Source organism: Spodoptera frugiperda, chromosome 29 (assembly GCF_023101765.2).
Source record: "Spodoptera frugiperda isolate SF20-4 chromosome 29, AGI-APGP_CSIRO_Sfru_2.0, whole genome shotgun sequence".
Classification (NCBI taxonomy): Eukaryota; Metazoa; Arthropoda; class Insecta; order Lepidoptera; family Noctuidae; genus Spodoptera; species Spodoptera frugiperda.
The window spans coordinates 8,984,782-9,128,960 of record NC_064240.1 but is presented as its reverse complement, the minus strand read 5'-3'; the positions used below and the strand labels follow the sequence as shown (position 1 = coordinate 9,128,960).

General features: G+C 33.9%; 1 protein-coding gene across 3 annotated transcripts; it reads left to right on the top strand.

Moving 5' to 3' along the window:
* Positions 1 to 83,856: 83,856 nt before the first annotated feature.
* On the top strand, positions 83,857 to 137,150 carry LOC118268461 (zinc finger and SCAN domain-containing protein 10-like). 3 transcript variants are annotated; one of them, XM_035582966.2, is made up of 7 exons: positions 83,857 to 84,297; positions 116,969 to 117,129; positions 119,510 to 119,701; positions 119,986 to 120,673; positions 121,893 to 122,092; positions 122,409 to 122,498; positions 129,733 to 137,150. In XM_035582966.2, the coding sequence occupies exons 2-7, from the start codon at positions 116,989 to 116,991 to the stop codon at positions 130,894 to 130,896; spliced, it is 2,475 nt and encodes an 824-aa protein (XP_035438859.2). In that variant the 5' UTR covers positions 83,857 to 84,297; positions 116,969 to 116,988; the 3' UTR covers positions 130,897 to 137,150. The 3 variants fall into 3 exon arrangements, with proteins under 3 accessions (XP_035438859.2, XP_050562538.1, XP_050562539.1); XM_050706581.1 differs by having other exon boundaries at positions 83,858 to 84,187; XM_050706582.1 differs by lacking the exon at positions 83,857 to 84,297 and adding an exon at positions 115,183 to 115,413.
* The last annotated feature ends 7,029 nt before the right edge of the window (positions 137,151 to 144,179 follow it).

Sequence of the window (144,179 nt, the reverse complement as noted above, 5' to 3'; positions counted from 1 at the left end):
TCAGTTAGCTATTGGAATTGATGTAAAAAAATTGTACGTTAGAACTTAAATTAAATATTTTATGATATATTTCTCTATCGGGTCTGAGCCTTGTATAATTGCATTTGGTAAACGTCGACATATCTATAAGCTAAACTACATTATTATATTTCTTTTGAAGTTGAAGTCATACGTAGCTGTAGAAGGCAGTGTACTTCGAATTGGTTTTACAAACTCATTTTTGTAACGTTTGTTCGTTTGTAGGTATGTATGTTAATTATAATGGTATGTGCTAAATCACGTAACTGTCTGATGAGAAACTCGACTAGTTTCAAGCCATGCTAGGGGCTCATATGCGTGAGCAGCATTCTGCGACACACGACGCGGCGACTGTCGCGCTGCACGAAAGTTATAATAAAATTGTAGGTATGTTCCTAAATGTTCTACAGTTTATCATTTGTATGGAAAATAACGAAGATTAGTGTCAAATAAAATCTGATTAATTGAAATAATGTATATTTAAGTAAAAAGTACACTAACAATAAGGACGATGATCGATAAGAAAAATAACTTACAGCAAAATAATTAATACAAAAACATAGAATATTTTCAAAGAAGAAAACATACAACGTTAACAGAATGTAAAATGGAGCAAGAAAATAATAAGTTATTCAATTCCTAACGTAGGTTTGAAGTCAACGCACTCTTATGTTAGGAGCGTCTTCCACATAATGTTGTAGAAAATCCCTGCAGCATTTCTGCACTCCGGGGGTGGAAATGGTGGGTGGTACGAAGTTGATAACCTGGATTGGGAGCGAGGGCGCAGGGTCGCAGACCCTGTCGCACGACCGCACCCAATCTAAACCTTATACCCTTAGTTCTAACTAACAGGACAGACCCGACATGTGGGAAGAAACTAGAGATCTTAAGGAGTATTGTGCCTAATTATAAATGTTACTATCTATTAATACCTGTTGCAAAAATATCCTTTATTGAATGGTATATTTTTGGTATCAAATCAAATGAAAAAAGAAATTAAGTCATCGAACTCCCAGCACTAGAGAAATCAGTACCCTTAGTACGAGTTTGCTTTACGTTTAAAGTAATCGAAACGAGAGCGCGTTCGGCGTTCTAATTGGTTGGTTTAATCGAGCCGGCCAATCAGAGCGTCTTAAGTTTTTTGGAGTCGTAAGAATTTTGGACAATGACAAAAGTGATAAAGGTTTACATGGAATTTGTAATAATAAGTTGTATATCAACAACAATAGGGTCGCTTTTTGTCATTATGGGACATGTGTAACTTAACTGGCGAAAAGTGGGTGTTATTTACGTTTCAATTTACTTCTTTGCGCTCATAAACATACAAGATAAGGACGATAAAAATAATGTTCGTAGGATGTAATTTTATATTATGACAAAATCGATTTTGATTCCGAACTACTTTTCGTTACCTCATCAAGCTAGACCTAAGGGAGAGGTCGGTTTTATGCTCTCCGGTCTAGACAGACAGACTTTTTTTAGAAAAAAAAGTAGCAACGTACTTTTTGTCAGGTTAATGAACTACACGCAAAGTACTATCGCCTTTTATCCTGAAACTAAGTTTTAACTATATGATATCTAAAATGTTAGTGAAATTATCTACCACTATTTTATCGTCGGGATTGACTTTTTCATGTACAAGTTAATATGGAAATTGCAATGACTTTTTGATTTCTTAATCCTTATTCTTGACGTTAAAGAACAATACATTTTCTCACATAAGTGAGGTTAACAATGGCCTAATGCTCCAAAATGGAGTCCATGAGCGGCGTTGATTGTTTACCATCAGGTGGTTGGTCTGCTCGTTTGTGACGTAATCCTTTTTAGTTTTTTTTCAGCCATGGTCGTCCCACTGCTGTTCTAAGGCCTCCCCTACCATCTTTCCAGTCGTTTCTTCGTAAAGTTTTCTTTCCTAATCTTAGTCCCACAAAAAGAATTAAATAAATACAATATCAAAACAGTAAGCCCTCTGCACAATATTACCATATTAGTCAAGTTTTACATGAATTTTTATAAAGCAAGGTAAGAGTAGTTTATTAAAAGTTGAGATAAGATTTCTTTTGATGCAGTGCACGCCATCAAACACCACATAACGTGTTGATGGTTCACCACACGAAATGGGAACGAGGTCCCCTTAATTGTTGTTAGAGAAAAAGGTTAGGTACTTCTTTAAGCTATAACTGAAAACTTATGACCAAAAGATTAAGTAAATAATTATTTATCACTACATAGTATAAATATGAAAGAAAATCGCTTTCTCTGTCCCTATGTCCCTTTGTATGCTTAAGTCATTAACGCAACGGATTTTGATGCGTTTTTTAATAAATAGAGTGTGTATAGTAAATAGTAAATAAATGTTGGCAAATATAATGTTTGATATCGACCTGTATGACTACGGTTTAAAATAAACAAACTGTTGAGCTTTTATATCTTGTGAAACTGTGCATTTTAAGGCAGAATTTATGGGAAAATTTTAGAATCTAGAACTTAATTCGTAATCTTTTAGTGTAGGTTAGTTGAAATTTATATTTAAGTAGACTTTAATAAAAACTATGCAACTCCTACAAAATAGTAACCCACAATTTTCAGTGCATTACAAAAATAAAGAAGAAAAATTTCCATAAACACCAATAAACAAATGTATGCATAAATTCTAAGTTCATCGCCCACCCTGCAATTGGAACAATGTGCTCGAATCATAAAGACATTGACACAAGGGGGGGTTCCAAAATTCCTGCATAGGGGGCATCAACCACCCGATAGAGTTGCGTGCAAGGTGAACGGACTTAGAACGTTCAGTTTAGGCAAACTCACATCTATCTGTACTATGCCTTATATAATGTGATAAGTTTGTATAGAAGGGCTTAAAATTTGTTTTGAATATTTTCACTCAATTGTTTTCATTTAATTCGAAAATGATGTAGGGTCACGCGGGACTCAACAAATGTAATATTCATATTACATTCTGCATACCTTTTCGGGGTTAAAAAAGTTCTTGCGTTTGTTTAAGAGACTATTAATATTAAGAATTAAATATACCTATACCAAAATAAAGAAGAACGTTGTACTGCTTCATTTAATTAGGGAATTCATAGAAGAGACGTGGAGGCAGCCATTTATTTTTAAGTATTAACCTTTGACGATCTCAAACTCTGGGGAAACTGATCGATATTCTTTAAGTAAATGTACTGTAATCTTATTAATGTGTTCAGATATTGGTGTAACGATATTATTTTAGACTAGCTTTTGCCCGCGACTTCGTTCGCGTGGAATAGTGACTTCCGGCAAATTTTTGGTTTTAACCACATAGTTCCCGATCTCGCGGAATCTCTTCAAAAATGAGATGTAGAAGATATTCCAGGGAACTCTTCAAAAATCAACATAATGAGCTCTGCGTTTGAATTTAATAGATGTATACTCACTTAGGGCATTGAAAAAATTGTTTAAAAACGGACTTAAACTAAAGAAATATTATAATCTTTCCGAACTTAAGATGAAAACTAACTTAAAACTAAAGAAAGCTACGAATTACGACTTTATAACAATTAAAAAAGAAATTATATTACAACCTATCCTCTATGCTATAATAACCAAGCTTAAACTAAATAATTTAAAAGAAACGACTTAAATCTAATCTAATTAATTTATAAATTAGACTTACAATTTTATTAATAAAACTAACTACAGTAACTACTAATAATCGATATCAAACTAAACCTACGTTAAATAGTTTAACCAGAAAACCAGGAAAACCCAACAAATAAACTTATTAATTAACAAATACAACGAAACCAATTTAGAATATACGAAACAGCAGGACCACTACAGACAAATAATCATACGACTGATAATACACTTTTTCTACGATAGTACCGAAGCGCTCGGCCGATACCCAACCAAATGAATGTAACGAAACCATAGCGCGATCTATTTCGATCCCAACGCCATCAATCGAGGATAAAGACAACTTGGATTATTTATTTATACAGTAGAAGCTCTTTATTCGCGGGGTATGCGTTCCGTAAATATGCCGCGAATACAGAAACCGTGAGCTGTATGTCCGGAATAAATTTATTTCTTATTTTTATTTTTTGATTTTTGAAATAAAAACTATCCTATGTCCTTTCTAAGGTTCTAAACTATATCTGTACCAAATTTCAACCAAATCCGTCAAATAGTTGCGGAGATTATTGGTATAAGCATAGAATGTTCGACGTGATTCTTTAATTTGACATAACTTTTTTATTTATGAACCGATTGACATGAAACAAACACTAAATGTAAATTTAAGCATCCCACAATATATTCGTGAAAACCGCATCCAACTCGGATCAGCCGTTTCTGAGATTAGCGCGCACAGACGAACAGACAAACAGACAAACAGACAAACAGACAAACAGACAAAAAATTAATTACATTTTTGGGTTCGACATCGTAACAATAACCCCTGCTATTTTTTTTATTTTTATTTTCAATGTACAGACAGCACTTTTCTACGATTTTATTATATGTATAGATATTTCTAATAGTGTTTGTTTTCCTAAGGACTTGTTTTACAATTCTGGATAACTTTGAATTAAGAACGTAATTTGTATGTAGGTACTATCTGTCACATAAGTTTATCGGGCACTTATATGAAGGTGAAACGGGCGCTAAGAGTAGAGTAGTAATATTTTAAGATGATCGTATCAATATATAAAAAAAACTCAATTCTGTTAAAAGTTAAAAGCAGTAATGAAGACATAATTTATTCTACCTTTAACAAAAGAGAATAATTGTACACACCATAAAATAATTCCTCATTACTTATACACAGAAAATCATTTTAATTTATCTAAAGTACACAAGTCAGTAATATCGAAATCATTTTACAAATAATTATATTTCATTTTGCGCAGACTCAACCAGATAGGCATATCCATGATTGAATCGCTACAAATTGTAGGCCTTGAATCCTGTGGCTGGCATAATGTTATTAGAAGTTGACGTAAACTGGGATAACGTCTGACCCACGGGCACATTGCACGGACAGTGTAAGGTAACTTAGTACTTTGAGTCATATTACGGAACCATGAATCGTGTTTAATGTGACGTTCTTGATTTGAAATTGAGGTGGAGTTTTTTTTTTTTTATAATATCTATCGTGGGACATACTAAATTAATTAAATATCACGGTTTTGCTCCAGTAAATTAATCATTCGAGTAGGCTGCGCGACGTCGCCGCGTCTGCGCACGCTGCTCATGATGAGAAGTCCCTCTGTGACTCGAAACTAGTAGAGCTCTTCACCGTTTGTCAGTGGTGTCTAAGAAACCATTACTAAATGATTATTTATTTAATTGTTTTTGGTGATTTTTGTACGTTTTTCATTATAAGTTAGATTAGGTTTTTTCTCACTTTCTTCAGAAAATAAAAGTCTGGATGATAAAATAATGTTTAGTTGGAATAATAACTCCGCAGATTCCAATGTGAGATTACTGTGAGCTATGACGTCACGCGACATGCAAGAACTTTTCATTTCCTAGTTCATTCTCATTCGGTCGTAAATGATGAATGAACATTTTTCTCTAACATAGTCCCAGAGCTATAAGGTAGTAGAAATGTGTGGCTTTGCCTGTACCATGCCTGAAACATGAACTTTAGAATAGAAAGTTAAAATTTTTTAATGTCATGAAGTTCATTCTGTCATAAATACAGAATTGAACTTCTTATCTTTTCAGTAGATAGTATTAACGAAACAGAGTAATTTTATTACAACTTTCGTGAGACATACTAAATTAATTATTATGTTATCGGCTTACTTACGTTATTTTTGACGAGGAACTCGACTAGTTTCATGCCATGCTAGAGGCTCATATTCATGAGTAGCTTTCCACGACACCGCCGCCGTGAGCAAACCGGTAACATAGTAATTGAAAAAGAGTAAGAAACTTTCGTATCTATACCTAAACCCTTACCTACTAACTTTACTGTCACATTTTTGCATTTAAAACTCAATCGTTAGCTATGTAACTGTACGCCACACTAGTCACACTAGACAACAAGGCATCAACAAGCAACAATATTAATTTCATTCCAGGATTCGATAGAATTCAACCAGGGTAAAGTTTCTCGACTTTGATAATATGATGTTTTATTGAAATGTGATAAGCTTATGACATTGCGTATTAGTTTACTATTTTGCTATGAATGGTATTGCTGATAACGCACTTTGCTGCCATGGCAGACTTCGTGTCGTCAGTCAGGTAATTGATACTTTATGTACTTAGCAAGCACCGGTTATAATTTTAATATAATAGGTTGGTATATTTCAAGTGTGGGAGAGCCATGCTTCGGCACGGATGGGCTGGCTAGACCGGAGTAAAACCACGGCCTCACAAAAAACCGACGTGAAACAACGCTTGAGTTGTGTTTAGTTCCCCCTTCTCAATCTTCCGGATCTCTGATTCCCCAACAACCCTTAAATTCTTAACCCCTAAGAGGTCGGCTACGCATTTGTAACGCCTCTGCTGTTTCAGGTGTCCATGGGCGGCGGCGATTGCTTACAATTAGGTGATCCGTCAGGTCGTTTAACGGATTATACCATAAAAAAATATAATGACTATTTTTCATTCGTTCAGAAGTATAAAAATAAACATTTTTTTACGGTCGGAGTAGTCTAGCCGCAAATACGATTACCAGGAAACGGTCGGTTTCGATTTTTGATTCAAATTTCATTTTGTTTTTCATTTTAATTTAAGCGTTTTACCGTAATTATAAAAATACAACTTAAAATATGTATGTAGGCAAATATTAGATGTATTACACTAAAGTTAATAAAATAATTATAGAAATACTTACTCAATTTCGATGATAAAATTAAATAAAAGTGTATAACACAAAGGAATGCTTTGTTCACTAGACAAAATCCCAAGAAGCATTACTGAAAGTAGTCCTTAGGGACTCCCTACCCAGCTCAGCTTCTTCGTATAGCTTTTAAAGACAAACTATAATGTATAACTATGTACAGTACCTAATGTACTTTTACAACAATGATAAGCTACCTACATATTTTCTTTGGCAAATGTAGAAAAAGTCACAATTACTTACTTCATCATCATCAGATTACAGAATAGTCTTTCATCTTGTGATAGGTTACTGCTGGACTGGCTTCCTTTATATACGAGGATTTGTTTTTTTATACAGTTTTTTATATACAGGTTGTTGCTTATCGAGGAAAAAAAAACACGATTCTAATTACGGATCTACGTTAAATCATCATCACAATTATCAATAATTAATCGATGCTCGGTGACTCGGTAGTGCAAAAATAGCTTCGATTAAATTTCTCGGAATATTCGATGACAACTGGACTGACACGGGCAAACAGTTAAAGTTAACGGCAAAACTTGACAGAGCAAAGTTTTTAAAGAAAACGAACGTCGACGAGAATTTATTAACTTCACTTTCTTGGTAATTAATAGTTGTGACAGGACTTCATATTATGATAGGTATTTATACATATGGGCAGAAGGAATAACTTTGGATCGCACATATGTAACATATTAGTTTCTATAATGGAGTATACACGATACATTACGTAGAGTAATTGAAATGAGCTTAGATAATATTAAGACACAAATGACATAATATCGAGACTAATAAATGAAATTGGAGTGTCTATTTGGAATACTGAAATAAACGCTTTTTACAAATTGCATATGAATATAGGACACATACACCAGGATAATACTTTTTACAAATTTATCTGGTTTTTAGTTTGTTCCGACTGGAATGGCTGGACCGATTTTGACGGGACTTTTATTGGCAGGTTGCTGATTTACTGGCCTTAGTAGTAAGTTACTTCTGTAAGTAAGGCTACTTATATTTTAGAAAAAAATATTTTATTTTGTCAAAAATCCGTGACCCACCCGTGAGAAGCCGTTGGCATTAGCTAGTAATAAATATAGCCATGTTTACGTACCTACATAATAATAGTGTTTACGTACACAATAATACATCACATATATAAACGTCACACCTACATACCTTCTTGTTTACACAGAGACAATAGACTGTCAATTTGTACGATCCTGCCATCATTAGTTAAATTAAAGGCAGATTATATTTAGAGAACGGCATGAAAGACTGTCCAATTAAAACCCTAATTAATAGAAAACAGCAAGCGTGATCATGTTACCTCTAAAAAAATAGCAAAAAAATGTGCATTTGTAAGTTAAAATAAGGTCCTTGGTCCCACTGTGTATAGGAGTTAACGGAACACTTTTATTGCGTAATGAATGAGAGGTCGGCGCTCGGGCCCTGGGGTGGGGGGCGGTGTACAGGGATGGGGTGCAATACCCCCCCACGAGCCTTATTTCGGGTCATCGAGCTCGACCCCGCAAGCAACGAACGCAGCTAGAACCGCCTTGCAAAATGAAGTTTTCATCTTGGATTATTAATTTTAACAAAGTGTTAGATTAAACTAATTCATTATAAAAGCTTTGTTAGTTATTAAAATTTCGAATTGTTGTTTATGTTTTTTTTTTTGTAATGTCAAGGTAACATATAAACTTTTTAGTTGGTTTTTCTCATATATGTAAAGTTTTTAGTTGGATTTTACGTTAATTTAAATCTATTAAAACGCTCTTATCCTGGGAACGAAACAAAATGTGAAAAAAAAAATTTTTTTTAGTACTTACCTATACAAGTTACATTAGCGTCTGAGCTAGAATATTAATAACGTACCTAGGACCTAGGTCACAGTGTTAAATGCTAAATGATTGTTAAGTCAATATGAGCGTGTAGCACGTTAGCTAGGAACCTCGAAGAAAAACTAATAAAGATCTCAAAGCATCGATAAGTAGCATGTTTAAATTATTAAAAGAAAATTGTTGGGAGGAAACGGGATAGAGTAATTAATAAGAAATTGATTCAGGACAAACGATGTCATTGGGAGAGGCATAGGTTCAGCAGTGGACGTTTCGTTGGATGATTTGATGATGATGATGAAACGACTGTCTCGATGGTCAACTGGTCACTTGTGAACAAAGCACTATTGAGATTTTTTCAGTATTTGAAATTTTTTAGTAAATTTTCCAGGACAATGTCTAGCATTATCTTCGGGGCATATATTTACGCATCTCTGCTTACCCCACAGGGATAAAAAAGATAAAAGTATTTTATAAAAAAAGAACATCGATATACATTAAAAACATAATTAGCATAACCACTTTAATCTTTGTAGTGTTCCAAATAATAATGTTACTGGGAAACACGTGAAATTAATGTAATCACGTCGACGCGGTATCATTGACGTGTCGAAAACTATTTCTTTGATGTTAAAGTCAACCATTTTGTTTATTTTAACACGCTCACATGAGCCTTCAAATGTTTTTAATGCACGTGATCGGAAAATAACTATTTGTTGGTAAAAGAATCAGAATACATTTTTGTCAAAATTGTGTCTACTCCTTGAGCGGGTTTTGTACGAGCCGAGTAAGGGACTATACATTTGACAGAGATTTGTGTAGGAGAGTCATAACTTCGGCACGAAAGGACACTTTCGACCGGAGTGATACCACGGCCTCACAGAAAACCGACGTGAAACAACGCTTGCGTTGTGTTTCGTTGTATAAGTAAGGTTATCGGAGGCCCAATTACCCCCGTCTCAATCCCCGATTCCATGGGTGTTCAGGGGCGGTGGCGATTGCTTACCATCATGTGATCCTTTACTCGTTTACCGGCTTATACCATAAAAAAAATGTGCGTTAGCATTCTCTGATAAACCTGAATCTTTTAAACCTCGTTTTCAAGTATTAAAGTAGAGAATAGGCAAACCTTCGTATGTAGGTAGCGGTGATATTATACTGTATATCTTTACTTGAGGAGGGAAACTGTCTTTTCCCGCCCTGGTTGAGACGAGAGGGACTTTCAGACTCATGTTAACTAAAAACCACCCGATTCCTACTCTTGGAGCCTCGTAAACCGCTAGGCTATTCACAGAAATATATGATACACCTGTTGTATGTATTTATTATGATACAATTATTTACCTAGGTACTGTTTACATAAGCAGCCAATGAATCCAGGGCAGTTTCAGTGGCAGTATGTACTTATCTGTAACATTGATTTTTACACGTGTTGCACATTGAATAATTTCAAGGATATTGATTCAAAATTATTGGGTTTCTGGGTCAGATGTTTATGTATGTTATGACAAGTAATTTAATATCGAAGTAGAGCGTATATCTTCGATTGTTATCTCAAGGTGAAATTTTGGAATTATATCATAACACCTTGTTTTTGTTATTCCTTGAATTATGTAATTTTGGGAATAAAAAAGTATAGGAAATGATTGCACGGTTATAGCTCGGCAACCGGCTGCTGCTGCAATGTGTAGCGGGTTCGATTTCCGCATGGAGCTACTCTTTGTGTGATCCACAAATTGTTGTTTCGAGTCTGGGTGTCTAGTGTATGTGAGCTTGTATTTTTGTAACCGCACCTACAATACATCCATTTATCGTTAGTTATGGTATATGTACGTCGCATGTAATAAGAGAAAAATCTGTAGTAAGCCGGATACACTTTAAAGTCTCTCCCACAGACCGTCAAAAACTGAAAATATTAATAATGCTTTAAGCATCCTTATCTAACATAATTTTTGCAAAACTTAAAAAAAAAACAACCTTAACGAAATGAATTTTCTTTGCTTCACAAAGCGATTCTGAAAATGTATCGTCACGCGTCTAAAACGCAGCAGACATTCGGACATTGAGACATTCAAGGCTATATAATTGTATAGTTTTCATTAGTTACGTACATAATTTTTAATCTTTACAAAATGTAAATTTATTTGTCATTGGTTTGTTTATCAAGCGTATGATTCCTGAAATCGTCTGGTAGTGTCTGAGAACATTTCTAAGGGTTAGTTCACTGACACGCGACGCGATGCTGCGTGCACAGTTTAAAAGAGTGACTCAAAAACTACTTTATTTTTTACACAATAAGATAGACATTGTATGCGATACTTATTATGCGTGAGGACGCCTCACAGGCCTCGTATAAAATAGAAAATAAAGTGGTTTTTTGAGTCGCTCTCGCTGAGCGGCCACGGGCCCGCATTGTGCGCATCGCACGCAACGGATTTTAGTTTGTCTTGTATAGAAACTCATACAACGGCGTCCACTGATCCGCATCATAATCAATGCATACCGATGACGTCATACGGAATGCGTACGATGCGTACGATGCGGGCCTGTGGACGCTTACCTTTAAACTGAGCACGAGTCGCGTCGCCTCTCAGTGTAAACTAACCCTGAAGCTACTATTGTCTGTCTAACTCGTACGATATGAATCACGCGTTGTGTATGATGATGTCAGATCTCTGTGAAAAGATCTAAAGGGGTTTGCAGCCTTGAATAAAATTGTATTTTATTTTTACTTGCCTATTTATATTTATCTAAAATACAATAGAGTTTATATGCCAAGGGCGGCTGAAAATAAAATTTGCAAAATTTTAATTATGTGTTTATTTTTACTAATTAGAATTTTGCTTTATTCATTAACGATGTATTATTTTCAAGTTGTTGTTTTTTTAATAATCTTTTAAGTAAGTTTTTTTTGGCAATAATCATTCATCATTCAAAAGAATGATTTCATTTCTTCATTTACGGTATTAAATGGAAAAAAATATGTTAGAAAAAATATCATGATAATACATATATCTGTGTTTTTCAAGTTGCAGGGAGTTGCTGGATGCAGGTCGCCTAGACTCAGTCAATATCGAAGAAATTTAGAGATATGATGTGTATGGCATTTTCTATGTGCGTTTCGTCGACGTTTGACCATTATCACGCCTGGTGGTAAGCGAAGATGCGCTCTACGATTGAGGCTGATACTGTGGAGATGACAATGAAATAAAGGAAATTAATTTCCAAACTTGAGTTATTAAGAAACAAACACGTAATACATAGTAGTTGTGTGCGTGTATTGATAAACAGAACAGATGGCGTTACTGTGGAACATGGAGCAGAGTAATTGAGTTCATTGATTACTATATTTTTAAGACCTAAGAGGATAACTTTATAGGTAATACAGGAACCTACTAAACATCTTACCCCTAAAATAAAATACCTCTAATTACTTTATTATTATAATTACAAAAATAAACATACATACAAGTAAAATAAAAAAAAACACCCCCATTTTAGGATAACTTGTGACGTTTAGTTTGCTTAAAGAGAAATCCATGAAAAATGTATTAAAAAAACAGGTCGACAAAAAAACATAAAGATTAATTCAAGCGATATAGTCTGCATACACGCATCGCATAGCAATACTTGCAAATGTATTTTTTTCTTCTAACGAGAATATTTAATAGGTAAACGCTGTTTGCGCGTAGCGGCGCGGGCGGCGGTGGCGGCGTGTGGCTATTAATCCAATGCGCGCTCTCCGACAGGTGAGCCGCGATAATCTTGCGGGCTTGCGTCTGCGCTTACAAACGGCGTGACCTTTCCGTAATTGAATAGGCGTGCGCGTTTCGAGCGCCGCACGCACGTTCTAAACGCACGCGAGCGATTAACTCGTGTAATGATAAAAAAAAATAACATCTTCACCCATATATAGTTAGCTGAATTTTGCAATTGTCATGTAGATACTCGTGCTATGCGTCGGTTGTCCTCATAAATTTTCTAAAAACTATAATGTGTATACGGTGGTGTTGAATATGGATTGTCCATAAGAAAAATAATACTAGTTTCATACAGATGCTTTGAGGACTATCTAAATCTTGTTCACGTAGTTGTGAGTAGTGACAAAAACATAATTTCCACAAAGTACTTAATGTTGATATGTTTAAAAATGACTTAACAATTTCCTTGGCACAATAAAGCATTCAGCTGACTTAATTCAGATCGCGTAGGACGCGGACGGCTGACTTTTTCACATTTCCCTACATTATAATGTATGTAAAACTGCCCTTACAATGCTAAAGGATGTAAAAAGAATGCGAATGTTCTCTCATTGTTTTCAGTTTTAGTGGCTTATTAATATATATCGTTATAATATGCAAATGTATGTTTCTTCGTATCGAAGCCATTTTCTTGCATCATTGGCTAAACGTTTGAATAGATGAAGAGATAGAATTTTATCTATTTAATGGCTTGTTGTAGTAATTTATGCTGTAATAACGCTATGCTATGTATTTACATTTCCATTTTGGGTTTTAAAAGTGTAACTGTAGATATATATTTAGACTTATTATTTAATGAATTTTATTATAGAATGCTATTAATATGAGTTCTCGTTTGGCGGTGTGTCAGTGCTGTTCATGTAAAGCCGTTAGTTTTGCGTCTGCGCCTGACCTGACTCCGTTCGTGTCACTTTTAATGACATTTGGAATGTGAATATGAAAATGTATTACTTACTAGCTTTTGCCCGCGACTTCGTTCGCGTGGAATAGTGACTTCCGGCAAATTTTTGGTTTTAACCACATAGTTCCCGATCTCGCGGGATCTCTTCAAAAATGAGATGTGGAAGATATTCCAGGGAACTCTTCAAAAATCAACATAATGAGCTCTGCGTTTGAATTTAATAGATGTATACTCACTTAGGGCATTGAAAAAATAGTTTAAAAACGGACTTAAACTAACTTAAAACTAAAGAAAGCTACGAATTACGAATTTATAACAATTAAAAAAGAAACTATATTACAACCTATCCTCTATGCTATAATAACCAAGCTTAAACTAAATAATTTAAAAGAAACGACTTAAATCTAATCTAATTAATTTATAAAATAGACTTACAATTTTATTAAAAAAACTAACTACAGTAACTACTAATAATCGATATCAAACTAAACCTACGTTAAATAGTTTAACCAAAAAACCAGGAAAACCCAACAAATAAACTTATTAATTGACAAATACAACGAAACCAATTTAGAATATACGAAACAGCAGGACCACTACAGACAAATAATATATCATACGACTGATAATACACTTTTCTACGATAGTACCGAAGCGCTCGGCCGATACCCAACCAAATGAATGTAACGAAACCATAGCGCGATCTATTTCGATCCCAACGCCATCTATCGAGGATAAAGACAACTTGGATTATTTATTTATACTCCGTTCGGGCATTTTCTTTGTACTAAAAGTTTAATTATATTGATATTATTTTTTTCATACCTTTTTACTATTTATTTACTTTTTTTCGATGAATTAAAACAATAACATGAACCGAAGTCGTGTAACGATCGACATAGAATTATCTATACTCCGTTAGAGCATTTTCTTTGTACTAAATGTTTTATTATATTGATATTATTTTTTTCATACCTTTTTACTATTTATTTACTTTTTTTCGATGAATTAAAACAATAACATGAACCCAAGTCGTGTAACGATCGACATAGAATTATTTATAAATAATTTATTTCTTATTTTTATTTTTTGATTTTTGAAATAAAAATATATCTATGTCCTTTCTAAGGTTCTAAACTATATCTGTACCAAATTTCAACCAAATCCGTCAAATAGTTGCGGAGATTAATGGTATAAGCATAGAATGTTCGACGTGATTCTTTAATTTGACATAACTTTTTTATTTATGAACCGATTGACATGAAACAAACACTAAATGTAAATTTAAGCATCCCACAATATATTCGTGAAAACCGCATCCAACTCGGATCAGCCGTTTCTGAGATTAGCGCGCACAGACGAACAGACAAACAGACAAACAGACAAACAGACAAACAGACAAACAGACAAACAGACAAAAAAAAAGTTAATTACATTTTTGGGTTCGACATCGACATAACAATAACCCCTGCTATTTTTTTTATTTTTATTTTCAATGTACAGACAGCACTTTTCTACGATTTTATTATATGTATAGATTAGGAGTATTTTTTTATATGTGATCTTTTTGGAATGGTGGTAATACATAGGTACATGTGAATAGGGATGAAAGTAAAACATTTTATTGAGAAAAGATGTCATTTTAATTTAATTACTGAATTATTAATTTTCAAATTGTATAATTGTCGTAACATTTACCTGATAACCAACTTCTATTAACAACCTTAGAAAATTATAGACAATAAGTTAAAAAAAGGAAATATATCAAGTACATATTAATAAGCTCGTTATAACTCGTTTAGGTCAACGTGTGACCATTAATAAAACTTAATTAAATATGTATGATAAAAAACTGTTTAATTGGACAATTAAAATGCTATATTGCCCTTAACACCTTTCATAAGTAATTATAAGAGGACACAAAGAAGTTTATCATTAACTATATCTATTTGATATTTTTTCTAGTCCATAAAATTAACTGGAATCTAGATTCAAACGTAATTTTCCGAAATTAGCATTTATTACGGGTTTTTCTTTCATATACTTGACGTTTTGATATATTGCCCATTTCGTATCGAGATGAATTATCGATTTAAACTTTAATTTATAAGTTACAATTGTCATTTGAAGACATTAAACGTAATTGACAAAGGAGTCATAATTCGTGATGATAAATATTTTGTCATCTGACTGATCGATACGAACGTATCGATAGATCTATGAATTAATCGATTTTGTTCCGAGTAAAAAGTGATGTAGGTAGCATTATTTTTAATGATATATTGTAAGTGGTGTAAAAAGCGTGTCTTATAGAGTCTATAGTTCGCTTATTAGTCAATAGAAGAAGTATTCCTATACCTTAACATACTATTTTTATAATGGATCTATGACATTTACTTAGGTTTCCTAATAATATTTTTTTACTACAGTTTAAACAAGAATCAACCTATTTATAATAACTATCGTGAGACATACTAAATTAACTAAAAAAACCTAGTAGACTGCGCGACTTCACTGCTCATGATGAAGAGTCCCTCTGTGACTTGCTAGCTAGTAGAGCTTTTCTCCATTAATGTACGTGGGTAAACCGTGATTTTTTAGTTAATAAATCTACCTATAATAGATATCCATAATTTCATTTCATAATCCACCAAATATCATCTCATTTTCTACCTACCAGAAAGATAATAGAGCAGGAAATTACAAAATCTAAAAGAAAACTATTTTCTATCTACTCGTAGTATATTTATGTAACACTATACAAATCACAATTCAAAACGCAATCTAAAAATGAACACTAAAATGATTGCGGTGCGGGGGCGAGATTGCACGTGATAATATAATTGATACAGCCGTGCTCTAATCGGCTGGAAAACCGCTTCACTAGTCGATGCACATTTCGATTTTTCTCCTTTGATGTGTTTAATAATGCATGAGCCGGATCGCCGCTTTCAACAAACGCGGTGTCTATAGCAAATTTACGAACACCCTCGATATCGATAGACGTGGTCATTCCTGGCCATCGGTGGACATAGGTGGCCGGTGACCGGTGGCCGGCAATGGATTCGCGCGGAAGGGCCGCATTCGTTTTGATCCCAGAATCGATGCTTAATTAGGTTAGAATGAGTTTGTATTATGGGTCACTTGGTTACACACGTGTGCAAGGGGTGTTAGATAATGTGTTATGTTACCTACATTCAGATTAGATTTTTTTTTATTGAATAGGCGCGCAAGCTAGCAGACGCGTTACCTGATGGTAAGCGATCAGTGCCGCCCGTGGACACCCGCAACACCAGAGGTGTCACAGGTGCGTTGCCGGCTTTTTAAGAAGGAATACGCTCTTTTCTTGAAGGTTTATGCAGTATGTTTGTTTGTATCTTTGTTTCGCAGCTTTTTTGAGACCAACGAGGCAGTCTGTTTTGTTTTGCTGTTTTTATAATGTGTAGCCTGTCGTTCGTGATTTATGTATTTGCTATATTCTTGATTTTATATCACCATTAATAGATAATTAAATTAAAATACAAATTAGGATTCCTAATGAATAAGATTATTATTAGACGAGATGTTTAAATTATTAATATTTTAATTTAGAATTAATATAATTTTAGATATAATTTAATTTTACAGTTGATTGAATTGGAATTGGAAATGGATAGAAAATGAAATACAGGTAAGTCTACACCTAATTACAATTCTGATATTTGTAATTTTGAACTTTATGCCAATAGATTTAGAGTAGCTATTTCTTTTAGGTATTAAATGTATGAAAGCAGTGATTTTTATGATGCATAAATATGATTTGCTTTTGTAAATTCATGTAATTTTATTACTACTTGAATGTTGTAGGCAATTATATTATTAGAGCCACAATCATACCTAATAAGATCCATTGACATAGGCTACTTAATTTTATGTACTTTGTCAGTAGGAATTAATGTAGGGCTTTTCTCGAGTAGGAGTTATTGTTAAACAATTTTAAGAAAATACCCCTTACGGTAAGTGGTATTTTCGGCGGTAGGTAAGGGCCTTACCTAATGTCACTTTGCAAGAGCCGGGAATCAAGCTGTAAATCTCTAATCGCATTCGCAATCGCAACTACTCCACCAATAAGGCAGTTTATTGACACAATATACAAAAAATCTTGTTTTTATGACCTACAGTGGATAACTAATTTAGGTAACTCCTATGTCACATTTAAATAGGCAGTACTCTAATTACCCTGTAAAACTATACAAAATAAAAAAAAAACATTACCACAATCACAACACTAACGTCAGTACTACCAACAAAATAAAAGCATATCCATGTACGTAACGAATAATCGAATAAAAACTAAAATTCAAAATGGTCGTTCGAATTTCGAATAACATACGGTTTGCAGACGAAGCTGTTTTATTTATAAATAGTATCGTTCCAGTTTCATTGCACTGGGTCAGCGGTAGCGTGGAGTCTGTTTATTGATTTGCTAACGGTACCCGGTTAATTTTGGCAAGGTAGGCCGGTCGACTCATCTCGGTAGTCGAACAATGCATTTTTTTTTTGGAATGAGTTCTGCATTTTTGAATTCGTGTTTGTGTATATGTGTGAGTATGTTATTTGGTGTGCTTTCTAAGAGGATTTGCTTTTTATGATTCAAGCGTAGATTAACTCAGTCACTAATTATAGCAATGACGGATGCGTAAAACCACATAATTGAACTAAAGAAACAATGTAATCAAAATTGTATTGTGAACCTGATTAGACATAGGAATCTAACTTCACTAGAGCACTGACCGAGAGACAGACATTTAATTTTAATATTTTTGCTATTTGATTTGACGTTCAAAAGTGTCTTCCCGGTCCATTTGAAATAAACAATTTTGGCTTTGACCACTTAAATCAAAATTGTATAACTCAGACTTTTGTAACATAGATACGTAGTAAGAAAAATAAAGATACCTTAAATAAAATTGTCGTTAAACAAAATACAGGTAGCTAACATCAAACGGACGTGTTGAAAAAGTTATCAACAGAACTACTAACCGACATTAACAACAAAACAACCCTTATTATCGGGGCTCATTGTTCACCCCATCACGTACTCACACACAATTTTCACCCTAAAACAATTAAACTGCGCTTAAATGTTAAAACACTTACGCACGGCCTATGATAACAATATGCAAATCGTATGAAACGTTAATTACGAACAATGATTACGAGAAACGCGGTTTGTTTACAACTATGCTTAAAATGTATGAAAAAAACGGTATAGCCGAGTCTAATAGGGTTAACCTTTTACATTTCACCATAAATGCAATTAAAAGACGGCGCATGCACTCCACGCACTCTTACCTCATCCACGTACATCGGGGATGGTGAACCATTGGCACACATACCGTAGATGGCACGCAACACAAGTTAACACAACATTTTATGCACGCCATTGATCACAAGATTTACAGCCGGCAACGCACTAATGATGTCTTTAGGATCGGTTCATATCTGACGTAAAATGCGTCGAGCCTATCATTTGGTTTCACTGACGTATCATCGGTTGAGTGTTAACGGTTAACTGTTTTTCTATTCATTTAACTGTTTTGGCGTTACGTGACCGACAATATGCGACGCATGTTCCGTCAGATTTGAACTGACCCTTAGTTGTAGAGTCCCAAGGGGAGATTCCTTTTTGGTTTGCTTAAGATATGTAGTGTAACAGACGTCTAGTAAGAGGATCCATTACCTTACACCCAGTCTCTTACAGGTGAAGATGGTGGCAGTTGGGGAGATTTTATTGAAGTAAGTATCCCATATTCCTTAATCTTGCTTCCCAAAAACAAATGCGTCATTTAAAGATTTCCCACAGACGCGACATCAAAAAAACCAGTCAAGGTACCGTGAAGGACCCGAAAGCTTGATTACTACTGATAATAAAGGCAAAATTATTAGACGACACATTTCGCACCCTTAGAATGAAAGTGACCGAATCCAAAACACTGCAAGTTGCGGGAAATGAGCCAGAAAGTCGCAGAAAATTCGTTTAACAATAATGACCCATCTTATACGTAAAGGTTTGCCATCCCTGACATAAATAGAAATTATCTTACCAGTTGAAAACGCACACATCCTCGAAAAATATGCGAATAAAACATGGCCGCGTTCGGAAACATAATGACAGGTGCCGGGAGCGTGTCATTTGACAGCTTATAATGAACAACGTTCATTAAAACACGGTCGCATAGTTCAAATTGTTGAAATGATCATCTCATTATGTCATAAAGGTTTTGCAGGTAACAAATGTAACGTGTGTAATGTTTGGGAATCGATATACCTACAAAATGTTGTCTACTTATTAATCCAATTACCTAGTGTCTATTTTTTTTATCGTTTCCCACACAACGATTTTCTCCTTTATCGTGGGTGCATTTACAATCACAAGTTCACATACACGTGACACCCAGACCTGAAACAACAATTTGTGGATCACATAAAGAGTTGCTCCGTGTGGGTATCGAACCTGCTACACGTTGCACGGAAGCCGGTTACCCAGCCACTGTGCGAACTGTGTAGTGTTATAAATAAATCTTCTCTTATAGTTTCACAGACGCTGGATCTTTCTATGTGGAATTTATATTGTGAAGTTATAATGATACCATACATATTTAATTACAGCTACTTGTTCTGTTTTGTATCTTTTATACGATGAGTTACCAAATCAGCGCGAGAGAGCCAGTCTTAAGTTCAACCAACAGCTTAGCGTTTATTATAATGCACGCGTTGAACACCGTTAATCGTGATTTTTGGATTAATTTTTCAAAAGCATATTTCGATGACTCTGCGAAAAAATGTTTAAAGAAAAAACTAATTATTTATAACAGAAATAAAACTTCCGACGCGTATCGCAGTAGTCAGTTACTAATCATCAATTATTTTCTTGATTGATGGTAACTTACCCGTGAAGTTTTGCATACATTTAAGTTATATACTTTTAAATTAGCAACTGAAGAGGCCAAGCAACAGCTTAATATAGTTGTAACATTATAATATTGTGATCACCGGCTCACAGACCGTGGCGTGGGTTAAACGTGGTTCTATAACGGTGTATGGGGAAAGACCCAACTTAAATAGACGTTCACTTACTAATGTTTTGTTAGAAAAAAACGTTACAAACCACAGCCGAACATTAGAATTGGTCAATTTGCACGATTCATTGTGGAACACGCATTATGGACTTGACGGCGAAAAAAGCATTTTTTTCGTTCGATCAATTATTTGATAGTTGTGAATCTTCGCGTTGAAAAAGGAGGATTTAATATTAAGTTACTTTCTATATTGAGAGTAACAGTACATCTGTATTTCTTTAAGCAATTAAGCCGTATTTATAGTACAATGTACAGTAGGTAATTACTATTTGCCATTTAAGGGCTTAGTAGCTTGTGTAGAATACAGTGTGAAACTGTCAAGGTACAGAACTTCTTTTAAGTTAAAACATTAAACATTACAATCGTAAGATTAATACTTAATTGAAAATTTACTGTGCTGGTAATTTTACTGATGGTAAAATGGGTAGTAATATTTTTTTACCGCACGGTTGGTGCGGTGGTTGTGCAACATGTAGCGAGTTCGATTCCCGCATGGAGCAACTCTTTGTGCTATCCACAAATTGTTGTTTCGAGTCAAGTGTATGTGGAAAAAAAAAACACTGAAAATTAATCTTTACCTCAATCAATCCGAAAACTAAAAAAGTCAATTTTTAACGTACTTAAATGAATGACATAAAGTTGAAAAATAAACAAAAAAGAAGATAATGAATATAAAATAATTACCTTGATAAATAAATCATGAAGTGTCAGTCAATAAGTCTCGGTGCAGTTGCGACTTGCGTGTACGCATGCGCCGCCCCGCGCAGGCGGCGCTTGCTTCACGCCTTTCAATCACTTGCTCGCCTTCATTATACTGCACATGGAGCTAAGAATATCAAGTAGATTTAAAACATAGTTAAGAATAGGAACTTTATATAATTGAAATAAAAAAAAATAATATATATAAACGTCATCATCATCAACCGGTGACAGTCTATTCTTGGTTTATGGGTCTCCCATAGAAAAGAGGGGTTTGCCATAACCTCCACGCTTTCAAAATTCTTATAATATTCGTTTGAAAATTCTTTAAGTAAACCATTTAGGTTATAACTTTCTTTAAAGTAAGTATGAATTGTAGACCAAATTAACTAAGGTTTACTCACTTACATTAATGGAGAAAAGGGCATCGTCTGTGTGCGATGATGATAAAGAGTCCCTCTGTGACACGAAACTAGTGGAGCTTTTCTCCATTAATGTACACACCTAAACTGGGATTTTTACTTAATTTAGTATATCTCATGATACTTATAATAAAAATTGCAGACCAATAACCTAGGAGTGTATCAACTCAGGAGACAATCTTGATGATAAGTATTACTTCAGGAATAAGTTCATTGATTCATTGCTTCTACAGTAAATCCATTATTAGAAAACGTTTTGTTTATTTGCATACATTTTTGAAATGATTTTTATCACTCCTAAGTGATCTAAGTTGACTTAACCTGTAACTATGTCTAAATGATGTAAAATTAAACGTTTCAAGAGCTTCGGTGACGACAAGTGACATGTGTACAAAAATGTCTGTTATTTTAAGGCATTTAAAGTATTTAATGGTCTGATTACAGGTAATTTTGGAGCAATGAAAATGTAAATTACTATTGCATATTGATTTGAGTTGCTGAATACAGTAATCAGGCCGATTAAAGTGATACGGAATGGTATTTTGTTATTTGATGTATTACGATTGTTGATATGTTTTGTCTTTTATTTTTTCTTTATGTTAATTTAATTGATACTTTTTTACACGGTTTTGTTTCGGAACAAATCATAAATTGCTTAATTAAAAAGTTGATATATTGTATTGCTCAAAGAGTATAATTTACTAAATTGTACGTTGGCGTAAAGCACTTGCTGCACTTGGAGTGCATTCATTTTTCGTTGTATTGCATAGTCGTTGTATATAACATCTGCTGATATTAATTTTGAAAATACGAATGACTTAAAAATATTAAACGATATCAGGCCACTATTTATGTGACTTTTCAATGCGTAAGTTATTGTCTACTTATTTTTTCAGTAAGTAACATTTTTTTAGATAATACTACGGTATTACCTAAAAATATCTATAGAGATTGAATTGCAATTGCAATTCGTTAGTCTCGCTAAACCTCGAGAACGGCTGGATCGATTTGGCTAATTTTGGTCTCTAATTTTATTATCTCTGGAAGTCCAGGGAAGGTGTAAAAGGTGAGAAATAAATATTTGAGGCCATACGAAGTTTGCCGGGTAAGCTAATTTATTATAAATTCTTAAACTAGTAACCGCCTGCTCTACAAAACATCTTCGTAGTTCATCGTAGCAAATATTTATTTATTCTATTACCGTACATATACGTTCAAAGCGGAGCTAGTTCTACACGATGCGTGCTTTGCACACGCAAAACTCTAATTAATTATGTTAATCTTTACGTCGACATTTGCCTTCGAACATAACTATGACAAAAAGAAGCCGACTGTCTATTGACAGGTTGCTATAATTGTTTATTGAACGTGTGTACTGGTATTATTTATAAATATACGTAACATAATATAAATATAAATTTATATATAATATAAATTTGGATATCATATATAAACACGCATATGTAAACGCCGCAAACAGGTAACAAAATAAAACAGGTAAAAAACTAAACTTATTTTCGTCATTTTTATTAAAAAAACTAAAAACTACTTTTATTTTCTAAAATATAAAAAAATCAATGTTTATTTTATGTAATAATTGTTGTAGTAAACTGTTTAAGGCTGATGTTGCATGAATAATACGAAAAAAAAAACGATTAAAATCATAAATACATATTTTTTTGTAGCGGGGGCATTCCGTTTACAGTCTGTATATGGCACGAGAAGATCTGTGCACAAATAAGAATTGTAACATTCACTTTTCACCAGTTATATTATACTTAAGACCCACGAAAAAAATGTCCAGCTTATTGTCATACACGGGGTCAATCTCCGTGTTATTACTGCCACACAATAAAAAAAGAAGCTACCAATAATTTTTTGACACAAAGAACCCAATATCAAATTCATATTTAACATAATCACGTTTCAATCATTTCTATTTGGCCAAAATTGATTGGACCAAGTAGGTATACCTGTCTTTTCAGGCTTCATGATTTTACACTTCGTTTGGCATCAGAGCAGAATTAACAGGAAAAATCTAAATTTATTTAAGTTGACACGACGAACTTTCATGAGTCGACCAGAAACGTTACAATAAAGTATAATTGGCTTTTTTACCCTGGCTTCAGAAATAAATGGACAGTATTGTGCTTGTTCATTTAGAGGAACATTTTAAATAGTCATTTTCCTTATTTAGGTATATAATAATAAGACTTCTCCCGCGTTACAGGGATACAAAAAAGGAGCCTATGTGCCAAATTTAACGCGGATCCATTTTGTAGTTTTTGCGCAGAAGTATCTTACAAATAAAACATAAACCCGTACTTCTTCACTTGCTTCTTGTAATATAAAAAAAATGGTAGGATTGACATCTTTCTATATTTGCATTGGATGAATTAATCATAACTGAAAATAATTCTATCATAACTTTCGTGAGACATATTAAATTAATTATTATATTAACTCGACTAGTTTCGAGTGACGAGGCAATCGCCGCGTCGTGTGTCGCGGAATGTTGCTCATGAACAGGAGCCTCTAGCATGGCTTGAAACTAGCCGAGTTCCTCGTCAAACATTTACGTGAGTAAGCCAATAACATAATAATTAATTTATTAACTAAATATTTTGAATATTTACACGCTCTATCTGGACAATGAACCTGAAACTGTATAACTAGCAAGCACTCGACCAAAAACGCATTAACATAGCATAGCATACTCTATTGAACTTTCTTGGAAAGATTTACCTAAGTAGGTATACTTTTTAAAGTCTTAAGACTTTTTGCCTAATTACCGAGTCGTCGACTTGATTTATAGGAAGGGTGTTAAACTTGGAAAAGCGATAACTATTCAAGTGAAAAGTAAAGTAACAATAATTACTTTTCGAAACTACGAGTACAATAGGTTTACAAGAAAGTGATTACACGTTAAGATTTATTTACCTAACTTAATGCCTCATAACTTGTAAATCGACATAAACACTTTTTCTTAGAAGTTCATGGAAATTGGTACCCTAAGTAAGGTGATAAATTATGGTTTGAAAACTTTATTCCCGTGAAACTGATTAAAGATTCTCAAAGATAGGGGATTAGCTGCTCTTGTTGTATATTATAGATCCTGTATTGTATTTGGGATCATAGTATTCTTTAGATACCTATTATTTTACCACGATTCTGAACTTATTGTTTATGTATTAGGAATAAGATTATGAAAGGAATCTATATGAAAGAAAATGTTCTAAGTTACATCACTTATAAAGGCTACCATTGGTTAGGATGGATACCTCGCAGCTTAAAAGTCAACTGCAAAATTGAAAAAAATGTAAGAATATAATATTTCATAAATAAATAATTGGTTTAACTTGTATATTTTGACATAATAGCAGATAAAATTTATTTATTGATTCTTATGGCGTTATAAAGTTCACCGGAACGGCCACTAATCAATATAAAACGTCCCGAGTGGCCCCTGGGTGACGGCTGACCAAAGTCTAGCTGTAATATAAAATAATTGCTACGTGTATCGATATAATTACTTTCATTATACCTACAGTTAGCTTTAAAACCATTTTTTACCATTCGTATTACACTCAAAGATCGAAACAGCTGTTGATTTCATCTTAATCCATTACCTGATAAAGGAAATAACATAATTAAAAAATTACGTTCAATATAAGCGCACGTGGGATCTCGAGCAATGAATCAAGCGCAGGTGTTATGTCACTCGATTCCCTGGCGATCCGAGAATGTATCGAGTCAGCATCTCGGTATCGAGAATCGAGTTGTGTATGTGAATATGGCCGCACATTGCGAGTGACTCATGTTCGTGTGAACATTGAATTAAGTTACAATAAAAGTAAGAAAAGTTTGTTATGTAGTAGTATCGGGTGGACGGAAGTCGGTATAATGAATGAATGATAAGTAAAGTTCTTGTGATTGAATTACTTTTTTAAAATGCGGAAGGCCTTTGATAATGTTAAATAGAAATATAGCCACAGTTATACCTATATAGGTGTTTACTTACTTACGGTAGCAACAGAGCTTAATGACTGTCTGATGGTAAACGGTCACAGTAACCTATGTTTATCACATGTTCACTTTTCGTCAATAATCTTATTGGTCCAATTGCAGACTAGGCGTTAGTGAGTAAAAAATAAATATATAAACAATGCTCATATTTTTATAATAACTATCGTGAGACATAGTAAATTAACTTTTCTTTTCCTTTTTTAGTGAATTTAAATAATGCTTACTTATGTGTCTAATGTAATGATTACCATAGAGTAGGTATCTAACATCTACAAACATTTTTCAAAACGCAGCAGGTGCATATAAGTAATTATTTACATAGTCTACACAACAAGAAAATCCCGTAGGCTCAGAGGCCATAATCCCGTCCCATGTATTGTATGCAGATTAGGTTTTCTTAAAGGCGTTAACATTGCCACCTTCGGGCAAAATAATAAATATCCCGCACTTACAAGGAGTTGGGTAACGATGTTATGATATCATTATTTCGTGGTTTCTAGATAACAGCGGCTGATATAATATATTATTTTGTTAACACTCTCTTAATAATGTCGGTATGGAAACCTGTTTGCGAGATGCGTAATGCAACATTGTATGAGTAAAAATGTTTTCTTACATTTTGATATTTTTTGAGTGTCACACAAGATAATAAACTTACAAAATATTCGATATATACAATTTCACGCCTTTTTGTCCCCGACGTGTAAGGCAGAGGTGCACATTACGGCACGTAATGCTGCTATAAAATGTACACCCACTTTTCACTATTTGTGTTATAAGACCCATGTAATAGGGGGCAACCCCATTGCCATATACTGGGCACAATTCCAGACTCCGTGCTAGTACTGAGAAATTTTCGAAAAACCAAAAACAAAACCTGACCGGAAATCGAACCAGAGACAACTTACCACTTGCCGAGTCGCACTTGCGACCACTCGACCAACGAAGCAGTCACTAGATGTTAAACTTTTAAAACATAATTGGTTTATACTACATTTGTCTCCTAATTTCCTAGATCAGTACATTCTCAGTCTCCTCAAACAACAATTTTCTGAAAGAAAAATGGCTTATAAAAAGTTTCTACAGTGCGTGTTAATGCTAAGGGAGGTTCAACTATCGGTACATTCACATGCAAAAGTGCTTTATGCAGTCAACATACATTTGATTACACATAAACGCACTGAAAATGGCCGCGTAAACGTTTTCGTCACGTCAAAAATGTACTTGTAATCATTAGTCGGTGCTGAACGAGACGATTGCGTGCCTGCTAGGTGGTCGAGGTCGTAACTGCAGTGGACAATCGATTCATGGTACCAATGCGGCATAGTATGCGACACTATAAATTGAAATCGAACACAAACTTTTAAATTCCCCCTTTCACTATACATTGACGACAAACCCTAAGCCTCAACCGCACCGTACATATATCACCAGCGATGTATCCAACGAAATACGACAACACCATCGTAACGTGTGCTCACCTCGCTATGGTAGCCGTCATCGCACGCGATCGACACTTGGATCGAAAGAATCGAATGACAAATTTTATGTTTGAGTGGCTGGCTATTACAGAACTTTCTATGGGTCTATACTGGTTTCCGATCGAACAAGTCGCGATGATTGAACACTCGAGTTGCAAATTTCGTTGAAGCTTCCATTCATTCGAGCCTTATACTCCCATTTAGTTTATAATACGACCTGATAATGTAATGTATGCATTCAATAAGTATTATTAAAAAGATACTTAGTATTCTATAAGGAACGTCGGCAACTTTAACGCTCAACTGAACGGAAACATTTTTATTATCATAATCTTTAAACGTAATAGCTCTAATTCGTTTAATTGCTCCTGTTTAAGCAGAGCTACTCACGCATTATTGCATATTACTGTGAAAAAATTTGACCTTTATGTGCACACGTCTTTTATAATTAACTTAGGTTATGGAAGCGACATTGGAGGTCTAAATAAATACTTTTTGTCGTGGATGAGTTCTTAAGGCCATCACATAACTGGGTACTTAGGGACTGGAGGACATACATATGTATAGATATTTCAAGTCTCTATGCGTATACACACACCCTGGACTAAGAGACCGAAAAAACAGTGCGAAGTATGTGTAATTGTTAGTAATTTTCTAGATATTATCATCTATTATTCAGAGCATCATAAACTCATGTGACTATATGTATGTAAGTATTATAACTACGTGAGCGACAAACTAATGCTAAATTGCTTGTCGCCAAAGGTTAATTAAAACGGGTATCTTACAATGTTAGTAGATTATGTTATATCTTTTATGTCACATCAATACTTCTTAAATGTGTGCTTACAACATTTTTGAATATTAATTTACGCAATGCAAATCATGTCTGTTCTTCCCTAAAGAAATTGTTTATATTGTATCAACTTTCGCCATTCAGTCAATCTGATGTCATGTGACACTCTGTGGATTACACCAGGAAGAGATTCCTAGGTTAGTTTGTTTGTTTGGTGTAATCTGGCATTTTTCTGAAAGTAAAGGTAATGTAGTGAGGGGCATATCTTTAAATTCTTTTTTTACCATTCCTTATAGTTTGAAATTGAAGTAACAGTAATAAATTTTATATCCACTGCATTAGAACCTATACTTTATCAAATTCAGAGATAGACTTCATATTCATGTCACATCACTCATCACTGACCTACGAAATATTTAAAGAACAATTTGTATCATAACAACGAATGCTATTCAGTTTTTCTCTCTTCAAAAAGAAGGAAGCAGATAAAACTGACGAAGAAAATAAATAAGTCTGGAGCTAATTACGAAATTGTCATCGGGGAAGGTTCGCAAATTACTCTCCAATTTAGATGTAAAATGTCGCCGACGGACGGACCGACCGACGGACGGATGGCCTGACGTTTTTACAAACACTAGTAATTGCCCATTGTGTAGAAGTGCTTTCTTACCTTCTAATTGAAAACTATGCACCACTCTGCATTCTAGATATCTGTGGGAACGATCCGGACTGAGTGGAGTATTTTTTAGTAGACAAATTATTATTATTAAAGTTAGGTTTTGTAGAGTTCTTATTTAACGAGCGAGGGGAATGAACTTTAGTATTGTTATTTAGTGTATGGAAATGTATACCAATTGTGAACGCTTTTACTTTTTCAAAAGATAATTGTGTTTGTAAAAAAACGTATCTGTACCGGACTATCACTGGTTTTGTTGGTATTGTTGAACAAGTGGTTGCTAGCCTAATAGAAACTAATTCTTAAGTTGAAGCTCAGTCAATAAGTATTTTAGCTAGATATTCCAATTTCCAAAATGTCATTTACAACCAGTTGCATGATTGGCATTAATTAATACTTATTATATAGGTATTATTTTTCTACGACTGCCTCGTTGGTCGAATGGTCGCAAGTGCGACTACCGATAAGGGTTTGATTCCAGGGTCGAGTAAAGTATTACTGGGATATTTTCGGATTATAGAAAATTTCTCAGAAGTAGCACGGAGTCTGGAATTGTGTCTAGTATAAGGAAATAGGCTCACTCCCTATTACATGGGACTTACAACAGGTGAAAAGTGGTTGTACATTGTATAGCGGCATTAGGTGCCGTAATGAGCACCCCTTTGGGGATAAAAGGCGTGACGTTGCATATACATACATATAATATATATTTCTACGTAATTTATCACTGATTGCAAGCTAGTGCGACCACGCATATATCTCGTGAGCTGATGTCTGACAGATATTCCCATCCTATGAGTGACGGTGTCATGGCGTCGCTAAATCGGTCTAATCCTGTCTTCATTTATATCTAATCTGCAGCTTCCGTCCAATACGTGCACTGTTCGCAGTCTGCTTTGTTCTATTTCTTTGTTTTATTACTCTTTAAATAGGTACTAAGAATTTTACTGATGAGTACCGCGACCCTGGTGGTTTAGATTCCTGGACATAGAAGTCTTTGTTCTGATAAGTTCTTGTCTAATTCATTAAGAATAGATCCAATCAGAATCTGTTAACCAACTACAAATATACATTACATTCTAATTCATTACAGGTTTATAATTGGCATGACACTAAGAGAGTCGTCTTCATCACAATTCATAAAAAGAACAATTGAACTACGTTTGGTAACTAAATTTTTTAACATATAACAGCCAGATAGCGTTTGGGACTAAAACGAGAAATTCAGCATGAAAATATTGATATTGAATATGAAAGGATTGAATATAAAATCTCCCTACATGTCAATAAGGATGGTCAAACTCCCATTCTACCACAAATCATTAACAACTAATTACCATGTCTTCTATATCAGAAAATCGTCTAATTATAAGTGGGTATATATCTATCTATCGTTATTGTTAGCTGGTAGGCCGGTTCGTGACGTTCTCCGACCTCGCAGTTATCGGGCCGGCTCTCACGACGTAGGCACAGCGGCGCGGGCGCACGACCACGCGCCAACCGCTTTCGGATGCTATTTGCTACGAGCAGATGCAATATGGAACTTAAGGTTTTGTTTTTGTTATTTTTAAGGTTTTTTGTTTGTGATATTTTGGTTACTTTTTGCTTGCTATGTAATATACTTCTGGATGATTCATCGTACTATGATTTCAATGGAGTCCTGACTTCATTTTTTTTTTTTTTTAAAAAAACGTATAGATATTCTCCTGTGTCGTTTTTACAAACATACATGTTCCTAGACACCCAGACCCGAAACAACAATTTGTGGATCACACAAAGAATTGTTCCGTAATCGTTTGAGCCGGTTGCCCAACCGCACCAACCGTGTAGTCGCACGTTGAACAGTAGTGATAAGGCCTGCTTTTGCTATGAGACGATACGTTTTTGGGATAGTTACCTTTGGACAAAATTGTCACTCTTAATATCAGAATACATATTTCTCTACATGAAAAAAATGCAGCACTTTAATTCTTACCTACACATTCATATAAATATATTGAAGCTTAGTTCTATTATTGTATTGATCATTCATTATAATTATACTAATTCATTACGGATTTTAAATTATTTCCTTTGATTTACAATAGAAAGCTTGAAAGTCTGTGACGCAATCAACGACTTTTAATAAAATAATAAACAGATGAAATGAGGAAAAAGCATAAAATGGTAATTAATTCGATGTTTAATGGCAAATTAATAGTTTAATACTTGGAGGTGTTCATTAAATAATAGATACAATCAATCAAGATTCAGAGAAGCAAGGAATGTACAAAAAGTGCAACTTATCGTGTCTAACCGACGAAGCAATAAAGCGTAATTATTTCTATATTATACGAGTACTATAATATTATTCTGATTACTATCGAACCCCATTTACGCAAATACAGTTTCTAATATTGAATGCATCGGCAAGTCTTCTGAAGTTGTTCAAGATTATTAGTTTCCATTCCTATCAACGGATTAGCTTTCGACCGGCCCTTTAGTTCTCACATAAAACACACAAGCCGCTGCTGATTAAGCCATTAAAACGGAGTAAAATGCTAGAATACAGTTATTTACATTTTAATTTACAAAAACATGCCTTTTTACATTAAAGGTGTTCTTTTAATAACAGACAAATAAAGTTATTAAAAGCAAAGAAATAGAGGTATTGAAAAGCTAGTTGACAGTTATGCCCCGGGCTTTTACAGCGCCATAAACAATTTTATAAAGAGGAATATGGTTATCAAGTGATTAGGTTTAACATTTAAATCCAATTTTGTTTTGCTTTAACACCTTTTTACTTAAAGTATTCAGTTGGAGTTTGTTAAGAAGAAAAGAGAGCCTTGTAGTAGAATACAATGATATTCTACTACTTGTACTTTGACACCACTTTTAGTCTTCACCTGGGTATCTACAGCAACTACACATTTGGCAGCGACCAGAAAGTACTTTCACACATTCTGTTAAACTTAAACCTTTTAGACTGCGATTTCCAACTAATATATAGAAAGGAGATTTATAGCCCAAACACTTCATATAGGAGAAACTAAAAAGTTAACAAAGAAATACCCAATTACCGTTGCGTTTTCAAACAACAGGACAGTGGCTTGCATACGTGATTTTAAGTGTTTTTATTTCTTTTTTTTAATCTCAATTCATTTGTAACCAATTAATTAACCAGAGTAATTATGTGTAAGAACAACATTGTATGATATCTAGTAAATAGGCATTTGATTTTTTACTGACGTAAATTCTAAAACACCGGTTCCATACATTGTTCTAAACTGGTTCAACTGGCTTATTCACTGTTTTGAAAAGTAAATGAGAAATTTTATTACCGTCCCCTATAAACATCAGCTCTCGTGATTATCATCAGGTGGTATCTTTTATAGTTTTTCGTCAAAACAAAAACAAGTCATTACCATCACAACAATTACCAATTAAAACACGTAATTGTTGATGGTAATGAAGTTGCTTCTGTTTTGAAGGTGTGATTGTTTAGGCTTTAGAGTATTTTTGGTTTGATTGTCGGATCTGAGAACTGTTTGTAGCCTTAGCACAGAATAATAAGTTGGCCTTAGTATGAGTTTCCTTTATGGCGCTCTGATTGGTTGGTTTATTCGAGCCGGCCAATCAGAGCGCCGAACGCGCTGTCGTTTCGATTACTTTAAACATAAAGGAAACTTGTAATAGTAGGGCAACGTATTACTTTGAAATTACTTTTGCACCAATTACGTTTGACTATCGTGGCTTGAGTCTAGCTTTGTGTAATTTCTAAATAGTTTCATTCAACCATAGAATTTTTGTTCACAATGAAGTCCAAGAATGGATAGTTAGACAAAACATTATTTTACGATTATTTAAGGCTCGTTAGTTCCAATACAAATTGATGGTGTGTGCCTTAAACTATGTTGTTTTGTGAGATCTATTCTCATTACCATATTTGGAAGTAGTATGAGTACATTCTTGCAAGTCTTTCCTTGTTCGACGCATTCAAAGATTATTAACACATAAAATCATGGAACACGTACATCGTAAAATGTAAACATTAGTCAGCGTTTAAGGAGAATAAAGCAGAAGGCCAATAATGCCTATAGATAGATATTTCTTAATGTAATACAATAGGGTTGGTTTTGCAATGAAAACAAAAACTGTTTTCATTAAATACCCATTAAGAGTATCTAAACACAAGTCATAAACTTGTTCAATTTCATACTTAGTTTTAGTAGTTTTTTGGGAAATAAAATTATGACGTCACACTCATACTCGCATCATAGAAAAATACAATAGAATATCACATTTTAATGGCATTTATTTGCTGAAACACCGATCTATATTGGAAAATAAATGTATATTTTATATGTTGTACTTATAAGTTACATGTAACTAACACGTAATAAAATCATCATCATGTCAGCTCCATAACATCCACTGTCACACTTAGGGCTTCTCCAATTTCAGATTGACCGGTTAGATGTCACGTACTCATGAAGTCACCGACGTGAAACAACGCTTACGTTGTGTTTTTTGTGTAAGTGAGTTTACCAGAACCTCACTAAACTCCCTTCTCAATCCCAAATTTTCTTAAATTCCTAACTCCGAAAAAGTCGACACAGTCGTAACGCCTCTGGTGTTTTGGCTGTCCATGGGCGGCGGCGATTGCTTAACAAAAAATGATCCGTCTGCTCATATTCACAAAAAACTAATATTTCAGCTACATTTGTGTACTAATACAAACTGAACCTTCTGACTATTTTCTATCACTTGAACATTATGCCTACAACGCGTTGCAGGCTCTCACGCTTTTCTCGTTTGACATTGATATTATCGCGAAACTAGTTAGCTGTTTTGCAAATAATAACAATGAGATAGCACTGCGTTTTAGAATCCTAAGACCTAGATCTTGCTTAGTTATTGTAATTTGAGACCTATTTGTACTTCGGATGTTGTAAGAAGACTATAATTGAGAACGTGATTTTTCAGTGTTTAGGTCGCGGTTTCGATTTTCTAGGCATGAAAGATCGTTGCAGAAGTTTCAATATTGTTAGTTGGTTTGAAATTGTGTTCATTGTTGGGTAACATTTTGTGATTGTTATTTTTTATTACCTTAAAATAACAACTATTATCTACCTGAAATGGGGCTACACCTGTATTTGACTGAAAATTTTACGCTACTTTCAAAATAGTGCTGCTAGTCTGAAACCATTTTAGCTGAATCTCATGAAAACATATTTCCCATTTATTTTAAAACTGACTAATACCTATTAGGAATATAAAATAGCGCAGCATTAAAAATTAAAGCAATTTCTGTAAAAAGGCAACAAAATAACACTTTCACACGTTTTCATAGAACTATTAAAACTAAAGCTGCGTGTATAATTTTTGAACAATTATGAATATACTTAGTAAAGTTCGTTATTGTGTTGGTTTAGTTAGTTTTAATGTGTTAACGTGAACGTATTTACCGGCCTCGTCACGTGAGCTTATTTAATTTTATGTATACGTACATAATGCATATAAATCTTATTATACATAATGTTAGTATATCTAATTATACATAGTTACGTGCGTAAATTCTAATTATACACGTCATAAGTAAAGATTAGATCAGTGGCGCAGTGTGTGTTGACGGGGCCCCGTATAAAAATTTGTTTGTGGGTCCCATTTTTGACTTTTTTTTTCATGAGTAGGAAATCATCTAATGACTTTCTCGCCGTGTGTCGGGCCCCAAAGACTTACCGATGCTATAACAGCGAGCCCATGTTTGGGGACCCTTATGATGACGTTAAATTTTGCACGCATGCTTTACGCGCCCAGTGGCCCTGTGAGGGGGCCCCGTATAATTGATACGGCAGGTACAGTGCTAGATACGCCCCTGGATTAGATCTGAGACAAAAATAGTACATACCTATTGCGAAATATTTTTTTTGCCATATTCATGAATTTAATGAGTTTGTTGCGCTTAAGTGCTGGCAAAATTAACTGTAATAAAATATACGGTCTGTGTAATGTACTGTAATTAATGTTTCGTGTCATATTTATTATAATAATTACGACAAATAATTTTACACCTTAAAGTTGTGTGATTTAAAATCTACCTATATACAAAATGATTTGTTAATAGAGCTCATATGAGGTTATAGAACACATCATTACGCATCACGAGCGAGCATAAACAGTAGTTAGAATATTCAACTTTCAGTGTTAATTTCAAAATGATCCTTCAGCAACTCTTGAACTGAAAAATTTTTGTTTGACAAAAATGTGCATTACTTTAACGTGTAAATATATTTTTCGTACAGGTTTATACCTATTTTATACGTAACTCGATTAAGTTTCTTTAACATAAATATAACAGTGGTAAAGATACAATAAAATACTTTTTTGTTTCACTAGTAGGTGAAACAGAAGCTAACTACTATGTAATTATTATAACATATAAAATAAATTAAATACTTATACAATTTCTAATGACCGTAAAGACGTAGATAAGCATGCTTATCTATCGCCTATAAGTACCACAAATAAAAATTATAACACATATAAACTCACGCTTAAGTACATTAAGAACTTAATATAATTAAATAGTTATTACATAAATGTCTCGTAAAAATGTTTTAATTTAAATGGTGAGGCGTGGTATCAGATGGGCGCGCTGTAAGGGCCACCGCACACGTTTCCTTAGAATGCACGCGGGTCGCGCACTATCTCGCGATCTTACCATTTGCATCCAACGTCTTGGTAGCGAGAGAACAAACTATTGTTGCCTTGTGTTGCTCTGAAATCGACTATGTTTTTGGGTGAGTTATTTGCTGTAGTGTTAGTGATTTTGATGAGTTTAGTGTTGTGTTTTGTCTTCAAATATGACTTTAAGTAGTTATAGATCACTACATATAAATATAAAACAAAGTCGCTTTTTCTGTCCCTATTTTTCTTTGTATGCGTATATATGCTTCTATGTCCCTTTGTATGTTTAAATCTTTAAAACCACGCAACGGATTTTGATATAGTTTTTTTAATAGACAGTGTTATTCAGAAGAAAGGTTTGTATGTATAACACATGCATAATATATCACCATAGCACCCATGCGAAGCTGGGGCGGGTCGCTAGTACTAAAATAATCTGAAAAGTGTCATACTCAAATGACTTATTACTTAATGAAAAGATTTGTGACCTACGTGATTTCAATTTATTTTAATTCCTTTTACTTTTCCCAATAAGATGGTACTATATTATACTATATACAAGATCATCAAACCTTTTTCATTTTCTGCACTCCCTAAACTTTACCAGATCAGCAAACCTTCTCCATTTACCCCAAACAAACCATACACCAACTACAACGAATCAGCGAAATCTGCGCACCGTACACGAGCAATGCGCCTTCTGGTGCGTGGTCGTGCACTGGCAGTAATGACAGGCCGCACGCGCGCGCACCGCCTAATTGATAATGGTTGCGGACGTGCGCGCCTGCCATGCACCATGGGAACTGCGCACGATGGCACGACCATCTCCGACGGGGTGCGACTCCACGTCATTATATTGTGACTTATGAACGTTATACTTCCTATAATTTAGTCTTTTAGAATAGGAACACAGACAACTCAATGAAAAAAACCACCGTAAAATGGGGTGAATAGGGATTTAGAGGTGAATAGGGACAGAAGAGGGGTGAATAGGTATAGGGAAATTCTTCATAGTGTCTATTCACCCCTCTTCTGTCCCTATTCACCTCTCGAACCCTATTCACCCCATTTTACTGCATATATTTCATTTGCATTTACGCTTATAAGAACCTATCTTCAGCACATTAGCCGTTACAGAAACCCTAAATCTCCTCAAGTAGGGTATAAATTAATTACCTATTACATTCTCGGCTTACTCACTAATATGAGCCTCTAGCATAGCTTGAAACAAGTCGAGTTCCTCGTCAAACAATTACGTGAGATACATTCATTAAGTTGTTCTGTTTTCCTATCCTTAAAGACATGTAGACAAAACTGTAGTTCATTGATACTAAGGTATGTAGTGGTACGAAGAAAATGCAAAGCCATCCATAGCACGCAACTTTCCATATAAAAAACGTATCTTATTTGAACTTGTTTCCACCAGTGCTAAGCTATGTGTACCAATGAACATGAATTAATTATTATGTTATCGGCTTACTCACGTAATTGTTTGACGAGGAACTCGACTAGTTTCTACTACTAGTAGCAGCGCGACAATCGCCGCGTCGTGTGTCGCGGAATGCTGCTCATGAATATGAGCCTCTAGCATGGCTTGAAACTAGTCGAGTTCCTCGTTAAACAATTACGTGAGTAAGCCGATAACATAATAATTAATATAGTATGTCTCACGAAAGTTACAATAAAACCAATTAACATGATTGATGGAAACCAAAAGCATCCACAGCAACGTAGCATAGCACATCTCTGGTGGAAAAGCACCCATCAAGTTATGTATTTTAGTGCATTTGTTTCGGCTCTACCTTCTACATGACATCATGTTAATATAGAAACTGGTTTGGCTAGTAGAAGTTTACGACGTTGGATTTATATCTCATTAACACTTGAAATAATAAAAATATAAGCTTCAACGATATTAGAAATTATTAATATCTGCTTAATATTATAAATGTGAACGTTTGTGGAAATAAATTTAGGTACGTATGTATGTTTGTAACTCTTTATGCAAAAACTACTGAACAAAGCTGATTGAAATTTGATACAACAATATAAATAAACACCCAAAAAACATTTTTTTAATTGTAGGGACGCAGGAGAACCCATTGGCAGAAATAAGATTTTCATATTATAAGTATTTAACCTACTGAAAATGTTTTATCGCGTTAAATATATTATTTACTCTTCATTTGAAAGCTTAGGGCAAATAAAAAAAAGGTCAAATAAACGAAGGAGTAAGAATCAAAGTCTTTAGTAGAAGCACTTTCTGCCATCACATTCCTAACCAGAACCAGATGGGTATCAAACCAACGAAACATCGTGCGGCAGCCAATCATCCAGCAACTGCGCTAACGGGAATCTAACTCTTGGAGGCAGGTGTTTTTAAACACACTTTACAGATGCAAACGACATAATTCTTTCACGCAGTTATTTGAGATACGCAAGTGAAGTATTGAAGAAATATTAATTAGTTTAATTACAATTTTTATTTATGCAAGTGCCGTATAATTTATTGCAGTCGATGAACACAAAAAGCTAGGAGCCATGTGTTAGTTGTAATTATCGCAAGCGATAGAGCGAGAAGAACGCATGTTTCCCTACTTATACGATTGTTTACTAATTAGACAGCATTTAAAGGTAAACAAACAAATAAATTGTTTAGAAAACGGGATTGTTCAAGTGTTTTGATGTTGGTGGAGGTCAAAGGAAATGGAATTGATTTTTGCTGTCGTTTGATTTAATTGTTATTTGTATTAGAGTAAGGACTGTTTTTGCAAATCATTATACGTATTTTATAACGTAAAATATTGGTAGGTGAAGATGTTTTTGATCTGTTAAGATATAACTGGCATTTCATTTTTAACCTCTAAAAATGATAGATCTTTTTAAACAATAACAAACCTTAAATAAAACACCAAAATATCTACCTATCCGTTTTTGAAATATACATCATCATCAACAGCCTATAAGTTACCACTGCTGACCAAACCCTCTTCTCACACGGAGAAGGTTTAAGCATTAATCACCGACGTGAAACAATGCTGGCGTTGTGTTTCGTTGTGTGAGTGAGGTTACAGAATAGTGTTTCATTAGGTACCTATTTAGGTACCATTGATTCATTACTATAAACCCTAATTTCAGATTATTAATTTCGAATCTTATCACAAAAGACATAACAATAAAAAGCGTACAACACTGACCAACTAATGAATTAAATAAAAATTCATATTTCTTTGCGCCTAAACGAGGTGTAATTAATATCTAACTGTCAAACAATATTGTCATGAAAAGCGATAAAAAAGGAGTATAATTACCTCATATAAAATCCATCTTTGACCCGATTGCAACCTAAATGCAAACATTAGGAACACGCAAGTTGCGCGGTGGACTGCGTGTCTCGGCGGCAGGGGTTCGCATGCAACCAGCGCGCCATGCGCTGTGGCTACAACACACCTAATTGACGCAAACGAGCAAAATAAAATACTTATATAGGTAATAATATTCATAACAAATGAGAGTCTAAAATCTTGTTCCGTTAGATTTTTTTTTGTCCTATGATAAGCCGACAAACGAGTAAATGGATCTCCTGATGGTAAGCAATTGCCGCTGCCCGCTGAACACGTTACACGTTACAAATGCGTAGCCAGTCTTTTAGGGGATAGGAACTTAATTGTCATTGGGGAATCTGAGATTGGGAAGATTAGGAAGGGGGGTAATTAGGCCTCCGGTAACCTCACTCACACAACACTCACTCAATACAACGCAAGCGTTGTTTCACGTTGGTTTTCTGTGAGGCCGTGGTCTCTCTTCAGTCGTTTGCCGGTTTATACCACAAAAAAGGTTTTGCAGTTCTTTTAATTTTTCAAGATGTAAGTTTTGACAGACATTCTCAGCATGTCACAATTGAAAGATTGAACAATCTAAATTGATGCAGTTTCGACCAGATTTACATACAACAGCAACAAACAAAACCGGTTGAAACTGCATTTATATTGCTTTAACATTTCGAGACATCTGTTTGAATTTTTAATTATATACAATAAATTTGAATTAATAATATAATTTATTTTTGTATTTCTGTAGATAGATACAAAATTGAATAGAGAATGCTATAAATATAAATAAAAATTCAAAAGGTCGTTGGCATTTCAAACCTGTGTTGCACTGAAATTATAAATATTCATATAAGTATTTTGGAAATTGGTAAGTTTTTTTTAGATTTATTTACGTAATGCAATTTTATTACTGTATCTGTCAGTCAGATTATCGTTCTAAAGCCTTAGATTCTCAAGGAGAAAAACCAGCAGACATACATTGTTTTTTTTTTTTTTTACTATTATTCACATTAAACTATTTTAGTTAAATAATATTCTGTTAAAGTCCACCATTTAATTCTTCGTAAATAAGTTTTTATGCATTTAAAGAATAAGGAAATAATTAACTGTAGTTTTCAATATTTAAATAAATATTTTGTTAACTTAAACTAAGATACTCGTAGTACTAAAGATACGAAAACTCCATGTAGGTATCATCATCTTAACATTCACATAGTTTCAACTCGCTTTCTGTTTTCTTTTTTTTTTTAAGGGGGAAACTCATCCAATGACTTCTCCCACCTTGGGCGAGGCGAGAGGGAGTGTCAGACTCTTACTGACTAAAAACCACCCCGTTCCTACTCCTGCTTTTCGAACCGGAGCCCCGGTAAACCCGCTAGGTAGTCCGCAGCTCCGGATCAGGCATCAGCCCTACTGGGCCCCATCTGTGGTGGTCTGATGGCTCTTTGAGGCGCGCGCGGAACGCGACGCGCCGCACGCACGGGTCTGGTTCTGTTCGGGCGGTGAGCTACCCTTGCTCGCCGTCCGCAGGCCCGCACAGTATCAACTCGCTAGGGATTCGATACCTCGCTAAGCAAAACATCAGAGTTTCCTTTAGGTTCGTGTACACACAAATATTAGTCCAGTACGATGTTATGCCATTACCCTAGAGGGTAAACGAGGGTAAAGTTTAATCAAATTGATTGAGTTAATATCAAATAGTTCAATTCGTTGAATTTTATTTTGTGGTGTAGTGCTGCCTATAATTAATACACTTGGTACTTCAATTTCAATATATGTTTAACATTTCTTTAAGCAAATGGTAATTAGTTGATTGTTATTTAAACTAATTAGTTAGTATCTAAGTTTAAATAACTCTATGTTAGTAAGTTACGTAAGTTAATCTGCACTTTGCTATTCGGGATCCAGTATATTGATTGTATTTTAAAATACAAATACCGTATTAGTAAATTAAAGGTAAGTTTTAGATTCAAGGAAATCCCCTAAAGATTTGCATTATAATATAATTTTGTTGCAATATTACGTATCACAATGACAAAACAAAACATATTACCTATCTCTTTTAATATTTAAAGACGATTTAAAGAATTATAATGTGATCCGAAGCAAGACTCCATATTCGGTAATCCGGTTATGAATAAAATAGATGCAACGACCGGTCTAGCTAAAATTATAATAACAGAGAATACAAAAACTCTATTTCAAAAAATTTATAGTTAAAATTCGAAATAACGATTATAAAGATGCATTTTATGAAAAACGTCAAGAATATTTATTTATATGGAGCTATTATTTATTACGATTAAAGATCAACATTAGTCTGTTGATTAACTGTATAATTGAACAACTTTATAAATGTGTATATATAGGGAGTTCTCAAAATTGGACGGTTCATTGCACCTCTTATCTTTTATTTACTGCAACATTTGAATAATCTATTTAACATAATAGGTACACAATATCGTAGCATTCTTCAAGGTGTTGATACATATAGTATGTTGTACGCATTTAGCCCTGGTCTATGGGAATTCAGATTTAAGTAAGATATTCTTTATTGTCTCACAGTACATTAGAGGTAAATCGCTTCTTCTTCTGGGTTTAAATGTTTATATTATGATGTCTACTGATAGAGTAAAAAGCAAGTATTATAGATTATCAGGAAAATCTTCTTTTTTTCTGGACATACGTATTCAGTCCGTAACTTAATAAATAAGACAGTAATAAAAATTAAATAATTATGTACCTAGATATAATCTTCAGATTGTAGACAAAGTTAAACTGAACGTTAATTGTTTAAAACCTACTAATATGCAACAAAAACTTAAATGTGTTACAAACCTTGACGAATTTTACACACAAATTGGTAGCTAAAGTTTTTTTTCATTTTTATTTTAATTAAATACACTAAAGCGTCTCGCCAAATCGGAAAATCTTAAATGATAATTAGCATAACATTAGCGTCTGGTTTTGGAGACTGGCGGTCTTTTTTAAAAGTGACACCAGGGAACACGCTAGCAAAACATAGCACGTTCGGCTAACCAAATATGGGAGCTAACACAACTGTTAGTAATAATTGAAACATAAAATGTATTTCGAAAAAAGGCGTGTGGTATAACCGTTAATCGTCCTTATGACTAGTCTAGTGGCCTTTGACAACATCTGCTGCATTGAAAATTCGAAAAAAATAACTCCCCGACTATTCGATTGTGCTTCCCTTCTCCAAGTAAAATGCCAACAGAGTGCTATCTTGAATTATGTCATTAGACACGTACAATGTTTGAGCTCCTGCTTGCTCATAACAAGCTCTTTTAATTCAAGAATTTTCTTTTTAATTACCAATATAGGTGTAACTGTTTTGTTTTTTTTGTCAAGGGAGACAAAATTAGAAGTAATTTATAACTAGATTTTTTGAAAACATAGAAATGAAATTAAGATTCACATTTCAAAAATTTTTTTGAAATCCTTTAAGACCAAAACTTTAAGAAATCGACAGTCGGGTGGCTATAAGTGCGACTGCCGGGCAAGGGGTCTCGAGTTCGATTCCCGGGCCCGGCAAAGTATTACCGGGCTTTTTTCGGTTTTCCGAAAATTTCCCAGTACCTGTTTTACATGGAACTTATAACACAAATGGCAGTGGCTGTGGCAGTGGCATTACGTGCCGTAATGTGCAGGTGCATCTCTGACTACCCCTTTGGGGATAAAAGACATAACGTTGCATGAAGATACTAAATCTGATTTCAGGTTGAATTCTAATATTGAAAATGTTCACATAATAAGAGATTATTGTTTAGTAGACGTGGTAGATATTATGTATGTATCTACTAAGACATTATATCCATATATATCTATGAATAGTGAATATCGTCGGTATTACTATGTTAGTATATATAGGTAGGTAACCTAGACTGGTTTTAACCAGTTTTTAGAATAATCATTTGCATAGTAAATGATAAAAGTTTTTTATTATAGACCTTGAATATATTTAACAATGCTGCTTTACAAGTATATAATATGCAATTATATAGATATATTTTTAACGTACTATAGTTTTTTTGCTTTTTTAGTTTGGATTGAAAATTTGGCACATATTTTTGGACATTCGGTAGGAATGCGTTTGTTATGCGCGCAGTATCCTTAGTATGAGTTGGCTTTACGTTTAAAGTAATCAAAACGAGACCGCGTTCGGTGCTCTGATTGGTTGGTTTATTCGAGCCGGCCAATCAGAGTGCCGAAAGCGCTCTCGTTTCGATACTAAGAGTACTAAACGCTTATTATTTATACCAAAAATCTAGTTTGGAGGAGACATATAACAATAAACGGACACCCACTTTCCATCAGTGACTAATGACTGTAATAAAACCGGTTGAAAAAAAACGGTTCTGATAATGGAAACCCAATAACGTTTTCCATCCGCAAAACAGATTTCTAGACCCCTTATTCAAGAAAATGGGTGTGATCAACAAACTAGTCCTATTTTCTTTCATCCACTTCACCCCTCTATATCGGAAAATTGGGTTAATGTATTAAAATAGAAGGTAGACAGTAGGCTTTACCTGCACCGAAACGTTGGCGACATAAATAGTTGAGTCTGTCTGGCTAAATACGAATTCAGGGCAAACTAGGGTGGAGCTTTAGTGTGCCCAAAATGTAACCGAAATCAATAAGGTAATAGGCCAAATTGGGCTTCCATAATGGCTAGGCTTCGTGTGCATAGGGTAAGTATAAAAATGACTGGTTCGTTGATCGAGTGCAAGCGCAAGGAATCGGTTCGATTTACGAGTCGGACAAAGTATTACTGAGCTTTTTTGAGTAGTAGCATGGAGTCTGGAATTGTGCCCATTATAAAGCAATAGACTCACCCCCTATTATATGGGGCTTATTAAACAAGTGGTGAAAAGTGGGTGTACATTGTACAGTGGTATTACGTGCTGTAATGTGCAGGTGCACTTCTGCCTACCCCTTTGGGGATAAACGTTGCTCATATATTTAAGATTATATTAAAAGAATTTTATCTCTCTATATCTCTAGAACGAGTTCTTTTCTCATTCTATTCTTAAGAATATTTAAATATCTGCAACATCAAAAATTAAAACCTATTAGGCAAACAAATTTTAAAAAACTCATTTACATTTTTCCAAAAAAAACACAAGAGACAATATTATTTGGCTTAATTTAAATCAAGTCTATTTTGGAATTTAAATACATTTTTTTTCTGATAAACCCGCTTCAATGCATTCAAAATGGAAAAAAAATCTGTTCAGCATTCTTAGGCAATCGGCTGATGGCTGACCAATTCGGAGACTAGTTAATCTAGTATGATTTGAGCCGGTAAAGAAGGTCATCAAGTTTCAAAACGCATTTATGTAATTTATCAACAGGAAAAAAGGTAGTATTTAAATTCTATCTTTTTTCCTGTTGTTTTGTATGTATGCAACAAAAAATTGTATTGACTCGACGCACGGTGCTAATTTTGTCCCGACACAATGCTAAATTTTTGCACAAAGTTTCGCTTTCACATATGCATAACCATCACCTATGATGATTTTTTCAAATAAATATATAATAGTCAGTTTCGTACAAACTTATTTAATGATTAGTGGACCGAGACAGACGCTAATTTGCATTTTAAAATGTCTCTATTTTCAAGGTTCCGTAACTAGCGATAGACGCAAAGTATTCTAAACCACTACATATCACATAGAATTAATTAGTAAAATGCGCCTTATTTTTTGCAATTATAGGTACAGTTTTTTGGGAAAATTATCCATAATTACAAATTATTTGCAGTCAAATAATCAATCGAATACGTCATATAGTTTGTATCTATTTTTTCATCGAGAAAATATATTTTTTAGTATCTTTTTTTATTTTATACTATACTTGTTAATCTTTTTTATACTATATTTAGAACCGGTTCTTTTTTGTCAAGTTTTATACTGCCTTTGATATTTGCCATACAACATTTTTATTTACTGAATTTTAATAAAAAATGCAGAGTGCCTACTTATTCAAAACGGATAAAAAGTTTTCGCTTTACATAATTATATTATAAATGGTCATGTTGCTAAAAATAAACTAAGGTAAAGATTAGAGAGTTTTAGAATTAATTAAGTCTCAGTAAAAACTAGTTTAATCTGGTTCTGACGTGGGAGAAAAGACAAGAAACGTTTTTTGGTTTTATTTTTATACATATCAAAAATGCAATAAAAAGAAATTGGGTAGGTATTGATTTAATAAGCAAAATAACTATTTTAAGCTGCAGCTGATAATAATCTGTTTTCGTTAAACTTTTAGTTATGCAGATGTAAGTTGTGTTAAATATAAATGGACTAATTTATTTAATGATTCGATTCGACTAAATTTTATACGTTGATACTTTGGTTTTTATGCTAAGGATATATTACAGAAAGCAACTGCATTCTAAACTTCTGCCATCAATAAGACAAACTTCATACAAATGCATACATATAAGCAAAATTAAAGTACCGTTCCTCCAGTATATTAGATTTTAATGCTAACTATATGCGTCATACACAAAACTATAAGTAGATAACCAAGGTGGGTGTTTGGTCGATATAAATTTAATATCCGCGCAGAATTTTGTTCGTAGCCGCTGGCTAGTGGTCAGTATCTCATGTAAACATAGCCGCGTTTTGTCGGAGCGTTGGGCCACGACTGAACCGTACTCGTGAGTCGCATCGTAGGGCTCGTCGGGCCACGCCATGCGAGAATTTGAAATGAGAACGAAAATTTAATTCGAATGTGAATTTCTTTTTTTTTTTCGTTGGTAATTTGAATTTGTAACTAACTAAATACGAGTATTGTGGTCTATTTGAAATTAGAATATTGGAAGTAAAAAGAAAAAGATTTTGTTAATTGATGTATACCTATGCTTGACGAATTTATGCTTATAAGCATAAAGTTTTCTTCACAGATATAATAATCTTTACAGATAAGTTTCAGACTATGAAAACCAAAGTTTATAATTATTTGGGGATTTCTATTTATTTAACCAGTCTGATTCTTAAGATAATTTACAAATTATTCATTTCACAATAACCGAAAATAAGAAAAATAGACAAAGGAATCACGAAAATTGGATAATGCAAAAAAAAAGAAACATAAAAGTGACTGAATGATGCATCAGTTGCTATGAAACAATTTTTTGTCCATTCCAAACAGTTATATGCACCTTGAAACATACGTACACATATATGTACTGCGTAGTTCTTTAATTTTTGTACACCACGCCCAGACTCAGACATGGCCTAGCATTGACCTCGCTCAATGTGCTAACCAAAAATATACACTAATATATAATATATATACGGTATACTACGGCAATGGCCGAAACCTGTCTGATGCACTGATGATTCAAACAAACCTGTTTTTTATTAAATTCTAGATTCCAGATATTTTATAAGTCTAGTGTTGTAAATTATGACGCCTACATTAGGATGGGTATGTTATATATGTATAACTAGCTGACCCGCGCAACTTCGTTTACGTGTATCCCGCTACTTCGACAAATACAGTCAACGCACCAACACAATACATATTGGATACTAATTTTCAATTCACAATAACTTCTCTTTCCCTTAACCGCGTTTAAAATATTAAAATGTTTTTTGGTTTCTGTGACTCTTCTTTGATCGCCCCCCCTATCAGTTTTTGGAAAAAATATTTAAGTAATGTACAGATTTTTTTTTGTCTTATATGTATAGATCAAAGTCGTAGTACCTACCTACTTTTTAATATTATTATTTATAGGGACGCTGCCCCCGCCGCCGCGGCCGGCCCGTACCGTGCCGCAATACTAATATCGTGATATCTCCTAAACTATATGTCTAAATAACACACTGTAAACTGCAAAAATAATCTAAATTAAATGCTCGTGATGATGAACTTACTTATTATGATAAGGATATATGTATTATTGGTTATATCACCAGTTAAACATCACCCAACGAATTAAATGTTTTTTTAATACAGAAAAGTAGTTTTTGTGACTTAAATAAAAAAGCTGGATATATGTCATCGCGGACTTTTTTGTAGAACTAATAAAGACCAATGTTTTACTTGCTATACATTGTTCTTACTTGTATCCAACGGTATAAGCGGCGCACGCACAAATGCAATCTTCAATTAGATTTTTTTCTGACTTCTTGGACATAAATCGCTATAACTCAGCTAATATAGTTTCAATGTATTTCAATTATATATAAAAACCTGTCGGAGAAAATACTCTTTCTATTAGTGAAAACCGCATCAAAATCCGTTGCGTAGTTTTAAAGTTTTATGCATACGAAGGGACTACAGACAAAATGGGCGACTTTGTTTTATACTATGTATAGATGTATTCAGATGTGAAGTGTATATACTCATTATATAATAATACCGAGATAGAACACATTTAGTAACTATGCGAAGGAAATGTTAACAATTTTATTGCTTTTAGAAATGATTGCAGATATTTGGACGACTAGTTTATTGACAAGGTTGCATTTTAAATTATGTTGTTCTTATGCCATTGCTATCTATAGAGGTGTGATACAAAAATTACTATCGTTGTAAATATTTTTGAAGCTTAAATAATGTATCGTTTGTATCGTTTTAGATAGTATGTGATATGAAGAAAAATAAAACGAAATATTACAAAACCATATCAACGTTCGATAACAATAAAACAAGAAGGGATGTAACGAAAAACGAGTCATAAAATTTTTCTATCCGTCTTTCGATAAACCGAGTCGACCGACAATGCAATGACAATAAAATCGTACAGCACAACACTATAGATCCCGCTGCTCGTATAAGTTTAGTGGCTTGCAATAAAGCATGAAGCGCGCGTGCACCGTTTTCAGTCAAAAACAACGCTACGGCCACGACTGGGAGTGTTGCCATGGCTTGACCGACCGCTGCAGTGTCTAGCCTAGAGCACAGCGAACACGTGGAGACGCACGTCTTACTGGGAATAGGACATCCTGTAGAGTGTAGACTAGTAATTGTCTTCTTTAGTTTAGTCTTCAAAGTTGCCATGGTTGCTTCATTTAAATAATTGATATTCTTAGATTATATCGTTTATTTAGTTGAAAGTTTTGAGGATCTTTTCTCTTTGTCTTCATTCTTATTAACAAATTTAGTTTTAATTTTATTATAACTTTCGTGAAACATACTAAATTAATTATTAGGTTATTGGCTTAAGCTCTCGTGTGTCGCGGAACATGAATATGAGCCTCTATCTTGGCTTGAAACTAGTCGAGTTCCTCATCTGTTACATTTAGTTTGACTGTAATTTTTTTATGTTTTGTTCGTCATCTTAGTATATCTAGTTTCCCTAGATATGAGATGATTTAAGACTGTCCTTCAATCTCTTAAAGATAATGAAGTGACAATTTCGTAGTGGCATTTAAATGCTAAGATTTATATCAGATGTCAGTATTAAATAATACTAAAATTGGAATCAAATTGCTTTATTATAAACTGGTTGGAATTGGTGCAATAAAAATCTAGTTAGCATTGCGAGCGTTTTGCGTTGTAGGATGTAGTGTTGTATCCCACACGAGACATTATTGAGCATGAAATTGCGATGGTCGTGCCCAAGCGCAGTGATACGTTTTATTAGTTGATTATTATGGATTTGCCGCTTATGTTACTTTAAGTTATGAATACAATATTATAATTACATTGTATATCTTGATTTTTATAACGCCATTGCACTTCCTTGTTTCAGACGCTGACCGCAGGACTTGCGCCACCACTTTTTATAGTAAATGCACCGTTATACCATCTACAATGGACATATAAGGAGCTCTTATTCAAGGTTTCCTTAAACGGTTCGCCTATTGTTATGTACGGCACGCATCATTTCCCGCGCACCTGCTAAACACGTATGTTATTAAAGAAATTTAAAAGTCTGTAAACTCTTTAATCATATAGCTAACAGATTACGAAAACCAAACGCATCAACAATAACTTTCCGCTTATGAAATATGTAGGTTAGTGTGCAAACTGACACGTGAGCGTACAATAGAAAAACATCTAATTCTAAGAAAACTTAATGCATCAAAAACAAAATCGGTTTTTACATGAAATGAATAGAATAACGTCTACAATATTTTTGCAACGGTTACCGCCATTGTGCAGATAAATATTATTCATTAGCCTTCAGACGGTGTTGCATGCATCGTTAAAGTATTAGGCAAGGACAAGTTGTGGCGTTACGCATGAAAACACATATTAGCGGCTGCATAGATTTTTTGTTCTGGCATCGGTGGGGGCGTGGCGGGAAAAGTTGCACATTATTTACGACGGCCACGAAGCCGATGCGGCGATAAGGCGCGTCGCAGTCGCCGCGTCACGATCTCTACTATCTCCCGATGCCGATATTGGAACTATAATATTATTAAATACAACCCCAGTGCGCACTCAGCGTTTGCGACGTAAAGACTATTGACCTAATACGGATCAGTCTAAATCGATTTCGGTCCGCCGGTGCCTGGGGATGTTCTGCTCGTAATTATATTATTATTCAATTTGCGTCCGGATCTGCTGACAGTTGAATGCTTTCTATATGATTTAGTGTAGGTGTGTATTATTTAGGTGTTAGGAATGTCTAGACAAGTAAGTCATAGTCGAGTCTAGACGCCGCGGGTTACCTAATGATGTGGCCTAGCTATCAGTCGTGGATAACATGAGTGCAGTCGACATGAATATATTGGCGAGCTGGTTTTTATACATTGAACTAGTCTTTTTTATCTAACTGAACATTTCTCTATACCTACATACATGTGTATAGAACTGTCTTTGTTAGTTCTTTCTTTCTATATTTAATTCTGTGGGTGTTGTAAGTTATGATGTCTGCCTTGTAGCATGACAATGCAGTTGGACCGTTTTATCGTCTCCAAAGTATTGATTCACATGACAAAAAATCAATTTACTCCAACAATGACAAATTATGATAGAAAATTATGTATCTAACTGTACGTAGTTCGTAAATCGTTTTCAGTAGAGAAAAGTGCGACCAAAGAGTATGAATCACATAACTGTCAAACCCGGTACTGCTAGTACTCAATCAGTTTTAGATTTCTTTACACAAAACCATTTATTAACTATTAATACTTAATACATTTAATAAAACGATAATGACAATTCATTTATCATATTAACTACTAACAAATGATAATTTGGTGATTCCAATTCACCCACAGATGACCTTTTCACTCAACTGATTTGTAAAATTATGTCTTATCTTTGCACCTGTAAATACATTTTGCATTGATAATAAGTAACTACTAACTTACAAAGTGAATCTTGTGTCTAAATGAGATTAATTAAAATAGGATTAGCGAATGTAGATAATTGTAGCAATTAAAATCAAATGGAAAGGTTTTTTGTAAGCATTACTGGCTCGCATTTCACACTGCATATTAATGGGCAGTTTTAAATCAGTCTATCGTGGTTGCTTGATATGTACCGCTAAGTACATTTTTAATTTTTTAAATAAACAATGCCCAGACTTTGGCTTTCCTGTGTAAATGGTTTTGTAAATACTATTTTTACTCAAGACATAGACCCGGACAACTATTTGAGGATTGTGGTTCTTTGCCTCCAAATTATTTGTATTAGGTCAAAGAACCTATGTACACACGTTAATGAAAACTACAAACACAAGCTTAAACTACTCAATTAAAATATAAAGCTTTAATCTATTAGAAATGCTGACAGTTCGGGTGTCCAAAAGTCTGGCGGTATAGCTACGTTGATTGGCAATGTCCATCAGACCAGACAAAGATAGTAAACACCCTTTCGGTCGTTGAAAATGACATACATCCATTATAATAATTATCTTTGTAAAGTAGATAATGCACTGAGACCCGACAGTCCCTATAAGTCCAAAAGTCCTGAATGTCAAACATAAATTGATTTAAATGGACTGTTCATTGAAAATGCGTGAATTTCAAGATAAAAAGTGAAGTCGGCGTTTCAATTCGTCGTGTTATATGTCAGTCAAGTGGAAGGAAAGGGCGCAAGGCGTTGAAGGGCACTGATAAGTCCTATCTTTGATGATTGTTGCTAAAAAGTTAGTACTTAACTGAGCTTAAATCCATTGAATTATATGTAATGTCTATAGATAGGAAAAACCATGTTTTTAAATGTAAGTCTATTAAAATCCTAGTAAAATGCCATCGAAATCATATGGGCCCTTAATATTTATCGTAATTACAAACATCACTCTTTATGCGGGTCTGCGGACGGAGAGCAAGTAGCTTGCCGCCAGACCAGAACCAGACCTGTGCGTAGTGTTCTGCGCGCCTCAAAGAGCCATCGGACCACTACAGATGGGACCCAGCAGGGCTGATCCGGAGCTGGACTCCGGATCCGGACTACCTAGCGGGTTTACCGGGGCTCAAGCTCCAAAAGCAGGAGTAGGAACGGGATTTTTAATCAGTAAGAGTATGATACTCCCTCTTGCCGCGCCCAAGGCGGGAGAAGTCATCGGACGATTTTCCCCCCTCAAAAAAATTGTATCTATAGGTTATAACTTAGTATTAATGCAAGCATTTTGCGTTACCTTCTAATAATGCCACTTAGGTACATTGGAACCTTTTCTCTTATCCTACACCTGAAAGAAATAACGATGACATGCACAATATAAAATTCAACCTTTCACCCGACTACCTTTGAAAAGGGAACTAATCAATTTTGATACAGCAATTATTTTTCTCCGTCTCAAACAAAGCGTTAAGAAGTGACCGTAAAATTAGGGTCAGATAGGCCTCCGATTGAGAGCAGGGTTAAACACAATTGCCTAGTGAATGTACAAGAGAATGCCTTTTACTTGTTCTTGGTTTTTCCCCCTTGAAAAATGTAGCGCTACACTCAGTTTCTAACAAAAAAAGTGTTGAGATTCTTGCTCCAAACCTATTGTGTTTTTGTGTTAATAGTTTCATTTTGTGGGTCATGAAAAACATCGCGAACTTTTTTCCTTATACCCAAGTATGGGTGCTAGTTTACAAGAAGCTGGATATTTTTATATTGATTTTTAATTTTGAAACTGTAATGGAAATGTGTTTGAACTGTACCGTAGTGTTTTTGTCATGTGAAGCGTAACTTAAGTTAGATAGGAAGCTTTTGTTTTTAAATACCATTTTGGCTTTCGACATACATGCATAAACCTCACGCCTATCTTCAATAGGGGTAGGCAAAGACAATGGAACGCCAGAACGTTTTCGACACACTTTTTCCAATTTCTCTTTTCATTCTCAAAAACTTTCGAGGAACTTTCACTTTAAACTTTAGAAACTTATTTTGATTTTGTGAGTTTTTAATATTGATTTGTAGCTATTGCAGGCTTTAATACAAGACATGGGTCTGTTTTCATGTATTATAAGTAGTAACATGTGTAAAATGTACTTGAACTTTGATTTAAGGCTCACAGTCGACAGTCGTTGACCCAAACTTTACTCGATCAGGGGAAATCCTGAGTCAGCAGAGCGTAAATATCCAACACTTGTAAAAACTCGCTCTTAATGATAGAAAAAAATACAGTCAAGTGTGAATGTTAACTATCTATTGAAGGTTCTGCTTTTAATAATTTGTACACTCTATGAAACATGAAAACTTATTATAAAAATGTTTCCATAATTTGTGACAGATGACGCTTATGTCTCCGGACATACTATTAAGGCATTTTAATTAAAATCGAACATCAAACTGCAGATATTAATAACTGATTTTGGTCCAAAATCTCTGGATCAATATAAGTTTTTAAAAGAAACTCAATTAAATGTCAAAAAAACATTTTAATCAAATAATTTGGATCTAAATATCCTATATTGTTAAAGAACTTATTACTATGCAAATGAAATAAAACTGTAATAAAGTTTTCAATAACCCAAAGCCTACGTCGCATCGTCTATATTTCAGACAAACGATTAAATTCATAGAGGGAAAGTTAGACCAGAGTATGTTATGAAAGTTCTATAAGCGAAAGTGCAATGTATGTAGGAACGCAGTCTTCCATCGTATCTTAATAATAATAAGTCTAGAATAAGTCTAGTGTTTAGATTACTCACAAGAGCTGTCTGGGTTGCATAGATTTTTTGCATGACACGTACATAGTACATGCGTCTGTCTGTCTGTAAGAACAGTTATACTTAATTTGAAGACTCTTTATTTGTTTCTTTCGTATAGTTTTAATTGCATCAAAATAAAGTTTAATGATGTATTAACCTCTTGTATGCCAGTATATGAGACACAATAGAAAATAAATTGTGTCTCGCGTGGATCCACGTTTCGGCACACGACGGGTTAAACTTTTCTTGTCTATTATAGGTGTTTATGGCATAAATTTTATACATTTTCTTCAATATTTTGGCATTTTTTTAAACAAAACTATTTTATTTATGTGTTTGAAAGTTGAAAGTAAGTTGAAAGTTCTTAACATTATTTAATTAGTACTATTTTAATATTAGTGATATGAAGTTTTCTTCTGTTGGCAAGCTAATATAAGGACTGTGGTGAACGGATCCCTAAAATCTGATATAAAGAGGTAGCCAGCGGCTTCTTCACTAACGTTTAAATTAGGTTACCGTATGGATGAGCATGGCAACTCTACAAGTGCAGATTTAGTGGTTTATAAACTACGTGACTTCAATAGTGGGGTTAAGGTTAACCCAATTTTTGAGATTATCCCATTTATCTTGTGATATGATTACACTAAACTGTGTTATAACTACAAATTTTATCTTGAAATGTGACAAAGACTTCAGACGAAAGATAATGAAGATATCGCCCCTAATGGTTCGAGAAAAACAGGAGATAATCACGGCACGTAAAATATCAAAATTAACTGCGAATCTAAAAAAATATAACAAAGAGAAAACTTAAAGTAAGGAACACAATGAGTACACCACAGAGACTATTACAAAATTTTATAAAAAAAACAGACGTGTCTAAAAAGCGTTGGCGAGCTTCTTTGCTGGTGACGTCAGTACCACTTGATTGGCATCCGCTTACCACCACCGCTAATGACGCTTATGCCTCGCCTTTTTGTCTCGTGACGTGACGAACTCATGACGTATGAGAGGAAATACATACACTTTTACAAGCAACCACAATGATCAACAACAGTTGCGAATTTACCCAATAGTTTAAGTACTCCATGATTATGCAGAATATGAGTGATTTGGAAAACCCAAATGTTGTATCAGGCCGTACGATCAAATAGAAAAAATGATTGAGTTCGAAATAGAGATGTACGATAATGCTTTCTATGGCAATAATTATGGTGGGGCCATAGACTTGAACCCTTTAGCAACGGGACCTAATTGGCAGAAGCAAAAAATAATATGTTTCCGATTTGGTTCAACTACACAGAGACAGGTACGTAGAAACAGTGTACACTAGTCATTTTGTTCTTAGATACTAACTGCCGTACTCAAAGACATTTAATGATTACTTAAACTATTCCTTGGTAACGATTTTGTTCTGAAAACAATCACTAAGGACTGGGTTAAGTAACCATTAAATGACTCTGAGTACGGCGGTAAGTAGTACTAATATTTTATAAAAAATAATAGGTTGATTAAATTTCAAAGATCAGACTAAATCAAAAGAATTTTGATACAGTTCAACGACCTATTACAGAATATCAAATGCAATTTTATACTTCTTTTTATTAGAGATCTGTTCTAAAAAAGAAAAAAAAACAACTAGACAAAACGAACTCGTATTTCTACATGTAATAAAATGCTTTTTTGCAATATGTATTCTTACTAATAAATAAGCTTTACCAACACAAAATGCGAAAATATCTAAAATATCTGTTTGTAAGCACCAGCGAATCTTTCAGATGTTGCTTTGAATTGCAAAAAAATATTAAGAACAATATATGTTTTTTTTAAAAGGTCATATTAATCTTAATGTCAATTAATAACATTTTCTGATTTTCCTCTAACTGTTTTGAATGTAATCTCAAACCCGGAACTGTATGAGAGTCAATAAAAAATATATTGTGGCTCGCTTAGTTCCGCGTTACGGTAGGCAAGGGTTAACTTAAGATACGTTGCGCACTGAATGCTGATTCAGTTACTAATTTATTACGTCAAACGTGATGTCGAACTTATGTCACTAACCTTAGGCCTAGTGTCCACAACGCCTTATTAAACGAATGCATGCAACTTACAAGTGACGTTAGGCGGATTAGTATGTAAAGTGGAGTGAGTGCTGCGACGTTGCCGTTTCGTGAATAGTTTTTGTTTCTAAGCAAGATGCAAGCATTTGTCATTAGTAGCCCGCCTTATATAATTTGTAGGTTGAATGCATTCGTCAAATGACGCGTCGTGGAAAGCAAAACGAATCCGACATCACACCAAAAAAATGTAAAAAAGAAGTATTGTTATAGCTAGCCAAAATAGGGTGTGGTTAGGTTAATCATAATACATAACCTAACCTAATCCAAAGCACTTTTAATACTCTATATGTTACTGGCCAAACTAGAATCCAGCTCAAACTAGTATGCCGTGTTTTTATTAATTTAGACAAAAAAATAAAACCAGTTTGATTGGATCATTTCAAATTGATCGGTTGTGCAAATCAACGAAATTTTGGCAGAATATCGACGCCATTGCATTTTGTAATTAAGTGGATTATTTTGCGATAGCTTCGTGGCTAACCGGCTCAACTGAAGGTCATTGAGTGAGGTCTATGTCCATTACGTTCAACAGTAGACGTATTGTGGCTGGCGTGAGGATGATTGAATTTTATCGAAATTGTTTTAAGCGTGAGACGCCCGTTTCACATGCATGAGGTTGGTAGGTTTTGAACCCGCACGGTTCGAAACTTACCAACGGTAAAGTACAAATGTGACTTTTTCTGAGTTACATGTACTTTCTAAGATTATTTAGACACCGCTGGCTAATGGTGAAGAAAAACATCGTGAAGAAACTAGGCTTAAAATTTCTGATTATGAGCTTGAAATCGCCAACCCGAATTAAGCAAGCGTGGTGATTAATGCTCAAATCTTCTCCGTGCGAGAAGAGGCCTTTGGTCAGCAGTGACCAATGATAGGCTGATATTTTTATTTGCAAATGCCTTTACTATGTCCTAGGTTAAGGTGTTTCTTATTAACAAAAAGCGAAAAACTTACTTTGTGCCGTGAAAAAATGGTGTAGTATCCGTCTTTAACTTAATTAAAGTTTTACTGTAAATATCTTCTGTTCTAGCGATTTTATCTGGTGGTATTGTTAACTGATTTCTACAGTAGCTCCATCACTAATTAGTTAATTACATTGCTGTCAAACGTGCCTGTAAAAGTAAGTAGATGCAAATAATTTATGCTGTATTAATAACTCAATAATACTGGAAAATACAGAACATTTTTACCGTGTCAATTTGGGGAATACAAAAGTTGTGGCCTTAGCACGTTTGTGCTTAGTGAGAACATCAAAGATTAAGAGTTTAAGAACGGAGAAACTCTTTTTTAATATTTGTTTCAGTATTATTATTTGATGGCCTTTTTTTGAGGGAGGAAAATCATCCAATGACTTCTCCCGCCCTGGGCGACGCGAGAGAGAGTGTCAGACTCTTACTGACTAAAAACCACCTCGTTTCTACTTCTGCTTTTCAAGCCGAAGCTCCGGTAAACCCGTTAGATAGTCCGCAGCTCCAAGTATTTGATTTGAACAAATACGTACCAATTTACTTATAAAACAGGTACGTATTACTCACACGGTATATGTATTACTCCCAAAAATAAGTGATCAATAAAATAAACGTCTGTGTTCAATATCCTATCCAATTCATCTTTTTATACATTTTAATGAAATTCACTAAACTAATGACTCTTTGGTGGGTTTTACCGCCATTATTCATAGACCAAATTTAGTGCGATAGGCTTCATCAAAACTCTAATTTTTGAAGTGAAGCAAAAAATTACCTTTCACCATAAAACGATTTTTTAATAATTTAGGTGTTAGAACATATTTTATGTTTATGATTGTGCCTTTCTAATTACTAGTGGATGATTTGGTAGAAGTCTTAATAGCTAAAGGAATTAGAGTAGACATTTATTTTGTTTATTACATTTAGGCAATAAAATTACATACTAGCCTCTGGGCCGTTACGATGGGTGTCGAATCATAATTTTTTATCTTATGTTCTAATGGCCAGGTGGTTAGGTGATAAATATTTGGTGAATCTACAATTCATTGCCGCTACTTAATGCTCAATGAAGACTTGAGAGAAATCTTTTAGGTTAAGTTACTGAAAAATATTATTTAGAGATTAATTTTATAATGAGTAGGTACTTGAGTAAGAATCATTTATTTATTTATTTGTAAGAAAATCAAAGCACGCACCAAAATACATGACATGCATTTAACAGAGAACAGTATACTAACTATCGGGTTATTAATGAAACGGATAAAAGCTCTACTAGTTTAGGGTCACAGAGTGTCCCTCCCCTGTGATTCTGTCCCTCTGTGACTCGAAACTAGTAGAGCTTTTCTCCATTAATTTACGTGAGTAAAACGTGATTTTTAGTTAAATAACAGTATACTACAACAAAAGTTTTACTTATCCAAAAAAAGTAATCTTAAAATAATAATTGTTAAATTAGAAAAAAGTGGTCAAAAAATGTACTAAAATATAAAAAAAAACTAGGTACCTACTTCTCTGAGTGCATTGACACCGATCTAGACTTTGTTCTATAACTTCTAACTTCAGCGTTGGAAAACACAACTTTTTTACAACTTTGGGGCATGGATATAAGGTCCTTTTTTATCTGACTGGTGTATTGGACCTCCAGATCTTTAGTAGTCATCCTTTTTACTTCTAAACAATTACAAACTATTTTATTAAATGTAACTTTTTATCCATGATCGCCTTGAATGAATCTTGTTTAAAAAAAACTGACTGCTTGATTGGTTGAGTGGTCGAAACTGCTACTACTAAGCAAGAAAACTTGAGTTCGGTTCTCGGGTTCTACGAAGTATTTATTATTAAGGTTTTTATCGGTTTAAGTCATGATATCGCTAAAAGAAATAAAAATAGAAGCTAGAGATCGAGGCTATTTTTCTTTCATAAAGAGTTAGGTCGATCTATCATCTTAATATTAAAAATATTTCTGTACACAAAGTTGTATTATTAAACTACATAAATGACATTTACGTTCTCCATGCTTTGGCGATGTCCTAATTTTTTATACTATTTTTTTGTTACGTGTAGACAGGTAGTCAGCATAGCATACTTTTTTTGTTTGTTTGAACATTTTTTACACTTGAACGGTCTAAAAGGTAGCGGGATTCGTTTGAGGAAAAATTTTCAATCGAAATTGTATAGATTTTGCAAATGCCTACCGAATGGTTGTTAATCAGATCTATCTTTAGAATTGAACGTTTTTTTCGTATTCAATTACATGTCTATGTTGCTAGTTAAATTGATAGCATTTTTTTTAAATACAATGTACGTTTTTTTTTCAGTAGCAATTTGACATTTATCGTCGTTGTTAAGGTACGTATTTCAATTAATGTCTACTACTACTACAACTCAGAAAAAGTCACATTGGTACTTGCCGTTGGTTGGTTTCGAACCCGCACTCTCATGCATAAGAAGCGGGCGTCTTAAACCACTGGACCACCACGACATATTTCTAAGATTATTTGGACATCACTGACAAACGGTGAAGGAAAATATTGTGAGGAAACCTGGGCTTATAACTTCATCATTAACCCGCATTGAGAAAGCGTGGTGATTAATGCTCAAACCTCCGTATGAGAAGAGGCTGTTGGTCAACAGTGGCCACATATAGGTTTATGATGATAATGATGATGACTACTACAACTAATGTCCAGCAACTAAGGAGAATGTGTACTTATCAATTAGTAAGTTAAAAGTTTATTCTCGAAGTCTGCTTATATTTCTTAGTATTTAAATAAGATTCTCTTATTGAATCATTTAGGTCAATTTGCCAGCTATGTATCTCAGAAGTCAAATGTAATAAGCAAGCAAGCCTGCAGTTAAACACCACTATAAATACTATAAATCCGTACTCTCTGCCAAAATTTTCTAAAATAATAGTACTTACTTTGTCTGACGTAGGAATAGAACCAGAGACCCGTTGCTCACCAGTTACGTACATTTACCACGGTTCGATCAACGAGGTAGTTAAAGTCAAATGAGATACGGTGTGGTACCAAAAAAATAAACTAGTACACTTATCACAAAATTTTTGTTAAAAGTTAAAATAAAACCTTGAATAAAGTATGAAATATTTTGCATAGGTGGCGCTAGGGTCAACGTCCGTTGATCGTTTGCATAAACGTGGGAGAGCATTCCCCTAAGTTTGTTTTTAGAAGAGATAGGTACATAGTGTAAGAGCGATAGATTTAGTGGGGGTAGGGGGATGTAAGGGTCTCGATAGACTTTTTTGCGAACCACCCATTTAGTTTTTCAACTATTTGTATTGCTTGTATTAAAATTTACTTTTGGGACATTAGATAAGTAGTATAAACTTGCCTCAGTATTAATTGCCTAATTAATATTATCGTAATTCTTACTTAGCTTCTTAGTATATTTTTAGTGACGTCATACCTATCTCCTAGTTTCATTACAAAAATAGCATTGACTTATTATCATGGCCCAAATGTCATAGTGTTACGTAATACGAAGGTACGGAATTAACACATTTTCGTCTGTAAAGTCGAACACTGGTGTCGCCTAAATTCAGACGACAAAAGGTCAATAGGGCATCGAGTTGTGCACTAACTTGATTACCTATTCTGGGCACCTTTACCTAACTTCCTACCAGAACGAAATAATAGGCTTCTTAAAATCGATATACGGAACAGGAAAAAAGGTTTTTAACTTTTATCAAAATGTGTGTCCTTTTGACGTAAACGAACGACCAATTATTAGGCAATAAAGTGTATAGACGCCTAGCATGCAAATAACTTAACCCAGTTTCCATCCAAAAATAGTCTGATACTTTCAGTACCTACATTTTTAACAAAATTTAAATTTAAAAGAAAGTGGTTATGCTTTTATCGATGCTCGACGTCATTGTAAGACTAGTTTACTTTGACAATATTGAAAAAAAAAAGAAAATATCTTCATGTATAAAAAATTGTCGGTGTTTAACATGCAAAAATGATTACGTCGACAAAAAATTAGGCAACCAAAAACCTAGACCGTCTAGACTTGAAGTGAAAATTATATTTCGTTTTAATTTATTGAAAGCTTGTCTCGTTATGTAGGATGTGGCCGCTCACCGGCCGTCTGGGCCCGACAGCGGAGCGCGCGCTGCATCGCATGAAATTCGTCTGGTGTCTCTTACGTAACGGCAGCGGCGCGGCCGATTGATCAACCCTAAATTAGTGGATACGGGGAGAGCGCGGCGCGCGGAGGGTTACGGCAAACTAGGTTGGCCGCGGAAGCACACTAACCCCTAGAAAACTAGGGGTGCGAAACTCCTCCCCCTTTTCTGGTCACGGGAGCACAGCGATTGGTCCGTCCGCCTCAACCGCTCGCCCCTCACCCAGATTACAATCGGTGGGGTGCGCTCATAGAAATAGTGCTATGTGCTTATCTATGTACACCTATATACCGCATGAGTACATAATATATGGGGAGACCCCAATTCGTGACATTGAAACAAGTCTGCACTGTCACTCCTAGCGCCATGTTTGTTGGCTAAGTCACACACAAAATATTGCATAATTTCAATTTTGAGTTGTTTACTTTAGCCTAATTTTCTATGATTTATACGTACTAGTCACGTGACCATAACCGTATTATTATAAAATGTTTAGTACGTGATATCACTAGTATTCATTAATAGTCTGAATTTGGTCGTACAGTGTGTTACCGTGTTAAACATTTTTTTTTTTACAGAAGGCCAAGCATTTATTTTGGTTGCAGTGTCGAAAAGGTTATTGAATGCGTAATGTTCTGTAATTTATGCATGTCTAATCTATTTAGGTACATGGCCACACTTATGCTAATTCAATTTCTAAAAATAACTTCATTATTTAAAATATGCAAACTATTTTGGTCACAGACCTTGTCTTATTGAAACGTATTCTTTTGTCTTGTACTTAACAGCGTAGAATAAAAATTTTGAGTATTTTTTAATTGTTTAACAAATTACATGTTTGTGTAATTTAGTGAAACAGAAGACAGTATAAAATATTATATAATCCGTAGGTCACATAATATTTTATTCGATTAACCCATATTTTGAATTAATTAGAATAATCCATATTTTTGTATATTTTCATATTAAGTAGGAAATAAGTCGAACCTTTTCAAAGCTAATTTATGCTTGTAGTAGAAACACCCACTTTAAGGGCGAGTCTGTTGGTACACTTGTTTTCACACACTGACCTATTTACGGAAAATATCGAAATCGGATGACCGAATTTTGCTGACTCATTATTTACCACCTGACAGATCATTTACAGAGTCACCTCTTCACTAAACATTAAAAAAAACGTAGTTTAATATGTCAGGGTTACACTTACAATGTATTCGGCATAACATCAAGTGGAGCAGTGGGGCAGACATAGCTAGACGCAACACTCACAACTATAATTTGTTGGCGGTTTATTAAACAACAAGTTAGAATCTCGCGAAGTTCAAACTCAAGGATGTAGGAAATAGCTGACGCGCCGTTTAACTGCTGACAATTTGTTTACTAATTTTTAAACTTCGTTTCTATTTTTAGTATCTATTGTTTTAACTCATTTGAACTGTTTTTCGGTTTGGTAATTAGATTTGTTTTACATTTTACTGGTTGACCTAAATAAGTGTCCATATAAGTGAGGTTACGAGAAATTCTGTCGTAAAAAAAGCAAGTTCACGCTTTTCATCCCCGAAGGGGTAGGCAGAGGTGCTCTTTATGACACGTAATGCCGCTATACAATGTACACCCACTTTTCACCATTTGTGTTATAAGTCCCATGTAATAGGGGGTGAGAAATTCTGTCGTCTATCATCGTTTTTGAATAGAAGTGTATTTTATACGAATTGTATCTTATAAAAATACACGAATATATTTTTTGTCTTTCAAAGTAGGTACCTAACAACTGAAAAGAGTTCAAATGGTCAACTAACTTGTCAATGAATTTTTATTAGTTGCTTTTTAGTAAGTCCGTTGTAAATAAATAAAATAAAACGTAGATAAAAAATGATGGGCATATCTAATAATATTCTTTGCACACTTTTTGTCCAATACTTTTTTACTTTTTTTAGGGATTACAGTTAGGCCGTCGAATTATAGGATGCTGCTACTGTAGTTTCTCAGTGACTGGGTTATATTAGAAACTTCAGTTATAAGCCACCATAGCCTCACTCTCTGTTGCCGTGGCATTAACGGTATTAAGTACCTTCTGAAAAGTAAATAGCATTCTATCTAACTCTCAATGACAGTCTCATCATTAACCAAAACCAATTTCTGCAGAATTCATTTGTAATTTTTCACGGTTTGTAAAAAATATCACAAGAAAGCATTGTTACTGGCTATCAATTTTTCTAAGAAAATCATACCGGTTTCTCAGAAGAAATTTGACAGCTTTATTACTTGTTTCAAAGGCCTTTTTTGCTTGACAATTTTATTCGTCTATTTCGGTTTGAATAACGACAATATCGAACGAATGCACTAAATTAGACAATAAGTTTTTGTTGGTATAAGTTTGTACGAATAAAAGAAATTGGGGGGAATTTGACAGTTGGAAAACCGCACTTGTTTCACTACAAGTGCGAATTCTTAGTTCCGATGTATAAAAAGTTATCAATAGATAACTGAGTCATAAAACATTTAAAAAAGAAAGATAAGTATGTCTAGGTACTAGTAAGTTAATATTTATTAGTCTGTAATTTAAATTAACCCACTTTATTTTGTCGTTTTGGTAACGCTTAATTTATGTTATTGCATAATCTATTGTTTTAAAATTAGTATTTTACCTGCTGGCAAAAAACTTAACCCTGCAAATTTAGTCTAGAATTTGTCTTTTCGATTTGAATTTAAATCACTACCGTATATCACTACGTAGTATAAAACAAAGTCGCATTTACAATTATTATTAGCATACAACAGATTTTGATGAATATTGTTGAAGGTTTTTTATAAATAGAGTGATATATTATATTTGTTTAATTCCTAGACACTGCATGATAAAACAAAACACAGTCCTTATTTTTCATGGGGCTCACAAGTTAAAAGCAAATTATAAGTATTTACACTTTTGAAAAACTAAACTAAAGAAATATTTTTTGAATAATCTTCTTGTAGCTCATTTGAATGAGGTTCTACGACCTGTATTTAGTTTAATGTTTGAGTTGTTAGTAGTAGGTTAGTCACTCAGCTACTTTATTGATAGGTTTTTTTTAAATGTCTGTCTATACAGCCAAAGTAAAACGTTTTCCAGACTTCACGTAGTCGCTCCTTCAGTCTAATTTCACACTTCTACTCTGACAAAAGTTAAAATCGGAACCGTTTAGTGTCCAAAATATCTATAAGGAAAACGGCATACTATTATTCACTGTTACTTTCTTTAACTTGAAAAAAAAATTAAGAGTTTCTCAATTCAACTGTATTTTTTTTACAGCAAGGTTCATTTCGAAATGTCATCTGAATAACAAAAAGCAAAACTAATCCATTCAGAATTGAGTAGACTTTGAATCGTATCATAATTGTGAGATCATTATACGCGCAATTTTTTTGCCTAAAGTGACGTTTGTAAGTTATACATTGCGTGTTTATTGAATTAAAGTTTTCTAGCGCCCCAGCTTTACATGGCTGCAATGGTGATGTATTATGGATATAAACATTCCTATCGAATCACTCTATCTACAAAAAAAATCGCATCAAACTTCGTTGCGTAGTTTTAAAGATTTAAGCACACAAAGGGACATAGTAACAGAGAAAGCGACTTTGTTTTATACTATGTAGTGATATTTCAAGTGCTGTGTCAAGCAATGTATAATGAATTAGTGTCAGAATTTATATTTCGATTAGGAGAGTATTTTGTCAATATATTGTATATATTATAATGTACGGAAATGAATAATAAATGTATTTCTTATAATGATGTGTATAATTTTCATTGATACTTGTACTTTTTTTTTGTATAAAATAAATACTTGGCTAAATAGTAACGTAGATATTGTATATTATGCTAATTTTGACTTCTAGTCTCCAAATTTATAACCTGAATATAAATTCGCTTATTTTGCAATAGTTTAGACATTGAATTAAGTTTTTGTGGGTATACGTTATCAAAAATTTATTTCATTATTATATGATTTTGTGAAATTATGATTACTTTTTGTTCCGTAATTTTGGTCAAAGTACTCACACATACTAAGCATTACATCATTGCATACATAATGCTACCTACAAAATCCAATAAGAAGAGGGATAGTGTTACGTGTTAATTATTCATTTTTTATCGTCATTCCTTTTATCCCTGATCGGATAGGCAGATGTGCACATTTTGGCACGTAATGCCATTGTAAAATATCCCCCGCTTTTCACCATTTGTGTTATAAATCTGAGCCTATTGCCATTGCATAAAAAAGAAAACAAGTCAAGTCAATTAAAATGTTGTATGAATAAAATATTAATATATTTTGTAGCCTGTGTATAGAATAAAGTATATAAATGAGTTCATACAGCAAATTGTTATTTTTAATTTGGTTATAGGTTAAACTGTTCTGAGGTTATTTTTGATGGACAGATATCATTTAGGAATAAGGTGATTTTGGATTTGTTTCTGCTTGTGATGTTGTGAGAGATATTGTCGCGTCCATTTGTTTCGTGTGCTCAGTTGCTTCCGACATTGTCGTCGCACCCGCGAGCGAGCCAACTTCGCCTGAATGAAACTCGTGTCGAAAGACTTTCGTTTTCCATACGAGCGGCTCACATGTTCGCAGCTTTGCATTTTATTTCCCGCTTTTTCACTTGTGACGTCACACGATTCATGAGTGCGCTTTAAAACAATATGGCCGCTGCGTTACCGTTACGCAACTTTTGAAAGACATTTTGGGGTCGCATTATCATTTTAATATCCATTTCGCTGCATTTTATACATCATTTTCATATTTTAAAGCGATTTTAAAGTTGAAGGCAATTCATTTACACGTGTAAGAAATAATTAGTTTCAGCAAAGTGTGTCCAAGGTAGCCCCTGTCCACTATACTTTCTATTTCTAATTTCGGCTCAAACGTTAAGCTCATTGCATCACTGCATTATGGAAAAAGAAAAAGTAACTTTATTTCGACGAAAATAAGTTTGAAATTGAATTTAAAAGGGTGATCGAGTACTGCACTGCACCTTAAGTAGGTGCACGCATCGAGAGATAATGGAGTTACAAGGGCAAGGTGAGTCGTTCTTACTGATAGGACGACATGTGCTGTAGTCTACCATCCACTAACATAAAATACTATTACAAAGTAACGACTTAGAAATATCTACCGTTGAATTTAGGTTCAAGGTTAATTTAGAACCAAGTATAAAAATGTTTGTAGTAAAGTCTATTTTAATTAAATGCAAAGTAAGCTGGTCATGGCTACATTGTGGCAATATTTTACACACGTACGAAATTATTTTTGGAGGCGGCCTAGAGGCTGTTTCTAAAAATAACAATAATTCGCACATAAATGACCTTCAAAAGTTAAAAATAGGTATATTTAATTGAGATAACCTTAAAACGGGCTTAGTCTCGTTTTTTTGTTGATATTTACATTTTTTTTTTGTTAGTTTGATGAAGCAATGTCATCATTTGGCAATTTTTTTTATAAGTAACATTGAACACAGTTATTCTAACTGTGTACTGTTAAAATGTGTAAGATTTATAGCTCGGTCTAAAAGAAACGCCAGTACCCATGATTAATTGACTAAAAACGAATTACTTAAACTTATCATGTTTGTGTCGTATCACGTCTATAGTATCCTATATGGTTATTAATTAAAACTCTCTTAGCGAAAAGTGATCGCACCTACTTCCCACACCATACTGCTAAAACACCAAAGCCTGTAGCCAAAAGCCATTTAGAGCTTGTCTACTTGTAGAGTAGAAAACAAAACTAAATGTGATTGACGTAAATTTTGACATCTGTCAGTGTCATTCCCATGCATTGAGTTTTCTACTCTCTCTGTAGACAAGCGCTAAAGTAGCATTTGTCTAAAGGATGAGAATTACAAAGAAGTCTAAACTTACTTTTTACTTTTTATTGAAAAGAACAGCAAACAGTTACACTATATAAACTTAAAACTAGTTTATTTTGGTTATAATGCAACCCACAGCAATGTTCACAAATCCTCCTCCTAAACTTCAAACTTAATTTCGGCGTCTTTTTAAACAAGACAGAAAACGCCATTAAATATATATTTATCTAAACCTACATCTATAGCTAGCTAGACATTTCATTGAAAGTTAGCCGCCGTCGTACTATCTATGGCTATGCCGCACCAGACTAAGTCTGCGAAGTTGCATATCTGTATACAATTGTAACTGGGTCAGTATTGAGTTGCAATATCATCTTACTGAAGCTGCGTTTGTGTATGTTTGAGCCTTTGAGGGCTTTTAAGGATAGCACTTAGAACAGATGTATGAAGCCAGCAGGAACAAGTTTGTTGTAACCATTTTCCTTTTCCAGGTCTCGTACAATAGCGTCCTTTAATAAAGAAACACGAGAAAATATTTAAATATCATAGAATTTAAGTTGAGTCTAAGAGCGCTCAGTTATTTCGTGGATTTATTAATAAAAAATCCAACAGTAATAAACTTATTCATGCAAATTTTATACACATTTGAAACAGACATATATTTTATACTGCATTATAAATATATGTGCATTTGTTCATTCAAATTATAAGCCTCCTGTACCACCAAAATTACTGTACAAGGTTAACATTTATCCTTATTACACTTCCATTATTCTAAAACACCTGTCACAGCACTACTAAAGAAAAAGTAAAATAAAATATTTGCTTCAGACGAAACATCTGTAACTGAAGGCCTATGCTGTTTAAACAGGCCTGCATGTAGTCATGGATGGCAACATTATTCTTGATAATTCGCGAACGCAGGTGTCACGACGCTCTTATCACTGTGTCGTGGCTATTTTAGTGACACCGCAGCCGAGCACACCGATAAAATATTCACTTACCTACCTACCTACCAAAAGATACTACCCGAATCACGTATTGCATTCAACCTGACTCCAGACACTGCACTACACCAACTCCATTTTTATTTTTAACTCTGATTAAAGAAAGGGTGATATTGCATATTACAGCTAGTTCTTTTAAAAAGATAGACACATCTCAAACAAAAGAACTCATCAAAGTTTTTTTGTAATCTAATTTGCAATTCAGGCAATAAGACAAATGCATATGAAGAGGCACCTAATGATTTCCGTCTGGGATCTAGTGTCAGTTTCATTATTTAAAATATTATGCCCGACAGGCATTAGAAATATTTATCTCTTTCCAAATAAAAAATCTGTTATTTTCTATCGTCTGCGATCTGCAGGTGAGTCGTTGATTATGGCTTCTAATTACTTCAGGTTTTGCATCGTTTTATATTCGGTTACCTTGTTGCGTTAGTCTATTCATACGTCGCATCGCTACCTCAATAATAAGAGGAATAAATTTTTGTTATTATTCATCATAGTTTTTGCGATACAAACAGGTTTCACACTTGCAAAATATATGCAACCGTCTGGCGAATACATTATATTTTAGCGGCTATTTCTTTTGTGAGCATGAGGTCTCTCCGCGCGTCCGTTACGTATGACAAACGTTACGTTAGAATAATTGTGTTACTCCTTCGAGTACAAAACGCCAGGCTTTTCTGAACGGGCCGCCGACGTGTGAGTCGACCTCCAAGGCTTTGTGGCCGGCCAGACAGACCGAAAAACATCTAACAAAAGAAGCCATATGAACACGTCTAGTCGGTTTTAGGAATTCGCGCTAATGCGTCTGGCGACCCACTTGAATACATTTGCGGCCACTCGGACGTTATAAAATTATTTAATAATATAGTCTATTAGATGCGTCTGCGGTGGCGTCCGCAACCAGCGCGGACTAGATGCAAGCTTAGTTTATGGTCATTGGTCATTTTAATTTGGTTAACTGTAGTCAAATGCAACATTCGAATAATCACTAGCTAGAAAACCTAAAATATGTGTAGAATGAAGATAGACATAGATAAATGGAGTTGTTATGACTTCTAATCTCTACCAAATAAAGAAGAATTAGAAAGGCGAATTAAATAGAAATATCGTGCATTTAACGCCTTAAATATAAATGCATTAACTAGCGACTTTAATCTAAGAGTATTAAATTGTAATTGTCTTGTTGTTGCCCGTACTTATCGCTGCGGAGTTACCAGGCGCGCATAAGTTTACACTGGTGTACAAACATTCGCCAATTCGTTAGTCAGTCAATCTGTTGGCCACGTGTGTTGTTATTGTACTTAGTAACGAAGGTTTATCTCATGTTATGTAAGACGACGCCTTTACAGTATTCATTTTGTGCATAATCAAGTTTTATTACAGATACTACCTCGTTGGTTGAGTGGTCGAGAATCAGGGGTATCAGGTTCTAGCTATTTAGTAAGCGTACGGTGCCTCGAGTACCGTATCGCTTAGTAGGGTTGAAGCCCGGTACGAAGTCGCCGAAGACCTGAGGGGTTGCCGGGGCTCCAGCTCGAAGAGTAGAAGAAGTAACGGAGTGGTTTTTAGTCAGACTGCCTCGTTGGTCGCAAGTGCGACTGCCGGACAAGGGGTCTCGGGTTCGATTCCCGGGTCGGGCAAAATATTACTGGGCTTTTTTCGGTTTTTCGAAAATTTCGGCACGGAGTCTGGAATTATGTCCAGTATGTAGCAATAGGCCCTATTACATGGAACTTATAATACAAATGGTGAAAAGTGGGTGTACATTGTATAGCGGCATTACGTGTCGTAATGAGCACCTCTGCCTACCCCTTCGGGGATAAAAGGCGTGACGTTGCGTTGCGTTGGTTTTTAGTCAGTAAGAGTCCGATGAGTATCATGGGTGATGGGACTGGATCTGGTGGACTGGACTGGATGGGATGGGAGTCCTCTCGCCGCACCTAAAGCAGGAGAAGTCATTGAATAATTTGCCTCTGTCAAACAAAAGTAATTAGCATGGAACCTACACATGGGTTTAGTTTACGCCTGTTGGTCTACCACATTTAATACGGAGAGCTTAAAGAATAAAGTTCATAGCTAAATTATGTTCGTCTATCAAAGCATAGAGACTTAAAAGCAGAATTTTAGAAAATACTAAAAGAAAATTGACGGCAATCCCTTTTAAAATTTTCTTCACCATTCAAACCCTGCTTATTTACCCTTAATACGAACCAATTAAAATTTTATTGAAAAGGAGGGAAATTGGAGTTTTTTTATCAACGCTTTTTATGACTATAAGCAAGCCAATTATGAGTTATTCTGTAAGTTAATTAATTATATTGTAAGGTCATTGCATGTTGGGGTTAGACGGGTGCATATAACCGTAGTTATTAGATTAACTAATCAAGCTAAGCTTCAAGTTATGCTTGTATTCTTAAGCCAATTGGATCAGTTACAATTTGCTTAAGTACCACGGTGCATGTAAGCAACGCTATTTTGTAATTTCATTAAAATTTAAATTAAATTGTGTTTAATTTGTGTTACTTCTGAATATAATCATATTACTAGGATGCATAATATATGTATAAATGCATTTACTCATCAAATTGATAGGTATAATTTATATAAAAAATCATAGGTTGTGAGTTTATTACCATTTATTGGGTATAATTTTTACGAAATAGAATCTGAAATCCATTGTTGGTGGTCGCGATAGTAATAAGCATACATAAAAAAATATCTCTCGATCATGATGGCCAGTCTGTCTAACTAGACTAGCCCACTACGCAGGAGATATTATAGTACACAAGTGTGTGCGTAAACACAGGTGCACTCTCTAAACCCGGATGGAACGGCAGACCGAAACAACCGGTAATGATGATAAACTCTATCTAATGAAATATGAATTATGACAATGAGAACAGACATAAAATTACAAACACTTACGTTTTTAAGTTAAATAAAATACTAATTAAAGCTTTTGTCATAAATCTTCTTCACTTTTTTCTGCACTGGGTTGGGGTCAACTCTAAGGCTGCCTTTCCACCAGATGTGCTATGCTACATTGCTGTGAATGCGTTTGGCTTCCACCAACCATAATCATTGACACTGATGGAAACGGGCTCAACTAAGATAGGTATGTTTTTTATATGAAATGGTGCGTGCTATTGATGGTTCCCTACTAACGATACATCACATACTCGAGCTGCACATCTGCCTCGTGCAGCTACTTTGCGACGGCGTATCTTTGATAGCACAGCTACATAGTTTAGTATCGGTGGAAACGGTCACATAGTTTCACAGATTAGCTATTACATCTTCGCAGTATAGCTATATAGCACATCTCTATTGGAAAACCCTAAGTCTTTGATTAAGTTAAGTTAAGTTGACTAGATATTAAATATAGTATAGTTATTAAAACATTTTTTTTTAAATCCTCTAGATTTATTTAAAATCATCTAAAATTTTATGTTTCAATATTACTTACAAAAAAACATCTTTAAAAATCTCTAAAAATCTAAAAATAGCCGACCGGTAGCGGGAGCATTGTTTGCGTTACCAGTGGTTAGGGCTCCAGGGACAGAGTTTCACCATTCGTCCCGTTTCACGGGGAAGTGCCTTCTGTAACAGGCCATTGATCTCTTTAATTATAATTAAGACTTAAAACAGTTGGAGGTGAAGATAAAAGAACCCTATCCAGAAAAAGCTGAATTTTAACGTTCAAGTGAAAAAAAATAATTTAGAAAAATGTAATCCTGCCTGTTTTTGCTTGCCCAGGCATAAAATGCTGAGTATTTTTTTTTATTTGGGAAAGGGTATAGAATAGACAATGTTTATAACCTAAAAAATAAGAATTGTATTTAATTTAAACTACAAAAGGTATTAAAAAGCTTACAAGCCACTAGATGTCTGTCACATTGTAAATGTATGAGACAAATAAAATTTTATTTTAAAAATACCTGGGAACAAAACTTGGTTATTAAAATAACTCTTTGTGTGATCTACAAATTGTTGTTTCGGGTCTAGGTGTCATGTGTATGTGAACTTGTATGTTTGTAGACGCACCCACGACACAGGAGAAAATCCTAGTTTGGGGCAACGTTTATAAAAAATCTTCAAAAATATAATACTATGTATATACTTATTATATTTCTTCACACACACATACGTCATTCAACCGTCTGGTTTATCAATATCTATTGTATTATTATTGACACTATATAAATTAGGTTTGCCAATAGATTTTGATCATTGTTTGATATTACAAGCACGAACGGATAATATGACTAGTTCTGATGCACCGTCTGCTTTGTTGTCTACGATTATAAAAAAGGCATTATTGTTTTTGAATTGAATATTTATATTTTGTTCTATAGATGAGTGTTGGGCTTCCTTAGCAACAGTTTAGTGTTGGTTGTAGAGGTAGGAAATGAAGCTATGTCTCGTTTTTGGATAGCAATTTCTTGTATGGTATTTATTGTATGTATTTTATAAATTAAAGTTTTTTGTACTATTTCCAAGGTCAAGGTTAATTTTTGTCAGCCATTTTTATTTTTAAATAACCAATGAAGACTATTATAAAATCTTATTCTTTAAACGTTTTATATTATATTATGAACGTTTTCATATTTGTTACTGAAAAGTAGAAATCTTGTAAAATCAATCACTGCATTACGGTCTCTAAATTAATTAGCAATTAAATACAAATTAGCACGATTATCAATTTAAGTTTAAAACAAATATTTCGGCTTGAATGCAGACAGTTTACAAACTTGCGCTTTTTAATTCTTTTTTTGCTTAACGGCTGTTGCCTTACAGACGTCGAAATATGGGGTCGTTGACCAGCAAAGATAGTCTGGCCTTGTAAGTCTGTCTATAAATTTGTCTAGTACTTTAGCTGCATAGCTATCTATAGATCACAACGCATGTTCGTACTGAACATATTCAATAACACGTCTCTTTGATGACGACATTTTTTATACAAAAAAAAAAAATATATAAATTGTAATTTGTATAAAAAAGCATTGTCATTATACGTGTATAGTATAATGTAATACAAAATTTAATTTTTTTATTAGTACAAAATTTTAATTTTTAAAAATTTTAAAGTGAATACCGGTAACATGAGTCATAGTAAGTAATTCAAGCCGTAGTGCTAAATCATCGGATTCGTCACGTAGATTTTATGCTCTTTATAGACAAGCATCGGACAGTTTTCCTCAATATGTCATTGACTCCTTGTTTGTTAACGTGGGCCCTAGTTAAAGAAATGTTCTTAAAACATGATATACAGGTATCACTACTTTGTCAATTTAACTGTATGTATATAATATAGTATATCACCTATTTACTCTTCATATATCCTCTTCAGATCATCTCTATATTATATCTATATTAGTATTTAATAGTTATGTAAATTATTTTCCTTGATCGTTTATATTTATATATAAAATAAAATAATCTATATAATCTTATAAAAATATTGTATAATTATAGATATTATGACATTTTATCGAAATGTTATTAATATCTAAATATGGCTTTGAAAAAATATAAAAAAAATAACCTTTCTATTTTTTGTGTAATTTTGAATAAAGCTATATGTATAAACATATAAAACTGGGTAATTATGAATAATTTAAATAATTTAGGCATATTATGCTTTGTATTACGGAATAAATTAAATTCTTAATTAAAATAAAACAAAACTAAAGTCGTACAAAATGCACCAAATATTTTTTGCGCAACATAATATGTAGTATATATGCACCATGTCTTGATTTGAACACTAATAATAAAACTAGATAAAGGTGGGTGCAGACAGTCTTGCTATCGGCCGAAAAGTTTTTAGAGAGCAAAAATAAAAGTAACTTTTTCTAAAAAACCGTCACGTAAGAAGGAGAAAAAGAGAAATTGCTAAAAAATATCCCAACGCTGAAAAGAAATAACACGTTGCCACTGAACAAGCCTAAAAGCCCAGTCTAGACCGACCCGTGAGCGCTTGAAATAATGAATGTCAAAACATAAAGCAACATGGATTATAAGGAGACGACCACACAAAGGATTCAAGACCTTTATTTTTTCCGTCTGCCAAAACGTTTGTTAGGACAGGTGCACATTACGCTGGGCTCAGACGTCTGACGTGGAACGAAGCGTCTGAATCTTACTGATATGGAGACGAGACATCTTATAAAGTTGGTTTCAGCAGAAAGTAGCACGTGTGCGCGAGGCATAACCATTTTTAATGTCAGCCGAGGTCACGACGCGACTGGCGAGTAGAAAAAACGATGCCTAACACGCTTTTTAAGCGGTAAGAAGTAGACGCGACGCAAAAAATGATTCCGACGGGCGGCGGCCGAAGGTGCAACGTGAACGTTAGACGCGACCTACACACTCCGATTTATAAGAATAACCAACTTTAATTGTATTTGCCTAGGTTATATTTTTGGCAAAAAAGTATTGTGTTTATGCCGACTACAATAATGACCGATTTGATTATGTTCGGTTTGTAGATAACTGTATCAATTTGTAGTCTCGTGATTAATTTATTGCGAGACTTTTAACGAATGTTTTAATTAACGAATGAATTTGTTGCTTGCTATTTTAAAGTTTAGTGTATGTATACAATAAAATACTTGTTTTTTGTGATAGATAAATCGGTTCGTTACGGAAAACATTTAATTAATACTTAAATTTAAAGGGGTTTTAAGAAACGGAAAATACAGATTTGTAGCTTTTAATACCGTACCGTACTGTTCATAAAGCTCCTACCACGGTGAATACTTTTTTTTCATTTCATGTCTCTGATAAAACGTGTTGTTTGAACTCTCTAAACTTTTTATTTAGATGAATCTGAAATTATATTAGAAATCTAATTGCGTTAAAATATTTGAAGTGATAATGCAGGTAGTATAGAAGGTTTATTATAAGTAGTTGTTTGAAAGCAAAATTTTGTAAATTCATGATGATCCATAGTGTATTAAAATATCCATTGTGCTGTAAATAGACCTTTCCCAACAACTTCCAGATCAGCTGGTCGGAAACGACTTGCATCCAGCGGCTCGCTGCGACCTTTGGCAGGTCATTTATCCGCCTTCTGGGTTGACGTCCTGCGTTGTGCGTGAAAAATAATTAGTGCTTCGAAGTTTGAGAAAAAACGTTGATGTAAAGAAAATAGACAAATTTATTTGGCTTAACTATTTGTATAGAAAACATATTATATTTGGAAAAAATATATTTTCTTTTCATTTATTTTCTGTGATTCAGTTGTTGGTAGACAGGTCAAGTATGGATAGAGAGAAAGGTAGGTTTTAATTGGTGCTTACATAAATAAACAGGTCAGTACAGGCAGATAAATCAGAACAGGTCGGTACCGATCGGCGTAATAGGTAATATTCCGACGATATTTTGAAAACCAAATATTTAAAAAATTAAAGGTATATATAATAGACAACTAGTATTAAACCAATAAATCGAAGACGGATTTCGGTGCTTTCAATTTTGAAAGCTGGAAAGTAATCAGCTTAATCTGATAAAACTTAATACAATCTGGTCGGTGCCTTCCAGTGCACGTTTCCTTTGATGCAGTTCTGCTGACTTAGTGGGTTCCGTGCCTTTAGAAATGGACACCTCAACATCGTCTCAGTAATACACAAGCAACGTGCAATTAAAGTGAATGAATATATCTCGTTTTTCATATAATTAGTGTGTCCAAGGTATCGTAAACTGTCTAATATTAAATTCGACATTTCAAAAATTTTTATAAAGAGTATGAAGGTTAACTAAAAATCACGGTTTACTCATGTAAATTCAAGCGAAAAAGCTTGCGTTTTGAAAAAATGTGGTTTAAAAAGTCCCTCTGTGACTCGAAACTAGTAAGGCTGTTCTTCATTAATTTACGTCAATAAACCGTGATTTTTAGTTAATTTAGTATGTCTCACGTAAAAATATTGTAATAAGGTTAGAAAATCAATGATCATTTATTAGATAAGGGTGTCTGTACACTCATGTTTTTTATATTCTAGATGGAAAGATACATTCTAACCTGGATATAGTCAGGTACGTATTCTGAAAAATTATTATAAAAAATGAAGATGTTTTAAACGCCTCGTTGGTTATCTGCTTGCGTATTTTCTTTGATCATCTTGAAAAAATGCGTAAATTGAATTATCATAATAAGTCTATACGCATACAAAAAACGATTATGCTAGTTATGATGGAAGAATTAGATTTCTTTTTTCGAAAATTCTTAGAAAATTTCTTGTTTTGACGTTTGTTAGAAAATATTTTCTGCGAAGATATTTTATTTTTTATTTTTTATCCGGTTTTATAACAGTTGTGTATCATAAATTCTCACAATGAAACAGTTTTCATATGATCATGTATTTTTTTTCAAACTTAAGTTTTTTTTGTAACCAATGTAATTTCTAACTTAATAATTTTAACAGTTTTTTTTTTTGAGAAATTATATGTTGCTGTTATTTTGAAAGGGCAAGAAATAAAGTAGTATGTATGAAATAAGAAATTAACTGATTTTAATTAAGAATAATTAAATAATACAGTAAAAATATCTTTTCTATTTTCCAAACAAATCTTGAAAATTAATGATATTTAATTTTTTTCATTTTATGATTCATAAATATCATGACTAAGCTCAATATTAACCTAGACTTAATACAGACATTTAGTTTTTGAATTATTATTTAAACAACTTCACAATAATTTTATCATAACTTTCGTGAGACGTATTAAATTAACTATTCTGTTATCGGTATCTTTCTATCTAGCATGGCTTGAAACTAGTCGAGTTCCTCGTCAAACAGTTACGTGAGTAATTCAATATCATAATAATTAACTTTACAATACACCAGTGATCTACATTCTTAAATATAAAAAAGTAGTCTACATTTAAAAATCGAAGTAAAACAAATATACAAACAAACATACAGTTTGCATTACTTGAACGTAGTTCCGTAGAAACGTATACCAGTGTTAATGATAGCGAATGCTTGGCACGCCAACTATGCTCGTGGCGCCCTCTGTCCATGTTAAACGCGGCGGGAGGTAACTTTTTGTCTTTTGAAAATGATAAGCGTTGTACTGATTCTATGTAGCCATTAATTTTTGTCATGAATATCTAGTTTTTTTTTCTAATATAGTTTAGTTTTTCTGTGGTTGATTAATTTCGTTTTAGTTAATACAAAATCTTGTATTTTTTTAAGTCACTTATGACACTATTTTTATTTCTCACTAGGATTGAAAGCATTGTCCAAGTCATAAGCCAATCGATGCAGGTGACACATTTTTGTTCAATGCAACAACTCAGAAGGAGGTTTTTTAAGAAGTGACAAATTTTCAATAAAGTAATGTTTTATATTTTTAAATAGGGCTACAGAAAGAAATGGTTGCTGTATTAAAAAAAGGAATAGTTTTTACCTTTTTTTTACTTTACTATCAAAACAGCTGACCGAATCAGGATGAAATTTGTTTATTCCTAAGAATAGATAATGGTGTGTAATAACATATAGGCTACTTTTTAACTCAAGAGTTTAAACATAAATTCGTGAAAAACTACCGAAAACATGACCAAAATTCCAATATCCTTCACTATCTTTGTGAATTGAAAGTTGTTTTCTCAAAGAACAGGCTACGGGCTACGAGAGAGAAAATTGAAAGAGGTATGCACTGGTTTTACGTAGCAATCCTTTGTCATACTTTTTATAGTATTGACAAAACTTCCAGGACTTTCAGACAATTTTCTATCAGATGTTTTACAAAAGGGTTTTGTAATGAATTGGTATTTTTCTATTATTATTATTTAGTTTTTTTTTTGGTATTTTGATATAAGTACACTTGTTCCTTGGTGATAGGTGAAAATTGTAGCGCGCCTGATAATAAGCAGTCGCCGGTTTCGGGTTGAATTCCTTGATCGAAGATAATTAGTTCAGATCCTTTGGTTATTTGAAAAATCGCTGTATTTTTTTTTATATGTAAAGCAATCTGTCGCCATTGGGACATTTAGCAGTAGTTTTGTTTGTACAATAAAGGCGTGCTCAAGGTGTTTCGTAATAATGGGGGCTGACAAAAACCCTTATTACATGGGACTCATAACGTTACTGAAAAGTTTGACTGCACGGTTAGTGCGGTGGCTGGGCAACTGGCTGCCGCGCAACGGGTAGCGGGTTCGATTCCCACACGGAGCAACGCTTTGTGTGATCCACAAATTGTTGTTTCGGGTCTGGGTGTCATGTGTATGTGAACTTGTATGTTTGTAAACGCACCCAGGATACAGGAGAAAATCCTAATGTGGGGCAACGTTTTTAAAAAAAATGTTAACTGCCTATTTCTACGGGAATAAAGCATAGCGTTATGTTACTTTAGTTTTCTTAACTAATAATTAAGTTCCAGATCAGAATTTTAGTACCCACAATACAAGTAATATTGTACCAAGCTTATAAGATCATAATAGGAGAAAATAGGTGCATTGTTCGATAAAAGAAAAAAAAAGAAAAAATAAAGCAGACTGTAGATATTTATTTTAGAAAAAGCATCTTAATACCCTTTGTTATAACTAAGCTTGTTAAGGGAAGAAAGGTTTGTATAAAGTATGTAGTTTTTATTAATAAGTTAAAACTAGCTTTTGCCCGTGACTTCGTCCGCATAGAATAATGACTTCTGACAGAATTTTATATTTCTTCTACCTACGGATAAAGTCTCGTCAAAATCGGTCTAAGCATTTCAGAGATTAGCCGGAACAGATAGACAGACAGACATGTAGACCGACAAAATTTGTAAAACATGTTATATAGTCTATGTATTATTATATACTCGTAATAATATATTAATGTAGTAAAAAACGGTTATTTAAATATTATAAACAGACACTCCAATTTTATTTATTAGTCTAGATAAATAAATATGTAAAAATATTTTGTTCTAGTTACAACTCGAATTAAAAAAAAACTTGATAGTCTTGTCAAGGTTTTTACTTAGATCTCAGAAATAACAGTCAGTAATTCTAAAATAATCCTAGGTGTTGCGGACATCTGAGTTACCGGGGTTTTGGCTTAAAGCAGGAGTAAGAAAGGAGTGGGTCAATAAGAGTCTGACACTCTCTCTTCCCTACACGAGAGCAGTCATTGCATCCCTTAAAACAATAAGTGCAGATATTTAGATTCAAAATGGGTCCCATACTCAATATTGTATTTCCATGTTTAAATATTCAATAGTTGTACAAAATATTAAAAAATAATAACTCTCATTCATACATGTGACTATTTTTCTAGAATCTAAACTGCAATTTGACGTAAAAATCTAATGACGTCATAACGCACTATTTTATACTAAGTTAATAGAAATTATCTTTTTTTTTGTTTTGACTGCAATATCTTGTAATGGTGTAAATAAACTGTTTATCTTTCTTTTCTTTCCTTTCCTTTCTTTCTTTTTTAAGGTTTCGAAAAATGTATTAAATTTGTCTATTAGGAAACTAGCCTATTAATTTGTGGAAGTAGATCACTACGTACCGTACAGCGATACAAGTTTCGCTCACCAACATCTGCAAGCAGCTTAACGTGATGTTTGAACTAAAGTTTAACAACTAGTGCTACATAACTTGTAGTGCTAACTTGCATTAATCTCACACATTTATCTAATCAATTTGGAGTTTGTGATAGCTGTTATGCTATTAATTTTAGTGATAAACTGGTTTGACAAGGATTTTTAAAATTATGTTCTACCCTTTGTAATTGATATGTAAAATATTAAATATGGAATATTATTACATTTATAAATAGGTACAATTATGTATATTTTATAATAATATAAAATTCATATAATGTATAAAATATACATGTAAATCATAAATCGAATAGATATGAAAATAATATCTGAAGTAATTTTTTTTTAATAATAGAACTCCTTTTCAGTTTGGCAAGACATAACAAAAAAAATGTACCTATTCGAATGATTTTCCTTATACAAGTGCAGTTCAGTTCATAAAGATTTGCGAAAAAATATTTACAGAACATATTAATATTTGATCAGTCTGTAATTTTAGTAATAAGATAGACGAAGGGTAATGACCTCACCAAAAGCTTTCCTTACTCATGAGTTTAACTGTCTCGTAAGCTGAGTGCGATACTCGCGGTCACCCGAGCAAGAGGTCTCTGGTTCGATTACCGAGACGCTTTAGATTTAAAGTACTTTTGGGCTTTATTTCAGTTTTTCGAAAATACTTATTAGTTTATAATAAAATTGTGCTCGGTCAAATATGGCAATAGGTTCACCCCTATTACATAATATTAAATGTGGATACAAAAAATAGTGCGTCACATAAAATATGCCAAAATTTTTAAGGAACAAAGTCGTGATGATGTGTTTTGTTATATATTTTCATTAATAACCACAACACAACAATTCAGACATTAAATGCAACTAACAAACCTAGGTATTACAAACTAGAAACAAAAGTTGCATCTAATATCTAAATAGCACCACCCTATATTTTCCCATCGGTGTCTTCAAGGGTGTTTAGCTAGAGGGGGCAGCATCCACCTGTGAACTAATAATATCATGTACATGTACTGGGATCGTCAACCCTCTAAGCAGAGCGGTGACTAAGCCATTGCGGGTTCGTTACTTGCACCTACCTATGTGTTTGCCTATGTGTTAAGTGTAACCCATTGACGTTTAAAAAAATCAGACCACCCCTGTTTTAAAAACATCAGAGACAATTTCAGGCTGTAGTTGTGCTTAGGTGTAATACTAGGAAAAACTAAATTTTATTTAAAAACTAAATTTTATTTAGTTTTCAGCTACTCTCGCAAATGTGAAGTTTTGGTTGACTTTTTTAGTTTTGAGTGTGTCGAATGATAGCAAAATAATGTCATCTGAAACGGGCTTTGACCTGACGCCTGTATTTCAGTCAATCGGACTTTCTAACACTCGTCCAATGAACCATAAATATTAAAAAAATATATATTTAAATATAATTTAAAAATGACTCCAATTTTTTTTATATTATCAATAGACAAAATTAAAAATAAAATAAAATATTTTTATACATTGCAAAAGCAACTACTAATGTCAAGAATTCAATTTATTCCCGGTTTGGAAAATGTAAAGTAAACATATTTCTAATCCGTTTTTGTAAGTGTATGTATGAAATATACATGTTTTTACAAACATTTTTACGGAGCTTATGATGTTATCATAACTAATGAATTAATTATCAACTTAATAATTAACTAATTACAAAATAACATGAAAGTAATTATTTCTTTTAAGTTTTCATTACTTTTTTCTATTATTAATAAAGAAATCCACTCATTAGCTGACTTTTTAAATTTATTTTGTTCGAATACAGTCATTATAATATGCATTGGCTTTTGAAATTAATACAAAAATAATAATAACTCAGTATGGTTTCATATAAGTATCTTAATGAGTGAAACCGCCCTCAAAACAGTATATATTATGCTTTTAAAAAGTGTCTATTAATAAAACATAGTTAACCAATAAAAACGCTTAAAACTTCCATAAGTAGGTAGTACTTATCTATACTTATGTATATTACAAATACAAAAGTGTGTGTGTCTGTTTATTTGTCTGTCTTTCACGGCAAAACGGAGCAACTAATTGACGTGATTTTTTTAACCGGAGATGGTTGCAGGGATGGAGATAGCTACTTTTTGCCTCTGTCTAAACCCTATTACCCTAAAATGGGGGTTGGAATTTTGTATGGATTGTTTAGTACTTTTTAAGGTGGAATGGCAAAAATTGATATAGCAACTATTTGTGTCCAACAAAAAATTTGAACTTTTTTAATTACAAACCACAAATTAATTATTTGCGCGACAACCGCCGCGACGTGTGTCGCGGAATGCTGCTCATGAATATGAGCTTCTAGCGTGGCTTGAAACTAGTCGAGTTCCTCGTCAAACATTTACATGAGTAAGCCGATAACATAGTAATTAAACATCACATTACGACGAATGCCAGTCGAGCAGCGGGTAAAACCGCGCGGCAGTATCTAGTAATGAAATAAAATTCTGCATTTATAAACACATCGGTACTTATAAATACGAAACTCAACACCGAACAACTGTTGTAATATTCTCAGAATTGAAAATGTGCTTGCCTTAAAATTTATTACGACCTACGTTTAAATTTTTGACGTGAATCGTTGAAACGCAATATAATAATTACTTTATGTACTATTTTAACTGACTTTTCTAGGTTAGAACAGTGTACCTACGAGTAGTTCACAAAGCATTTTACGTTAATAAATTATATTTTTATTATACAATTCATATTTCTATGTTAATATATAGTCCTTGGTGTCACATAAAGCTTTTGGAAAAATAGCTGTATTGAAAAAAACACTTTATTTTATTTTTTTAAGCTATGAAAACACGTAAGTTTAAGTTATGACTTTTGACTTAATAGGTCTTTATAATTAGGAATATTAATAACCTTACTCGGATAATGAATAAGACAGGATAACTGGAAATAAGGAAAGCCTTTATTTAGAATTTTCTATAACCTATGCTTAAAACGCTACGGTTAAAAATTCCGGATCATGTCACTACTAAAAAGTATGTGATAATCAGTGATTTGAGTAGGTAAGTAGGTAAGAAACGAAGAAGTCTCCGTTTCTTTTCTCAGTTCTCTCTCAAAGTTTAGACTAATAAGCACTATCTAGGTATTCCTATAACTTGTGATAATACACAAGTGGCATGTAAAAGTTCACATAAAAAACTTTACATTACACATCAATAACTACATACAATTTGAAAGAAAGGTGTCTATATATTATTATTCGTTTGTTTAGAAGAATAAAACAATTATAAGTTAGTCGTATTTAGGCATAGGCATTGTTAACCTGCCTCCTATGTGCCACATGTGGAAAGAAAGAATTTTTTACTGAAATTAGAAAAAAATTAAAACTATTAATGTGACTCCAGTAACAGAAAGATTATTAAAACTTCAGATGCTACAGTAACAATTAAATGACACAAAAAGAAATGCAAAATTTTCGTACGCTACACAAATAGTTCATAGTAACGTACGTCACTAGAGCAACTATGCAAAAACATATAAAAAGTAAGAATTCCAAGAAATCGAATAGTTTATAGTAGGTAAGTAAGATTACATTGCTTACTAAGTTTTTCTAGATTTGTCTTCACCAATGGTCGTCGGAGTTCGTAGCCAATCAGCGATGCAATTTTTACAGGCTACGCTGCGCTGGCGCAATCGATGTCGCGATAATTAACGAATTAAACTAAAATATTGGGTAAGAAATTGAGAATTTTAAATAACAGTTTTTTGATTATTATGGCGCAATGTCGTAACTTTTTTTTTTGGATTTTGTAATCGTAGAAATAAAAACAGATGATTTCTCTTGGGTATGTTTTTTCCTATTAAGGTGTTTAATTTAATTTGAGGTCAACGACTATTGGTGATTTATAACTAAAATTGCTTGACATAAATTAATGAAAATGAACATTTATGAATGGACGCTGCGTCATTACCATTTAACAGTTCGTTAAAGTCTACTACAAGACTAAGGGACATTTCCAAAATAAAGTTTCAGGAGGAATTCATTCACGATATGTCGTGTTGAAGCCGATAACTTAGCCAATGGCATCAACCAAACCGTTTTGAAAGTTTAATAAGGAGAAAGTATTTATTATTTCTATAATATTTGTAACAGACTTATTTCTCTTTTGAAAATTGTTAATTTATATTGGAACCTATTTATTTTGGAGTTCAAGGTAGGTATTTTGATGATTGATTTCAAATTTATGGATAAGGACCGTGATATCTAATAAAACTGCACCAACATTGATGAAATAGATCATTTAATTTTGTGACAAAATAAAATTTATAAATTATGTTGTACTTAAAACAAATATTCTGAATAAAGAGATTATAATAAAGTTCCTTGTTTCAAGAAAGTCAAACTTACCAATAGATTAGAGTGAAATCTAGTTAGCAAGTTGATAATGAGGTCCTCCGTCTATTCTTTTCAAAGCACAGTAAAACACTAATAGCTGTCATCTGTTTTGTCATTTTTCTATAATAAGTATCAAACTGTTTTAATTTACTATCTGGTAGTAGGCTAGATATAAAAATCATACTTTTATGATACAATCTCTTTGTTGCGTTGTGCGTTGCGCCGTGACAGAAATACAAACAAATAAACTCTTTTTCAATCAGAATATTATTATGAAACTATCAATAAATTATTATTTGTTTTCAGTTACGGAATCAGACTGAGTAAAAGTTAAGTAAAGGAGTTGTTACAACGGTTGAGTACTTATACCAATAGAGAACAAAGCCTAGTTTCGTAGAAGCTGTTGCTTGTACTGTTTTCAATTTATTTTGAATCTTTTTTTAATGGTTTCTTATAAGTAACGGTAAGCTGATAGTTGATTAAAAACTAGATTTTCAGTGTCTAAAATTCGTTTCAGTTGGCTCTTAACAATAAACGGTTTAGTTACAAGACACTCATTGCATAAAGTATTCTCAGTAACTAGATGTTTTGGTCGATTTGTACAGTTTTCAGAAAAGAGAAAGTTACGGACGACTTCTCTTTCTTAATGATATTTTTTCATTTAGGTATGCAAAATTTAAAAGTAACATAATTTGTTTTAAATGCATGTGCACTAACTACTTTTCGGTAATTTATTATCGGCTTTTTGGAAATGATAAAAATATGCCGTCTTATATCTTAATGTTTTTATCTAACCTTGACAATAACAATGATATTATTAATATCAGTGATGTTATATAAACGCATAATAGTAAGAGATAGCATTGCAGCTAAGTGGCGACGGACAGCGTGCGGGCCCGGCGACGTCGCACAGTGAAAGGCGATGCGCTTGACCGTCGCGGCGGCAGCGTCGGCCGCCGGAGAGGACGCAAGGGCGCCGTGCGTCTTGCCGAAATTATTCGGGGCTCGCTGCACAATCGATTTTTCCCGCCCGATGCGGAAAATTCTTCGGGGCGGGGCGGGTGTAGTGCGACGGGAGGAGGGGGGCCGAGCGAGGGGGGCATAGCGCCAGGGGGGCAGGCGGAGTGCAGCGGGGCGGTGCAACGCGCGCCGCCGTCCCGGCCGACGGGCAGACAGTAGGACGGCGACGCCACTGAGAGTCGGTGACCACGGCGCGAGGAGCGCGCTCGCCGCACAGTGACATGTAGCGCGGCCGCCGCGCCGCAGCCCCGCGACCACTCCGCCGGTGGCGGCGCGCCGATGCGCCTGCCGCCCGGCTTCACGCCGACGCCGACGCCCGCGCCGCGACACCTTCCCGCGATCCGCAACTAATCCTCATCAGTGTCACTTTCACTGTTACACCTGAAGCGAGCCCTTCAGCCCGTCTGTATTGACGACAGTCGTCGGATGGAACCCGGAGTGCGCCGATTCGCATCAAGGTTAGACGAATATTTGAATGTGAGTGTTAGTGCGCCGCCCGCCGACGATCCAGCGCGCCCTAGCGCACCCCTGTACTTCAGCTGTACGCGCACACTACAGTAACACATAGGTAGGTCGAAAACACGTGAGAACCCACTCGCCACTGACTCATGTAAAATTCCAACAGGCCGCCCTCGGGCCACAGTTTCCCGAAAACTTGTCATTTGCACCCTGAAGAAAATCTTGCAAACTCGAGTGTCGCGCGTATGTGATGCACTGAAGAACGTTGATATCCGCCTTCTGTTCATCATCAGGAATCGTTTTCCCGCCTTTGTGTATTTAGTGCCAAACTGGTTTTTAGTCCTTCGTACAATTAGATTGTCTGAGATTTCGTTTTTTGTAGTAGCCTGTATCAACATTTATGTAAGCATAGATGAGTTCTATATAAAAAAATGTGATCGTGAGTCAGTGTGGACAATAACGTAACGTCGCACCGGAGTATGCGGTGAAATTCGATTAGATTTAGTTTTTGTTTACTGACACAAATATAGTAATAGTGGATATATTAATATTTTTATAGTTAAGTAGAAAAATAGATGGAATTAAGAGATGCACGCAGGTGGCAACTAGTGTCGCCCGCTGTGCGTGTCGCACATGCGGGGGTACGAGGATCGCACGTACAGTAAATATTTAAAAGGCAGCTTTAGTCGCTCCATACATCGCGTGACACTAGGAATCGGAAAAAATATCCTTAGCCTATGAAGCGATGGTTTTACCCTTTGTTTAAACAATTCTATCGATACAAAATTACATTGCATTATCGGATGGTAGAAAGAACATCGGAACTGCGCGGCTAGCACTAAAGTTTCATAAAAAGTTGCGAATAGGAAACGGAATTTTCTTTGTGTATCCTCAATATTAGACTAATTTATGTTTTATTAGTTATGTAATGGCGGATAATACATGTACTATACATCTTCCGTATGTAACTTACTATAAACAGAATAGTTGTCTTGAAACCAAACTACTTACAAGTTTACTTGAAAGTTTCAATAGTTATTGGAAAGGGAACTAAGGTACGGTAACTTTCAAGCTTTATCGACTTGTGTATATAAATTAAAAACTTTACACACGTCTAGTCTTTCTGAAAATGTAACTTTCTTGTTTATAAAATATACTATCAGTTGTATGGTAGTTAACTAAAAGGATACACAATTCTATAGTTCAAATCAAGCAACAGACAAAAGCTATACCCGGTATTTAACTATGTATAACAAACTCTTTGACTCTTAAAAGCATTACTTGTTCAAAAAACGAGAAGAAACCCTAAAGATTCGATAAAAGTTGAATAAACTTTAACATATCGCTTATAATTATATTAATACTTTGTCATACTTAATAATAGTTCAAGCGTCTAAATAAAATTATTGTCTTTCATTTTTAATAGATAGTTCAAATCATTGATAAGTTTATACAACTTATCTTACCGCCGTACTCAGAGTCATTTAATGGTTACTTAGCCCAGTCCTTAGCAATTGTTTTCGATACAAAATCGTTTACTAAGGAATAGTTCAAGTAAGCATTAAATATCTTTGAGTGCGGCAGTTAAAGAATATAAGATAAGGTCTGTTTCACACTTTTAACTTTTGTACAACGCTTCAATTTGTAACTTTATAATTTCATTTACAATTTAATTTATTACTTTTCTTGTTGTCGATATTATAGAATCAAATAGCTTTATTTTGAACCTTAGATTATAAGTTTTACTATGTTTTAAGTATAAACTTTTGCCGAGATGGACGACTGACAAGTAAAAACTATTTGGTTTATATCCTTAATTACTTGCGTAATATTGAAATATACCTATAGTAATATAGTTTAAATTCCATTGCAAAAGTGCAATGAATGCAATAATAGTAAAATTACTATTACAACTTTTTCTTCTATCACCGTTTTATATTTATTAGAAATCGTACGCAGTTATTATATATAAATTATGTCACTTTTTATACGACAACGATTAATTAACGTTTGTTAATACTAGTCGTATATAAATTAACTTTTTCTAAAAGAAATATTTGCAACTAAACGATATACATAGGAAATATGTGCCGTATTTATTTAAAATGCTTAAATTACATAAAGTGTGGACATGACGCTATGGACATTCTTTACTAGTCAAGCCTTTAGATAATACAGCGAGCAACCTATTACGAGAAAAGTTAGTTGCAAGAGAAATAGATGCAAGAGAGATTTAAATTTAGAACAAACATGAAATGAAATACATAGTTGTATAGACTTGCATAAATATATAACTTAATAATATTTCCGTTTAAAAACATGCAAAAATATCCTATTTTTTAGTAATCTAGAATACTCAATTCTTCATAGTACGTTACTGCTTAATGTTCCTAAACTTTCTTAGAACTATGAGCATTGAAGACTAGATAGATTTTTTGTTCCAACGGCTACGGCTATGGAGGCGTTTTGTTTTATCTTTTATTAGAAATTGATTGAAAACTTCTTACTTTTGTCACGCACTTTGACGCCACGTAGGCACTTATTGTTATTTTTTAATTACAAGATTTATTTTCTTATATGCCTATACCATAAATATAAATAGCAAGGTGAATCGAATAGGACTATATCGCCACTATACCGGCTATATTACAATGAAGTTGTATTAAAAGCTAAATCGCTTCTCTTATTTTTAACCGATTTCCTAAAGTTAAAGTCAAAGAATTTATTTCAATTAATCCTAAATTGGGCACTTTTGAAACTTCAAATTGAATTGTCCATCAGTCAGTCTATCAGTGAAGCTAGGTGTGTATGGTACAAATAATCTCAATAATAATTGTTTCTTCTCATACATAATATTGTAGATTTATTCATTCTAACTTTTGTAAAAGGTACAAATCATTAGTTAATATTGCACATGGCGACTGTTAATCAGCATATATTTTATATGGTTTATAGTATTAGTATACTATATAGTTATAGTAGGTATAGATTAGTCAAATATTTCCTGGTATTAATAAAATATAAGCTGCTGCTTAACAAATATTGTATAAAGATCTGGTTGCAAAAGAATAATATTAAAATAAGATTTTAAATTAAAATATAATATGTTATGTTAATCAAGGAATTTAAAGTTGAGAGTTTGGGACGACTTATTATTATTTAGTAGAATTTAATTTCTATTAAATATTGTAAAAAATTGTCTGCAATTTTTCATAAATATGCAATATGCATTTAATTTAAGTTAAATACTTATAATTACGGGTCATTAAGTTGATACCTAAAAGTTTTAACTTCTAGACGTGAGAAAATATAAGGATTTCCATACATTTTATACTAGTTAAGAAGATAATTTGTTAACCACTATAGTTTTTATACTATTCTTACATAATACTTATTTGAATTAATTCCCTAACTTTTTATTTGTATAACAAGTTAGTTTTATACAAAAAATACTAATACATTTTATGGTTACACGCGCGTATAACAATTAGAATTTAAAAAAATACTTAAGTATAGGTTACTACAACATACGTAAAAGGAAAAGTTCAAAAATGTATTTCTTTCATTATTTAAAAGAAAAATGTCCTGTACTCCGGAGAACAATTATTATATAACTAGAAAATATATAGCTAGAAACAAAATACATGCAGTATAATGTCTAAGAGTTAATTTATTCGAACAACGAAATATATGAGACAGGCTTCGAAAATGAAATAATGAAACCGACAAACAATATGTCTATTCATTATACTAATTGCCTATAACATTATAGAAATTATACTTCGGAAAAATTATCTTTTACAATCATCCTTAGCTTTAGAAAAGCCTATTCTTGTATAGTATATGTTCCTCTTTATTTAATTAGTAATGTAATGATGAAGCTTAGTTTAAGACGGGACTTTTTAAGTAATTACTAAGTAATACAATAAATAGGGAATTAATTTATTGGTATCTACACTGATTAATGTCTTAAAAAAATTATCGCAACCTAGAAAATAATACTTTAGGTAGTATTTTTTATCGTTTATGCATTTTCTGTTTAAAAATGTTGCAGCGGATTGTGCATTATCATTTTTACCATGTAAACTCTGATTATATTCCTATCTGAGTATTATATATGATCTTACAATACATAAATGATACTATAAGTGAAGCTTGTAAGTCAACTTTACTATAAGTATATTGATAGTGTGAAGAAGAAGAAGTCATAATGACGTCTTCAATTTATTAAATGCAGATATCTTTATTATAATTCTGTCATCCATATCCAAGATACTAATTACTTTGTTTACACAGGAATAACATCCAGAATTATGTAATTCCGTTTCCAAAGATTGCGTACTTTCAGCGCGGCTTTACGACAGTAAAAACTATTTATAAAGGTTATCGTTCAAAAAAGTGCCGACAATACGCTGGTACAGGTTAATTCAACGCATCCTTATGTATGTATGTAACCGTAGCGATAAATTATAAAAACTTCATGCATATAGAGGATATTTGTGTCAAATTGTGTCGAAGAGTTTTAGCATACACGTTTATTTTGTTGAAAAATGAGTTTAGAAACCAATGTATCACCTTTTGAGACGGGTTAAAAGGAAATTCTTCTAAATATCGTAGTCTTATATTTAATTCCCATGGCTTTAAGTTCCTATTCAATGATTTTTGGTAGCAAATTGGCACAGATATGCTGAACTACTGCGTTTTATACTCCCTTTACGTGAGATTTGAAACACAAAAAAAGGTTTGATAAAAATAATAAAGAAAGATCTTATCATCGCTGTCCATGATAACATTTGATGAAAATGCATTATTGAATGCAGTTTGTAGGATTAAAGTGATAACGTTTTTTTTTTGCGCTGTAGCTTAAAAGACAAAGACTTTCGTGAATACTTTTTGACCTAAAACTAATATAGAAATAGTTGTTTCACTGATTGATGTAGAGCAAGCATGGTGATTAATGCTTCCTGCAAATTTTCTTCGTGCGAGAAGAGGCCTTTGGTCAGCAGTGGTCACTTATAGGCTGTTGATGATGTATTTGGCAAATCGTGGTCTGATCAAGATGCATCTGTGTTCTACTTCCTCTGTTGTTACAAACATTTAGTTATATCTTATTCTTAACAGACTTTTGTATAGTTACGAATAATGTAAATATATATAGATACTACCCACTTTTATACGTAATGTCGACATGTGTGTACATATACGTAGGTGTAAATAATAATAGTTAATAACTATGCATAAGTTATCCAGTCAGAACATTGCGTTCGTTGGTCCGATTTTTTCCATCGATCGGTTTCCATGCGTTTCAAACAATACGTCTAATATTATCGTCTGTGCATCGGTCGATTACGTTTCTTCTAAGATAAAACACAGCCGCTTTTCACGTAAAATTAACCATGTAATTAAAAAACTATAGAGCCGAAGGCGCAAGTCTAGACTCTTGCGTTTTTAGCATCGAATTCGACGAGTCTATGGATAATTTAGCTGTCTAACTTTGCTTGATCTTTTAATAGTTTTGAAGGCTTGCTATGCTCACATTTACTTTTTATTTTATTTCTTTGTTTTCTTATTCTATACAGTAAGGAGAAAACATATTTGATACCAAACACCGAAATTGGTTTATCTTGATTAAAACTATCATAGTTACTTATTAAATTGTCAATATTTAATCTGCGCTGTCTCCGATCATAAAATAGTTAAGCGCCGACGGCATGAATCGTCTAGACATTAGGCGTTTGTGATAACTAAAAACAAAATTTTTATTTTTAATAAAATTGTGCCTTTATTAATTTCAAAGGCTTTTTTATTTATTTGGCAGTCCTTGAGATGAAGGGCGGTAAGTGCAGAGAACTGAAATCAATATAAGAGTCAATTATAACTCAGTTTAAAGACCTTTCGTCGACTATTCCACGAAAAGTCTGTCTCTAGTCTGGGTTCATCGGATTCATGCTTTTATGTGAACCTAGCTTTTACCTGCGGTTTTGCCCGCGTAAAATAGCCTAGCCTCGGTTCTCGAAAAAAATTTGGTCGAGTATCTACATGAAGTGTAATATTAGTTGGGACTAACTTTAACCACATTTCCGTACATGCACAAACAATATCCTCAGTCTTAATTTGCCAAATATAAAAAAGCACTCTTATTTCCATTCCTACAAGAATTATAGGAAATCTTCCTTCTTCTTGTCCTTTTAGTGCTTTTCTAAACACCTTAAGTTTCATCTTCCTAGGACCATTCGTATCGTCTGTACGTTGTCGTCAGTCACTCAGACAATCAATAACGGAAGAGTTTTAAAGACGTTGATATATCATATATCTATTTAATTATGCGACTCAATACCAACACAAAAATATTGACGGAAGGTCAGTAATGTCATTATCAAGTCAATTCGCTTTAAATTCCGTCAATTCATAATTGATTCGATGGATAAACATTACCGTATCTGATTACTAAAAACCGACATATTATCAAGAATTAAGATTGGCAGAACATAGGTCTAATAATTCTTAAATAAATTGTTATCAAATACTTTTGAAAATGTCTGTTATTCCCCGATAGTGAGATTAAATAAAATGTCCACTTGATCATATCTCTTAATTGGATCTGGGTGTATCGTAAAACGGGTGTGGATGCAGGTCGCTTCCTCTTCGCTGGAATAAGTCTTTGCGAGAGATGTGTGTTCAGCAGTGGACTTCTTGTGACTTTCCTCTACGATGTCCTTCAACGGAAAGATCAATTCTTATTCAAGGTTATTGGTGTTTAAGGAACTAAAGTATCAAATAAATTGACAGTTGTCAACAAAAAATATTATAAAACCAAGTCGACACACATCGTCGGTATGTTACAGTTTTCTATTAGACTATTGGCTTCCTTTACATATAAGCTTATTGTTCATGGATTGCGATTTGAAAACGCTGCTGCCCAGTCTCAGTTAAATGTGAAAATGAAATCAACAATTTTGCACGAAATATTCGTAAAAAATCTCAACTACAACACCGGATTTAGAAAAAAATAACAAACAATTAGGTTTGTGTTTAACCAAGTAATAAATAACAGTATTTACGGAGATAATACATTCAACAATAAATTCATGTTAATTGCAGTATTGAGTAATTAGTTATTACTTCACTAAAAATAAATTTGCAATTATTGTCACGCGTAGATTATCTTAGAAACCGATACTTATGTCGGTTGATAACAACTTTGTTATGTGAATATTACGTGTATAATTTATCAGTATTTGCCAATTTGTTGACTACCTTGGAGGTCGATTTGTAACAAATGTTTAACACTTAAGCAGTGGGGTTTGTGTTCCCAAATACTCAAGCCTAGTTTTGAAATGGAACGCTCGTGTACAATTACTAGGAAGAGTATTTTCCGGTAGGTAGAGGTAGGTATAATTGTAACAAAATAAACTAATATCAATATTCATTAAATTAGCTTTTCCTTTTAGCGGATCAAAACCACAAAACCAACCTACACGCATACATGGCTATATGTTATGTAAAATGCATTTATTATCCTATTTCCGTACTACCTAAGCACATGTTTATCAAGTATTTTCAGTATGTATAAATAAATTACATCAGAACACCGTCGTGGGACAGGAAAGGTGTGAACGAAAACAAACACCGTGATGAACTGGCCGTCCGCTATTAGAAACAACCTTATTATATACACAATTGCATCCTATTATATCGGAAAATACCTATAACAATGTTAGCCTAGTAACCATCCATTATGGTGTGTCTAAAGTAACCTATACAAAACACTGAACGGAAAAAATATCGTCCTAAAATTAGATAGCTTGGAGAAAAGAAATCCAAAGCAATTATAGTGACTAAGTCTAATCGCTTCGCATATCTGTGACTGAGAACCAATAGAGACACACTCGTCTCATAATTAAAACTGATTCAATAAAACATACACAGTTTAAAATGACAGACATATGATAATAAAAAATCACTACAAAAAATCTTTTTCAACGCTGTAAATGTCATAGGAAGAGAATAGTTAACGCACATTATCTAAAATGCGCGGGCGGTGCGCTTGCGTTGCCTGCCGGCTGACATCGGCGCCGACGCCGTTCTGTAATGCCTAGCAATTAACATTGACGCGAAATTCATCCGTGTTATATTTCGGGCATAGCAACTATATCTGCAAGCGAAAAACTTACCCGCCGCCGCTGACGCACTCACACTAACAAACACCAACACATGTATGCACTGCACAATAGGCCTAGGTATATAGCGCTCATACAAGTCTACACACATACATCACCGTGTATGCATGTGTGTGCGTCCGGCCGCAGACTTTACCCTTGAACGCATGCGAAACGCTAGATAATTCCACGCCGAATTGGTGCATTGATAAAAAAATGATAACCTGAATAAACCGTTGGCAGGTTTCAGCGACGATATAACAACTCGCGACGCGTTTTCTTTTTCGATTTATTGTATCTTAAAATGCAATACATTATACTGCAATTATATTTAGAGCTAGACAAAGGAATACTGTTTGTTTCTCCGCCTGACAGCAATTATATCGAAATTCTTTTCAACGAACTGATTTGTAAACAGATTTTAATCTGATTCAGAATAAAAAAGTGAGTGACACTTTAATCGTTTTCTTTTTTGCCATCAGTTTGTGATTTGTATTGGGTGTTATTTTTGAAAATCGAGTGTTGCGTAACTGTTTTTGTATTACAATTAATTTTTATCAATGGACTGATCAAAATTTTATTACCTGGCCTCGTTTAGTCAAAAAACAGACACACCTACAATCCAAATATAGTTTCATAACATAAACCAATTAAAGAAAAAAACCAAAACATATATTTTTTTCTATTAACCTTGCAATTTTGATCAACAAAAACGTGCATTTCAAATTGAAATCAGGTATTTTTGAACCGAAATTTTATTCGCACTTACGTAACGTTTGCGTCAGGAGGAGTGACATCGAATAGAGTGGTATACATCAAATGAAATTAGTCGGTCTGGAGTGTAGACAAACTTGAATTCGATTGTAGTATCGCATGTGTGTGTCGGTACAATTGCCCTCCCGCCATTAGATTAGGTACCTCGTTCCATACATCTTTAACTGAAGTTCCGTGTATAAAGTTCTCGGTAACTCGCTGGCTTTTTGTCTCAGAATCCCCTTGGATAATTGTTATTGCAGTAATCGATCATTTTATGACTAGAGTTCTTGGATTTATATAAATCGTTCTATGTCGTATCGTATAGATGTTATAAGATGCTATTAATATAACGTCAATAGTTTAGAGATTGCCATTGCAACTGCATAGTATACATGATCTTCTGTACTATTTTTGGGGAATATTTGATTGAAATTTTGGTTTGAATTCTATCCGTAGTTAGCGTATTTATTTTCCTCATAAATACATATACTTATAGGTGTGAAGGTACCCACGTATACCTACAATGCTATAAAACTAGTTCCCTAATTGCATAATTAATGAGATACTGGTCCCATAATAAATATTTTTATCAATTAAGTGCAGATTAAAAACATGAAATGATAAAAAAGAACTAAAACTAGTTTTAAAATTAAAATAGATGCATCCGCCATTTTGTTTGTAAATTTATTCGCGTTGTCTATACGAATGGATAAAATTTAAAACGTTGCTAAATTATTATAACGTCATAGCGTAATACTTTTATAATGTTTCAAATAAATTTATTTTTATTGCTAATTTATTTATTCAGTTTAATTAAGGATTTTAATTATAATCGGAATATTTGCTAATAATAATAGTTAGGGGCATGTCCAAATTACTTTATTGCTATTTTTTTTGTGAAGTTTTTTTTTATAAGACGGTGGTTAATTAGACCGCGATTCCTTTGAAATGGAATTAAGCATTAGTTTTACTTTTCAGTATTATTTTTTTATTTTTAAAAAAACTTTACATACTAAGATTTTCTTATGTGTCGAGGGTGCATTTACATTCAAGTTCACTTACACATGACACCCAGACCCGAAAAAACAATTTGTGAATCACACAAAGAGTTGCTCCGTGCGGGAATCGAACACGCTACACATTGTCCGGCAGCCGGATGCCCAGCCACCGCACCAACCGTGCAGTCAATTCATTTAGAAAAATATTTATTTTAAACGTCTACTAAGACCTTATACCCACAGACCGATATATCCATTCTAGTCTACTCATTAATGGCCATGAGGCTATGATGGCTGGAGGCAGTTTAAGTCATCACTTTATTTAACTTCGGAATAAAATCTAATAACAATTCAATATCAGGAAGATAAAATTGCAATAGTGCCATTTTATAAATATTTTCATAGTATGTAAGTTGTCTTATGTATGTTTTTATTATTAAATTAATGCTACAAACATGTTAATTTCTTATTGTTCATTTTATGCATGTATAGAATTTACATGACACCTTTCAGCCAGACACTTTGAGACTTTAGTATTTTTTATTTTTCATATTTATTCTATTCAACCCTACGCTATGCAAAAACTTAAAGAATACACTGAATAATAAATAGATAAAATACAATAGATTATATTTTACATATTATATTATTTTGTAAAATACGGAAGAGTTATATTGTATAATTTTTGCATATATACGAAGATGATAATGGTAATATTTTTTGTCAGGAAACCTACCTCAACGTTTGCACATTTGGTTCTCAAAAGCATAATTTAAATTTACGCGACTGCGCACGACATTTGGGATTGTTCAAGGATTTTACGACTGTTTTGACGAACAAACGTCATCTTTATTGAATATATTAAATAAAAAAGCTGTTCAATGATTAATTAAATTTATTTGATTATGTATTTTTATTGTCTTTGTTAGATGCTAGTTATTTTAAGTTTTTATGTAGAATAATTTGATGTTTATGTAATCATTACTAATGATTACTTACAGGAATAATTTACACATATCCTGGACATTCGGTTTAATTTTGTAACCATTTTAGTAGATTTTCTTATAAGTTAAAAGTTATTATAAAATTAGTTTTTTTATTTCATGCTAACAGTGCGTTTATATTTTTCACTGATAAATAAATATAAGGATAAACAAATTTGGTATTGCAAAATCCCTTTCATCGATAACGTGTATAAACGAACATTAAATAAATCGATAGAGATGCAAAATTTCCGGGACAATAATTTGCAGTTTACCTAAATTAAAAAGTAACAGACAGTTAAATATAGTATTCACCGAAAATTATTTTCTATATTTTTTTCTTTTAAATAAAATAAATAGACAATAATTATTTAAGCCCTACGACGCGCGCCCGTTGATGTCTATTGAAGGGCGGCGTTTAAAGCTACGATTTAAAGGACAGACAGCGCGCAACGTGACAGTTGTTGAGACTGCGGGCAACGGCCTAAAATCATTTTAGTTCTGTTTTTTGCCAATTCCGTCTAACCTAATCAATTCAATGGTCAAGGCATCACGATATAAATCTAAAAATAGACCTAACATTTTTTCTCACTATTTTTAGCATAACCTCAACAAAATTGCCGCATATTAATAAATTTCCGCAATCTAACCAGTAGCATTCAATTTTAGAGGACTTTGCAAGCACGTCGATTGTCCGTCTAAGTTGAGGCAATAAGGTCTAATATTTGCGTGTGTAAAAAATAGTCGGAGAAACCAGGTACCTAATGTCATGATAGACATTAACAAATCTCAAGGTTAGCGGGTCGAGATGATGTTGGCCGCTGTGCAAAAAGCCTATGACGTGAAACACTAACCTTCGTAACATCTAGCGAGCTGACTATTCATTGTGTTACGTTTTTTATACGATATCTGTGCAGACGATGAATTTGTTATTCTGGTTTAGTCTATTAGCGCTACGCATACATAGGTATATACTAAACAAACATTATATCGGCGATATTTCTCTCAAATCAATTTGCATGTTGATTTGTGTGATATTCATAAATGTCACGGAATTGCGCCTAAACCAATGGACCAATTATGATGGAATTTTTAATATTATTATGCGTTTAAATGGGACCTCCGATAGTTTTTATTCATTTTTAATGGGTATGTTAAGATGGTATTTAAGTAGAACATCAGATCATACATTACTAACCTATATTTAAGAAGGAAATAATAATAATGAAAAGACCTTTATTTAAAAAATAAGCAGACTATTTTTCACTAATTGATTACAATATTGGGATTAAAGAGCACTGGGTCTTTAGTTAACTAACTCTTCAATGGCGATGAGCAATCTTTATATTAACGATGAATCACCTAATGCCCCATGGGTCTTGGACCATGACTGGCGATAAATGTAGTGTAATCGAATATAGCTTTGCTGACTTCGGACTTTTGGGGGAAAAACATAGATAAAGTTGCAAATTGTTAATGTAAGTTCTACTTAAATACCTATAAATGCAAGTTCAAGGCCAGTTACAAGTGTCACTGCTGTACTGGGAGACATTTAATGATTTACTTTTGCTTAAATTGTTCCTTAGTAATGATTTTGTATCGAAAATAATTGCTAAGGACTGGGTTAAGTAACCATTAAATGATTCTGTGTAGGAGGTTAGATACTGCTGAAATTAGACAATAACTTATTACCATACAAAACTTTGGATTGGTGTAGATTTTTGACAATCGTTAGACGGAGTTTGTGTCAAAAACCGACATCGATCCAGAAAATAAATCAGGATTAATAATAATCGATCTTAATCCTAGGGGTGTTAACCAGTGTGCTTGTCCAGCTAGATACAGGTGTGCTTGTTTACCGAAATACAAGTGTGCTTGTACAGCTAGATACAAGTGGGCTTGTATAGCTAGATACAGTTGTATCTAATACAAGCAATTAGTTAACTATATTTACAATCACACTATGTATCCTGATGGAAGCCATTTTATTTTGTTAATGAAAGGTTACAGGTGATTTTCATGCTGGAAGCCGTTGTGAGAAACCTGTGTTCATCAATGGATGTCTTGTAGAAAGATTATGTGGGTTGTTGTGAGTTCAATAAAATAAAAGAGTGAGCCTATTGCCGTACACAGGTCTTAATAAAGATAGAACTTATTCTAAGTCGTTGCTATGTAATACTAATTAAATAATTGCATTAGAAGTACCGTTATATTGATCAAAAGGTTTTTCCGAAGACATCATTAGGTACTCAGGAAAATCCATGACATTGCTAGGTTAAAAATAAATAATGAACACTAAAGTTGTTACGTAAGATACATAATATATTAAGATTTAATAGGTATATTGTAATATTTATCTTAATTGATATAATAAAACGAAAGAGGTTGTTTATTTTTGTGGACACGATTATCTTTAAAATCATCTGTCGAATGTAAGTATTTTTTTTATAAAACCTCTGTTAGTTGTGGTAACTGAAGAATATTTTTATATAAAACTAAGACGTTCAAAAGCAGGATAGGTAGAAGTTGTTTATAGTTGTATTATAAACGAACAGACAAACTCTTAGGGTGAAGCTTAATCTTAAAAACACAGTCTCACAGGTACTTACTCCTTTGTAAATGCACACTACAAAAGGAGTAAGTACAGAAAGCTGTACACATGTTGAAACATAACGATACTAAATTCACAACAGTACTGAACCAACTACCTTTAAGATATAAAAATATTTATTATTAAAAAGCTTATAAAAAAAAAATATAAATCTGGCAAATAAATATTTTTGTATGCAAATTAGATATTTTAACACATTGCATATCAAAATTACTTTACTAACAGGGCAGTCACGTATAGTAAAATTCCACTATTTAGCTAAAGTGTACCTAATTATTAAAAGATGGCAAAATGGCACATGTTCACACCGGATCCGACAGGTGGCGCTGACATCGGAAACTTTGTTTATTAACCCCTGACTTTTATAACGATATTTTCATCCTCTAACAGCTGGTGACAATATTATTTTTAGCTCATAATTAGACTTTAATTAGATAGTAATAAGACTTAGCTTTTAAAACAAAGTTGCCAGAGAAAATATATTTAAATTAATAACTTTCTAAACAGTCGTTACATTTTTATTATCTTTGATTTTCTGCTAGCATTAAATTTAATAGTGTTATTAATTTTTAACGTTATTGATACTATAAAAAGATACAATTTTCATTACAATAATATGCTTTTAAATCGACTATTTTTCATAATAAATCACACATCACTACAAAACAATAATCATCGAACTATCACGTTCAAACATGTTGAACTTTTATTTGTTCTATAGTGGCTTCCTATTCAAACAATCGTAAGTTCAGAACACAGTATGCCGACTCACGTTATTGTAATGTCATAACATTAAATATGCAAATCGGGTAAAATAGGATTCTAATCGATTCAAACAGGTACTCGATTCTTAGAAAATCGATATAGAAAAAGTGCGCACATCGATGCTTTTGTTACTAATTGTCCATCACTGTCTATACGCGTTCATTACAATTACGCATTGCGTGTAATTGCGGTGAACTTTTATGTAATTAGACGGTTGATTGAGTGGTCAAACAAGGGGGTTTGAGTTAATTCCTGTACTGAACAAAGTGACTATTATGAGCGTTTTTATTCTTCATCGAAATTCTTGGTAGTAGCTATAAAAAAATTACTCTTATGCACTGTCTTGTAATTAGGTTTGCCTCCCTGATCGAGTTGCAAGCCTCACCTGATATTTTTGACCGTTTCGGTTCGCACATTGAACAAAATATTATCAGATTTTCAAGTTTTCGTACCTAATAGTTGTTCTTAAAACTGTGGCTGTATGTGAATCTGGCGTTATTAATAGTAAAAAAGCATTACATTAATATTAAACCATAGCCACAATAAAGCCTAAAGACCGTGAAAGACTTTTACATACAAGTTCAAGAGTCAACCTAACTAGACTATAATTCTAATAAAAAAAAAACTTCATAACTGTTTCCACGAGCACCTATTCGCATCTCTATAACAACGCCATTCCGACGCTGCGTGTGTGTGCGTAAATCACGAGCCTGTATTTTTCTTGTCTTACACGCACACAGAAACACAAGAGCATCTGTAGTTACATAATTCTGTATGCAGTAACTCTATGTATTGTTGAGTGATGATTTAAATAACGTGTTAGTTGTGTTAAACTATATTAATGTATTTGTTATATCGGCTAGGCAGAAATTATACATAGAGCACGATCGTTTCCTACCGGCTGATATACATACAAGTCTTTGGGGAAGGCCTATGTTCACCGGTAGACTTCTTGTGGTTGATATGACGACGATGTTGCCAATCAGCCTGTTTATAACTCATTAGGGGACATTATTGCTGATAAAATGATAACGATAGAGCATCATTAACGACGATTCCTTCTCTTATTTGGTTTCCTTCACATTTATCCATGTAAGTTAACCAAAAATCATCGCGGCGATGTCGTGCAGCTTACTGTCTGCGAGACGTCGCCGCGTCTGCGCACGCTGCTCATGATGAAGAGTCCCCTTGTGACTCGAAACTAGTAGAGCTTTTCTCCATTCATTTACGTGACTTAAAGGTAATTTAGTATGTAGTTGGAGGTGTCCAACTACAGTTGTATAAGAAGTGTCTTATACAGCTTTTATAGATAATCTCCAATCAGTTGTAATTGCATACTCTTTTAAGAGTTCCGTAGGGTAAAAACACTATTATTTCTTTTCATCGAGTTAACCTGACTCAATAATCAAATTAACGTTAGGTAATAAATTATTTTCATAATACTACATAACAATGTTATAATGCAACAATTTATATAATTTGTCAATCCTATATAAAAACTAAATCGTTATAATAGGGTCACGAGCTTATCATGAATTTTTATCAAAGTATTTATTTTCATTTTTGCATCAAATGTAGCGCTATCGCTAAATATTCTGATTTCGGTACAAAATTTTTGTTTGTTTTTAATTTTTTACAAAAAATGTGTTTCTGTCATAAAAGCTAATTGGTCTTCTATCTTTTAATGTTTTCCTAATAACAATGAGATTACAGTTTTTAACCAGATTAGGATACAGCTTATAATAAAAATTTAAATGATACGACTGCCTGTTTTTGTCCCTTATAAGAGCGATATATAGGTATATCTAGTTAGGCATATTTCTACAGGATTGTATATGAGCTTATAACTAGACAGTCAAGAAGGATGTTTATATAAAAAACTAGCGGACCCGACAGACGTTGTCCTGTCTACCCGTTAATTTGAAAATTTTATTCTTTTTTTAATAAGCTAAAACATTCTGGACCTTTTTGATGAAAATTATTATTCAAATGTTATGACAATATCTAACGTCATTAATATTTGACACTGCGATGGTAGCGCCGTCCGTCGGATCCGATGTAAAACATTCCAAAATCAACAACTACTAATAAATTAAAAATTAATTAAAAAAAACATTGTCCAGCGGACAAAATTGTGAATCTAAACCATTCTCAGATCCTCTTGAACACACACAAAAAGTTTCATCAAAGTCCGTCTAGTCGTTTAAGAGGAGTTCAGTGACATACACACGTACAGAAGAATTATATATATAAAGATCTTACTACTATTAGTTTTTTAGACTATGATCTGCCTAAAAACTATCAAGCAGCCTATCTCGGCCAATTAAACAAACAACCACTTACTTGGTGTCTATTGAACTTTAAAATAAATAATGTGATAGACTGTAATTACATAATGTTTATACAAATGTAAACAAAAAATCAAGCAAATAGTCCATTGTAATACATTTTTGACAGACTGTTTGGTCAATTTGCAGTTGCAAGGGATTTTAACCCTTAACAAAATGTTCTGTTTACTTTTTTTAGTTGACCGAAATGCCATGTATGTACGGTTTAATTTAAAGAACTACATTTTTAATTAAAATGTAGAGGTTATCTCTTTTCTTTTTTTGTTTACTTTGCCCCACACTAGGATAGTTTCTCTTGTATCTTTAAAATTTGTGGATCACACAAAGACCGCGCCAACCGTGCAGTCAATCTGTGCCTTTGTGGTCTTTGGCGATCTGTGTCTAGCCATAATTCCTTTTCATTCTTAGGTGTAATAAGAAGTTTCACATCACATAATATTATCATACTCATATGAAGATATATTTCCAGTAAGTAACAAGAAGTGTCTTTTATTGCTCATAGCATATCTAGCGCAATGACCTCACTTGAACAATTTTTTGCTGTTCTAATATTTTGGGATTCCCATAAGCGAGATGTTGATCTATAATTTAAAAATAATAACACAGCACTTACTAAAGTAGCAAGCATCGGTTTCTAAACTAAAAACGTATCTAATATTTGATTTTTGAACTAATAAATTAGTTAATTTATAGTCCATTCTAATATTTCGAAAGTGTACCTAACTAATAAAAAAGTGTGATTTTAAAAAGAAATTTGTGCTTAAAACTGGTCCTAGGATACGACTTTTAGACCTCCTTTTAGTTAATTTCTTTGCAGAAGATACATATGACATACAATAACCTGTTCATTAAAAAAAAAATAGGAAGCCATCAATAAGCTTCCACTAATAATCTTAATGACAAGATCCAGTTTGTAAGTGTGTAAGCGCAATGATATATGACATCTATGTGAAATTACTAATTAGGCTATATTTTTAAGGCTATCAACGCATCTGTGACTCCTCTGGTGTTGCGGGTGTCCATCAGGCGACGGCGCTCGTATCGCTAACTATCAGGCGACAAGACAAAAATATATATACATACACTTTTTACATTTACCCCTTAATCAAGCAAACCTATACAGAAACCATTAATAATAAGTAACAACCCACGATGCAGATCATCTTAAAATCCGTTTAAAATAATACCTACATATTGATCAAATCAATATTTCGTACAAAATTTCAAACGTTGGTACCGGACTAAAACAGCTATAGTTTAGTCTAAGTTTCGTCTGGCTAGACAGGTTTTACGCGCCAGAGTATAAACAAAAAAACCCAACCGAAATCTTCGCAGTTATCTACGTATATTTAGAGTTAGACGTTTTTGTGAGTAACCCTATTTCATATATAAAGTATGCATCCATTGACTGGAACAAACCATTAGTTGAATCTATTAAATATTCTATTTTCGAAATCTCGATTTTTTTTATAACATATGTACCTAAAAATATGTGTTTTTAAAATAAATTTGCTTTTATTTCTCTTCTTTTTAATTTAGCTAATGTGTTATTTGTCTACAAAAATAGTAATAGATATTATTTCTTTCTTATATTTAGTCTTTATGTGAATACTTTTTATTTGAATTCGTATAATTAGCTCTAGACTAAGTACATTTTAAGTAAGCTTAAGTTTAATAATAAAAAACACATAAAGATTAGTGTTACATAAGAAATTGTCAAATTAAAATATTGTGAAGTTTTATTTGAATAAAGGTTTTACCTTGGTATTCATATAATCGCTTCTTTTATAATATCTGTAGTATTGATTCATTATAATCTGTTTATCTGATAAAAAATCAACAGATGCACTTTTTCACATCACAGAAATATGTATATACTTTGATTATTTCGGTGCAAACATTGCTTATACAAATATACATAACAACTTAAATTTTCCGAATCCCCTAATATTATATATCAATGATTGCACTTGTGTGTCCTCCTTTTCGTTATAAGCAAATATTTTGGGCTCACCGCTACTTCCAATGCTGACAAACGGTGAAGGAAAATATCGTGAGGAAACCTGGCCTTATAATTTCCAATTATAAGTTTGAAATCGCCATCAACCATTGAGTAATCGTGGTGATTAATGCTCAAACTTTCTCCGTGAGAGAATAGGTTTTTGGTCATCAGTGGCTACTTATAGGCTGATGACGTAATGTATGTGTTTTACTACCAAAAATAATGTACTCAAAAATTCAAAGGCTCTTACAATTTTTCCTCATCGGATCAAGTAGAAGGCAGTTTCCATATTACTATTAGGTACATATACATATTATTATTAAACACATCGCATACTAGTTTCGTGGGAGATTATAAATCTGTCTAAACCAGGACATAGGTATAAACATTAATATTATCTTTTATTTGTTAAAAAACTATATTAAAAGTGCACAACTTATTAGGGTTCATGATTAAAATAGTGATATCAATTACTGGGATGAGTTTAAAGGTTTTTGAAATTCTCGTAATAGTAAAGAGTTTGGCATTTGAAAAGGTTTTTATTATAGGTACTATAACACAACTGTAGGTAAATTTTGTTACTGTTTACTTAAAAAGTCTAACTTGTATTTGTTTCTGAATTGTAGTGTATGTAATTAATTTCTGAAAGGCTTATTTCTTCTCTATCTCTTTCCAACTTACTAACCAAATATTATAGTAAAGAAATTTAATTCTGTCGATTAAAATACATTCGTTTTGCGTTAATTATATGCGTGGTTTAATTAAATGATGTTAATTATATGCTTTATATGAATACACGTATTACACATACACAAAATGTCTAGACAATTAATTATTATTACAAATGCTGAGAGGATGAATTTTATATTAAAATATAACAAATAAATTAAAAAAAATACATTTAGACGTTATTATAAAATATTTATAAGAAACGTCTGGTTCGTAGATCATATTTTTTATATAAAAAAAATGTACACTTATAATATAATAGCTAAACAAAAAATCTAATTAAAGTTTTTCTGTGTTAAAAAAATATTACTTCATCTACAGGTTGAGCTTTTCAGATGCTGAGCATTGAAATGTAAACATTAGGTAATTGCCGCTTGTAGTTTCTCTAGCACTTATCATTACTCTCTTTCAAACAAAAAATAAAATTCTAAGAACTCTTAGAATGCTAGATCAAAGCTGCCAATTAACGCAATCTAATCACACTTAATATTATATTTGCATACGAGTGTATGTGACTTCGACCATGCATGCATTTATCTACCCCCTTCTACAACGATAACTTTATTTATACTAAAGATATGAAAATAATCCGAAAAAGAACCTTAACAAACATATTTCATGAGAAATCTTCGACAAAATCGCGTGATTCATCAAACTGTATCAATATAGGGGAACATAAATTAGATATCTTCATGTCACGCCCAAGCCTGTGACATAGGTTTCCTACAATAATAGTAAATTTATTGCAACGATGTCGGATAGGCGGCGTTCCGTGCAAAAATCGTGCGTAGGCGCAACATATGCTCCGCCCGCGTTATTTGTGTTCACATGGGAACATATCAAATTATACAAAACCATTTTGTCTTGGTCCCGTTTTGTATGATCTTTTCGTACATCCATCGTTCAGTTTATACTGGTTCTGCATAGCATAGTGTGCAATACTCTGCTCATACGCATAGTCATATTTTATTTTCATGTCACTTCTATGACACCTCTTATACGTTTTGCACCTATAAAACTGTTTCTTTTTTCAAAATTGGCATCTCTTAGTACCTATTTGTTTTAATTAATATGTGCCTGTCTTTTTCGTTGAGGAAGATGTAATTGCTTTTTGTTTGTTTTTTTTTTTAATTTAGAGTAGTTGTGACGGTAATCATTTGTTACAGTGTTTTTTTCTTCACAGCACTAGAAGTCTAGAAGTGCCATTTTGAAATCTGATGGTTTCTTAAAACAAGTTAGTTCTTTTATCACAGTTTAGATATTGTAGATTGAATAGTTTAGGAGTTTGAGTCATTTTCGCTATAACCCTTTATTAAATTGAATTCATTGGTGCACACTTATAAAGCAAAAAACAAAAAGATACAACGGATGCTACTGTATTTTCATTTTTCTCTTTTCCCAATTAAATATTCATTTTTCCTTGAGTTAAAAATGTAAACTGAAAACAATATTACTTTAAGATCTTGTATTTTGATGACCTTTCGTTTAAACAATAAGCTCTTGTCTTTCGAAATAGTTTAAAAAAGTGAAAGAATACGATTTTGTGCAATTATTCGTTTCAAAAACATAACCATAGTAATTAAAAAATCTATTGAAAAGAAATTAAACGATTTCTCTTCAATTACGAGTACCTATAATTAATTCATTTTAACTCAAAAAATAAATCTCTTAGCAAATATTGGTTTATAATTTTGTAGTTACTACGCCACGTAGCACTTACAAAAGTGCTACGAGACAGTGCTACGGGAAATAAATAAACGCTTGACCAAAAACAAAACACACTATTTATAACTTAAAAAATATTTCATTCTTGCTTTCCCAATTTGTGATAGGACAAAAATGTTGTACAAATTGATGTGTACACCATAAGTTCTTAGACTATACAGTTTAGACCAGTAGCTTTTTTTTAATATAAAATATTGTGATTTTAAGGGCTCTGGGCGATTTGTCTGTAAGACAGTCTTCTAATAAGTAAAAAAAGATATTTCACACAGTATCACAATATTAAAGAAATTTTAACTTTAATTCATAGCAGTCAGAGTTTCTTTTTCATAGCAGTTACTCTAAAGGGTCATTGACAGCACCAACTGTTTTAAAATAAATTCATTTATTTGCATTATTTTATAATGTCTTCTGATCTCAGTACAAATTGGAAAAATGTGTAACATGAGTCATCATAATTGTTGATAGACATTTATGACATACATTAAAATTTAGTCAGTTTTTTCAAAATTCATGAAAATAAATCTTAGTCATTGAATTTGAAATTGCGATCAGTGTATGGCAATAGGTTCAGTCCTATTAAATGGGACTCATTATATATCTGGCAAAAAGAGTCTATCAGATTTACATGTCCTGAATGGACCTCTGCTAACCCCCTCGAAGTTTCGAAGCCGTAATGTTATGTCTTAATAAAAAAATGGAGAAAAAACTCTCCTTTGTTGTCTAGCTATAAGCGAAGTTTTTGATCGAAATAGCATCTGTATTGATTAGTTAGTAGACAAGATAATGAAATGGTGAGGTTGAACGGCCGGAGTTCAGCGACCACGTAGCACCGGCACTCAGGGAGGTTCCACTTGCACCCCCACTCACTATACATATTAAATAATATCAGTTTATTTTTGTATACATTACCTATTATTTTTTACTCTTGAATTATTTTATAAATAGAATTTGAAACGTCCCGTTTCGAGTTCTTAGAGTTAGTGACCATGTCAGTTTAAAAACTTTCTATATAAATATATGTTCAAATCGTGGTATTAGTCAACCTAAGCGTCTAACAGTCTGCATAACCACAGAAATCTTATCTTAATATTTTATCAGACGAATTTTGTATCATATTTTTTTTTGTGTGGCGTTCGTTTAAACTAGCCAAAAGTTCAGTGAATCGTCGAGTTCAAAGTTTTGGGTTTTCCCAATCTAAAAATTCTCGGTCTGGAGGGTGTCTGGAATTGTTGTTTGCGTAAGATTGCTATTGGGTACAGTCGCCAGCTGCAGGTCAATGTACTTCTTTCTCTCATTTATTTTAATTTAATTTGCAGTTTTTTTTATATATAGTCAAAAGTGTAATGAAAAAAATTACGGAATGGTGTAGGTTGACTCGCTGCCTGGCGTCTATATAATAACGTCATCTTCATATTGCCAAAGAGTCTCATTACGTTTTTTTATTTATTTCAAAACACTTTGCCTCACTCTAGGATTTCTCTTGTGTCGTGGATGCGTTTATAAACATATAACTTCACATACACATGACACCCAGACTCGGCACAAGAATTTGTGTATCATCCAAAGTGTTGTTCTGTCCGAGAATCGAACCCGCGACACGTTGCACGGCAGCCCGTTGCCTAGCCACCGCGCCAACCGTGCAGTCATTACTGTATTGTAACTGTGTAACACACTAAAGTATACCTACTTTCGTATATACATTAAAAATATCTTTGAATTGAATTAAAAACCACAATTCACAAATCCTTCTTACAAAAGGAAAAATCCATCACACCTAGGTAATTAAGCATGTAATTCATAATTAATAAAACATAAATGGCAACGCGTATCGTGTGAGTTCGACTCGCTCTGCTGATGCCATTTTCCCCTACACTGCAATGGTCGTAGAAGGATTTTTTTATAGTATAAGCCGGTAAATGAGCAGACGTATCACCTGATGGTAAGCGATCGACACCCGAAACACCAGAGGCGTTACAAGTGCGTTGCTGGCCTTTTGAGAGTTAGGAATTTAAAGGTTGTTGGGGAATCGGGGATTGGAAAGAGGGGTAATTGGGCCTCCGGTAATCGCACTCACACAACGCAAGCGTTGTTTCACGTCTGTTTTCTGTGAGGCCGTGGTATCACTCCGGTCGAGCCGGCCCATTCGAGCCGAAGCATGACTCTCCAACACTTGATAGTACCAATAATGATTAAGCTGGGAAAATGATAAGCAATTTCAGTTGCTTTTGAGTTCATATGAAAGGTAAACGTACCAGACAACGATATCGATTTTGAGTTTTATTTATTTTGTAATTGAGTTGAACTGTGACTGCAGCGCTTGGGAAGTAGCTGGGTGACCGGCAACTACCACGCAATATTGTATGCTTTGTGTGATCAGTAATTTATGGTCCTGGGTCTTAAAAAGCAAGTAAAATTATGTGTTTCTAAATGCACCTTCGAGACAGGAGAAAATAAAACAAAAAACATGAGCAACGGTCCCAAAAAAACAATGGCAAACGATCATACGTACTGCGTGATGGTAAGCAATTTATGTCGCTCTCGGATACCCGCAACACCAGAGAAGTAACAAATACATTGTCGAACTTTTAAAAAGTTGTATGTGCGTTTCTTGAAGATACTCTATAGTATACTTTTGTCGACCATTCTCAGGAATGAAGGCATGACGTTATGAATAACTTTGGTGCTCAAAATGGTATTACAGTTATGTGTTACGTGTAGGTTTCTTTGACGAACATTGGCGAAGTTACGCGAAGTGGGCTCGGCATGTTCTAACTACTAACGTCATTTCCTGCTCGCCTTCTATTTAAATTTTATAGTATTTAAAACTAATTTACAAGTGAATACTTTATACTAAATATATTCTACATAACTTTTGATTAGATAATAATTCAAAAAATTCATTCTGCAATTTTAAAACTGTTCGGTTTTTGTAAAATATAAAGTAAGAAACTATGTATTTAAAGCAGTGTTTTATACAATGCAAGAATACAAGTAAACAAATGAATAAAACAATAGTTTTTTCTTATGTATGTATATCTGGCCTTTTCTCACAAGTCTGGCATCCAATGACTTCTCCCGCCTCACAAGTCCACCCCGTTCCTATTCCTGCCCGTCGAGCCGGAGCCCCGGTAAACCCGCTAGGTAGTCCGCAGCCTCCGCCTACGGCCTATTTTTAGTATACAAAAGCGAGCTCACACTTGGCCATTTTTTATTAGATACGCGTATAAAATGAGCAACCTTCAGAAAATGCAAATACCGCCAACTGCATGTCAGTCGTTGCCCGGCTAGTCTGGAAGTGATTAGAACCAAGGCCAATAATGCTGGTGTGCGAATTTTTAACAAACTACTGATTTTTTATGTGGATTTTAATAATAATATATTATGTGAATAATACTAGATTTAGGTAGTCGATATTATTATTGGTTATTGTTATTAATTGTCATAATATAATAATAGTACCTACTTGTTTTCCGCGATTTCACCTGTACAATATAATTTGGTGTAGCCGTTTTTGAGATTTGTACTTACACTTACTTATACAGATTTTGAATTTGGATTAGAATTTTTAGAATTTTAGTCCCTATACGTACGATTATTACTTATTACCTCACGTTTAACACTACAATGGACTTTAATATGGATATTATATTAAATAGGTACTTACCTACTTAACACACAATATCAGGTTATCAATAAACCTGTTCTAAAATGACTTATTATTTAAGTTTTAGCGCCAAATTAATACCCAAGGTCATTCTCCTACGGATCAGTCGCTGGTACCCAGACGATAATGTTCTTGATTAAATCTGTTATCATGCTTCCGGACTAACTAAACGTAATGATAAATGTCTGTGTAGTCTGTTCAAATCCGCTCATGCCGAGAGAAGTTCTTCGATTCTTTTCTCCCTTAAAAAAAGGCTGTTCAAATCTGCTTATACTTATTTTAAAACATTGTAGAAGATTAGCTTACAATTATAGAAATCACAAGGGAACACACCAAAGAGATTCCATAACCAAGACCACTTTGTAAAGACTGCATGATTAAAAAGAAGAAGAAAGAAGAATCTATTTACCAGTACTAGGACCTTTTATAAAACTCATAAGTATGTAGAACTTCACTAGGAGATTATTGCGGATCGCCTATTTAAGGTAACCGTCTATAGACCCGCATCGGACGGATCGCACGCAACGGATTTCAGTTTGTCTTGTATAAAAACGTAAACAACAACGTTCACTGTCGATACATTGTACGCAGTCTGAAAAAATAATCCGTTTGATGTGATTCGTCCGATGCGTGCGATGTGTACATTGTACAAAGCGGGTCTGTGAACGCTTACCTTTAGGGGATAGAGAATGAATAAAATGTATTTACAAAAGTATCGTGCTATTTTTGCTCTATTTTGCTTCTGCTTAGTTTAAGGACTAAGACAGGACAAACCTTGAGTTCTACCCGATCAAATTAGAAGAATGCGGAAAGAAGAAGAAAATGCCAACTTTTTTTACTGTTGTCTTGCATATTCTTAGAACATGTGACTCATAACAAAACTATCTACTAAGAGTTAGAGTAGGTAGGTGCACCTCTTTTTTCCTGCACAGCTGAATCCCATCGCATACATGTCTTCTTGGAAAAGAACCCATGACGTTGTACATGCGTCTCTTACTAATACTCCCTGTAAATGGTGAATGAAAATCGTGGCGAACACGACATGCGTCCTGCCAGTCATTACTCACTTGTAAAGACCGCATCGACTTGCTCTAATTTCGTAGCCTCTATGAAGATATGAGGTGCCCATTTATACAACGGACGCTGTAGGTGACGGATGTTCGAATGTACACGTTGTACATTGACTTTTATGTATAAAAAATATGCTATGGCTTTTGAAATCTAGGTAGATAAGGAGTAATGTAATGTGCGTGATATTTGTTGTCGTAGAGTTTGGAACAACTGTTAAATATGACTGGTTTCGTGTCTTATTTTTGTTTTGGTTATAAAATTATGCACCTGAAAACAAGAGTATAAATTGGCAATTTTTTACTTAATCTAGTAATATTTTGATTTAAAAATATTAAAGGTGAAAGGACTTGTTGATTAAATTGGTTATATAGTTTTTCTACGTAGAAAATATATGAAAAACAAAATACATTTTGATTATAACAGTTTAAACTACAAATATTATAAATAAATAACATAATAGCAATTTATTTTCATGGTTGTTGAAACTTATTGTAGCAACAGACCATTGCGGAAAACGCATTTAACAAAAACCGAGAACAAAATAAAATTGATAGCATGATTTTTGATAAGAGCGGGCTGGGAGTTAGGTATTATGGAATTAGGCGCGACCGGATGCCGGTGCGCTAGCGACGCTGGCTCCGTCTGCGTCGCCGTCGGGACGAAGATACCGTATCGTCCCCGGTACTTACTATCTTAGAAATATTGTTTATTATTGGGGATAAAATCGCACATTGTATATTTCTAATTACTCGTCCTGAAAATCTTTTACCTATATTACCTACTTTAGATTCTTTCTACAACTGCAATTAAATCTAAATGTAATAACCATAATTAAACGACAAAATATTTCCTTCTCTATGAAAAAATCTAGCCATATAACGCGCAGAATACTAGGATATCAGAGAGACGAACGATCAACGGACGAGGGCCGGCAGGCGACGCGACGCGGACGTGCAACGGGCATATGCGTTATTTCGCGTGACCTTGATCCCCACGCAGCGCGATCCGATCCGCGCGTGTTATGTAAGGCCATTGCTACACACTGCAGTTTCAGGACAACGAGTGACGTCACCCTATTGATTGGCACGGAACAAAAATAGAAAATGTTTAATGGAATTATTATGAATAATGATCCTCTGTGTACATAGGCACGCGTTTCCCGTTTAATTGTTTTGTTTTAGAATTTTATAATATTTAATTTGTGATCGTGGGGGATGATATCAATTGGCTGAAGTGAATAGGATATTTGTTTAACACACTGAGTAAGTTATACATTTGTTTTAAAATTAATTTTATGTGAACATGATGGAGTTTATCTAGGAAGAAATAAACATGAACTTTAACGAATCACCTGCGAGTATCAAGGAAGTAGTAACTCTATACTGTTCGCACTTACTATAGAACACTCAATTTTATTGGTCATACTTATATCGGTGCACGTGACGACATACCTAGGCATAGCTAGGTAGACATCTATATGGCATTATGCACACGCAAAATGTATGAAGTGACATATAAGTGCAAAAGACTCCTAATGTACCATTAAATAAACATAGGATCATTAAGACAAGGATACACTGATTGCCTCAACAAAAACGTTATTGGAGACTTAGGAACTATTGTTTTTATGACAAACGTAGGTTTACATATTCATGAATTGCGTAATACGATAAGTATATGACGCAAAATTATATATTTTCGGTTAGATCTTGGATCAGATTGATTTTTATATTATGTTCTTTATACAATCTACCAAAGTTCTATATAAGATGCATAGATAGAAGTAGTTTTATACATAAGAAACTATGTATAAAAATACTACTTACAAAAGTGCGTAAAATATTGTAAGATTATTTTAAAAGGCCTATTTAAATTAACACCGTAATTTCAATTAACAATAGACATTTTTAAATTTCAAACACATTGACAAAAGGAAAACAAAAGCAAGGAAATATTTTTTTTCTATTATATTTCCCTATCCATATACAAGTACCTACTAAATATGCAACAAAACTAACTTTACCTACGCAGTATCAAACTCTTGTGTGTGATACTATTTATAGAACATTAGGAAACAATTGACATTTTACCTTCAATTGTAATATAACCAAATTGTTAAGTAAATACACATAACACATTACTCTAAATTATACATACCTATAATATTGTAGATGGGAAAGTTTGGATGCATATCTGTTAATCAGTAACGCTAAAACGGCTGAGCAGATTCGAATGAGGTTTGTCGAATCGATAGATTTTAAAAAGAACAATATTTTCTTAATATCGCGCGCGATTCAGCAGGCAGAAGTTACCTATATTGTTTTGTAAAAGGTAACTACAAAAGTTTCTCCTAAAATTATTGACGTGCATAAATATTAAATCATCTTTCGAAAATAATAGATGACCACTACAGTACAACGCTTAATTAAACCTACATACACACAAAAGAGTCACAATGTATCGTCGCCTGTGTGTCCACTCCTTTAAACATGTTAGCTAGTCAGTCTATTGTGCGACGAAGGTCATCTCTATACCTAGTTAGGTCTACAAATGTGTGCTAGCATTTCAGCTAAGCGCTAATCTTGCTTCCTATTGGATATCGACAGCTTATATTTTTGCCTCGTTTTAATTAAAACGGTTTTATTATTAATTTATGTATTTATTTAATTAATATAATTTTCATATAAAGAATTTTATTTGCGTAATGTTTTTCGTTCTAAGTTTTGCGTTGACTTAATATAATTTGGTATAATTTGAATTCGTATAATGTTGGTATTGTTGGTGTATGTTTAGGCGTATTGACTAATAAGTGGTTGAGACGACAATTGGACATGAATTGAGACGTTAGGTGAGGTTAGGTTTGTGTTTTATTGTCATTGCGCATAAAAAAGTACGCGTATTTGCGTAAGCTGTTAGGTGGAACATTAGAATATATTTATGATATATATATATATTTAGAAAATTTGTTGCTAGTACTACTTCATTATTTTTGAACCCAAATATCATCGAATTCAGTTCAGCACTAACAATAGATAGAGGTACTTATCTACTTTTATTTTTATAAAATTAGGTAAACATTAAAATGATTAGTTATAATTAAACGTTGTGTCAGAATTAAAAATAGCCTTAATGTGCATATTATATTATAATCTAAGGAATTTTATTTAAAATCCTGTTTTATTACTAATAGGTACTAACTAATCTTATCACTAATCGCTTTTGTTTTGCCCTTGGTAGGTAAATAATTGTATACATATAATGGCATCCCAATTTTACCTGCCAAGAATGTTATGAGTTTCATATAACAGAGGCTGGGACAATCCCTTATACTGGGAAGCCGTCTCAAGAATATAAAAGGAGGGGTAACACTTCTTTCTTTACCGATACGGAACCTTAAACATTATAGAAAACCCTTTAGGTGGTATCGAATAGGTCTCTATAATAATATTTATTAATAGAAGTTATTACTTCTGCAAAACCTATAGGTAATAAATTGGTATCCGAGTAGTATCAACTTTCATATATTGGAATAGAAAAGTCATTACATAAATAACAACAAAAAAAAAAAATACATACAATTTGCTGCTAACTATAATCATTAACTACTAAAATGAGAAATAATTTGTTCAAATATATGTTCATTGAACATCAGCTAATTATGAATTGACTAGGCTTGTGTATGAGGCCAGGTGCATAGAGCAAGATGTCGTATCCAGCTAGGTATCATTATTATTTTATTTGCAATAGAAATACTTGTTTTACAAAGCGTATTTTTCGTGTTAAGTTCAAAGAATTTACTAAGTAAATTAGGTAAGTACTGAACAGAAACTTTAACTTGATTTGGTTTATTAAAGCCGGCCAATCAGAAGTCTGTTATATGCTTAAGCGGTTCCAAGTGATTCACTGTTGAATAAGTTTTACAACGTCAAGTTGGTCAAGCTTTTGTATTTTTTCTTGCTGTCTTCTTTTCTCATTCTTCCCTGTAAAACATTATTAAATAAAAAACTTTATTTTATTTATAAATTTCCCCATTTAATCTATCCATATTTCCTTTGGTCATTATTTCGAATTCAAAATACTCTACTAATGGTTCTATAATATTGTTTTCCTCGAAATTATTAGCAGTTTAACCCAAATTAATGTTAATTATAATTATAACTAATCCGCAGGCACGATATTACCTTGTTACTTTGATAACGTTTTAACTTTATGACAGGTTTAATGTGAAATAAACAGCTCATTTAAAGATGCTTACAAGTATAAATCATAATACATTCTTCTTTGTTATATTTCATTTTTACGATATTCCTGTCTTCGTTGCAAGAATCTATACAATTTCTTGTTCTTTTTTCATTAATAAACCGATTTTAGCCAGTCAAGAAAATCCGATAAATAAAAAACTGCATAGAATTTAACTAGATTACAGACGGGATTTCCTAGATTATTACTTTGATATAATTTATGAACAGAATGCACGAATTCGTGCCATTGGTCGATTGTACTCGTATCTGAAGTGATAACATCAAAACTCCTGCGTAGCATGTTATCAGTAATCTGTTGCATTTTTATCAAGTGCATTTTAAGAAGGTCACAAGATTGCAGAGCCGTTTATATCATCAAAATGTCCTGATAATGTGATAGATTGGAGTTATGTATTATCATAAAGATGCCTTAAGCCTAGATAAATGAAAAATTCCATAAACATATATTTAGGTAGTTTGTGGTAGGTCTATATTTATCTCTCAGCGTTAATCCGTACGTATGATAAAGAAATATTAGCAGGAAGTGACATAGAATAGGTACAGTTTATCTGTCCTGAAAATTACTTCAAATTGTTCAAGATACCATCAATACAGCATGCCTGTGCCTCATATTATGTAGCCATTTAAAAAGTCTAGAACAATGATGTGACGTCTTCTGAGAACTGATGGAAGCGATGGGAAAAGGATTTAGCCTTTTGCAAAAAAAGATCTAAACACAAAACGTACGGTCAAAAATTTAAAATAGAATGTTCCGCGTCCGCGGCCTTTACAACGAGCGTGTGATGCGAGGAGCGAGGAGTGGGGGAGACAGACGGACCGATGACATCACACCGAGTTGCAGTGCGGTGCGACCGCCAACTCTTGCGCAATCGTGCGCCCTTGATCTTGACTGCGTCGCGGCCGCACGCGTGTGCGCACAACACCTACGTTTAACTACTAGGTACACTCGCAGCTATATTTATCTTCGCGCATGTAGGCGCGAAGCAGTAATCACAGAATAAAAAATAATATATAAGTGGCGTTTTGTACTTATTAGCAAATCTGAGTGTTCCGGCTGCTGCTCGCGGGGTAGGTAGGTTCATGTAATTAGCGGCGGGTGCAGCAGGAAATTCAATGTCAAGTTCATCTATGTGCATTTCGTTGCCCGCTAAGGTAAACTGTATGTTTTATTCAGAATATTCCGAAAAACATGTCAATCAATCAAAGTGAAAGCGATTTTCAGATGATACGCATGTTCTCAAAGGATTTTTATCGATTGCGATATTTTATTGCAATATTTTAAAGCACCCATCAAGGCTGTTTGCAACAAAATTAATTTATATTATTCCATGATGTTTTCGAGGTCGCAGACTGAACAGTTTATGTTCACATATAAATTAGTACTATGCCTAGACACAATGCCTTTTGTCGGTATTTATATGTTGGTTCGTGGATGATTTAACATGTATGTGTTGGTGTATTGTATGTATAAGTTAATAAGCGGTAAATGAATAATCAGTCGTGACTGGTGTTGAAAATAGGCCTTTAAAATTGATAACGGCTAAGTCTGTGGCAGACGTAAATATCCACGTGTAGCGATAACTATGAGTACTAACTAACTAACTACCTAAGTACCGACAACTGCACTAGGGCTGGGACTATACAAGTATACAACAAGAGTAACGCAACTTGTCACTTTGGCACCATGAAAAAGAGAAAGATGCACTAATGACGTGCAAAGATGAGGATACTTATATATGTTTAAAAATAACATAGCGTCTCAATTTAAAATTTAGCTAGCACTTAGAACCTAACGACACACTTGAAGCACATGTTTTGTGCATTAGCAAATAATAAGCAGTAAAAACCCGTGTTACCGCAATTATTTTTATTCACCGCTATGAAGTGTAGCGGAGGTTAGCTTAACGACATGTAGGTACGGATTTTAGTGTATATGAAGATTGTATAGGTACCTATACTTATGTGCATGCTTCAATCTGTTATCATTGCCATACATAGACTCATCCACGTGATGTTTTTTTAAATTCATATTTATCTGTGTTCTGAAGCGGATGCGAAATGTTTCAAGATAATTTTATTTGTTTTGGTTGACAATCTTAGTTTGGATTTTTCGGGAGTGCTACTTCGTGTCGTAATGTTGGTGTAGGTCATTTTCATTAAACGAATGGAAACAAAATTTGTGGTGTTTTCGATCCTGAAATGTGCGTGTAGAGTAGAAGATTCATTTGCTTATTCTTTTACATGCAAATAGTTTCAAATAGGATATTTCCCACTTTCTTTGATAAATGGTGTAGTAGTACTTGGTGGCAACATTCCCAATTTATGAATCAGGAACTTTCTCCTTTTATATTGGGTTATGTGGGTAGTACATAAATACGAGCAGTGGCGAGTTATAGTGGTGATTGTTTTCGAGTACGTTCTTTTGCAAAACAGAATAAATCCTAGTTTCCTTATCTAAAAAGTTACCTAAATACATACATATTTTTACCAAATCATAGATAGCATTATTTAGCATCCACTTCTATTAAAGTGAAGTTTTATAGTTGGATCCGAAGAGCTTGAAGATTGAGCTCGGTGGCGTGCTATTGAAGAGTCTTATGCCCAGCTGTGGACTAAAAGGAATTAATGATAATATGGCTGATGAAAGAGAGAGAATCCTTATGATGATATAGAATTAGGGATTAAAATGCTAATTTATATATTACAGCGGCGGGAGCTAGCTCAGACATGGGAAGTGAGCACTATTGCCTAAGGTGGAACAATCATCAGAGCAACCTGCTGGGAGTATTCAGCCAGTTGCTGCACGACGAGAGCCTGGTCGACGTCACGCTTGCCTGCTCCGAGGGTGCATCCATTAGGGCTCATAAGGTAAACAACATCGAATAATTTAAAAAATGAATCTATCAAAATATTATTGACATTACTACATTGCATTAGTTTTTTTATATCGATCTAATAGTTTTAGAGTGCCGCGGATTTGGATTCGTACCGTTGTTATTCTAGTTTTGTTGTTGACGTGTTACTAGCTAAAACATATCCAACAAAACTTAATTAACAAAGAAGTTTTTTTTTAGGGCTTTTTGAGTTGGGAAAGTCATCAAATGACTCCTACTGACGAAAAACCTCCACAGATACTCTTGTTTTTCGAGCTGGAGCCCCGGTAACTTGTATTAAGTATGTGCTTTATGTCAATTTTTGAGCCACCTACCAGCACAATAAAACTTTAACAATAATATTATTATGTGGTAGGTAAAACTGATATGAATGAAGACATAATCCTTATCATTAATCATCTGATACCCTTGACTTGTAAACATAATAATATGAAGAACACTTTCCATTTTCTTTCAAAGTCCTCCCTCTGCACTCTCTCAGTGCAGGGCCGGATTATTCAAGAACGGGCCCAAACGCCAACGGTCTGGGGCCAAAACCAATTAAAGAACAAAGTCTCATTTTTTCCTTGCATCTTTAACTTAACCCTTGAGTTTAATCCGATAATTAGATATGGGGGTCTGTGGGTTGGGATCTACGATTTGGACTAGTTTGGGCCACAGAAGGCCTACTCTACTACCGTCACCCTTTACATTAAATTCTCCTTTTACACACGTTGAGTGAACGATAGAGATTCCATACAAGTATGCCTAATGATTTCAGTTCAACTTGGCACGTGTAGAAACCTCTCGTTATGCCTCATTACATTACTTTGTTCTTGCCTATTGTTAATCAGCGCTTATAAGATGCATTTACATTATTATCGCTATGCCTTCGTGGATTACTTATGCATAATTTTATTGGCAGATATGTTAAGTTGCAACTACTAGTTGGGGTAGGAGGAAGTTAGTTTGTATCATTATGACGTGAGGATACCTAGAAAGACGTACATTACTAATGTTATTTTCAGTTAAGGTAACGGTTATACAGAATTCTATGCACAGGAAAAAAGTAGATACCTAGCTACAAAAAGCTATCAAGGAAAATCTATTAGATATGTCATGACATATGTTATTCAAATGAGATTTCTAATAAGCCGCGTTATGTCATTATGCGTGCCACGATTAACAGGACATTGTCAATGCAAGACCAACTTAACTGCATTAACATTAGGATTAAATTAATATTTATTGCATTGTAATTATTTTGTAGAATCACGAACTCGTTTGCCGAATTCGTTCGACATCTTTTGTTTCGTAATTGGCAGAGGAAGTTGTTAGTTGTTAATATTTTATTATCTACCAAAATTACATTGTAACACATGATCTCATAGACGATTAAAATAATTATTAGCCCTAAACATATAGTTACATGATGTATTTAAAGGCAAACCTTTTTTTAGATAGGTAATCGGTATTTCATTATATCTATTGGGACATGCCCATCGCCCGTCTCATATTAGGAAAACTCGTTATACATTGTCAACTTACCTACCTATTATAATATCATGTACGCCTGGTATTATGATCAGAAGGAATTAGACAATATAGGCTAATGTTTAGTAAGAAAAACTGAGCTCATAAATGACTATATTGGTAGAATCCTACCTTTATCTGCAGATCTGCAGAAAAAAACAATTTGAATAACTAAGCCATTTACTAAATTGTACCAAGTATTCGACTAATGCAGACATAATTTAAGCCTAATCGTCTGATCGTAAGTTAAACATCAGTTCAGTGGACGACAGCTCTGAAATTATGCAGTCAATCCGCTATAAGATTTACTAGCCATTAATCGGCAATACGAGGAAACACTTTCATCTCTAAAACGAACCGTTTCTCTGAACCTATAGCAAGGGTTTAATGCGTAGGTTTTCCAATCCATTGAATTTTAAGTTAATGGAAGTACATTAGAATAAGAATCAGCTCGTTTAAACTTGTAGGACAGTTATCAAGAAATTGTACCTAATAGTAAAAATGTCAGTAGTAAATATTTGAAATATTAACTTTTTGCAGACGCTTACGACACCAATCTTTCGTCTTCTCAGTATGAGTGTCTTTTTAAATAAATTACCTACTTACACTGAAAAACATGCTCATGTATTTAGATATTTATTTTAAGTATAGGTACCTAGGTAGGTACCAACACTTTTACTTGCCTATGTTGATGAAAATTCAGTCTAATAATTTCTTTGGAAAAGTTTACTTTTTAACAAGTAGTATTTAACTTATATAATCTCCTGAAACCTCTTTCTAACCTAATTGGAGGTCCATTGTAAGTCTCTTTAAAAATAACAGAGATACTAATATATTTTCAGGTAGTGCTGTCTGCGTGTTCATCGTACTTCCGATCTCTGTTTGTTGATCACCCGTCGCGTCATCCCATCGTGATCCTCAAGGACGTGGGCTTGGAGGAGCTAAGGACCCTCGTCGACTTCATGTACAAGGGCGAGGTCAACGTCCAGTACTGTCAACTGCCTGCTCTCCTTAAAACTGCCGAGAGCCTTCAGGTAAATTAATTTCAACCATATCTTCTTGACACTAGGTAATCTTTTTGAATATGAATATTTTTACACCCAACTAGAGCGTATAAATATTAACTGCGACTGCTTTTTAACTTGTCTGACATCGTAAATAAAGTATTAAGGTCAAGTCTATTTCAATTACCCAGCTACCACTGCAGGCATTAGAGCGCCTATTTTTGAATCTATACTTACACTACACTGTACCTAGGTATCTAGATATATCTTAAATCGCCATTTTCAAAATTAAATTACTTTTTTGTGTATTCTAGGTGAAAGGACTTGCTGAAATGACTACCCTAAGCGCAGCCGGCATTGAAACAAGAAAAGTTCAAGAACCAATGGAAGAGTGCCAACCACAAGATACGAGGGAGAGTTCAGAGCCACGTGAGAAGGTAGACGGCAGAGATCACAGGGACAAAGAAGAACGGCGGGAACTGAAAGACTCACGGGAAGTCCGTGAGAGAGAAAACAAAGAAACCCGTGACGTCAGAGAAACTCACGCGAGAGAAAGTCATTCAAGAGATTCTCGAGAGTCGAGAGAATCAAGAGAACACAGAGAAAGAGAACAAAGAGAACCTCGTGATTTAAGAGAATCGCGAGATCTTAGGGAAACAAGAGACCCTCGTGACTTGAGGGATCCCCGCGAACTGCGGGAACATAGAGAATCCAGAGAATCTAGAGACATTTCACGAGATTTGAGGGAGGTTCGGGATCCAAGGGATTTACGGGAATCTCGGGAGACTCGTGATCATAGAGAAATGCCTGAGGCATCACCTCCAAGGATATCGCCGCTATTGTCAGTGCGGCGATTTAGATCAGACATCACGGGCGAGACTCCAACCTTGTCACACCCTCCTATCCCAAAAGATGAACCTCCTGATGAGCCCATGCGATCGTCCTCACCCGAAGATGATACGGTGTCGATTAGATCAAATGGAGCACAAAATGAAAATATCGGTACGTATCAATCACATACCTAAATACTCATTAGGTATTTAATAATTTCATTACCTACTCAACTATCACCTCATTAGGAAATGTATCTTCAATGTATTTATTTTATAATTATTATGTACTGCATACGAAATGATAATAATAAATTATTTATTACACATACTCTAAATAAATCCAGTTTATTATTTTATCATAAAATAATAATAAATACGATTGGGCTGCATACCTCCTGTTTTTATCACTATAAATCTCCCTAATTTCTTAAAAAAAAACATTTTAGTAATATTTGCTTAATATTAGAAAAATTGAGTATTTAATACGTACAAAAGCAAGCAAAATGCAATTTTTGGAACAATAATGTTAGAAAGGACATTTACTTTAATTTATATCCTATAACGATCAATATAACAAAACAGTAACAATTATTAATCTAAACTAACACATTATTTACAACTTAAAAATACCAAAAAAATAAGGAATAAAAACTAACTTAAAACTAAAATAAAGGCAATAGGCGTGGTTAGGTGTAAGGTTAGGCGTCGAAGTACTCGTCCGCATCGCTGTCATTGGGGAACGTTCCCAGAAGACTGGCCGCATTGCCACGTTGTATGGCAATGCTTATCTTTTGACCGAAGAAATAGCCAGCCTTCTGGTCACGCGTAGAGTCGAATAGCTTATGTGCAATTTCTTTATATAGAGAATGTGCACCAGGACCCCATGGCCCAAGTGTTTCAACAATAATGTTATCGATTATCAAATTGTATAATCGACTAACTAACCAAATATAAAAATCTGTTTGAACAACACTATTTTGTTTTGACATTAAATTTTGACGTTTGTCTTGTTTATCTGTCTCTGATGGCGCGTTCTGCACATTTACGATTTATTTATTTAGTGTTTTTGCTAAATATAAACATCTAAAAATACGTCCAAATATATTTTGTAAAATGCAGGTTCAAATATTGAACCTAAAAATAAATATTATGGTCTATCAAAATTGTACGGATCTATTAACATTGTGGTTCTTTGGCCCAATTACCTGAGATTAGGTAAACTTTTTCCATTTTTGTTAAATTCTAACACAAAACCTAGCAACTTAAATTTACAAATGACAAATGTTTAGTGCCACAGTCAGAATATCATCTATTTTGTAAATTTTATCAATACACCTAAGAGTAAAACTGGCATAAGTAATTTAAATATTTATTCTTTACATTTCCAGGACTAAACATGACTATAAACAGCCATAGCAGTAGCAGTGTGCTGGGCGCTCATTATTCTCCAGTGGAGCAGCGATTAAGTGTCTTGAACACTATATCTCATCCTGGATTGACGCACCCTTCCCACGCATCACTGCCAAGCCCGAGGAGTGAACCTATAGCAGGACCCTCAGGACTGCCTCCTGTGCAACAAGTACCCTTGGTATGTATCTCCATTTGTTTTGATTGATTCTTCGAGTTGGAATAAAATAGACAACAATTAAAATAAATCATGATAATATCCATTTATTTTACATCTGATATGTTCTAATGACAATAATAGACAGGAACAAAATACCAGTAAAAATATTTTGCTTATACAAAGCTTATGCTGAGACACGGAACCTCTGGCTACCCTATCACGGATTAAAAAAATAGTGGAACATAAATTACTTTGAGCTACAATATAATCATAAATTCTTTTTATCTTGGAACAATTTAATATGTATATAACTAATTAGTGGTTAATCAATTTTCAGTCACTGAAGAAAGAAATTGACTGGGATAGGAGCAACGAGGATAAAGTTGGCGGCGAAACATCATCGGAGTATCGAATGCAGCACGAATCTGTGAGTAAAACTAATATTTTGTATTCTGTGTATATATGTGTGTAGATTTAAGTAGACAGAACACAGTTACAAGTACATACTTATATAGAACAAAGCTAAGTTTTAAATAAATGATTATAGGTAAAAAAAGTTTAAGTCTCGGCTTAAAAAAGAACAGGGCTAGCTGTGGGAATTAAAATATAAATATGTCATCTATTATATTAGAAAGGGTGACGTCATATTAGTATTCACTTCAGTTCTGACTACTGGTTAAACGGAATTAACATTTGCAATTTAAATATTTTAATGAAATTGCACAAAATTTTGAACAAAAAATTGGTCCCAAAGTCCGTTATGTACTCAGTTATAAATTAAGACTTTATATTGTGTTCTTGTATACTTTAGTGAAAGTCACTGTGATTTTATTATGTGACGTTCGCTGATAGTACCTAAATGTGTTGTAGATTATATTGCATGCGTGTTTGTATGTAGCTTGTAATAAATGTCTCTGTATATTATGATAGATCTGTGTTGTCTTGCATGATTCATTATTTTTCCACAATCATATTTGATGTTTATATATAACTATTTAAATAAATGCCGGTATCTAGTCGTGCAGGCTAGTGTTTTATGTGCCTACTGGTTGAGAGTAACTTTATAAAACTTGCATATTTGCCCAATTAATTTAATGTTCAGATGGTAATCTTGTGCTTGTCAAAATTCTAAGTTACTTAGTATTTCAATGTGTTGTGTGGCTGCTTTATTGATGTTGCGTGTGTAGGTAAATCGTTGTTGTATCTATGCCTACTGATGTAAGTGGTGGCACAAAACAAAGTGACTAACATGGTCTAGTGAAGAAGCCCTCTAAGAGCTAATGTTTAATTTGGCTGTTGGTGTTTTATGTGTAAATTGATTTGTTACACGCATGCTTGTTTGATATGCTGCGCTACTTTCAACATCGAGTATTATGCCTTGCTGTCAAGAAGTTGACCTTCATTTTGTTGGCCATCATTTTTATATCCATTCATTTTGTTTGATATATATTTTGGGCAGTTTTTTTTATTTTAAATTTTGGCCATATTACATGCATACGTTATTGTACGAATCTGTGATTCAGTACGCGTGCGCGTTGCTAAACAACAAGGCATTACGCGTAGCCGGCTCCCGGGTCACTCCTGCACATTTTTTGGGCAAAAATGAGCGTCAACTTCTTAATTAGATAGTGGAAATTAAAAATATACCGAGACTGCATCTCAATTTAGAAAGTAGTGGTAGAGATATTGCACACAGTTTGGTCCGTGTAAAATGGAACAAGAAAAAAGAAGTTGATGTTCTTTTTTGTGGTTGCAGGAGTACGATGGGTCCGGTAGGGGGCGAATTGATGAAGGGGAGAGGGGGTATCCTTGCATACACTGCGGGGCGGCGTTCCCGCACCAGAGCAAACTGACGAGGCACATACTGACGACGCATACGCTTGACACGCTGAAGTACCGCGACGCGCTGCTGGGCAGGCCTCTCGGCTTGCCCATGATAGGACAGTTCAGTGACCCCACTTACATGAGTATGCACGCAGAGGAGTCTCCCATCGAGTTGGACATAGGAGCGGTGGAGCCGGGCAACGTAGTGCTATGCAAGTTTTGTGGGAAGAGTTTCCCGGACGTGTCATCGTTAATAACACATTTACCCGTGCACACGGGCGACCGGCCGTTTAAGTGTGAATTCTGTGGAAAGGCGTTTAAATTAAGGCATCATATGAAGGATCACTGTAGAGTTCACACAGGTAAGCAACATTTTCTATTGCTCTCTCCTATTTCCTTATAATTTTCTTATCTATATTTTTTTGGTAATTAGACTTTGTTAGATATCTTGATAGAAGTCTTAGTGGCTAGATAAATAGAGTGAACAGACACTTATTCTGTAAAATGAGAGTTCAATTCATAATTGCAAATTTTTTGCTACATTTTTTTGATCAGTAATTTTTGATAAATATTTTTTCTTCATTTATTTTAATAATGTTTAGGAGTTTTATGAGTAACTGTATTATGATACGTATTACAGGTGAACGGCCGTTTCGTTGCGGACTTTGCGGCAAGACATTTTCGAGGTCGACTATCCTGAAAGCCCACGAGAAGACACATTATCCAAAGTACGCTCGCAAGTTTCTCTCGCCCAGTCCCGTCGACACGGAGGAAGAAAGCCCGCATCAATGAGTTTGGCTCCCCCATAGTGCACAATTAACCTTCCACGATATATTAGCCACTAATACAAACTATTATTGGAAATAGTCAATGGTGAGCAGAAGTGATAGTTGAATGAACAAATGGAGGACAATATGTTGTAATTAGTTAAGAATGTGATTAAAACGCCGCAACTGTGATCTGAATGATATGAATAATATTTGATATTTCACTAATAGATAATTGAGACACTAAAGTTGATAACTTGTTAAATTTATTTGAACATTTTCGGTTCCAATTTTGTTTGCTTCGTTTTCTTAAGAGTTTTGAACGTTAGGTGCTTTCTTTATGCTTTAGTTTATAGTAGAACGTAAACTCATTGTACGATGGGTCATTAGACGGCATAGCCAAAGTTAGCTAGAGAAGTATGAATCGTTTAATTTTACTTTCCAACTTGAGATAATAACAAATGCTTTTTAGTATAATTTGCTTGTACAAAAATGTTTTTACGACGTCGTTTTTATTGGTTGCAATTTCGTAAATTATCGAAATTTAATAAAGAAATTGTAAAATATCATATTAATTTAGAGCTGGCATAATCTTTAGAGACTTTGCATATTTATTATAGTAGTATCTTGTCAGAGTTGATTTTATAAACAAAATTAAAGATTGATTAAGAGTGCTTTAATTATAATTATTAGAGACCATACGAAGATTGCACTCAACATAGTTGGTAACAATTAAGAAGTTAGGGATTTGAGATTTTTACTAATTTTATGTCTTTCGAAGTACGACGCACGCTCCCCTGAGGTAATTCAAAAGCAATATTATGACATATAAATGTAAATAACATATAGTTTGATAATATTGGATTTTTAGGAAATTTATTAGAATGTAAACGCTTCGGTAGTTCTGTATTCGGTATACACGGGGAGGGTTGTGGATGTGATCAAGGGAATCAAAGCTTTAAGCGCTATTTCCGTTCTGTCCGAATACTATGCCTCTTGCTGAGTGCCCGCACTGTTGACTCTCCTTATTTTAATGACCGTTACTCACAAACTTCTTCGGCGCACACCACGTAAGAGGCATGGTATAAACATATAAATATATATCAAATTTTCTATCTATTTTCATACTGCAAACCACATTGATTTATGATTATTCAACAGTTTCAAACCCTGCGTATCGACGTTTGTTATCAGAGCACCGCACTTTAGATTTTGTCTGAATTTATCCCTTTCTCCGTTAGTTAAATTGTAATCAGACATTCACGTCAATATTCGATCGTAACGCATACGCCCAGAGTTTGAAACTCCACACGATAATCGCTGTGTTCAATAAATTCAACAGAGTCAAATACAGGGATATTTTATTGATCGTAAGATTTAATTATTTTTCAACACCACCATATTTTTGTTCGAATACGATTTTAGACATAGCCATTATTTTTCGGGCTCAGAATTTATAGTAAATATTTGTTTGTTATACAAAGTTTCACCGTTCGACATCACAACCGAGAAATTAAAGCTTTGATTTGGAACTGATTGGATGTTGGCTCATAATAGTCTGTAAGTTCAATGGAAAATTACTTATACATATATAGAGTTGTTGACCTGCCCTCGGTACTCTGGCTTGAGCATGCTACTTTTGGTAGAAATAATATCATTATCTTAATCGACCTAAACGGTTTATGTAGTGTACTAGTAGATAGACTAAACTGCCTAATCATTTCATAATCTTTCGGTCATGGGACATATCATTTTTATAAAGAAATAATATAAATTTCACGAATATTTAAGAAATAATAAAAATTTTAAATTTATATATTTAAAAGTAGGATATTAAAATATTCTTTATACTTAAACGTTTCGTTTCGAATGTAGGCGTTTAAATATTCTTTGATTGTAAATTAGATATTTAGTGATTCATAATTTTGGGTTCTCTCAAAAGAAAGTATTATGGTAATATAGAAAAAGATCTGTGATATATGTCTAATACAAGTAAGGGTATTACATCTGGGAATTTATGATGCGATCTCAAGATGTGATTTCAAATATTTAGGATTTTAGGCCACCCAGTTGAGATCTTAAATCTCAACGCATAAATGTAATGTTTTAAATTCCTTTGTTTATGACAATATAAACCTAAAGGTTAGCGCCTTAAAGTTAAAATTGCGACTTGAATTATTTTATTAAAAGTAGCAACATAAAAATTTTGTTAAATTTAAATTGGAAGAGAGCAAGTTATTGGGGAATGGATTAAAATTAGGAAACAAAAAATTCTGCGACAGATCTCATTGCTATTTATAAGTTGTTTAGGCATCATGTAGAAATTAAGGCCAGTATGCTATGGTTGATATAATTTTGGTATCTAAAGTACTTATTTTAACTCTGTATACATATTTGGATTGCGAACGCCTAACATTCCAAAATTATTCCAGTGTCAACTTGGTTACTTTATAGCGAATGCCACCGATACAAATTTAGGTAAATTATAATGAGCTATTTAATATAGAAATGTCTAAATTGTGTAGTGTGTTCCCCTTGAGTACCGGGGCATGTCAAAATCGTTTATAACTAAGTTTATTCCGTTTGGATGGAATGTTAAAATAACTAGTTATTCAATTGTGGTAGAGTTAGTGCAAGCTCTTGCAGCACGTGGTAATGTTTCACTTGTTTCCGAATATTATGTGATTGTTCATTAACACGGTCGATGAGAATGTGTGCTTTTATATTGATCAAAGTGATTTGAAAAATTACTACCAATATAATTTACATTCCATGAACCAGTCAATTCTATGTACGACTAAGCGCTGAGGTTTATATATAAATGTTTAAATTTACTTGGCCACCTTGATAAATGTTTCTCTTCAATTATTGCCTTGTTTATAGAAGTTTCCACGGTTTATATCTTCATCGTTTTAAGTAAATTTAAACATTAATTGACGATGATATGATTGTTTGGATATTGAATACATAATTTCGAATACTCCTGTGTAAAGTTTAGCGAATTTACTATGAAAATAACTTGGGAAAGTAAACAATTAATGTTGGTCTATTGTTAACACTCACACAGTATATAAAATGCATTTTAGATAAATAGATTGGTAGATGCGCTACTTTCCGGAGCTAGAGATGAGAAATGAATAAAATTCAATAAAAAAAAATGATAAAAAAATATCACCAGAATGTTGCTATTTGAAAAGCTGCACTCGTTTTTGTTTTATCAGAGTCGAACGTTACCAAACTGTATAGCAATATTGAAACCTTGATTAATGTTCCTCTTCTTATTTTAAGAAAGATTAAATATTTACAATTTACAGAAATACTTAATAGCAATAAATAAATGGTTAATAATGATGCGAATTAACAAATTTGTACGTGTTTTTATCGAAATAGTTTTTTATAAATACAGAATGCAGTTTAAATACTATTTTGTTTCCTAACTTTCAGAGGTAATATTTATTATTAAAGTAATGATATTCAAATAGATGTATGTATTTACGTGTATATAGGCGATGGTGAATGTTGTTAGTGAAATATAAAGTAGGTATTTGAACAATAGGTTATACAACCCCCAAGTGCAGTTATTCAAATTTTAACATTTGCCAGTTGTTGCCACGTCCCCGCAGAGTTCACACGCCGTTAGCACAAATAAATGATATACATAAATTATATATATTATGATGATATTATATATATATTGATAATAAACTTTATTATATCTATATTTTAAATTTACGTAGGTATCTTTCTAAGTACCTACAGAGCATGATAACGTTTAAGGAAACACTAGCACGAAATATTTCATGTGTTGAAATAGATACGACGTAGATTCATTTTTATATTATCATAAATTGTGACCACAGTTTTATATTTAGAGTGCCTCTTGCCTATACAAGACTTATATAAAGGCTGCAAATCACGGATTAAACATAGAGTATGTAGCAGATAGAGAAAAACTGTAATTTTTATGGTGAAAATTGTAAGTTGCGTTATGATATGTGACTTGCGTACTCTTTCTGTCTATGTTCGGTTCTCGTGAGTAGAGGCGGTGGTTTCCAAGCTAGCGCATTCCAATCTTGTGATGTGATCAGCCAGTGCTAGATTATGTTCATGACCAATGTTACGTACAGTCGTACCGACGTACAGACGTACACACGTGTTGTATAGTGTTAGATAGTATTGTTAAGTTTCGTCCACCACGATCGAGCTAGACGTCGCTGCAGCGCGAACTGGTTTATTTAACTTACCATTTTATTTAAGTGGCATACCTAAATATAGAACTTATATTGCAATTTTTCTAAGTTCCTGTAGGTGTATTAATTATTGTATATCGGTACAATTTGTTTTAATAATTATAATGTGTTTATTATAAATTATTTAGAGTTAAACTTTCGTGACTAATATTTGTATTAGCATAATATACGATTAGATTTAGACGCTTCAGTTTTCGTAGAGAATATTGAAAATTTTTACATTGCTGTTTCCATTTTGGTCATAGAAGTTCTTTAGATATAGTGTAATGTTCGTATATTATGCTGGTACGGAATATGTTCAGCACAAGTTCAAATAACGTAGGTCCACTTTATTTATAGAGCTTAATATAGTTGTCGTTTCATTATCATTGAAGCGGTAATTGTTTTCCCCTGAAGCTCTTTTATTTAACATACATTGTTGACATTTTAGATTAGAGAAAATCTGTTTTGCCTTAACATTATTAATAGTTCATAATGTTGTAACAAAGAGCAGTACAGTTTTGTTGAAAAAGTGTTACAGTATATCAGAACGGATCAAGGATCAAACGGTGTAATGTTTTGTCAATTTTGCAACAATCTTAACAGAGACCCATCGCTGTTGATCATTGTAACTCTTGAAACAAATATAAGCATATCATAGCTGTAAAAATACAATTTTGACAAATAAAAGCTCTACAATCATTACACACCCATTCTTTTATTGAAGTCTCCGCCCCGCATTGTGGATTTACTCAGGTATAAAACATGTTTTATTTTTCAACTTTAATTTCTCTCTGTTTTGTAATCATTTGTTATAATACGTTTACATGTTGCATTCCAGATGTGCCTGGACATGTCGTGCGTGTCCCCGAGCATACCGAGCCCGATCCCGGCGCGCAGCCCCACCGCGCTGCCGCTGTGGTCGCCCCTGCTGGCCCTGCAGGCGTGTCGGCTGCGGCGCTACCTCAGCGACGACTGCATGATGTACCACAACCGACACTTGCTGCACTCCGAGCGGCGCCGCTGCGGGGTCTGCCTCGCCTCCTTCCCCTCCGCCTGGCTGCTCGAGCGCCACGCAGCCCTGCAGCACGCCTCCCAGGCGCCCTGTGACGACAAGCCCTTCGTCTGCGAGCAGTGCGGCCAGAGCTACAGGTACCGTTCCGCCTATGTCAAACATCGCGAACAAAACCATCGCGCTAGGCTACCTGCCGACAAACTATTCACGTGCGACGTCTGCGGCATGCAGTTCCGCTATCTTAAATCCTTTAAGAAGCATCGTCTCAACCACACGCTGGAGAGACTGCACACGAAGAACACTGACGTACCAGAAGGCGCCGATCAAGTCTCCAGCACTAATGAGGCTTTGATTGGACAGTGCGGTGAAATGGATCTCTCCATGAAGAAAAAGAACAGAAGTGATGCTACTAAGTCACCTGCCGAGGATGTAGTCCGGGATGCTGAACAGGACAGCACCGTCGACTCAAACGGGCCCACAGATTCTGTGGTAACTGTAGATGATTCAACAGAATGCCGTACCTCGGGCGCTGAAAGTGAATCCAAACGGGACGATGACACTGCCTCTGAAGAAAAAAGGCGGATTCCTGTATCTTTCGCCAGCATTAGCTCGATGGCAGACAGTTCAGAGAACGAGTCGCGAGCTGATAGTAGCAAACATGAGAGCTCGAGCTCGCACTCAGGGATCCTGAGTTTCATGCAAACTGATGACCGGCAGAGGGACAGGGAGAGGAGGTTCGCTTGCCCATTCTGTGGAAAATGCGTGAGGTCTAAAGAGAACCTGAAGCTGCACGTGCGGAAGCACACGGGCGAGCGTCCGTTCGTGTGCCTGTTCTGCGGGCGCGCGTTCGGCGGCAAGAGCGACCTGACGCGGCACCTGCGCATCCACACGGGCGAGCGGCCCTACCACTGCGAGGCGTGCGGCAAGTGCTTCGCGCGCGCCGACTACCTCTCCAAGCACCTCACCACGCACGTACACAACACACGCTGATCTACGAACGCGCCGTCCTTTTCTCGATCTTCGCATACCTCTGGCACAATATAACTCAACTCCATACGGTTTGCCATCAACTATGCAGAGTGATCGTGCCGGGTTTGCGGGATGAAATGGTCGGGGCTGATGTCTCATCCTGACTCGCTCGGGTCACATTTAGGCTGGCGCGTTCTGGTTTCGTACGAAGTTGCGACTATTTGATATTGAGAATTATTTTAATTTATTATTGTTGGTGTCGTGCGCTGCCCCTGTGCATATTCCAGGGGCCGACACTAGCCGCGCGATGGACTGCTGTATGGAGTCGGTAGTTACATTGTGCCCCTATAGTTAATGACCGAGTCATATTATAACAGTAAATGGGAATATTTTTTAAAAACGTTTTTAAACTTTACAACATTATTGATAAGCAGGTTTAATTAGAATTTTACAGGACTATTTTTCGTTTTGGAGTGGTTTATGTATATTTATGACATAATTTTCAAAATAACTCTGAAAATAAATAGTGAATGGTAACTATTTGCGTTCACCGCGAAGCAATAATAATTATAACGGCTTATTAGTTTATGCTGCAAATATATTTTGTGTTAAACACATGGCTTGGACAAACTGCTTGCTACTTTGATTGGTCAGTTCAGGGCAATATTAGTTGTTTATAAGTTTGTGCACATTTGAAACCATTAACGTAAGAGATTTGCATTATGAATGCATCAGTTTTCTTGTCTCTCATCGAGTCGTCATATGGTTAGCAGTCGTTTTGTGTAACTTAGTTATGCGATGCAGCGCATTTGTTTTAAGATGAGGGACCAGGCAGCACCGCTTGCATGAATACGAGCATTTGACTACACACCTCTGTTTGTCAAGCTACCGACAGTGTCAGTCCAACAACAGTGACAACAGCGAACCAGTTGTCGCTCGGAACAAGGGCATGCAACAACTTGACACGCCATCTTGCGTTTGAATAGCTTAAACATAGTTTCTTTTGCCATATTTTTGTATGCCTACGTATAATAAGATTTTTAACTAACTCATTCCATTAAAGAGGAACTAGAAAATTGGTAGTCGTGACGATAGGTTAATAGGAGAATGCAAAAACTGTGATTCGTACGATTAAGACCAGTCAAACAAGTTTTAGAACATCGAAAAATGTTTTATGTAATTTAAAATAACGTTATCTAACAATTAATATACCTACGTATTAATTAACTATAGTTTTAAGAAATCTCTCTGTGCCAAAATATGTACCTCATAAAAGTAAACACTGAAGTAGATAAATTAATTGTCAATAATTGTTTGTACACATTTTGTTTTAGATTTGATGTTACAGTACAGAATACCACTGCGATATTCGGTTACATGATATATAGTAATAAGGTTCAATTTGCATTGGCACACAATGAAATGGAAACGCGCATGTAAGAAAGTTGTACAAGGCATATTGAGCTTTATGACAACTGTTCAACATTATATTCCACCGATAGTGCGTGAGATTAGCAAGAGCTCTCTTAAATATCTTTGGCTCAAACCTCTTTAATACTGTATTGTAATGACTTAAAGCTCATTATCCCATGCACAGTTTCGTTGCAATACAACTTTCGTTTCGTCTCGCTGCAATGTAAATTGAACCTAATAGCCAAACTGATTGCTCAGTCAGCTGCAGAATTCTAAGAGCCTAAAGGTTAGATTATAATGTCTATGGATTTTATTCAGTTGGGAACATTCGCCCGTAGTCAGGAAATGCGTCCTTAATTAAAGAAAGAATTACAATATATTTATATCGATATTTTATGACTTCTAAGAGTTGATTATTTATTATACAAGAAAATTATTTTTCCTGTAATTTTATCTATATTTTAATAATTTATTCATACAACATCAATATGAATTTTAAACTGCCTGTCTTATGGTATTTTCTACACAAGACATTGATGACTTTTAACCGTAAAGAGTTTCCCCCGTCATATACCTATTAAAATATATACGTAGTTATAATATTTTAACACAGATTTTATCTATAAAACTCATTTAGTATTATAAATAAAATCTAAAAAAAGGGTGTAGTATGCCTTATCGAATAATCGAATATGATATATCGATATAGACAAAACGCTTTGATCGCTCGATTAAACTAACTTTCGACGTCTTGAGAATCGATATTCGAATATGTGACATTCGATTTGACGTAGTACACCTCCAAAAAGTAATATATTTCCTTTTAAAGTTTTACAAGACAATTTTGATAGTTGCTTTGTTTCTGAAACTAATTCAGATTCAAAACAACAATCAGAAGAAATATTTTAAACAATTTCAATATAATTAACACCTCATATTTTAATTAATGTACAACTAAGAGCTTTATTCTTTAAAAATAGTTAAATCATTCATTTATAAATCGGTCTGGAAATGAGCCTATAATGATACTGTCAATTAAGTCTAGGATAAGTCAAATACTGTTTATATACAGATGACAGAAGGTCAACCTGCACCAATTTGTCAAATTACTTTCCGACTTTATTGTTTTGTAATAAAGTCGAAAGTCTCTTGTAGTAATTTGAAGTTTAGTGTAGGTTGACTTGCTGTCTGTTGAATCTGTACCATATAATCACAATATTTTTATTGAAACAGCTGCGGGCGAATATTCCCAACTCTTAGTAAACAGTTGAAGTGTCCATAGAATGCCTATATATACCACTGTTATATAAGAAGTCAATGCAACGAAATAATCAGGTACAGGAAATGTTAAACGAAACATTTTAATATAGAATAATTGATTTAGTTAGTACTTTTAACATAAGCCGGTTTTTAATGTGAAGATTTTTTTATAGTTTTATTTGTTCATTGTTATACATGATACAGTTAAATAACGTATTAAAATATAATAGTGACTTTGCCAGAGGGATATAATAAATAAGATAGGTAGTCGAAAACTTTTAGTATAAACGAGAAGCAATACTCTGAATTTTTATTTTTACTACAGAATACTCTAATTGCTAGAGGAGCGAATACGGAGACTCGACTAATACATTTTATTGACAAAGCTCGATTTTTATAAAACATTGCCATCCAATAGTGTTTCCCAGCCAGTTTTCGTATTCACTCTCGACGAGTTTATACAATTCTATAAAATAAAACAATGTAATGCATTCACATTGTGTATAATGTAGATATTTTGCCATTACTTCAAATTTAAAATATAAAATATTATTCAAAATTGATGTTGACTGTTTTTATAAGTATATCAGCGGTAGTTACTTGATGTTGTGGTGTAATTTAGTGTCTTATAGGTTTAAGGTCATAAACCACTCAAAGTATTTAATGTTAGTATTGTGTCTATGTCCGCTGTGTGTCAATGGCCAGTTTAAATTTAAATAAAGTCGTTCGATGTTCCGTGATGTCGTACTTACTTTGAGTGGTTCATTATTTTGAATTCTCGTAGTGTTAAAATTGGTGTGGTATTCTTTATATCTGTTCTTGTAACATACATTTTAACTCTAATATATATTAGATAATTTAATTTTAAATCAGATTCTAAAAATATAGTGAGCACAGCAAACGTTATGTAAATATGCATGTGCTAACCAGGTCAAATGTGATAAATTAGAATTTAAGTGATTTTTCGTTTCTTTAAGAACTGTAAAGAATTTCAAACGAGAACATTTTACCATTATGAGTTGAAGGTGTACCATGTCTTCAGTTCTGGTATAAGAAGTGGGCATATAATATTTTTGAACATTTTCATTATACCTATTTTATCGTCGACTGTGAGGTTAACGGGCATTATTTATTGTACTACTTTTTAATAGTCTTCATCTTAAGAGAACTTCCATGAAGGGAGAATAGACAAGTAAGATTGCGCCAGTGTGGAATAATGTAAGAACGTGCAGTGTTACACAGTGTTACAGTGACGCACAATTTTGACACTTTTTAAAACGTTTTATATATTATCTCCGTCCACTAAATATTGTGTGTCTTGTTTCATTCTTTTCACCGACTGATGGCATTGTAGTGTCAAATTTCTAATTGTTCCATTATATATTTATTATTTGACCATATTGTTGCAATAGATACTATAGGATAACGGTTACAAAATACTGATACAACGACTATTTATTACAAGTTTTTACATGTTACTGCAATAGGAGAATATAATGACATAGTGACGTTCTTGTGTAGCCCGAGTTATCTGGTGGGTTTAGTTATTTATACGAGGCAAGCGGTCACGTCTCTCTGTCTGTACCGAGCTTTATTTGTGGGAGTCTGTTACAAGAAAGCGTAGTAGCCAACCCGAGGCTGCGTCGTTCGCGACACTTGTCACCACACGCAACTAATGACAACTTGTAGGACCGAGTAGCTAGGAACGTTGTGCGGGAATGCAACGCATGTGATATTATTTTACAAGGAAGCAACGAAGGAGTTGACGGTACAACCACCGCCTCTCCAGAACAGCCAACGACGCGACGATCGAATGTAGATAGACTGATTTTCGGGTAGAAGTAAAGTAGGCCAGAAGTTTCACAGTCAATAAGTAATATTAATAAATAGGTGTTGATTTAAAAATGTTTAACAAGCCAAAACACAGTCTCAATAGCTTACGACATAAAACAATAAGAGAGTTTATTTAATTTTTAAACATAATTATACAGAATCTTTTATATACCAATCTTAAATTATTTTTCAGATGTATTGATTTTTATACATCTCCATATACAACAATGAATAGAGGTAAGTGTAGACATATGTAGATGGGTCTATTAAACGCGTGGTGCTACAATGTGTAATGATATGTGATAGAAACTGTTCTTCAGAGACATTTTATTTATTGAAGCTTCCATAGTTAATAAATATAGACACATTACACTATGATATACCCACATCAGCAATAATTTGGTTTAGGTAATTACATAAGGATTTATTTTATCCAGTATTTTAAAGGTGTCATGTGGTTGGTCGAATGTGTCTCTTAGAAACCAAAGTATCCATAATGTTAGGAATTGTGTTCGTAAGACTTCGATGGTGTAACCATTCCACAATTTTAATATTTGTATCTTTCACTTTTTAATTTATTTCTATGAGATTTAAGTCGACCAAATGCCATCGACGTGGCGGTGCAAGTTTTAAACAATTGTAGGTTTTTTAATTAATTATTTCTTATAAATACGTCCAAGTCTTATTACCTTTCATAATAAGGCGAGATCGTTAATGTATTTAAACTTAATGCAGAGAATGCTAGTTAGTAAATTTTCATTAGGTTTTGGCTGGTCAGAAGTATTGGCTCTCAGGCGATACTGGAATATTATGAGTAAATTGTTTTATGGCCTTATTAAAATAAATTGTATGTATATAATAACATAACTTTCTTACGAGATAAGTAAGAAGAGCCGGACAAAGAAAGTATTTAATGGTTTCTTTTCGAGATATTACTTCCAGATGTTGTAGCGTGTTCCACTGGCGGGCACTAGATGTGAATATATTCTATAAGTCAATATTCTATGTATTCCTTCGACGAACGGTTTTTGTTGACAGATTAATTTATATCTTGGGTCAGTTTATCCGAAACCTAGTTGATAGTACATACATACTGTTACATAATATATTTTTTTTACTTGTATACTTCAGATAATTATTATTGTTATACAGATCGTTTTATATTTTTATCGTGATTAACTATTACTTGTTTTCAAGATTTTTATTTTGCAATATGACTATTCGTCTATAAAATAGTCCATTTAATTTATAATATCTTGTCCATTGTCCAAACTAACTTAGGCATAGTTCCATATTTTGGATGTGTATTATACTACAGTCTAAATTTAAATGCTATTGTGTATATTATTTCATTTTAATATCGATGTGCAAAATTATAGTAAATGTCTTGGATCTCTAAAAATAAGTAAAAAAAAGACAAAAACACTTTACGAAATTTCTAAATGTGCAATAAATATGTGTGTTGTAGTGTTACCATTAGGCGTAAAATTTTTAGCGGTGCAAGTGTGGTTTCTGGTGTTGTGTTGGGTGACTAGTCGCGCCGTGTCGTGCCGCGCCGCGTCGCGTCATGTCGCCCGCTTTATGTTGTTAAATATTGCAATGATCTCATTCACATTAGCAGAAGCTGCACTTGTAAAGCATATTAAATGAATATTTGGCACTTATAAAAAAGGCACATTTCCCTATCATATTGAAAATGGTTTGAAAACGTGTTGAAAATGGATTTGTTGGTAATTAATTTCATAATGAAATATATTTGTTTCATTAATCGAAGGTCTTTTATTTGTGTTCTTTAGTATTATTTTATTACCTTTCCCTATTTAATTAAGGACGTCTATAACATAACATATAATATAACACTTGCCGTCAAATCCCAGAAGAGGTAGACAAAGGCAATATACAATGTAACACCCACTTTCCACCAGTTATGTTTTGAGTCTCATGCTTCATTTGATGGAGGGAGTTTTTTCCAGTATTCCAGTCGAAACCTTGGAAATCTACCTACTAGAAATCTATACATTGCTGGCTGGGCAACCGACTGTGGTAGCGGGTTCGATTCCCGCACAGAGCAACTCTTTGTGCGATCCACAAATTGTTGTTTCGGTCTGAGTATCATGAGTATGTGAACTTGTGTGTTTGTAAATGCACCCACGACACATGAGAAAATCATAATAATGCGACTGGTTGAAATGAATGGTAGGGCACTGCACAAGCATCGTTATATCAACGACACACCGTCAACTGCTGACTGTACCAGTTGCAGTTGCTGAAAGCAGGGCCGATAGTCATTGACTACCTTTATGCAGGAGTAGACACTCCTTAATGAATTATTGAAGTAGTATTCAAGTTTAACATTAAAACTAACAGAACATAGTATTAGTTCAAGATTAATCCATTCATTAAATTTCACGGTAAGTAGTAAAGTTGTTATAATATCAAATCTGCCACGAAAAGGCACCTTACTTCTCAGTACTGTCTCACATAATAAAATAAATACATCTATAAATAACATAAAATCAATATGAACTAAAGTAAGTTAATCTATTTACTTCGATTTTGTCCAAAACTAAAACAAAGATAGCCACGGCCTACATAATCTAAAAATAGCAAATTTCTCGGTAGTTTTCTTAAAGATACGGTCATAATCGCTCGAGGCACAGCCTACTCACAAATTATTCATGCGAATCTAGACCAACACTAAAATAAACAGAGTCACTTTTACGACAGACAGTTTAAGAAATACACCCACTTATATTTTGTTAAATAGACTACCTACGTTTCTGAGGAAGTGAGAAAACCACAGACCATTATGTTTTAGGACGTTCTTTGATACAAATAGGTATGTTGTATATTTTTGTCTCTACATAAAGAAAACCACTTTATTTTCGTGTGAATGTGAGAAGTTTGGACTCAAATGTGTGACATATAAATCCATATGACATAAATATGTATAACTTAAAATAAAAATTGAAACTGTAACAATGAAAAAAAAAAAATCAAAAATTCTCTCCATTAGGCGTCAAAGTACTCGTCCGCATTACTGTCACTGGGGAACGTTCCCAGAAGACTGGCCGCAATTTCACGTTGAATGGCAATGCTTATCTTCTGATCGAATAAGTAGTCAACCTTCTGGTCACGTGTAGAGTCGATAAGCTTACGAGCAATTTCTCGGAAAACAGAATGTGTACTGGATGATATGAGTGCTTGGCGTGCCGTGGCATCTCGCGTCCTGCCGCGCCATCCGCGTATCAAAATAAAGTAACATAAATTCTAAATTCATTGAAATAAGGTTCAAAATAACTTAATTTGTATTAAAATCCTTGGACGTGCCATGCCGTGCCGTGCCGGCAGTGGGCGCCGGCCCTTACTCATTGAAGTTGAAGTCAACGTCAAAGTAAAAGCATTTGTTTCAATCACTACTTTTGGAACGTGAAATTGAAAGGCAAAACTATAGATTCTTTTTCATTTTTGTAAAAACAGTACATAACACCAGAGTCTGGGATTATACTCGTTGTATGACAATAGGCTGGCCCCTTTAAGATCGGACCCATAACATAACAAGTGAAATGTGTATCTATCTATACTTAATATTATAAAGCTGAAGAGTTTGTTTGTTTGTTTGTTTGTTTGAACGCGCTAATCTCCGGAACTACTGGTCCAATTTGAATAATTATTTTTGTGTTGGATAGTCCATTTATCGAGGAAGGCTATAGGCTATAAAATATCACGCTATGACCAATAGGAGCCGAGTAGAGCGGGTGAAACCGCGCGGAAGTAGCTAGTTACACATAATTATGATAGGTGTGTGCTCTCCGGCCTCTGTCTTGAATAAAAAACAAAAAGATTAGGATGAGATTCTCATATTTTTTAAGGATATTTTTCATGATACCTAATACCTAAAACATATTTTCTTTATCCACTATTAGGGTGCTTTTCCACCAGAGATGTGCTGTGCTACGTTGCTGTGGATGCGTTTGGCTTCCACCAATCATATCCATTGGTACGTATAGCTTAGCACTGGTGTAAACGGACTGAGCAAAGCTATGTTTTTTACAGGGAAAGATGCGTGCTATGCATGCGTGCTATGGATGCGTACTATGGGTGTGTGGTATGAATGGCTTCCCTACTATCGATACATCGCATACTCGAGCTGCGTATCTTCCTCACACAGCTACTTTGCGGCGCATCTTCATACCACAACTTACTCACACAGCTACATAGCTTAGTATCGGTGGAAACGGTCACATAGTTTCACAGCTTAGCTATTACATCTTCGTAACACAGCAACATAGCACATCTCTGGTGGAAAAGCACCATTATTATAAATCTCAGTCTACCTGTCAATTCGAAATTGATGAGAACGTTATAATTTCGTAGCGCGGACGTGATCCTGTGTAATACAATGTCATGAATACAAATGGTGACGAAACATCGGCAGGGGTATAGAGTATCCAGGGGCAGATTGATTTTATATAATCCGTTTCATTGAGGGTGCTGAATGCCTATCGTTGGCAGTTATCAGAATTTATAGACGGTAGTAATTTGTTTGTTACCCCTTTACGTAAATAGACGATATACTAGAGTTCTACATAGGTACTTGATATGTTCAGTAGTATGAAATATATTAATATTGTTATGGTGACTTAACAATTAGATTTTTTTGTATTCATATTGTATTCGTATATATCTTGGTGGCCTGGAGGTTTAAGATGCTTCTCATACCCATGGGTGCGGTTTTGAAACCTACCAACGGCAAGTACCAATGTGACATTTTTTGGAGTTATATATACTTTCTAAGATTATTTAGACATCACTGACAAACGGTAAAGGAAAATATCATGAAGAAAATTGAGCTTATAATTCGGTATAAGTTTGAAATCGCCAACCCACATTGAAGAAGCGTGGTCAGCAGTGGCTGTTGCTATATTTTGATGTATTAGTATTAATTCTTAAGTGTTTTTCGATTTCAATTCCAGGGCTACTACGATGATTACGTACACATCAGAGTTGAAAACATAATAGTACCTAAACAGATACTTAAGTGACGTACCTAATTATATTGCTCTTAGGAATTTAGAAGAAGGAATTGTCGATGTTAAATAAATTAGCATGTCATTACGTCAGGATGAATTAAAAAAAAAGAAAGTAAGAACCTACTTAGCCAGTTTGAATACTCTAATTAGAACATTTTTCGTTCAAAACGAATGAAAATTAGTACCTGAGACCTTCAACACATAATAGTAAGGTAATAAAACCATTAAACCGTTTATTCGTAGTATCCGGTGTTTTGAAGGCGAGACGTTATTGCCTATTCTTAAACTGAAATTGTAGCAAGAACTGCCTGGTTGATGAATTTTAGCCATTCAATATTACATATTACATCAAATATCGTAGGTACATACATACAGTTCTTACCAGCATATTTATGAGTGACGTCCGAGTATTCATTTGGAAAATACACAGCATGCAATAATACACATTATATGACAATTGGTCTACATAATAAATAAAATAAATAATACGTAATAATTTTTAGCAAAGCGATTTTCAGGTCAGGCAGTTTTGATACATTAGAGGAAATGCCAGAAGCGCTAAAGTCGTATAAAGTCGATACTCTAGATATCGAATCGGGTAAAATACTCTAGATTTTTTTTGGGTTTCCAAATTTTCTCGTAGTAGCACCGTAACACGTAGTAATCTCGTAGCAGTCCAACGGATACGGCGTAGCAACAATTCGACAAATAAAAGGATTTTCATGTGTTATACGTATAATTCAACAACATAATATAATACAGTCAACTAAGTTATTTAATATGCAGATGCAGGTAAGGATATAATGTTTGATTATTATTGGCTGAAAATTAAGAAGCCAAATCTATTGTTACCATTGGTAATAGCTTCAACAAGTATACAATTGTGAATAGTAATAGGTTCGGTCTCTGTACTGAATCAATCTTTATTTTCTCGCCTATATACCAAACAACCTTTGTATGTATGTATGTACATAATATAATTCTGGAAGTGAATAAGAAATTAACAACTTCGTGTTTCATTTACCGACACTGTCCTCTTTTGTTCAGAAACTTGTAATGGATTGGTTAACAACTTTGAACACCTGTTTTTACTCACAAAGATGTTGGAAAGGTTCCCGTAGTATTTGTATGTTTAGTAGATTTCTCTACCTACACATAGACTAAAAATGGCGTCGAGGGCGGAGATGAATTCTATAAATCAAAGTTCGGTGAAATCGGTTCGGTCATTATAGGGTTATACTATAATATAGAGCTAAAATAGCGGTCCAGTTATAAAGGTTTTTATGGTGTTTAGAAAATTTCACAGTAACAGTGGAGTTTGGAATATTGCCCGGTGTTTGGCAATAGGATCAACCACAACATAAGGCTCAAAATAACTGCTGTTTAGTGGGTGTTACATAATACAAGTGCATTTCTGCCCTAGCTTTTGTGGCTAGAAAATGTATTTTTGTTAATTATTTATCATTTAAAGTTTCTATTAGGATAACTATTAGGATTGATAATGAGAGTCGTTCATTACATTAATTTACATAAATTTTATTACATTAAAAAAAAATAAACAATCAATGCAATCCAAATTATGCTTACCATAATTAATAAGTAAAAAAACACAAAATTAATAAAATATATATGTACAATATCTGCAAAAACCTGTACATTTTATTAAGTCAGTTTAATTTTATAATATCCATAGCTCACATAGACAAGTATAGCTCGCCTCATTAACCTAGCTTTTTAGGTCAATGCAAGGGTTATTCTACATCCCAGCCCTCTCTATTTTGAGAGCATCTTTTTATTCTTTACTTTTAGATTTTAATAACCATGTACTACATGACATTGGGAGCAGGTAAAATTAAAAATATACATTATTTTATTCATTTATTTCTTAATAAAACGTTGCCCCACACTAGAATTTTCTCCCGTGCCGTGTCGCGTTTACAAACATACAAGTTTACATGCACATGAGACCCAGAAGACCTGATACAACAATTTGTGGATCACACAACGAGTTGCTCCGTGCGGGAATCGAACCCGCTACACGTTGCGTGTCAGTCGGTTGTCCAGCCACCGCGCCAACCGTGCAGTCAAAACATTATATTGTTCTTCACTATATTACTGACGGAATAAATGGGTATATGATTTTCATACTGTTTTTTTGTTGCTTCTAACTTAAATAATTACATAGTATTTTCTCCTTGTTTGTTAATACGTACGCCATTATGAGTTTTGAATAAAATCTCTGAAGAAAATCACCTCCATTGATTTCAGAAGCAATGGCTAATGACATATCGAATGGTGTACGTGTTCCGTTTGCTAATCCTATTCGATACACACATATGTATGTTTGTATGTATGATACGATCGTATGTAATCAATATTCTAGTAAATGTTGTACTTAGTTTAAAGACGGGGAGTGCATTTTCTGTGAAACTTTTATGGATGTAGTTGATTGGTCTGCTTCATTCGGTTAGTAAATTAAATCAAAAGTAACCTTAAAAGACTGATGACTGTTGATAAAACGAAAGACGTATGTAAGAATTGTAGCAATTGGCGTTCCATAGTCTCTGCCTACCTCCAAGAGATCGGCGTGAGTTCATATTTGTATGTATGTAAGCTTAAATACAAATACTTAATGACGACTCTACTTTAATGAACCTAGTGATTAAGCATTTTTAAAAGTCCAATTTCCTAATTAGTATCAATTAGGCTATTATTTCAGTTATGTTCTCATTAATTGGGTATGACAAAACGTTATATCTCAAATTATAAGAATATTATGTCAATAAACCGTATAGTGATTGGTGACAGCATAGTAACAGGAAATTTTATACTTATATCACGTCTTTTAATTACGGAAAACTCCATTATACCTACATAATATGACCCACATATTAAAATATCCCTCTCAACATAACATAACACCGCTTGTGACACAGTTTTTCATTCACAGAAATCCACTAAACTGGGTTAAACTACGTGAGGCAAGAGATAATAGGCTGGCACCTATTGTAGGCATTATTCCTATTGATACCTATTAAACTATACCATACAGTACGTACCTACTACCGATAGTTATTGTAATAATGTACCAATCAATCAATAACTGTACCTTGTGAACTTATGTACGATGTTAAACATTTCCCAGACGACAACATAGTGGTATCTATCGATTTTTTGTAGTAATGTAATTTTCTCATGTAGACATATCAGGTTTCTTTAACTTCTGAAGTATAGCTTGAGACAAAGTTATTGTACATCATATTTACTAAGGGGACATCATAGCAAGGACCATACCTGTATATGGGCTGAGCACTGGCATATCATTAGGGATGTGGTCGGCAACAGCGACCTCTAGCATCAAGCACTGGTTCAGGCCATGGTGCGGAACGAGAGGGACTGGGATACCGTCTCCTCCTTCTGCTAAGGTGACGACATGCTGGTCAAGCTAGCTAAGGAGGAGGCGGGGTCCGTGGGGCTCCGGCTCGAAGAACAGGAATTGGTTAGTTTTTAGTCAGTTAGAGTCTGACACTCTCTCTCGCCTTACCCAAGACGGGAAAAGTGAAGGGATGGTTTTCCCTGCTCAAAAAAACCTATAGATTACATAACAACAGACTCGCTTTTTATATTCAATAGATACTCAATGGTTTATTATGAGTAGGTAGTAAAATATTTCTATACCTATAGTTTACGGAGTTATGTTTTAGTATGGGAAATGTCCCATAAAATTGTTGGTCGAAATATGTGTGTAGTTTTATGGTACAGTCT

Bases quoted from the DNA above. Each gene is read 5' to 3' on its own strand.
- LOC118268461 (XM_035582966.2), top strand. From the start codon at position 116,989: ATGGGAAGTGAGCACTATTGCCTAAGGTGGAACAATCATCAGAGCAAC. The intron at 122,093-122,408 runs GTATGTATCTCC...ATCAATTTTCAG, and splicing joins CTGTGCAACAAGTACCCTTG to TCACTGAAGAAAGAAATTGA. The intron at 122,499-129,732 runs GTGAGTAAAACT...GTTGCATTCCAG, and splicing joins ATCGAATGCAGCACGAATCT to ATGTGCCTGGACATGTCGTG.